General features: G+C 34.7%; 1 protein-coding gene across 4 annotated transcripts; it reads left to right on the top strand.

Moving 5' to 3' along the window:
• Positions 1 to 2019: 2019 nt before the first annotated feature.
• ANO5 (anoctamin 5) lies at positions 2020 to 97539 on the top strand. 4 transcript variants are annotated; one of them, XM_003919922.4, is made up of 22 exons: positions 2020 to 2532; positions 12454 to 12500; positions 22307 to 22357; positions 29347 to 29388; positions 32257 to 32370; positions 37902 to 37970; positions 39238 to 39522; positions 49087 to 49200; positions 51219 to 51334; positions 65242 to 65376; positions 65741 to 65846; positions 65945 to 66005; positions 71327 to 71478; positions 73557 to 73631; positions 75059 to 75281; positions 77344 to 77513; positions 78154 to 78251; positions 84876 to 85006; positions 87042 to 87247; positions 88810 to 88988; positions 90261 to 90366; positions 93992 to 97539. In XM_003919922.4, the coding sequence occupies exons 1-22, from the start codon at positions 2493 to 2495 to the stop codon at positions 94211 to 94213; spliced, it is 2742 nt and encodes a 913-aa protein (XP_003919971.3). In that variant the 5' UTR covers positions 2020 to 2492; the 3' UTR covers positions 94214 to 97539. The 4 variants fall into 4 exon arrangements, with proteins under 4 accessions (XP_003919971.3, XP_010328007.2, XP_074257342.1 ...); XM_010329705.3 differs by having other exon boundaries at positions 2021 to 2532; positions 22310 to 22357; XM_074401241.1 differs by lacking the exon at positions 29347 to 29388 and having other exon boundaries at positions 2021 to 2532.
• Positions 97540 to 132441: the final 34902 nt, after the last annotated feature.

Genomic DNA, 132441 nt, shown 5'->3' on the forward strand with positions numbered 1-132441 from the left:
CTTTCAAATCACCCCATCTTTGTCCTAAACTCAGAGTCACTGATATGGTTTGGCTGTGTTCCCTACCCAAATCTTACCCTGAATTGTAATAATCTCCATGTGTCAAAGGCAGGGTCAGGTGGAGATAATAATGGGGATGGTTTCCCCCATACTCTTCAGGTGGTAGTGAATAAGTCTCAGGAGTTCCTATGGTTTTATAAATGGCAGTTACCCTGCACAAGCTCTTACATGCCACCCATGTAAGACGTGCCTTTGCTTTTCCCTTGCCTTCTGCCATGATTGTGAGGCTTCCCCAGCCACGTGGAACTGTGAGTCCATTAAAACTCTTCCTTTTATAAATTACCCAGTCTCAGGTATGTCTTCATTAGCAGCGTGAGAACAGCCTAATACAGCCACTCCCTTCTCAGCACTCAAGACTCTCAGCTGAGACTTCTACCTCACCTTTAGTTAATCATCATTCTTATTTTTTCCCCATTAAACAGTGAATCTAGTTTCTCAATTATTGTGTATTTGGCAGGTGATCAGGTCTCAAAAACATAGAAACAATGCAGAGGGGCTTGTGAGAGTGGGAAGACCCATTCTGCTTGAGGTTAAAGTTCTGGTTGGGGTGGGCAGGAAATGGAGGGGGGAAACAGCAACCCTTTGAAATGGAGTAGTGATCAGTGTAACTTGGTTTACTTTTCTTTTCTTTTTTCTCTTTTTCTTTATTTCCTCCTCCTCCTCCTTCTCCTCCCCCTCCCCTGCTCTTTTCTTCGTCTTCTCCTTCACCTTCTTTTTCCTCTTCCTCTTCTTCTTTCTTCTTTCTTCTTTCTTCTTCTTTTTCAGACAGTGTCTTGCTCTTGCTCTTGGTCACTCAGTCTGGAGTGCAGTGGCATGGTTTTGGCTCTCTGTAGCCTCAACCTTCTGGGCTCAAGCAATACTCCCACTTCAGCCTGGGACCACAGGCTGGGACCACAGATACCTGCCACCATGCCCGGCTAATTTTCCGATTTTTTTTTTTTTTTTTTTTTTTTTTTTTTTTTTGGAGAGACAGGGGTCTCTCTATGTTGCCTAGGCTAGTTCGAACTTCTGGTCTCATGCAATACCGTTCAGCTGGGATGCTGAGAGACATCACTCTAGATGGACTATAATATGAGTTAACTTTAATGGCAGCTAAATGTTAACACACTCTGTGTAAGGACTTTGCATCGTATTTCTCACAACACCCTAGGAGGTGGGTACTATTATCATTCTCCTTTAAATATGTGGAAACTGAAACTTAGAGAAACTTGCCCCACACTATCCAACTCTTAAGGGGTAGAGGTTGATTTTGGAGCACAGCCCACAATGGATGACCTTACCCCAGCTGCAGAGAGCAGAGATCCTGCTGGGCGCCCAGGAAGCAGGCGGGGCCAGGAGAAAAGTTAATACCCCCGCTGCAGACGCTATGGGGAAGGGGCTGCTGGAACCTTGAGACTCCAGCTATGCGCCGGCCTTACATAGGGAGGGGCTCCTTTAAGGGAGAGGGACTTTTCCCCCACGCGACAGAAAGTAACTCCCCAACTGGGAGGGGGTTCTCTCCGAGTGGCGCGCAGGGTGGGCCGAGGGCCAAGCGGATCGCTGAGGACCGGGCTAACTGGCGGAGGGAGCATCAGGACCCCCTGTGGGGATCGGTGGAGGACTCCGACTGGAGGGAGGCGGCGGCCCTGGGGAACCAGGCTTTCTGGTCGTGGGTGGACCTGGTGGAGAGGGCCGTGCGAAGCCTGTTGAGAATGGAGCAGGCCGGCCAACAGGGCCGGGGGTCGGCGGGTCCCGAGGAGAGACCGGAGGCCGCGGGTCCAGGGCAGGGACGGGAGGCGGCCTGTCCCGAGGAGCTGCGAGAGGCGGCGGGCCGGGAGGAGGGTGGGGAGGCGGCCGAGCGCCGACCTGCGGACGGCTGGGGCGGAGAGGAGGAGGCCGGCGTCGAGCCAGCCGGGCCGGGGGGCGGGGAGATGGCGGCCTCCGAGGGTGGGGCGCCGGCTGCTCCTGCGGTCTGGAGGCGGGGAAAGAGGCGGGGAAACCGGGAGGGAGAGCCGCGGAAAGGAAAGCTGCCGGAGGGCAGGCGTGGAAAGGACCCTGGCGAGCGCCGGGAGGAGCCGCGGCTGCGAGCCTGGCTGCCGGGCAGGCGCAGGGACAGGCGCCTGGAGAAGTACTGGGAGGGCGCTCAGGAGCGCTACCGGGAGAGGGTGGTGAAGCGCAGGGCCAAGCGCGCGGGGCAGGTCCGGGAGGACCGGGTCGAGGGGAGGTACCCCCTGGAGAAGAAGCCCCGCTGTCTGAGGCGTCTAGGGACAGTGGAGGCCGAGGAGGAGGAGAAGGAGGCCTGCAGAAGGAAGACCGGCCGCTTAGAAGTCCCGCTGCCTCAACTCCGGCGGCCCACAGTCAGATTCAGCATCTACCCCACATCTCCACGCGCGTCTCAGCGGTTCCTCCCCTGCTGCCTCCCGGGCAGCACTGCCATTAACGAGCTGGCGAAGATGGGCGACCCGGATCTCCTCGAAGTGTTGGCGGAGAAAGGTAGGACCGCGCCAAAAGGCGTCAAGGGAGAGCCGGGCTGCCTGCCTGCACCCCGCCACTCGCGGCGCGGGGGCCCCAGGGGGACGTTGGCGGCCCCGCAGCCCGAGTCCTAGGGATGTTCGCTGCGTGGCGTGCCCAGCGCGAGACCCGGACTGCGGGGCAGAGAGGACCCCGCTCGGGGTGAGTGGGGTGGGTTTCGGCGCCCCACAGGTTTCTCTGCTGCTCTTGCGCGCCAGTGACCTGCGACCTTTGACCCCCATGGTTCGGGAGCACCCTCCTGGCTCCCCTGCAGGCCAGGGAGCTGCAGAGTAATTCAGGGGTGCGAAGCTAGCGCTGCGGTGCTTGGGCCTCCGAACCCAGCCACTGGAAACGAAGGCTCTCCTAAACACAGCAGCAGTGTAGAGTGCCAGACAGCTGTCCCACGTGTAAGGAGCTGGTCCTTGAGTCTTATTACCTCACTCTCTCTGCTCATTACTAATTATGCTTTGAGATGCTTGTTAATTACAGGAGTAGCAGATCCTAAGGTCTATCAGTTTGAGATCTTGAGAGTCACAGGCACTTGGAAAAGCTGCTGCTGCTGCTTTTACACAGCTTTCGTTAAGCCCTTTAATTCCCTTGACAAATATTTATCCATTGTTTGCCAAAGCCTTTACACCGCATGTATTCCTTGGGCCTATTTTAATACAAGTATTTTTCTTAAAATGCGCATACTATTTTGCTGCTGTCTCCAGGACCCCAGTTTCTCCAATGATACATTATTTTCATGCCTTGTTTAGTGTTGGATCTAGACATGGAAACAGCTTTACAAAGTGACAAAAGATCCGATCATTACTCTTCAGTTTTCAAAGGCATGGAGAAATACCGTGTGTTGTTGCATCCTCCTCGTTCCCTTTTTAAAACAGCTTCATTGAGATATAAGCTATATACTATAAAATTCGCCTATTTGATGTGTAAATTTCGATGTTCCTTAGTGTACTTACAGAGTAACTATCATCAGAATCTAATTTTAGAACACTTTCATCACCCCAAATAGAAACCTTTTAGGCAGTCACTTCCCATCCTCCCTACTTCCCACCAGTAATCTCTTTATCATCTCTCTGGATTTGCCTATTCAAGACTATTCATATAAATATATTCATACAATGCGTGGTCTGTTGTAACTGGCTTCTTTATTGTTTTTGAGGTTAATCCATATTGTAGCTTTTATCAGTGCATCATTCTTATTAATTGCCAAATACTATTCGATTGTGGAGCTATAGCCTACCTTATCCATTCATCAGTTGGTAGGATTTGTGTTATTTCCACTTTTATTGCTTATATTAATAATGTTTCTATGAACATTAATGTGTAAGTTTTCATATGGATATATGCTTTTATTTTCCTTGGGTATATATCTAGGAGTGGAATTCCTGGATTTTGTGGTAGCTTTGTGTTGAACATTTTAAGAAATTGCTGAACTGTTTTCCAGGCATCTACATTTTACCTTTCCATCAATAATGTGTAAGGGTTCCAATTTCTGTGCATGCTCCATGCTTACTAACACTTGTTATTGTCTGTCTTTTTCATTATTTAAAAAAATCAACTTCTTCAACCATCCTAGTGGTTGTAAAGTCGTATCTCAGTATGGCTGTGATTGTTATTTCCCTAGTGATTAATGTGGCAAGTATTTTTTTATACTTATTGGGCATTCATGTTTCTGGAGGAATGTTTGTTCAGATCATTTGCCTATTTAAAAATTGACTTGTCTTTTCTATTATTGGGTTGCAAGAATTCTTTGTATATTCTGAATACAAGTCTCTTGTTAGATATATGATTTGCAAATATTTCCTCCCTCTTCTGAGTGTTGTTATTCCATGTTCTTGATGGTGTCATTTGAAGCATGCCCCCATTTGTTTTTGAAACAGGGTCTGGCTTTGTTGCCCAGGCTGCAATGCAGGGGCATCATCTCTGCTTACTGAAACCTGCAACTTCCAGGCTCAAGCTATACTCCCACCTCAGCCTCTGGAATAACTGGGACTATAGGTGCTACAACACCATTACCCCACAGGCTACTTTGTTTGTTTGTTTGTTTGTTTGTTTGTTTTAATGAAGATGAGTTTCATTCTGTTGCCCAAGTTGGTCTTGAATTCCTTAGCTCAGGTGATCTGCCTGACTTGGCCTCCCAAAGTGCTGGGATTACAGGTGCGAGCCACCATGTCCAGTCATACTCGCCCATTTTTTAAAAAGGACTTTTGTAATCTATTTATTCTTCTCCTGTGATCCAAGTTGTGCCTCTGATTAAGGAGGAGATGAGAGAAAAAGATATTGATAAGGAATACCCTACATTTGATGGCTGAGCCTAATTACTGCATTCCGCTCAAATTTTCGTATCTTGGTATATTCAAAAATCCAAAACCCAGGCAGCAGAGAAGTGTGGCATTGATGAGAGCAGGGCCTAAGGAGCAGCATAGTTCAGGCCACTCATATGACTCGTATATTTTTAGATGTTTCTTAGCATGTCAGTTGTTTTGCTGGTTTAATTTTACTGCCAATTATTGAGACCTGTGTTCTTATTAGTATCTTAACCCATTTTTTATATTGCTACAACAGAATACCACAGCCTGGGTAATTTATAAAGAAAATAAGTTTACTTGACTTTTGGTTCTGGAGGCTAGAAAGTCCAAGAGCATGGTACTGACATCTGACAAGGACCTTTGTGCTGCTTCTTAACATGTTGGAAGCTCGAGGGAGCGCATGAGACCAAGAGATAAATGTGTCCAAACTTATTCTTTCATTAGGAACCTGATTCTGATATAACTAACTCAATCCCATGAGAATGACATGAATCTTTTCATGAGGATAGAGCCCTCATGACTTAGTCACATCTTCAAGGCTCTACCTCCTAATACCATTACAATGACAACAATGACAGTTAAATTCCAACATGAGTTTTGGAGGGATATTCAAACCATAGCATTAGGGTGTATGAAAAGTGCATTGTTATGAGAGTGTTGTTTTTTTTTTTTCCAATGGACGTTTTAGAACTCTACTTCCAGGTATATTTTCTCTTGGAGTTAAATGAAACTTATGAAAACAAATGTGTTGGCTGAAGAAGGCTGAAAAATTGAGGTTCCAGAGCATCAATTATTAGTAGCTACTTCTGTTTCTATATTTTAAAATATAAGCAGACTTTTTAGACTACATTTGCCCATATAGGTAAGCCTGAATTTTGTATGTGCTTTCTAAATCACCTTTAAAGACTGAATATGAGAGTTAATTTGTAAGATTTACCATAAGAAAGACAATGTAACATTTTGTCTTTTAGGCATAATAGATAGTTATAAGATTTATTACATCTTCTCTATTTTTTCCATAATAAACACATAAGCAAATCAGTGATCTCCAGTTGGCTAATTTTCTAATATCTTCTAATTTTAAAAATGAAATTCTAATGGCAGAAGTTAATAGAACATTTAATTAGTTACATAAACACTGCCAGTAAAATGTCAATGTGTCTGGAATTTAACATTTTTTTTTTAAATTTATTTTTATTTTCTTAACAAGGTCTTACTCTGTTGCCCAGGCTGGAGCGCAGTGGTGTGGTCATACCTCACCACAGCCTCAAGAAATGTTCATTCTTTAGCTGACTTATGATACAGTTAGTATCGCAAAGGCAGTTTGAGAGTTGAGCATTGGAAAAGGCCATTAAAAGTTGAATGTTAAGTTGTTTGTATCTTTGTAACTACGTTAAGCATTGTATTTAACTAAGCCACCTGTCCTTTAGTAATGTTAATATTTGATTACAGGTATTTTATTTTATACTGCTAGTAAGAGTGTAAACTGAGAAGACCAGTTGGTAAATACAAGTGCTATTTTTGGGCTGTGGATTTGCTGGAGTGTGTATTCTTAGTAATGTGCTTTCAGTGAAAACTCAAGACTCAGTCTTTTAGCTGGCTTTGCTTATGTCACGTATTTGGTAATTCTCCATAGTGACTGGTACTAAATCTTTCATATGCCTGGATTCTAGCCTGCAGGAAGAGTATAGTCATATCCATTCATTTTAGAGGAAGTTGAAGGAATAGCAATAAGCTGACAGAGTTGTTGGCTTCAGTCAGGCCTCTGTTTTGACAGAAGTTTGGTGATTATGCATAGTTATAGCATCTTTATACTCGGTGAGGGAGTACGAAAGTGTCTGAGTCTATGGTCTGTGTGAACATCTAATTGTGTGTGTGCATGCATGAGAGAGAGCTAGCAAGCAGTTAAGTGCAGGGGTGAGAGGGCACATGGTGTGTGAGGAGATACATCTATTCTCTTGAATGTCCCAGGGTTTCAGAAAAGGATGCAGTTGACAAAATGTGTCCCCGTTGGTTCTCTGGTGCTTACAGTCTTGTGGAGGGATGTATAATTGGGCTAGGTGTCCAGAGATGGCTGCATTCAAAGTGATATGGAGCAAGTGGGAGGCCAACCCAGGGCACAGTTGAGGACTCAGGCAAGGCCTGAAGGGAGGAGGTCTAGGCTGATATACTGTGAAAAATAAGCAAGAGTTAGAAAGGGAAGAAAACAGGTGTTAGTTCTAGAGAAAGGAAGCTGTAATTTTAAAGATTAAAGTGTGAAAGCAGAAATAGTAATGATACGAGGTAATCTGGAGGATTCATATTTTCCCTTTTCCACATTCTCAAATAAATGCATTGCATCAAATTTTATAGCAGTTTGAAAATATTTTTTCTCCTAATTGTTTTATGTTAAATGGAGCAGAAATAATTAGAAAAAAAGAGGGGCTAGTGTTTGCAGTTTTTCAACTTTCTTTTTGTAAAAATAGAATTGTAAAACTCTTTAAATCTAGCTTAAGGTTTGCGCTTGTTTGTTCTGTGATTGTAACTATATTTTCTTTGATGCATCATTCTTTGGGATAATAGTGATGATTTTTGTCCTTGAAAAGGCTCCCTAAATCAATGTCAACTATCATATCTTGAGACAAAGCTCTTGCTTAGAATTCTATTCTTTATCTATTTGTTATAAAGCCATGCTAATTGGGTCATCTTTTCATTCACATATCCAATGAGAGATGATCAGGATCAACTGAGTTTTGAGCTATATGTTTAGGCATTAATCATGGGTAAAACTCATTGATGGTAAAACTGATGTTTAATATTTTTAAATCATATCTCTTTAGATTCTTATCATTTACACGAGAAATCCTGCACTCAGAAAGTTAAGTGGTATAGCTATAGTTGGTTAGTTTTCATGTTTTGCTTAGAGTAAAATATTTTAAGAGCAGATCCTGCAACACAAAGATCTGAATATGAAAGGAATTATTTCAAATTTATTCCGATACTCTGAAATGTAGACCAAAGAATTTATAGCAGTTTTGAAGCTTAATATTAGAATTGAATAATAACAATATCAACAAGAATAACATTCATTTACCTTCTGCATGCCAAGTACATGCATTATCTATTTAGGGTTTGCACAAACATTATGAGATAGACATCCCATTTATGATCGTTGAGAGCTTTGAATTTGTGTCATACTCTTGCGATAAAGGCTAGGAAATGTTTTATTTGCTTCAGTACATTAACACAGCATATAATTAGGGTTCTATTAGCAAAGAAGGAGGAGGAGGAAATATAATTGTTAGTGCTCTGTAGCCTCTGTTGTATCAGTCACCCATCATTAACAGACTTTTCTATTTTATTAAATGGCATCTTCTCAAATTTCCCACATCTACGAATCTTCTATTTCATCTTATCATAACATATTTTTATGAAAATTGGTATATTTTCTAAAACAAAATAAATTTAGTGATAAGAGTGCATTGTTTTACCTTAAAAAAAAATCTTTAATCTCCGGCCTGCTAAAATATAATGCAGATATCTTCATATCTGCATTTACATTCACTCTGTTGTGATGTGTTGTATTCTGATTGAAGTGTATAAAGAAAATCTGGCCTCTCACAGGTGTATAGTTGAAAAGGGAGGATAATTTTAAAGAGTTTTCATACAATATGGATGTTCTTCTCTGATTTCCCCCCAAATTAAACAAATAATAGGTTCTTTACAGTTAGATGTAATGTAGAATTTGAAACCATTTAAATGAATTTTCTGTCACTGCTTCATTAAATCTATTGTTCTGTCTTGCACTTTAAATTTATCTTTTACTGATACATAGTTTTCTAACATCATGTATTGCTTATCTGGAAAACAGTTGTCTACTGAATTATACATATCTTCCAAATGTTGACATGTATCATTATAAAATACTGAAGTGATGCTAACATCATCACTGATCTAATCAGGAATGCCTTGGGGATGTGTTAAGGTCACAGTGACAGACACAAGTTTACAAAAATTATTTAATTTGCAGCTCAAGTCTTATCATTGGTAATAAATACTGTCAGGTGTTTTCAATGAAGTGATAGATTCATGTCATTAATTTTTAAGGTAATTTCTGATAAATAGTCAAGTCTATATGACCCTGTATGTTTTCCAGTCAAACTTTCAACCAAATGGGTGTTTGATGAAAAATTTAGCTACCTTAGTTTGCAATGTAAAGTACTTTTTCATGAGGCAACCATGGTACTTTGGAATGCAGCATCAGCTCTTCCTGCATTCTTCTTGTTTCTTTATAGATTATTAAAAATGTGTGTGTTCAGGGTCAAGATTTTATAAAATTCATAAGCTTTAGTGTTTATCAAGGACATTTTTAGGTTAAACTAGATTTTTGTTTCTTTTTTGTACTGACAGTGCATGATGGTAGATAATAGTGACTACTAGTATAGTCTGGTGTTATGGCCTTGATTCATGTGATGACAACAGTAGTTTAATCCCATTGTTTTTGCATCGTTGGTGCAAATGTCAACAGAATGAAAAAGACAAATATGGTTTTAATATTATTATAAAAGTAAAAAATATGTAAATTTGAGACATACAAAAAGTAAAATAAATTATATCTTGATAGGGGTTGGCAGATAGTACTTTAAAAATTGCTGACATAGGATTTGAATTATCACCTAGAAGGAGAAGTTGTATGGGTGTATTATGTACGTGTTTGAGTTCAACTGTCTCTCAGTATCCGCAAGGAATTGGTTTCAGGATCTCCCACTGGTACCAAAATCCTAGGATGCTCAAGTCATTTATATAAAATGGCATAATATTTGCATGTAACCTATGCATATCCTCACGTACACTTTAAATCATTGCTAGATTACTTATAATATGTAATACAAAGGAAATGCCACGTAAATATTTGTTATAGCTCTTTGCACAGGGCCAGTACATGGCAAGTTATCAATGTATTTTGGCTTATCATTTGCAGCCACAGTAGATGAACTTCGCTCCCTTGCTGGCTTGCTCATTCAATTTTTCAATAAATGTTTATCAAGCCATCTTTCATTTGCCAGTCAGTACACTAAAAGAATGAAATCAGACATTGTGTTCACTTTTCAGGGTAAAAAGATTTTATCACTTTTAGGGATAAAAAGATATTAATCAAAAAGCACACATATTCATGTAAAATTGAAACCCTGACAAGTGCCATCAAGTAGAGATACATCAGATGATTTGAACTAGCCAGATAAGTGAGAGAAGGCTTCCCAGGGCAGAAAATGACTTTCAAGCTGATATCTGAAGGATGCGAAGAATTACCCAGGGCAAGGTGGGGTTGAGAGAGTCTGTATTCCAGTTTGTGCTCTTATAAGAGAGTGCTACAGACTGAGTAGTTTCTAAACAATAGAAGTTTATTTTGTCCATGTTCTGAAAGCTGGGAAGTCCAAGACGGGAGCACATCTGGTGAGCCCCTTCTTGCTGTGTCATATCATGGTGGAAAGCATCACTTGTCGAGAGAATATGCACAGGGCCTAACTTTGTTTCATAAAAAATCCATTCTTAGAGTTATAGAGCCATTCCTGTGGTAATAGCACTAATTCATTTATGAGGGCAGAGCACTCGTGACCTAATCCCCTCTCAACATTGTTGCATTGCAGATTAAGTTTCCAAAATAAAACTTTGGGGAACACATTCAATCTATAGCAGAGAGCATTCCTTGCAGAGGAATAGTTGTGTGTTAAGGCCCCACAAAGAAGGAGAATGGAACTGAAGATGTAAGGGTCTGGAAGGAGACTAGTGGGTCAGACTTAAGAGCTCAAAAGGGTGAGGTTGGAGAGGTAGTTTAGTTTTAGTTAATTTTAAAGAGTTTTTCTATTTGCCAAAGGCAAAGAACTTATATCGAGAATGGCCCCATCTTATATTAGCAAAGCTATGAACCGTAAATCTGCTTTTTGAAAGAAAATAAAATTATAAATATAATAAAGGTTTCTTACAAACCAGTATTTGTTTTCACATTCAGTCTTGTTTTAAGATAAACTTCTGTATCTCCATGTACAGATCAAAAACCAAAATGTTCCTCTGTGGAAAACTTTGGACTTTATCCAGTAGTTGACCTATAATGGTTGAATTTCTGTCTAGTGTAAGTTTATGTATATGATGAGTTTAAATTTTTAAGAGAATAACTGATTTTTGTAATCTGTGAAAAGGAATTGGACTATCATACTTGGCTTGTGAAAAAATTATACAAAAAAAAGAAAAAATTATACAAATGGTAGATTTATGTTTTTTTAATATTTTTGGGTTTATGCTATTGCTTTATTATTTTTTACTTAAAAAAACAAGCATTTGTTTCTCACAGCTTGGATGATATGAAGTCTAAGATCAAGGTGCTGAACTTAGTGTCTGGTGAAGACTTGTTTCCTGCCTCATAATGGCATCTTCTTACTTTGTCTTCATTATGGAAGAGGGAAGGCAGCTCTCTGGGATCTCTTTAATAAGGGCTCTACTCCCATTCATAAGGGTTCTGCACCATGAGCACATTTAGACCATAGCACCTGAAATACTCCGTGTTCTTTGGCTTTGTAGACACATCATTCTGATTTCTCCTCCATCTTCATAATGCCTTCCTTTGTGCCTCTGTTTCCTCTTCTCTTCCTAGAAGGGCATCCATCATTGGATTTAGGGCCCACCTTAAATCCAGGATAACCTCATTTCTAGATCCTTAACTAATTATATCTGTAAAGACTGTATTTCCAAATTAGGTTTCAGCCTGAGGTTTCAGATGGACATGAATTTGGGTGTGGGAGAGACATTAGTCAACCCCTACAGTAGTTCAATATCAAGTTTCAATATAATGAGGTATCTTGTTCTGGCTCTCTGTCCAGTTTCATTCACTGGTTTTTTATTCTATTTCTAAAATTATAGTCACAAACTTGAACTTAAAGTGCTAACATCTTATACCATTCCCATTGTGACATTTTCTCCAAAAAAATTTTACATAGGAAGTTTGTGACTTAAATATTTCTTAGGGCTTTTTCAAATTGGAATCACTAGAAAATTTCAGTTCTATATAAGTCACAAACTTATTTGAGCTTGTATTTTAGTGCAAATGACTAAATGCATAACCATTACAAAGCTATCCGTGTGTAGGGAAAGTACTTTGGCCTATTTAGAAACTAGTAGTACTCTGATAGTGTTCTACTTGCAACCTGTCTTGTTTGATTTCAGGAAAACAAGCTGAAAGAATGTTAAATCTCATATGATGAGAACTAAGAGATATCAATGGATACTCTTCTATTGGATATTTTCCTCTTAGTGGTTTTGTTGTTATGGATTGGTAACTGCATTGATCAGAGTAAAGTTTATTTCTCAGTAATTGAGATTGTATTCTACACATCAGTATTTTATGCTTTTCCCATTATAGACAGTTTTAGGTAAGACTTCTTTTGGAGTCTATTTTAAACAACTTAGCTCCAGAATAGTCTTGTGTGTTTTCTTCTAGTATTTTTCTTTAAGTTTTTTATTCATTGAATTCCTATTTTATCTTTATGCAGACTTTTGAACATATTCTGATCATCTGGCTAATTTAACATGTTTTTCTCTTTCTTATTTAATTTAGGGGAAATAGGCCACAAAGACATAGACTACTGTTTCCAAATGAGTGAGGTAAGTTAAATATATATGTATTAGCTTCCTTATAAATCAGAATAAAAAAAAGTCAAGATAAGGTTAACTAAGTCTTTGTACTTAATTACTTAGAGTACATTCTATTTTGTCCTCTAACTTATTCATTTTTTAGTAGTTAAAGCAAGATCCATGTTCCATGTAGATTTAATATTGGATCTTTTCTAGATGTTATAAAGGAATGAACAGATGTTTGAATTTGTTTTGAGGCTCTGTTTGAAATAAACTCCGATATGCTGAGCATTGATATATGAGATACTAGTATTTGGCTTAACATTTTGCTCTAATGTAATGCAAGCATAGTCTGTGGTAGCTTATTATTTTACAGTTATTAGTATATGATTAGTGCTTATTTATGACTCTACTGGGGTTCAAGCTAAATTGCATAGACACATTAGATAGAACAATAAATAAATACAACTTGTAAAAATTCAGAATTATTTTAACCAACGGCCTTCTTATATTAATTGTCCAAAATATACAAACAATTTATATTGGCTCTATAATGAATATAAGCATGTTAAGGGCATTTCAATGAAATAATTTTTCTGTTAGGCTCTAGTTGATGCAGAATTCTATGCATAGCTCTCACAGAGGTAGATATCCTTGAATGGTTTCAGGATGTATAGCCAGATGTATACAGGGTTTTAAAAAATTTCCAGGAATGACTGAAATTCCTACTTGCAAAACACATCCTTCTAGAATAGGCTGGCTGTGTGCTAGTTGGCTGAATAAACTCATTAAGATTCTTAGAAGTTACAGAGTTCCTTTAAAAGTTCAGTGACCCACTAGTTAGAATGGCTATTGTTAAAAAAATTGAAAAATAATAGATGCCGAGCTGTGGAGAAAAAAGATTGTTTATACACTGTTGCTGGGAATGTAAATTAGTTCAGGCATTGCGGAAAACGGTGTGGCAATTCCTCAGTGACCTAAAGATAAAAATACCATTTGACCCAGAAATCCCATTACTGGGTATATGCCTAAAGGAATGCATCATTCTTTTATAAAGACACATGCATGTGTATGTTCATTGCAGCACTGTTCACAAAAGCAAAGGCATGGAATCAACCTAAATGCCCATCAATGACAGATTAGATAAAGGAAATATGATACATATATATTACGGAATACGATACAGCCATAAAAAAACAACAAGATCATGTCCTTGGCAGAAACATAGATGGAGTTGGAGGCCCATTATCTTTAGCAAATTAATACAGGAACTGAAAACCAAATACCACAGGTTCTCACTTATAATTGGGAGCTAAATTAATAGATCACACAGATACATAGAGGGAAACATCACACATTGGGACCTTTTGGAGCATGGAGGATGGAGGGTGGGAGGAGAGAGAAGATCAGGAAAAAAAACTAGTGGGTATTGGGCTTAATACCTGGAGGACGAAGTAATCTGTGCAACAAGCCCTCATAACACAAGTTTATGTATGCAACGAATCTGCACTTGTATCCCTGAACTTAAAATAAAAGTTAAAAAAGAAATAAAAGTTCAGTGACCTAAATGGTGAGGGAAATAATATGAGAACCAGAGGGAACTATGAAGATCACATAATACAGTGATTTTATAGTGTTTGCAGATCAATATATAAAAAGGAATAAGAATTTACACGAAGAATTTCTGAAAACTGTAGACTCTTGGGCTCAAGCTGAGACTGCTAAATCAGTATCTTTGGGAATAAACTGAGGGGGCATGACTATTAAAAAAAAGTACTCCAGGTGACTCCTATTACCACTAAAGATGAAAACCACTGTCATAAAGAAATGTTGCCACAACTAAAGTAATATCATGTGGCACAGAATACATATTTATTGAGTGAGTGGGTGAGGAAAGACAAATATTTGGAAATAAAGTATATGAAACATTAAAGTTTTCATGTCTTTGGAGTGGACTGAGGAAAGATTCATTTCATAAGATTGATCCAGTTTAAATGATGGCAAATATGTTGTCATTTTCATTTGCTTATATTGGCATAATAATAACGTGCTCCTCACAGATCTTCAGATGCGTGATCATGTTAACTTAATTACAGTTCATGTTTTTTGCTTCTGTACATCTTTCACATTTGTATATATTCCAGGAATAAGCTTCTAGAACACAAAAAGAATTTGATCAGGCCATATGTACGCTGATTCTTACCTATTTGTACATTTCAAGAACAATGGTTAGTGCATTCTTGACTTCAAGCTCAGGTTTTCACTTGAAACAATTTTCCTGAAATTTTAAGACTTTATGTTTTAGCTTGCCAAATTGAGAAAATTATTTAATTAAATTTAAATTATGAAAATTCCAAAAATATAACTTCTAGGTTTGTTTGTTTGCTTGTTTGCTTTTAATTTTGCTTTATAAGAAAGCAAGTGACAGGTCTGGATTCATTCTGAGGATAATAGCACTGTCATACCAAATTTCTATTAGACTCAACCTATAGTTAGGTTTAGCATGTCTTTTTCAATATAAAGGACTTTGGAGTAAAACTGACATCTCTCTGAAGCAAAGACAAAAATTGGCTGTCAATGTTTAGAATTATTAAGTAGATATATTATTATTAAATTAATTAGTTCAAAAGTGAATACACTCTTGCTTCCAGAAAGCTGGAGCAGAGGAAGTTTACCCTATTATTTTTGCTACCTATGACTGAAAGTCCTGGAAAATAAACAGAAATATTGACATAGGGAATAAACAGAAAACAAAAAAGATAAAATGGCAGAGTTAATTCCTAATACATCAAGATTTTCATAAAATGTAAATGGTCTAAGCACACCAATTAGAAGACAGATTTACAAAGTGGAGCAAAAACATGATAAATGCATCAAAAACCTATGTTGTAACAAATCTATGCAAACATTAACTATAATAAAGGAGTGCTACATTAATATATGTAAAGTATGCTTTAGAGGAAATAAAATTACCAGGGCATAGTGGGACATTACATAATGATAAAGGATCTATCCAACAAGACACATAGCAGTATTAAAGGTGCATGCCAAAAATAACAGCATCATAATATGTTAATCAAAAACTAATAGAAAAGAAAGAAGTAATATAGAAAATATATAATTATAATTGGATACCTTAGTATCCCTATAAGTGGAACAACTAAATAGAAAACCATCAAGGACATGGACAAACTCAACATCATCAACCAACAGGATATTACTGACATTTGTAGACCATTCCACCTAACAACAGCAGAATACACGTTTATTTCAAATGATGATAAAATATATACAGTATTAGTTGGTTTTTACAATGTTATAAAGAACTGTCTGAGACTGGTAAATTTATGAAAAAAAAAAAAAAAAAAAAAAAAGGAATTTAATGGACTCACAGTTCCAGAGGTATAACAGGAAGCATGATTGGAAGGCCTCAGGAAACTTATGATGATTATGACAGATGGTAAAGGGAAGCAAGCATATTAGCCAGGCATGGTGATGGTACCTGTAATCCCAGTTACCTGGGAGGCTCAGGCAGGAGAATCTCTTGAACTCAGGAGGCAGAGGTTGCAGTGAGCCGAGATCGCACCATTGCACTCCAGCTGGGGCAACACAAGTGAAACTCTGTCTCAAACAAAACAAAACAAAACAAAACAAAACCAAAACAAAACAACGAAATGAAAGAAAGTAGAGCAAAACAAGCCCAAAGCAGGTAGAAGAAGGAAATAATAAAAGCAATTGAAAACCAGAAAGTATTAGAGAAAATCATTGAGAGCAAAAGCTGTTTCTTTGGAAAGATACATAAAACTGACAAACTTCTAGCCAGACTGGCAGAAATGGGTTTGGGCTGGGACATATATGACGAATATCAGAAATAAAATAGGATATATCAATACGGATTCTGTAGATATCAAAAAGATAGTAAAGGAATACTACTAACAACTCTACACACATAAATTTGACAACTAAGATGAAATAGACCAATTCATCAAGAAGCACAAACTATAATCCACTCAGTATTAAAACAATAATTTGAATAGTGCTGTAACTACTAATTAAACTAGTGCATAATTTAAAATTTCTCTAAAAGATATCTCCAGGCTTCAATGGTTTCATTGGAGAATTCTACCAAATGTTTAAAGGAGAATTAGCATCAATTTTATACAATCTCTTCCAGAAAATAGAAGAGAAATAGACACTTTCTCAATTCATGTCAGAGGCCTACATTACTTTGGTACCAAAAGAGACAGTTAAAAAATAAAAATAAATTCAGTAATATAAAAATAATTATGCACCATGACCAGGTGGGGTTTACTCTAGTGATAGAAGGCCCTATTCGTGTGTTTTTTTTATGTGTGGAGGGGACAGAGTCTTGCTCTGTCACCCAGGCTGAAGTACAGTGGTGCCATCTCCCCTCACTGCAATTTCTGCCTTCCAGGTTCAAGCGATTCCCCTGCCTCAGTCCCCAAGTAGCTGGGACTACAGATGTATGCCACTGCACCCCCAGCTAACTTTTGTAATTTTAGTAGAAATGGTATTTCACCGCATTGGTCAGTCTGATCTGGAACTCCTGACTGCAAGTGTTCTGCCCGCCTTGGCCTCCCAAAGTGCTGGGGTTACAGGGGTGAGCCACTGCACCTGGCCTCCATTCATTTTTTGGAAAACAATTGATATACGTCACCAAAGGCTAAAGAATAAAAATCATGTGATTTTTATCAGAAAAAAATATTGTTAAAATTTAACTCTATTTACTAAAAACAAACACAAATTCTCAGAAAACCAATAATAGAGAGGAACTTCTTTAACCTGATAAAGAACTCCACACAACAGTTACAGTAACATTATATTTAATAGTAAAAGACTAAACACTTTCTTCCTAAGATCAGGAACAAGCCAAAATATCTTCACCCTTCTCATTAAATAGGGAACTAAAAGACAAAAAAGTAAAATAAAAGATATACATATCAGAAAGGAACAAATAAAACTCCCCATTTCCAGATGACATGATGTACATAGAAAATCCCAAGAAATCTACAAAATTAAAGACAAAAACAAAATTTCTTAGAACTAAGTCAGTGTAAGAGGATTGTAAAAAATGAGAAAATTGTATAGAAATCAGTTTATATTTCTATATACTAGTAATGAGCACATGGAAACCCAAACTGCTATACAAGTGAAAAATCTCTGTATAACATTTCATAGACATAGACAAGATTATTCAGAAATTTGTATGGAAATACAAAGGAAGTAAAATAGGTAAAATGACTGTGACAGAAAGAAGACTTTTAAGACTTGTTTTTTAGCTGTAGTCTAATGAAGACTGTGTAATATTTGGAGAGGGTTAGGCATGTAGATTAATGAAACAGAATAGAGATCCCAGAAATAGCCCCACACAAGTATAGCCAAATGATTTTGGACAAATGTGCAAAAGCAGTTCAATGGAACAGACAGGCTGGAACATTTGTATATTCATAGGCAAACAAATGAACTTAATCTAATGTTATACAAAAATTAATTCAATATTGACCATAGACTAAACGTAAAACATGAAAGTATACAATGTTTTGAAGAAAAAAATGGATCAAACTGCTTGGAAATCAGGTCTTGGTGAAGAGTTTGTAGACATGTCATATCTGCAAACAAAAACATCGTCTTACTAAAGAATTGCATTGATAAATTGGAGTTTATCAAATATAAGAATTCTTGTTGTATGAAAGATTCTGTTAAGACGATGGACAGGCTACAGACTGGGATAAATATTTGTATATCCTGCATCAGACAAAGGACTTGTATCTGTGATTTATGAAGAATCCATAAAATTTCAATATTTTACAAAAGCAAACTGCCCAATTAGAAAGTGGGCAAAATACATGTTGAGATCTTTCACTAAAGAGGAAATGTGATGGCAAATAATCACATGAAAATATCTGCAGTATCACTAGCCACTAGAAAATACAAAATAAGATCAAAGTGAGATATAAATATATGCCTATTAGAAGACTAAAATATAAAATACTGATAATACAAATTACTAGTGAGGATGCAGAGATACTAGATCTCTCATACGTTGCTGGTGGAAATACAACATGGTACAATCACTCTGGAAAACTGTTGAGCAGTTTCTTAAAACACTGAATTTTCATGTCATTTGGGTAATTATACTCTTGGGCATTTATCCGGTAGAAATGTGAACATATATTCAAACAAAAAACTAAACAGATATTCATAGCAGCTTTATTTGTAGTAGTCAAAAGTGGAAACAACCTAAATGTTCTACAGCAGGTGAATGGTTAACCAAGTGTGGCACAGCCTTATTATGGAGTACTACCCCTCAGTAAAAAGGAATGGCCTATTAATAAATACAACTTGGATAGATCTTCAGGACATTATTCTAAGTGAAAGAAAAATATTAGAGGAACACATATGTTACAATTCCATTTTTATGACACTACTGAAATGACGCTATAAAGATGGGGCAAATTAGTGATTTCTAGGGGACATGGATATTGTAGGAAGGAAAGTGGACGTAAATGTAAAGGATTATCATGAGGGAGATCTTTGTGGATGGAATAGCTCTACACCTTGACAGGGCTGGCTCTTACCCAAATGCACACATGTGACAAAATGACTTTCAGCCATACAGAGCCATTTTACTCATGTAAGCTTCTTGATTATGATGTTTTACTATGGTTATGTAAGATGTAAATAACCACTAGAGGAGACTGGGTAGGGGTTACATGGGATCTCTGTGTATTATTCTGACAAATTCCTGTGATGCTATATTTATTGCAAAATAAAAAGTTAAAAAAGTAAATATAACTTATTTCACTTTCTTCAATGCTAAATTATATTTCTCTATTGACACAAAACAAGTTGTACACATTGCAGTCAATTTTTTTCAACCCATCTATAGATAGGAGGCAGTCAATTTTCAAAAAAAAGTATAATAGAATATTCATCCAACTATTGAATTAAGGCAGAATTTACTAGAATCAATGATTTTGTCGATTAGCAAATTTATAGATGTGATGAATGTTTAGGCTTTTATAAGACAGAAGAATATGTAGGAATTATTGGTCCATTATTTCAAAATTATTTTATACTTTGAAAGGGTCTTCTGTGCTTTTAAGATTGCTTAAACATTTAAAAACCTATTCTAGGGCTGGGCGCGGTGGCTCACGCCTGTAATCCCAGCACTTTGGGAGGCCAAGGCGGATGGATCACGAGGTCAAGAGATCAAGACCATCCTGGTCAACATGGTGAAGCCCCGTCTCTACTAAAAATACAAAAAATTAGCTGGGTATGGTGGCGCATGCTTGTAATCCCAGCTACTCAGGAGAATTGCCTGCCTGAACCACCCAGGAGTTGGAGGTTGCGGTGAGCTGAGATAGCACCATTGCACTCCAGCCTGGGTAACAAGAGCAAAACTCCATCTCAAAAAAAAAAAAAAAAAAAAACAACCCTATTCTAGTTTTACCTCTGATTTACAATTAGTACGAGTTCATCATTGGACATTGTTACAATCTTTTTGGCAATCCAGAGAATGCATGTGAATTAAACATGGATGATATGATTAATATATTAAATTTATTATATGATCACTAGACAGTAAGCAGAAATTAATTTTAAAAAGCCAACATTTATTGGGAACTTTCCATGTATTATTTAATTTCACTGTATGGAAGTTATGGTTTAAAGAGGTTAACTTGCTCAACTTTACAAATGTAATCAGTTTTACATGTGTATTTAATGGATTTTATATAATTGAAGAAAAAGGTTATGAAGCAAACTGAAACTATGTAAATTGTTTTATTGTTAAATCTCCTATGTTTTGGAACTGGGATTCTGAACACAGGTAATCTGATTCCAAAGCTTCATATTCACTGTAAAATAATACTTTAAAAATGCTGTTCTAAAAATCGTGTATAGAAGTATTTTCTTTCTGAATCTCCAAATTATTACTACTTAGGTTCAGAATATTTGGATAGTTATTCAGCTTTCATGATTATTTATAGCTTCTCTGAATTTTGCCATGTTTTATTATGAGTAGAAGTTTGTATCAATCATCCATTTATTAATTTCATTCCATTTTGTACCATTTCAGTCAATTATTTAATGGTTGGGGTCAGGGAAGGAGGCAACCTGAGTCATGAAGCCACAGCTACAGTAGAGGAGAATGTAGGATCGAAAACATCAAGGATTTTCCTTTTGCCTAAGACTGAGCTTATTAAGAAATGAGACAATGATTCAGCAAAATGTAGAAGTAATCTAAGTTATTTTATTTTACATTCTGCAAAGTGAAAATATAACCACATCTTTTGATTGGAAATCAGAGCAAAGATTTTTTCCTAAAGGTAGAGACTGTAAAGTGACTGGCCTTGTTACTCTTTGAATATAAGGTTTTCTTCTATCCTTCTATAAGCAAAATAACTAACATTCTATAATTGAAAAAGCTCAAATAATTGGAAAAACTTAGTCAATATATATGAAGCTATAATAAATTTGTTTATTAGCGAAATGTAGCTGCACAGTTTATTTTTAGAGGCTGTTGTTTCAGAATTGAGTGATCAAGATACTCTTTAACTTCATTTATTATCGTTGTACTTAGATGAGCTAGTGGAATTAATTCAAGGCCCACAAGTAGATAGAATCACATATAAGTGGATTATAATTATAACTATATTTTGGGCCTGTATTTACTCACAGATTCTCAGTCTTCCCACAACTCTTCCCATCTGTTTCAGTATTACTTTAGTACAATAGATTGCATTCATCTTGTAATTTATATTAAATATAGTAGCATGAAAATTGTATGTTTTCAAAATTCAAAATTATCTTTCATTCTCTTTTAAAGAACACAGAGAAATTACTGCTTTTGTGGCACATTCTATTACTTTGCTTTTATAGCATTGGGTATATTTCCAAGGTGCTCTTTGAGTATTTTTAAAATATGTCAATAGCATGTTTTGTCTTCTATTTTGAAAACTGATTTTTCCCAGCATTATTTGGGCATAATGAGATGCTAATTGTGATTTTTCCAAGAACAAGGTAAGTGAATTCCAATCTGTACATGAATTTCAGATCATTTCTATTAGTTGCTGTCTCTCCGTATGGAGTTACAGGTACATATTCTATTGTACCTGTAACTAGAGACTGCTGAGAAATGATTGGGTGTTATCTCAGGCCTGTGTCCTGTGGTGTGTGGACCATTCTGTAACCTGGGAAGTTGGGAATCTACTGTACACAGAGGGAAGCATCATTGTTGCATTAATTATAAATGGTTTGTGTGTATTTTATACATGTATGGCTTTTTTTGGAAAGGTTGTACATTCAGATTCTTAAGAATCCTGATGGTGCGTTTTCCAAGGTATTCCCTTTAATAATTTCAAATATATATTGAAAGGCATAACATAGTCAATTAATTCTGCCCTTCCTGTTGGGCCTGTTCAGGATGCAGTATCATAAAATGATAGACCTCCTTGTTATTTCTTTGTATATAGTAGTTCTTAACCATTTTTTGTATCCATTTTTTTTTCATGATTTTATAAATTTACCTTCCAAATTCTAATTCTCTCTGAAGGTTACTCTCTCCCCTCACTGCATAGACAAACACATCCTGCCCCACGGGCACATTTGCAGATACATACCAGAAATACATGAACACACATGAATGTGTATACACATATATATGTCCACAGACTTGCATATGATTTCAGGTGATTCCAGGTTAAGTGTTTCTGTGTAGAGAATATAGAGTTTTTGTTAGTGAATCTTAAAAGCTCCCTTTGCTCCACCTGCACTATTAATAACAGAATTATATCTTCCCCCGGTACTGTTAGCAGAGCCTGAGCAGCAGAGAGACCAGCTTTCTCATCAACGAAGAAACAATGGTAAGCTGTGACCAGTACTATCCTTTCTTGCATGGACACAAATGGGGCATCTTTTTGTAGTCTGCAATGGTGATGCTCTCTTTTTCACTTCAATTATTTGACATGCTCTTCTACATGGTATTTGAGAATGTATTACTTTAGGGAAAAAATTCGTTTCTGTAGGAAAAAAAATAACATCAGACATATCAATGAGAATGACACACTAAGCATAACACTTTGCTTGGATTTTATTTTTTTCCGGTTTTACAAAAGAGAAAATGACAGGTCTAAGAGGTGTAATGAGTTGACTAAAGTTATCCTTATGTTTAAGGGGTTGATCCTTTGCTAGCATTCAAGTTTCTGAGGCTTAGTTCAGCATTCTTTCTCTATTGCATCACTCTTCTTGTCTGTATGTACATACCTGAGGATAATCATAAAGAAGTACAATTCATTTAAAAATCAAACTTAAGTATCAATTAAAAGGTAAATAAAGGGACAAAGTTTTCATTAGTTTCTTAGTAAGTAAAAAATGCTGTTTGGGAAGATGGGGAAATAGAGTTATATCCTTATCCTGATAATTTTAACATAGATGATAGTTTGCTTTTCACTATGGTACTAATATTTAGTATTCTGGAATGAGGATTGTGAAATTGATCAAATTTAAACAATTGAAATGTTGTTGACTTGTTTTCTCTATTTATTTTTACTTATTTTTTTAACCACGTAAAGCATTTACATGATTCCTAAGTTGAAATCCACAGATCAAATAACATTTAGATAAGCCTAAAGCTTATACAAATTTGATATCACTCTTTAAGAAACATATGAAAACATATCTTATTTTAAAACATTTACAAAAATATTTTACCATAGGAACACATTGCTAGAGGCCTTCTTAAACCCTTGGAAGGGGCAGATGCAAGTAAGATCCCCTGAAGATTAGACTTTATTAGCTTGAAGGTAAATCTGTTTTAAGTTGAAAATATGAAAGTGTTTTCAGAGAAATCTTTCTTCTTTGTCCTCTCAGTCCTTTTGTATAATAGCTACCAATTTTGTTTGGCTTGTTTTTCCAATGCTATCACAAATGTCGCTAAAGTGAATACCTTTGGGAATTCTTATATATGTCGGTCATTATATTTTTGGTCATTTTATATTTATATTTTGGTCTTATAATATTTTGGTCATTTTATTTTTTGACGTGGAATTTATTTATCAGAGAAAAAAGGTGTATGTAATTTTGCCGTACCTTGCCAACCTCCCCTGCCTTTTGTGTTTGTAGCAAACGTCTGAGAACGCCTGTTTCCCCACAACCCTATCAGCAGTGTGTTGTTGTGCTTTTAGATTCTTGCCTGTCTGATGATAGTGGGATAAGATAATGGCTATTGGGAGCTATTCCACTTAGCACAGTATCTTAGTATCATTTACAATTGCATTTCTCACAATATGTGTGAGATATTTATCTTTATCTACGTTGAGTGGTCATTTACTTTGCTAGATCCCTCTGTTCATACATCTTGTCCATTTCCTGTCAGTTAGGTTTTTCTTTTTACTTTTTTTTTTTTTTTTTTTTTGGAGCACTTTACATATTTATCTCCCTGCCTGTGATAGAAGTTGCAGATATTTTCCCCAAATATATTAAATACCAATAATTTAATTTTTAAATTCTAAATGACTTTAAAATGACATATTTGATTCACTATATGACATTATCTTTGGTTAAACAGTTGTTAAACAGTACGCTTCTTTTTAAAAATAAACTTTAATATAGTTTTAGATTTTATTATAAATAAAGTCTAAATAGTTCCTTATATCCCACACTTATTTTCTCCTGTTATTAGAATCTTACATTAGTATGGTACATTTGTAACAATTAGTGAACCTATATTGGTGCATTATTATCAAATAAAGCTCATGCTTTATCCGGATTTTCTTAGTTTTCCCCTAATTGTTTCCCTATTCCAATATCTCATAGAGGATGCAGCATTGCATTTAGTAGTCACGTCTTCTCAGACTCCTCTTGGTTGTGACAGTTTCTTATACTTCTTTTGATTTTTATATCCTTCACAGTTTTGAGGAGTACTGGTCAGGTATTTTGTAGAACGTCCTTCAATTGGGACTTTCCTGATTTTTTGTTTTATGATTAGACTGGGATTATCTGTTTTTGGAGGAAGATAATAGAAGTATCATTCTCTTCATGTCATATCGAGGGTATATTCTATTAATATCACTTTATCACCCTTGATGTTTTAACCTTGATTACCTGGCTTGAGGTTGTATTTAGCAGATTTCTCCACTGTAAAATTACTCTTTTGTTTTTTTTCTCCCTTTCCATACTGCATTCTTCAGAAGAAGGTCACTATTTGAAACCTACAACAAAAGGATTGGGATTATGCTCTCCCTTCTTATAGATGAATCGATTACTTGGAATTGTTTTTTGTGTGTGGGAGATCTTTCTTCCTTCCTTTTTGTCAGTATGTACTTACAGATGTTTATTTTATACTTTATGTTATAAACCAAATACTACTTTATTTATTTTCTTGCTTAAATTGTTTTAGCTTTGGCTACTGGGAATTTTTGTTTTTGTTTTGTTTTTATTTAGTGACAGCGTCTTGCTCTGTTGCCTAGATTGGAGTGAAGTGGCATTATCATAGCTTACTGCAGCCTTGTACTCCTAGGCTCAAGCAATCCTCTCAACTCAGCCTCCCTGAGATTACAGGAGTGTACCACCACACCCAGCTAATTAATTTTTTTAATTGAGTCTCACTGTGTTTCTCAGGTTGCTCTCAGTTTCCAGGCTCAAGCAGTCCTCCCACGCAAGCTTCCTGAGTGGTTGGAATTGCAAGACAGAAGCCATATCAGTTGGCTGGGAGCTTTTTAGTTGATTTGTGTATTCCCCTGACATACCCCTATTATTATTATTGTTATTATTATTATTATAGTATTGTTTGGAGTATTTTCCTACTTTCTGACAAGATGCTCCAAGCTCATCTTGAACATTTCCTGCCACAGTCCTATAATCAACTGTGTCTCCATGAAATTTATATATATATATGTGTGTGTATATATATGTATATATATATATGTGTGTGTGTGTGTGTATATATATATATAAATGTGTGTGTGTGTGTGTGTAAATATCACGAAAGAAAAATTTATACAATCAGGGTCCTGGTAGACCTACTTAGTGTAGAATAGACTTACAAAGATGGAGTGTGGGAGAATCTCAGTATGTATAGGTCTAGTAATCTTTAATTTATTAAAATCCATAGAACTGAAGGAAATAGGGGAAGGAACACTTATTGGAACCCAGAAGGAAAACATCATATACTGAAGACATTATCAAGAGGCTCAGTGACCGTTAGTGAGGGGACATAGCCTTCCTTAATTCAACCTTGGGAAGGAAAACACTCTTATTCTTTCTAATCATTTGTGAGAAGCAAGAGGTTAAAGGAGCTTTTCGTTGCCTGCACAGGGCAAAAAGCAGGGTAGAGAGTAGGGGAGAGGGAATGTGCTAGGATAAACCAGAGGAATATCACTGGATGTGTTTTCCAGGAAAAAAATGGAGTCTTGTGGTTTCTACTTATGGATTCTACTGTGATTATTATGATAGAACCTCAATATAAATTATTTTATAAACATAGAATAATATAATTTTAAAAAATTTTTGATATAAAATGGTGAACAGTGGACTTGATTGAGTACCTAAGTGGTTACACAGATTGTCAATTTAGAAAGGTCACTAAGGTCACTAAATAAAATATAGAAAGATGGAAACTATTATGCTTAAGAGAACTATCTTAAAGTGACTACTGCAGAGGATTAGAAAGAATAGTTGCATAAGTATTTAGAGTTTAGTAAGCAAAGAATTGGAATTGAAAGTACAGACTAAAGGTGATTAAATAATGACAGATATGCAATTAGCAGATTTTGAAGGAGTGTAGGCCTTTTTAACCTCAGGGATGGTATTCCAAATATTTAATAACTGATATGGCATAGGCACAGACCAATCAGAAGGAACCTTTGAGTAAAATGGCCAGCAGCAATTAGTATGAATATATGCACAGTTTTTATAATTGATCTGTGCATATATTTAGATATTATTACCTTATGAGTCAGTCATTAATTCAGTCTCCTAGTGATTTCATCCAGTTTCAAGGCTTTAAGTACAATTGATATGCCATCTCAGTTCTCAAGTTAATGTTTCGAGCATAATCATTGCTCCTCAGTTTCACTTTTAAATACCCAAATGCTTCTTGAAATATGAATATGAACGTCTAAAAGATATCTCAAGATTAATAGGTCCAAAATGTAATTCTGGATCTTCCCCTACAAAAATTAAAAAAAAAAAAAAACTGTTTGTCTGAAGTCTTTCTCATCTCAGCAACACGCAATATATTCTTTTAGTAGCTCAAGTCAGAATTTAAAAAAAGTTTTCCTCTTCATTGGTTCTACATTGGACACAAATGCATCCATTGTAAGTGTGTAGTTTGATGAGCTTTAACAAACTATAATTTATGTAGATTTCCGTTACCTCAAAAGGGTGCCTTTAGCAATTTTCCTTCTACCCTATTCTAGGCAACTGCTGATTTGTTTTTCTTTCTAATGTAATTTATAAATGGGATTTTACAGTATACACTATTTTGTATCTGGCTTCTGGCTGCTTTTGCTCATTATAATGTTTCTAAGACTCATGCAAAACTCCAAATATTACTAATAAGTTGATTATTTTTAATATATCTGTATTACAGATATTATTGTTTATTGTTCAGTAATATTTCATTATATGGATAAACTGAAATTTATATATCCACTCATCCATCCATTCATAGATATTTGGAAAGTTTTCAGTTTGAGGACCATTATGAATAAAGCTGTTATGAACATTCATGTAAGAACTGTTTGTATAAATGTATATTTTTATTAATCTTGGCTAATTTCTTGAGAGTAGAATTTCTGGGACCTGTGGAAAATAAAGGTGTAATTTTATGTAAAACTGTCACACTATTTTTAAAAGTGATTGTACTATTTTTTATTCCTACCAGCAATGTATAAGGATTCTAATTGCTGTACATCTTCACCAACATTTGATATTAATACTGATATTGATATTGATAGATTTTTAATTTCAGTAATTCTAATGGAAGAATAATAGTATCTTGTGATTTCAATTCTCATTTCTTTTATAAATAACGATATTGCCCATCTTTTCATGGGCATATTGGACATTCATAGATCTTCTTTTGTGAACTATTCAAATCTTTTCTGCATTTAAAAAAATTGAGTTGATTGTCTTTGTATTGACTTATAAGAGTTGTTTATGTATCTGGATAGAAGACCATTGTCAATCTTATTTATTGTGAATATTTTCTTTGAATTTGTTTCTTGCCTTTTCATTTACATACAGCAATCTTTAGAAAAGCACATCTAGAAGTGAAGTTCAATTTGTCGTATTTTGTCTTTTATCATTGTTGCTTTTTGTGTTCTATTTAAGAAATATTTTCCTACACCAAAGTAGGGGAGATTTCTAAGACTTTCTTCAGTTTTATAGGTTTAGTTTTTATGCTTAGGTCTATGATCCATGAAAGTCAGAATGTGGCCCTGCATGGTCCTTTAGTGTAGGACTCTCATTTCTCAATTCTGTAATGAATTTAGGGAAAACATCTGAGAAAACCAGTAGCCTGTGAATCTCATGAAAGATACCAAGAAAATAAAAATACTGAGGTGAACAATTTCAGGCCATCAGAATAATATAGTTTAAAATATACTTTATACAGTAACCAACATTTGTCTTGTATCTTTTGTGTTTTAAATAACAGCAATATTAACTCCTCTATCTACATATAGAAAACATTAGTTTACAGGGCAGGAATTTTCACTCCAATAGTTACCAGTTGGTTAGGCTTCTTCAGCACATTCCAGGAAGAGACTAGTTTAAGTAATTGTATTGGATTATTTATCTATTCGTTACACTATAAAATACACACAGTTCTTGCTCTGTTATGCTATAGGTTTGGTTGTCTCTCAAATATAGTTGAGTATCCCAGATATTTTTGGGTAATTGCCTTCGTATTTTAAATAATGACCATGTAATTGAAAATTTGAGACAACTCAGCATTTGAATAATTGAATGACTTTTTATGTATTCTAGTATATTGCATGCTCATATGCTCATGAAATTTAAAAAAAAATAACTTTTTTAAACTTTTCATACCACACATCATCCCAGTATAAATGTAGTAATTTTACTTTCTTTTTCTGGTATATATAGGAATACTTAATAAAAAATATCTATTTTATTTTATATTCTTATTTCTATATGTTCCTTCATTATTACTTTTTTCTCTCTTCTCTTCCTTAATTGTATCCTTTAAAGAAACATGTATGGAGATGGAGGCCATTATCCTTAGCAAGCTAACACAAAACCAGAAAACAAATACTGCATGTTCTCATTGATAAGTGGGAACCAAATGATGGGAACACACTGGCACATAGAAGAAAACAACACACTGGGGTCTTTCAGAGGGTGGAGGTTGGGAGGAGGGAGAGAATCAGGGAAAATAACTACTGGGTACTATGCTTAATACCTGGGTGATGAAATAATCTATACAGCCAACCACTGTGACACATATTTCCCAATATTACCCATCTGCACATCCTGCACATATACCCCTGAACTGAAAAAATTTGAAATAAATAAATAAAATATAAATCCACAAATATTATTATTTTTAGTCACTGTTTAAAGAATTTAGGAAAATTTACTTTGAAGTCTCCTTTTGTTTTTTCTTTACATGTTTATTGCTTTCTACCCATTTTTTCTTCCTTTTTCCTGGGTAATTTCTATCCTCCAGCTTGAAATATCACACACACACACACACACACACACACACACACACACACTCACTTAGAAAATAATTGTACTGAGGGTTAGTTTGTTTGTGTCTATTTTTTGGAATCTTTACTGTAATTCTGGGGCAGGATTTGCTAATTCTCTATTGGTTGCTTCACAGCCTGCAAAGCGATACAATTTGTTCCTGAGGCGGCGGCTTATGGTAAAACCAGTGCTGAATGATGCTGCTTATGCTCTGGGTGGCTGCAGTGGTAGCCTGAGTTATTTTTCTTCTAATGAATACTTTGATTTGGGGGAACTTTGTTACTGATTCCTAATCCCCAGGCAACTGAAGTTTAAGAATAGTGGTTTTTAATTGGTTTTGGATTGGATGAAATCTACAGATCCTCCTCCTAAAATGTGTATACATACTGTATATACATACACACACACACACACACACACACACACTCGCACACACGCGAACACACACACACACACACACACAATTCATATGGTTTCGGAGATTGATGAATTCTCATCAGGAATTTAGGGTTTTATTTTGTTTTATTTTCAGATAGAGTCTCACTCTATCGCCCAGGTTGGAGTGCAGTGGTGCAATCAGGGCTACTGCAGCCTCAACCTCCCAGATTCAGGTAATCCTCCTACCACAGCCTCCTGAGTAGCTGGGACCACAGGTGCACGCCACCATGCCCAGCTAGTTTTTGTATTTTTAGGAGAGATGAGTGGTTTCAATCATGTCCAGGCTGGTCTCGGAACTCCTGAGCTCAAGTAATCATCTCACCTCGGCCTCCCAAAGTGCTGGGATTACCAGCATGAGTCACCATGCCCAGCCAGTAATACAGATTTTTGAACCACAGAATAACTACATCCTTTACAGAGAAGCCACTCAGTTGTTTACATAATTACAAATAGGTATTTCTAAGGACAAATAAAATGTAAACACAAACAAATGCACACACATACTACAAAATATATTTATATCATGTTTTTAGCAAAAAAAGCATGATTTTTAGTAATACTCAGTTATATTGACAGAATTATCAGATTTTTCTGCCTCAGCATTAACTGATTTTTATTAATAGTCCTAAGACATCGGCCTCATAGCAATTTACAAGGCTCCCAGTGATTTTTTTCATATTTAAAACAGATTTACAGTTTATCATCAGGATATTATATAATGATAGAAATTTGAGTCTTCCTAGCTAGGCTGTGGGTTTCATTCATGAAGACAGTGTGCATACCCATTTTTGGCTGAGCACTCAGGAAAATCATCGGAGTTATTGTTCTCTTAACTACTTTGTCTATTTCCTAGTTTTCAGATACTCTGAATGTGACTTTTGTTAATTCCTATGTGCACATGTTCTGTCACCAGAACTGCTTTCTGTGTACCCAGGTTTAGCTTGTGTAAACAATACAAGTACCTGTAAATATATTAATTTTTGAAAACAAAACAAAAAATAACAAAAATCCCTCTTTCATATAAAATATGACCATCACAGACTTAAAGCAAGAGGACTACTTTTTCCCCTCTAATTTTTGAGCTTTGATTTTATTTAGTCTACGTAGTATTTTTTTTTCTGCCTCAGTTGACTTCACAGAATTTTAGTGAATTTCATAAGATGCTAATGCTGTGATAATTTACAAGAGTGCCAATGATTTGTTTGGTTTTGTTTTTTCTTTCTTTTCCATTTTTAGTGATTTATAGTCAAAGTATAATATGATAGCAGTTTGATTTTTCTCAGATTCTTTTAGGAAATAGGAGATTATTATCCTTTGGCCCAGGTGAATCGAACTCAGACATAACATTTGAGTGACTATATTTTGGCACTTAATCTGTAGGTTTCCTGGATGTTTTTAAAAAAATTTTTTGTTCCATTTTCCACTCATTTCTTCCTGTGCATTGCAGCTAGTTTTTTCTGAGAAACATCAGCTTTGCATTAGCTGTATAAATGCACTTACTTTGTTCATAAACCACAGATCAAACATTAGGTTTATGGCTTATTCACATATAAGTGATCTACATTCATTCCCTTTTCTGGGAGGCCTGTCTCACCTTACTTGGGTAAAAAATGCCATAGGGTACTATAAAAGAAACTCAAAAATTAATAGAAGCAATGGTGTGAAAATTAAAACCATATAGTTACTCATTTGCATGTGAGCTAAAGCAATTGGAAAATTATCTCATTGACAGACACTATATTATCTATTTGCATAATTCTAAGTATAATAATACATGTAGGCCTTTATAAGTATTAAATATTGCATATAAACTTTGAAGAAAGCCAAATAAGTCATACATGGACTCTCTTCCTTCTGAAGCTCTCTAGTGTTTTTGCTGTTTTGAAAATGAAGGAATTAATGAACTAACTATACAACATGTGAAAGTTGAACTTGTAAGTGTGATTATTATACTAAGAGATTCATGCAAATTTAAACAAAGGATTGATTTTTGCTCACCTGGGAAATTGATGTTGAAGGGTGAGTTGCATGAAACCTGTCTTGAGACACCGGCTAATAAGCTACCTGCTTTCTAATATTTAACTACACCTTGATTTTATTTTAATCTTTACAAAGTTGAATTTGGAAGGGACAATTTTATAAAAACATAGAATAGACATTACTCATAAATTTATTTTCTTATAGTGAGACTCCATTAACTTGTCTGTAATTGATAATACCCCCAAAGTTGTGTGCAGCTGTGAATTATTTATTGGACTAAGTGATATGTTGTTTAATGAAGATAACAAGTCTGAATATGCATTTTGGGATCAATGTATACATGTATTAATTTCATATTTTTGCATTTGCAGCATTTTTGTTGTATGTGCATGTAGTTAACATGCTTATCTTCCTCCTGAGTCATTATTTCTCAATGTTTTATATGGAATTTCACTTTATAAAACAAAGCATAATCTGTTGCTGAAAACTCTGGTTATTTGTCTTTGACTTGTCATTTCAAGACTGAAAAAAAGTAACTGGCGACTAAATGATAAATAATTCCTTTTGTGCTTTTGTCATTTCAGAATAAAACTATAATTTAAAATTGTGTCCTTTATGTCTCCTGCAGTTTCAAAAAAATCAGCAAAGCAAAGATTCTATCTTCTTCCGAGATGGGATTAGGCAAATTGACTTTGTGCTTTCCTATGTTGATGACATAAAGAAAGATGCAGAGTTAAAGGCGGTAAGTGCTGTCTAAGAGAAGTGGGAATAATAAAAAGAAGCACATCTTATAGTTTCATATACATATATGCATCGAATTATGTTGTAAAAGTGAGAGGCCCTGAAGCGTTAACTGAAAACTGAAACTGAGTAAGATAACTGTAAAGTAGGCAGCCTAAGAATAGACATGTAAAGTCAATGTTGTTTTTTGGATATTTTGCATATTAACTTCTTTTTCTTCTTCTTCTAAGTAACAGATTATTTTTATAGCTCACTTTAGATATTAAATGTAACTTCCAAAATTTGAGGTGTGTGTCTGAATATAATAATTACCTTTTGTCCAGGCGCAGTGGCTCATGCCTGTAATCACAGCACTTTGGGTGGCTGAAGTGTGTAGATTGTGAGGTCAGGAGTTCAAGAACAGCCCGGCCAAGATGGTGAAACCCTATCTATACTAAAAATACAAAAATTAGCCAGGGATGGTGGCAGGCGCCCATAATCCCAACTACCTGGGAAGCTGAGGCTGAGGCAGAGAATTGCTTGAACCCAGGAGAGGAAGGTTGCAATGAGCTGAGATTGTGCCACTGCACTGCAGCCTAGGTGACAAAGTGAGACTCCCTCTCAAAAAAAAAAATGATAAAAATAATAATTACCTTTTGTGTGATATTTTTATTTTGGAAAGGTATGACTAATCTATTCCTCCTGGCATGGCCTTTATAATTGTGCCCTATGCCTGATTCTCTTTTACTTGTATTGTAACACCTCACTTTATGAACTTACTTATTCATGTTTTTACTTGTTTGTGTCTCCAGCAATGTAAATTAAGTTTCTGAGGTGAAGTAATTTGTCTTCTTCATTGCTATATACCCAAATCCTAGAACAGCGATTGGAGTATAATGGATGCTCAATACTCAATATTTGAAATCATAAATTAATCCATTTTTAGACACATATGTATGTGTGTGTACATACACACACATTGACTTGTGTACTTGAAAAATAAATGTTATATAAAATAAAAATAAAGATATTATTCCCACAAGATTCTGTACATATATAGGTCTGCCCCTTTTCTCCACCCACTCCCTGGAAAGCCTTCTACCAGGCCTCTGAAATTCATGACCCATTATCATTTTCATCTCTTCTCTAAATGTTCCCTTCAAACCTCTTTGAGGTTTGTTGCTTCCCCTAGCAGGCCTTTCAAGTGATGGTTATTTTTCTTTACACAGTATTTCCCTAGGGATGGGGTAAATGCTGCTTGCCCTCCTTGTATCTTGTTGATTATACTCTGTTCTTTACCTGTCCCTGAAATTTCTGGGATTTAAATCTCATGAGATTTATTGTTACCCTGCATTGTTTTTGTCATTTGTCTGTCTCTGGATCTTTATTCCTCAGCAATTTTTGCTCCTGGATCACCGTCAGTCTCTCCAGCAATCTTTTTCAGATCACTGATAATATCAATTCATACTTAGATGATGATTTTGGCATTCTGGCCTCTCTGTTCCTTGACTTCCCTTTTCCATTGATCTTAGCTTCTACTCAGCCATTCACTCACTTAGAACTTGTCATTATTAATGTCATTACTAATTACAACTGCAACTCCTTATAATCTCATTCTGTGAGAACAACTGTCTGACTATGCCTCAAATCTTTCAGACCCACATTATTCTTCTTTCAGTCTCACCAGGACCAGATAAGATGCAATCGTCTTAGTACTTTTTACTGCTCTTATTCCCCTCTCAGTCTTTATTCAGCCTATGCCTCATGGTCAACAATTGTAATTACTCTGTTGCATATCCAGTCAAGTCCCTTGCCTCTCTCCTAGTTGTACTTGACAAAACAACAACTTTAATTAAAGCCAGCCCCACCTACTACATGCCAGTACCCATACAGAAAGAAAAACTTACCATTTTTTTTTGGAGGAGGGGATAACACATTGTGATTGATAGCCTCACTGGAAAGATGGTGCCAAGCAGGCTGAAACTGATCTCCTCCACCATCCATTCTTTCGTCAGCCAGCACACATTTCAACCCATACACCCATATACACTCTTTTTCAATCCATAAAACTTGAAAGGAGTAACTACCTAATATAATGCAACTTTCCTATTTAAAACCGATAATACACTTAACTTCCCTCCCCAAAAGTAGACTTCCTAAAGTGTAGCTCATGTGCAACATCTGGCTCTGAGGTCTTGAACTCCATTTGAGTGTATTATTATTAATCAGTTGTAGATATTCCTTCTCATGACCTGGCAACTCAACTTTTTTTAAAATTTTTTTTAATTTTTGAGTCAGAGCCTTGTTCTGTTGCTCAGGTCAGGAGGCTGAGGCAGGAGGATCAATTGAACCCAGGAGATCAAGGCTGCAGAAAAACTTACAATTTACTGACTGACTTTACCTTATATTTGTGCCCATGGACCTCAACTGGGTCCTCATGCTTTGTGGGAATCATACTTTCCTTCCATATTCTGTTGTCTTCCATTCTCCTAGATGACTGTTTTATAACAGTTTTTCTCTTCTTACACTTCCAACACTTCTTCAAGTTTAACTGATCACACTTTTCCGCTTAATTGAGAAAACTGAAACAAGAAGAGAAAACCTATAAATTTCCACCACCACACCTGTCCACCCACCAGGAATTTTGCCTGTGTAAGCTACCTTACTTTCTGTTACCATAGACAAACTATCCTACCTAAAGCCAACTCCTCCACTTCTGCCCTTGATTCTGTTTCTTCTTGCCTATTATTCAGGACTGCCAAAGACAACCCTCAAGTTTAGGGGTTCATTAGAAAGAATCACAGGACGCAGTATATAGTCATGCTTATGGAGATGATTTGTTACAATGAAATGATACAAAGCAAAACCAGCAAGGGAAAAAGCTCATGGGAAAAGTCCAGAGGAAACCAGGAGCAAGCTTTTAAGAATTCTCTCTCAGTAGAATCATAGGATATACACTTATTTTTTCCAGCAACAGTGTATGAAAACACATGAGAAATAGCTATTAAGCAAGCCCATTGCAGACTAAGTCCCCTAGGTTTTTATTAGGGCTGGTTACCTTGTCACCTTCTGCCTAGCACATACCAAAATTTCATACTTTCAGAAGGAAAGCAGATATTCAGCATAAATAACACTGTACAAACAGTATAGGCAAAATGAGCCACTCATCGGGTCTGGGAGTGGAGGAAACTCTTCAGAAAAGCAAGGCCCCAGATACTGGAACCTACCTTTCTAAAGTTGCAGCAGATCTCTCTAAGGACAGCAGTTTAATGTCTGCCTTATTAGCTTTTCTGTATACCTATTTTGGGATATTGCTTGTAAAATTATTTCTTCTTTCTCCTAAATTATATTTGATATTCTTTACTAGGACATTTTCTTTAATGAACAAATACACTGTTAATTTTTCTATGTTAAAAAAATTGAAACGCCTCTTTTTGGTCTCAATTTTCCTACCAGCTACTATTTCTTTTTTTTTTTTTCCTACTAAATTATATATTAAACCCATTCCTTTCAAGCCTTCATTCCAGCCACTCTGCTTATCTTGTATAAAATCCAGTGTTCAAGCCCAGCACTCATCTTACTTTACGTATTAACAATACTTGAAACAGTTGATCCTTCCCTTTTCTATTGTGTATGTTCTTCATGTGGCTTCCAGGACTCCACATTATCTTAGTTTTTTCTTATTTCACAGTTGCTCCTTCTCAGTCTTTACTTTTTCCAAATCTCTTATTATCGAAGTGCCTCAGGGCACAGTCCCTAATCCTCATCTTCCCTTAACTTACACTGATATATTTTATCATTCTGTCTCACAGTTTTAAAATTACGTATTTTATGATTTTATATGTATTAATCATACAATTCCAGAATTTACTTTTCCAGCCCACATTTCTCCTCCAAATGTGCATAACTAAGTGGCTATTCTGCATCTCATACCTTCAATAAGGTACTGGCATAACAACAGACACACAGACCAATGGAATACAATAGAGAATCCAGATATAAAGCTATGCATTTAAAACAAGCTCATCTATGACAAAGTGGCCAAGAGTATACAAGGAAGAAATGGTAGACTTTTTAATAAATGATGCTGGTAAAACTGGATAACTATGTAGAAGAATGATACCAGACCCATATTTCTTAACATATAAAAGATCAAATGAAAGAGGATTAAAGCCTTGACCTGAAACTACAAAGCTACTAGAAGAAAACACTGGGGAAATGCTCCAGGACATTGGTCTAGACAGACTTCTTGTGTAAGACCAGGCAATTAAAGGAAAAACAGACCCTGGGATTATAGCAAGCCAAAAAGCTTCTGCACAGCAAAGGAAAAGTACCTATTATTTGATGAATAGGTAAAGAAAACATGGTAAATACATAATGGAATATTTTTTCAGCCACTGAATAAATGAAGTACTATCATTTGCAGCCATGGATGGAACTGTAAGCCATTATGTTAAGTGAAATAAACCAAGCACAGAAAGACAAATGTCATAGGTTCTCACTCGTATGGGAGGTTAAAAACATGGATCTCATGAAGATAGAGTAGATTGGTGGCACCAGAAGCCAGGAAAGGGAGGGGAAAGAAGGGGAATGAAGAGTGGAAAACAATATAAATGTATTTATTACTACTTAACTGTACACCTAAAAATGGTAAATATTGTAAGTTTATATGTATATTTTAATTCTAAAAATTTTTTAAAAAAGAAACATACTTTTTTTTTTGTCATCCATGCATTGTTTTAATAAAGACTGGTTGGGTGGTTCACACCTATAATCCTAGTGCTTTGGCTGGCTAAGGCAGGAGGATAATTTGAGGCCAGGAGTTCAAGGCCAACCTAGGCTAGATAATGAGACTTGGTCTCTACAAAAAAAGTTTTAAAAAAATTATCTGAATGTAGTGACACCTGCTTGTAGTCCCAGCTACTCTGGAGGCTGGGGAGGATTACTTGAGCCCAGGGGTTTGATACCACAGTGGGCTGTGATTACAACACTGTATGCCAGCCTGACAGAGCAAGATCCTGTCACTACAAAACAAACAAATGTAAAACTAAGCACCCAAGTGATTATTTAGTATATTTCAGTAATGACCTATAGTTAAATTTGTTTACTTTTTGCTAATAGAAGCCATTTTGGCCTTCAGGATTAAAAAGTCTTGATGACATACTGGCTTAAAATTCCATTAAATATATAACTTATTTGAAGAATATTGATCTTTCTAATAGTGAGTCTTTTCAGCTTGGAGCATATGTCTCTGTTTATAAAGTTTTTTTTTTTTAATTTATGTTATTCAGTAAAGTTTTGTACATTTCTTTAGATAGAGGCTCTATGTATTTCCTGGTTATTATTTCTGGATACACTGCATTTTTGTAGTTGTTGTGAATTACAGTGCAAGAGAAAAGCAGTACTTGACATTCAGATGGCGCACACTTACATATAACCATGGGAAGGGCAGAGACCCATCCAGAGTCACAGCTATTGCATATTGAATCTATTAATACTGAGCAAATAAAGCAAAAGTGTTCTACATAATTCTATTGGTTATTTTTGCCATAGGAAAGAAGAAAAGAGTTTGAAAAAAATCTTAGAAAAACAGGTCTTGAGTTGGAAATTGAAGACAAAAGGGTAATTATAGTTATTAATTTATACCCCTCTTTCATTTAAGTGTCGTTTTCTCCTATTCTGGCCTTTGACTGGACAGACTCTGTGGGGGCAATACAATAGCTCTTTTGGCTACAGATACTTGTAGTAGGATGATAAGGCCTTAGTCATGCAGGTAAATAGATAAGTATTGTGATGATGTGATAATCAATGGAACACTTTATAAATGGACATAGTTTCCATCAAGAATTTAAAGAAAAAGTTTAGCCTTTTTCTCATAATAGTTTTATTATGAAGTCTTCCTATAACTTGGAACCCTAAATAATTAACCATGCTGTCTTGCAACATAACCTGCTATTTAAGCCAAGATGTTCTTCCTGTTCATGAATATGCCAAGTTTCCTTTTTAACCTCATTTTATTTACTGTTTTTCTATAATTTCCTTCAAAATTGTTTTTAAAGGCCTATTTAATATCTCACCCTGTGTGAAATTTCTAATAGGTCCATCCTGGGCAACATAGCAAGATCCTGTCTCTACAAAAATTTTTTTTTAAAAAAATTAGTTGGGCATGGTACCTGTAGTCCAGCTACTTGAGAGGCTGAAGTGGAAGGATTGCTGGAGCCCAGGAGTTCCATGGTTGTGCCACTGCACTCCAGCCTTGTCAACAGAGTAAGGCTCTGCCTTAGAAAAAAAAAGAAAAAGAAAAATGAAAGGATTACTCTCTAGTTCTCCCATTTTTACTAAACTGATAAATTATTATACCACACAATCCATAACTTTTTCCTATGTAATGAACCTTCATTACCTAAAGTTCTTCCTCTTTGGGTAGGCTACATGAAGAAGCTGGGTAAGAAGGGTGAGTACCTTTTGCAATTTATATATATCCCTGATAGAACCTAAGTAAAATTTTGAGTTTATAGGTTGTTACTAAGAACTTAAGAAATTGCCCAGAACTACATAGGTAATTGTGGATTTAGAGATGAGTATACATTGACCATGAAATAAATTTTTTTAAAATATTCTTTCTCATTTGTGTGTGTCTTTGTATGTCTCTATCTCTCTGTCTCTCATATATGCACACACATTATATGTATACATATATACATGTGTATGTAACTATAACTATATATTTTGTGAATTTCATTTTCTCAAACTTTTGCCTAAAAATTTTAAAAAATTAAAAATGCTTTGATGTGTTTGAGATTTTATAAAATATTGTTTCTTTTATCTAATCATCTCAGTAACAAACTGACCAGTGATGCTTTCTGCTATTTTGCCATTTTTTATGAAGGATTCTGAAGACGGAAGAACTTACTTTGTCAAGATCCATGCCCCTTGGGAGGTATTAGTTACCTATGCTGAAGTCTTGGGAATCAAAATGCCTATTAAGGAGAGTGATATTCCACGCTCTAAGCACACTCCTATAAGCTATGTGCTTGGACCTGTAAGACTCCCACAGAATGTGAAGTATCCCCAACCTGAATATTTTACTGCCCAATTCAGCAGACATCGGCAGGAGCTGTTCCTCATTGAAGATCAGGCAACCTTCTTTCCATCCTCATCAAGAAACAGAATTGTAGGTAGAGAAGACTTTTGGGCACATCCCTTCAAATATGAGATGTGTGCTTGTGTGTGCTTTGATACATGTGCATATGTCATACTGCAAGGTGTTTTGTATAGGATATAAGCAGTTGGTTATGTTGGGAATTTTGAAAGTGTGGTTGGAACACATAAACCTGTTACCATCCCTAACTCTCAAACTGTTGTATAAATATGAGTAGTTGATAGTATGTGTGTAGTAAAGAAAGAGATGTTGTACAGTATTGGAAAAAGCAATTAATCGAGACCTAGAGAATTTTGTAAGATCTTTGAAAATGGTTTTATAATCTTGGAGTTTGGTTTTATACATTCAGTGCATAGTAGGGGAAATATTTATAATTCCAAATGGAAATGAAAATTTTTAATTCATTTCTGTATGGATAGAATTTGAGAAACCTCAATATGTTTTTCCTTCATTTAAAACTATTTTTCACCTTCTATATAGTATTGTTCCCTTTCCATTTGAAGTCTTAGGATCTTTAAGTTTTCTATTAAAAACCTATCTCAGAAACAATCATGGTTTTGTGCCACTGTTTCTTTGCATTTAGACAGGAATAGTATCCACTTCATAGGTTACGCAGATAAATAAATTAGTTAACATATAAGAAGGTTTGAGCAGTGCCTGGCATATACCAACTGTTCAACAAGTGTTAGATATTATTATCGTTATTTATCTGACTTTCAGAGGGAAAAAAATTAAGGTTCTATGTTATTTTTTATAGCTTACTTATTTTTAAAATATATGATTGATGCATAATTGTACGTATTTATGTGACAAAATATGATGTTTCAATACACGTATATATTATGTAATGATCAAATTGGGATGAGTAGCATATCCATCACCTTAAAATTTTTATTTTTCTGTGATGAGACTATTCAAAAACCTCTTTTCTTTCTATTTTATTTTATTTATTATTTTTTATTGCATTTTAGGTTTGGGGGTACATGTGAAGAACATGCAAGATTGTTGCATAAGTACACACATGGCAGTGTGATTTGCTGCCTTCCTCCCTGTCACCTATATCTGGTATTTCTCCCCATGCTATCTCTCCCCAACTCCCCACCCCCTGCTGTCCCTCCCCTATTTCCCCCCGACAGACCCCAGAGTGTGATGCTCCCCTCCCTGTGTCCATGTCTTCTCATTGTTCAACACCCGCCTATGAGTGAGAACATGCGGTGTTTAATTTTCTGTTCTTGTGTCAGTTTGCTGAGAATGATGGTTTCCAGGTTCATCCATGTCCCTACAAAGGACACGAACTCATCCAAAAACCTCTTTTCTAGCTATTTTGATATTTTATTGTTAATGCTAGTCATTCTATTATGCAGTAGAACCCCAGAACTTATTCCTTTTGTCTAACTATAACTTTGTACCAATCGACCAATCTCTCCCATTCTTTCTTCCCCCTGCCTCTCCCCATTCTCTGCTAACCACTATTCCACTCTCTACTTCAATGACAACAACCTTTTTTAGATTCCACATGAGTCAGATCATATGGTGTTTATCTTTCTATTTTGACATTAATGTCCTCTAGGTTCATATTGTCACAAATGACAGCAATTCATTCTTTTTTATGGCTATATGTAGCCATAAAATTTATTTAAGTGTGTGTATACATCTTTCTTTATTCATCCACTGATGGACATTTAGGTTTATTCCACATCTTGGCTGTTGTGAATAATGTAAACATAGGATGGCAGATATCTCTTAGATATACTGATTTCATTCCCTTTGGTATATGCCCAGTAATGGGATTGTTGGATTATATGGTAGCTCTATTTTTAATTTTTTGAGGACCGTCCATATTGTCTTTCATAGTGGCTGTACCAATCTGTATTCGCATCTGTAGTGTGTAAGGGTGCCCTTTTCTCCACTTCCTCTCCAACACTTGTTATCTTTTGATTTTGTATATTAATTTAATCACCAGGGTTCTAACAATAAGATCCTTTTCCTTCAGATTACTTACTTTCTTTTCCTGAGGAATTAAAGGTCTGATTCTATTTTTTTCTAGTTCCTAAATAAATATTTGTAAAATCCACTGACAGGAATATTCAACAAAATGTAATTCCTAGAATTTAGTATACAAATTCACAAACTAAAAATGTTCTCCCCCCTCAACCTTTTTTTTTTTTTTAACCAGGATTAAACAACAACAAAAACCTAAGTCAGGATTTGTGGGAATAAAGAGCAAATGACGCAGAGTCAGACCTTGTTTCAAGTCGTAACTCTCCTTCTTTCTAAATACGATGATTTCTCTTAAAACAAATAATTGTAATACTGACATTATTGTGAAAATCAAGTAAAGTAATGTATGTAGTGCACTCTGAAAACTGAAAAGTATTTTAGAGATATTTGTTGCCTTGAAACGTTGTTCATAAAAAGCCAATGAACTCGTTGGAACAAATTAGGAACTTGATCAGGAATAGAAATATCAATATTCATTTACCACTACTCGTTCTTTATAAACAGTGTCAATACCTTAGGCTAATTCAACCTTAAAGCACAATTTATCTTCCTTCATAGTGTAGCAACACTGTTCTTGCGTTATTGAGGAAGATATTTGGGAAGTTAATATAGAAAAAGTCCCTTCCTTTTTATCCTCATCCAGAACACTAGATTCAGTGGATATACAAACTGAATAGTATTACAAGAGCATCTTACATTAGTATAGAATTTTAATGTTTCAAAGCATTTCACAACCATCAGGGCATCTGAGCTTCACAATACATAGTGTATATTTTATTGTCCATGTATGTGATATGTTTGTGTATATACACACCAATATGTAGATTTGTATATGTGTATATGATGAATATATGTGATTATGTGTTCATACCTTTTGTTGTGGAAGAAGGCCAGACTTTTTAACATGAACAAAGATCTAGATTTATCCATATGTGCTGGTAGACAAGCTTACACTATCAATATGAGATTTCAATTAAACATATGGCCAAGCAATTTCTATGTATATAGAAAGTGAAACAAATAAGATATATCTAATCATTTTAATTGTAATGTATTTCCTTAAAGCTAGAGAACTAGTTTTGATAGGATACCAATGCTAAATTTCAGTTCATTTATGGGGAAAATTTTCCATTGCACTAATAATACATAATATATGGATTCATATCAGTATCTTTTTTGTCAAATAATACTTCACAGCTGGATTTTATACATTCTAAGTGTACTTCTTCCCAACACAGTTGCTTTTTGATAGCGTTTTTTAAAATTATCTTAAATTTAGGTTTGTAAAGTATTTTAAAAGTTCAGATTCATATATTCAGTCACCTACAAATCATGTCTGTGTACCTATCAAAAGCACTCATGTTTGACCTGCCTAAAGCCAAACATTTTAGCTATTATTCCCACATGTCCTCCTGACCAGTATCAAAAAGCAAACAGACAAAAATGATCCAAACCAGTTCCTCTTCTAAGTATCCCTCTTCTCATGAACAGCACCTCCACTCAGGCATCAGTAAGAAGCCTAAGATTTATTTATACTAATACTCCTTTACCACCCATGTTCACCCACCACTAGGTTCTATCAGTTTAACTCCTAACTCTCTTTTGAATTTGTGCTCTTCTATCCCCACCTCCCCTATTACCAAATGATCGAAAATTATAGTCGTCATTTACGAGATCTACAAATATGCATTTTCATTGGTTTTCCTACCCATGCTTTTGCCACTCTCTAACATAGACATCCAGAATTATCTTTGTAAAATCAACTCTGATGTTGTCAGCCCTTCAGACCTCACTTTACCTCTTATGGTACAGATCAGAATTGTTAATGTGGCTCAGAACTACATTATTCACTTCAGTGGTACTAGAAGCTTTAAAAAAATCAAATGATTATTTTTGTGCATTTTTTATTAGTGTGTATCTTCCTACTAGTCTCACAATCGTATGCTCAATGCCCAGTACATAAACACTCAGAAGTGTTTTTTAAGTAATGAATATATCAGTAAGATGTACATTATTTCATCACATCGTTTATATTGTAAGCATTTTTCAGTATTTTAATAACACTTCTATGGTCATTTACCTTATTAATTATTATTATTATTTTTTGAGATGGAGTTTCGCTCTTGTTACCTAGGCTTGAGTGCAATGGCGCGATCTCGGCTCACTGCAACCTCCGCCTCCTGGGTTCAGCCAATTCTTCTGCCTCAGCCTCCTGAGTAGCTGGGATTAAAGGCATGCACCACCATGCCCAGCTAATTTTTTGTATTTTTAGTAGAGATGGGGTTTCACCATGTTGACCAGGATGGTCTCGATCTCTTGACCTTGTGATCCACCCACCTCAGCCTCCCAAAGTGCTGGGATCACAGGCGTGAGCCACCGCACCGGGCTTAAATTTTTTAATTGTGCAAGGAAAGCACAATTTCATCCTCATTGTGAAAGTATGAAACATTAAAGAGGTATGTGTCATAAAATGAAAAAGTAGGTTATATTAATCCCCATTTTACTTATTTTTCAGTGACAAACACTCACCAATTAACAGTATATTCTTTCACATCTTTTTGTGGCAGTACATTTTAATGTATTCATTTTAATGATTGCTCATATTCTATATTATACATATAATTTTATTAAACATTTTTGCTTTTGATAGCTATTCAGGTTGCTTCCAACTTTTCTGATATTACAAATAACTCTGCAGTTTGCAGGCTGGTATTTACATATTTCAACATAAATACAAGTGTTCTGCAAAATAGATACCACATGTGAAATTTTGAGATCTAAGGACATGCACATTTTTTTGGGGGGGGAGTGTTTCCTAATTAGCTTTTATTCAAGCCCTTAAAGCTGTGAATATGCGATGTTAATGCCACCTTACATTTGTATTAGATTAGCATATGCAGCTGGCTTTCCAAACCTTGGTCCTATAGATAATGCTGTAGTTGTAAAACGTACATAGGATAATTTGCTTCCTTCATGGTGGGGAAAATAGCAAGGAACATCTATTTGCTTAGATTTTTAAGAATTCCAATATATTCAATTTATTTTTATGTAAGCATAAATGATAACATGCAAACTTACTTCCTTTGACACAATTCTATTTGTAATTGCACATAGTAATATGAAACCTTGAAAACATTTGGAGTAAATTATGTTCAGTGTTATATTTCTGTATATGTAGTCATGATTTTTTATTGTAATGGCTTATATTCCACCATATTTAAATTTTTATATATATTACACTATCACACTTTGCAAAAAGATGTACTAATATAGAGTCCTAGTAACAACATATGAGAGTAGCCTTTCATGTTGTCCCTTTATTTAATGCATAAAATAAATGGAAGTCCATAAGTCATAATTATTACAAAATGAACACAGCCATATGACCACCACCAGCACTTAAAGAGAAAATATTCTTAGCCATCTAGAAGCTCTGGTGCCTCCTCCCATTCACTATTCCCTTTCTGCTCAGCAGAGGTAGACTAACTTCTTACAGCAGAGATTAGTTTGGCTTGTTTTAAAATTCTATAAAAATGCAATCATACAGTATATGTTCTTTATAGTCTGGCTTCTTTAACTCAACCTTTATTTGGTTGATTAATTTAGCTCTTGTATCAAGTTTTGTTCATTTTCATTTTTTGGTATAGAAATTTTTTTGTGTATCTGTCATTAATGTTTTAATTTGCACTTCCCTGACGTGAATGAGATTGATCTCCTGTATCTGTTTATTGGCCATTTAGAAATGCAATTTTGTGAAGTATCTGCCAGAGTCTCTGGCTGTTTTCAATTAGGTCTTCCCTTTTCTTGTTAATTTGCAGTAGTGGTTATTTGTATGTTCTTAATCTGAGCTTTTTTTATATTCTACTGATCTTACTTTGTGTTTCCCTTTTGAATATTTTTAGATAAAGATATATTTAATTTTAATATAGCCCACTTTCTCAACTTTTTATGATATTAATAATGCTCTTAATATTCAACTTTCCACTGTTTGCCACATAGTTCATCCTAAGGTAACGAAGTTGATTTTCTATATTATCTCTTAAAAGTTGTATTATTTTACGTTTTACATCGACAACTTCTATCTACCTGTAATTAATTTTTTTGCCTTGTACTAAATGTAAGTCAAGTGTGTAGTCAGTCTGGTTGCACCAGTTATTGAAAACATTCAACTTTTCATACTGTTTTTCCATGCCACCTTTTGTTATAACCTAAGTATATGTTTATAGCTCTACCTCTGAATTTTATTCCGCTGATCTACTCTGCCTATATTTGCATCAGTACTTAGAATGTTGAATTTTATCTGAGTTCTGTAGTCCTGGAAGATGGGGATAATTAAAGGAATCATTTCATATTCTGGAAAACTGCTTACTACACAGAATGACTCTTCACTGTATGACTTGGTTAATATTCATAGATCGTCCTTCCCACCAGTTTGACTTGACAGCACCGTTTGCCACATAGTTCATCCTAAATTCAGCTGGTAATCGAAATGTTCATCTGTGTTAGTTACTTGCTTTTATTTCAAGAAAAAATAAAACTTCTCATATCTCTATATCAAGAAGTAGTTACTGCATGTAGCCAGGTGCTTAGGCTAAACTCCCATGGAGATTGGGAGACAGGTATTCTGCTTTTCTTGATGCTTACATTTAAAAATGATAAGTTGAAGAAAATGTAGGAAAAACATGCCTGGTTTATAAAACTGGCAAGAGCCTTATTTAGCTTTTTAAAAGATTTTCACATATCTCAAAGGGACAAAGAAAGAATTTATAAGTTCTCTAAAGGAAATAGGAGGGGGCTTCAAAATTTTGTGGATAAACAGAATTAAAAAATAAGATTTAAACTTTATTTCTCAACATAAGCTTTGTCGGGGTCCAGTCATTTTTTGTAAGAATCATAGCAGCCATTTAGTTCATCCCTAAAGAACTGAGGGTCCTGGGAATCTAACATGTAAATGCAGTCTTATTTACATTATTAACTGAAGAAAAATGGAATGCCCATTCTAGACATTTTAAGATTAGGAAACAAAATAAGTCAGACAGAGCCAACTCAGGACTGAAATGTGGATGCCAAATTATTTCTCACTGAAGCTCTTGCAAAAATTGTCCTTGTTTTATAAGAGGAATGAGCAGGAACATTGTCCCTGTGAAGAAGGGCTCTCTGCTGGAGAATACCCAGAAGTTTTTCTGCTAAAACTTTGGCTAATTTTCCCAAAACACTCTCGTAATAAGCAGAATGTCAACAAGCAAAATTCCTCAAGCATCCCCCAAAAAACTGTTACCACGGTCTTTACTCGTAATTAGTCTGTTTTTGCTTTCCCTGAACTACTTCCACCTCTTGGTCGCGATTGCTTTTATTATGCTTTATCTTCAGGATAGCACTGGCAAAGCCATGTTTCATCTCCTGCCACAATTCTTCAAAGAAGTTCTTTAGGACCACTTATTTAAAATTTCTATTGAAAACTGCTTTTGTCTGCAGATGATCTGAGCACAAAAGTATTGACACCCATCGATTGGAAAGTTTGCTCAACTTTAATTTTTCAGTCAGAGTGGTGAAAGCTGAACCAGTTGAGATATCTGTGGTGTTCACTATTATTTGTGCTGTTCATCATTAGTCCTCTTCAATTAGGGCATGAACACGGTGAATTTTTTCCTTACAAATTGATGTGCATGGTCTGCTGCTGTGGGCTTCATCTTCAACATTGTCTCATCCCTTCTTAAAATGACATATTCATTTGTAAGCTGTTGATCTCTTTGGGGGTATTGCCTTCATAAGCTTTTTGTAAAGGATCAGTGAGTTCACCATTGTTCTACCCAAGCTTCACCATAAATTTGATATTTGTTCTTGGTTCAATTTTAGCAAAATTTATGTTGCTCTAACAGCGGCCCTTTTCAAATTGATGGGTCCTTCTTAGTTCCTCAAACTAAATCCTGTTCATACATGTTATAATAAGTTAATGTGAGTTTAATTTTTTACAAAAAAATTGAAAACCACAAATATCCATTTTTCATGAGTGTTTTGAAGACCTCCTTATACTCCAAGGAAAAGGAGATGGGGGAAGTCACTTTCCCTTTTGGCACCAGGAAAATTTCTTTCTTTTACATCTATCCTTATCCCTGCAGTTTCTCCTTTTTGTTGTTATTAACAGTGTATAGTAACAAAGGCCAGACACACTTCCCTTCTTCCAAATTCTCATTCCTCTTTTCATAAATGGTTAGCTAAACTGTTTATCTCTATCCATCCATCCATCCATCCATCAGAACAAGTAATTGACCTGATTTGACCAAACTTTAAGCTTCTCTTCTCCTCATAGGAACCTGAACATTGACCTACCCTCAACTTGAACCAATATTGTCATGTATAGCGGCTCCTCCTTAACACAAAGAAAGATAATCCCTGAAACTTGCTTTCTTCTCCCTATGAATAAAGTAACTTTTCTCTCTGACCTTTCAGATGTTTGCAGATCTCCTTAAACTTTCTTTCTATTGCAATAATTTTTTGAAATAATGTCTTTACATGCTTAAATTCAGGATTTTTAAAAATTTTACAATACTGTGCTTTAGTAGTATACTATTAAATGTATTTAAAATACATTTAAAATTTATAATACATCTTAAAACATGGTAGAGTAAATGTTTCCACTTTGTTAACATCCCATGACAGAGTTCTTATTTTGGTAAATCTTTCCTAAGGAAATAATTCAACATATGTAAAATAAGTCACATGTTTTGACATTATTTATAAAAATTAAAACTGTCTTGCATAAATTATAATTTATTTATTGAGTTGGAATATCGAGCTGCTCCTAACATGAATGATAAGTTTAGATGATGATGATTTAAGAACTACAACCATTCCAATCAACAAGTCCTTGAATTGTGAAATGGAAAGGAAAGGAAAGGTAGGGGACTATGTCTAAAATCGTGCTAAAAAAAAAAAAAAATTCAGCAATTAGAAATACAGAAATTTTGAAAAGTTGCTGGAAGATAAAAAGGAGATGAGATTGAATTCACAGAAATACAAGAGCAGAGGACACCAAAGTTCAAATTATTTTCAGGATAAAATTGATAGAAATATGCAAGTTGTTGTAAAGGGCTGTAGAGATAGGATCACCTTGGCTAATAAGTTCAGATATCAGGTAAAAGGGCTTGTAAAAATAATTAATTGAAAAAATATTCAAGACAGCTTGGATAAATATCAATTGTATTCCACATTCTCCCAACTGAACTGTTAGTAGTGACATTAATCTTCTACTTGAAGTGCTAATTATAGTAGGAATTCTGGCACAAAGAACTCAAGAGGAGATTGGGACAGATGAAGCAAAATAAATTATGATCTGTTTACTCCTGCACTCCATCAAAGGAATGGGGAGCTCTTAGACTCAGAAGTTAAATTATCTGTAAACTCCATGTAATCCCACACTCTACATCTTCTTCCAGACAACAAAGGGAAGCTTCCTTCTGTAATTAGAGCCTGTATCCACATTCAAAGTAGACATTGTTAAATTGTGATTGAAAGAATTGTGGAAAGTATGAAGTCCTGAAATGTGATAGTGTCTCTTTGTACTTAACCTTGTAGGTGTACTATATTCTCTCAAGATGTCCTTTCGGCATAGAAGATGGGAAGAAAAGGTTTGGGATTGAAAGACTGCTAACGTCTAACACTTATTCATCAGCCTATCCACTCCACGATGTATGTATAGGTTTGATTGTGAAATTCTGAGCCTATTTTCCTCCTGCCATGTTCACTATTGGGAGAGAGAATCTTCCTTTACTTAAAATTGCTTAGTTTTCTGTCATGGTAGGAAAATCCCCAAAGACTTCCTGGTTCCAAGCTGAGAGCTTTACCAGCTGTGCTGAGTTATATAGGAAATGTGTCTTTAAAGTTTCAAATGGACATTTATTTTAAAAACTTTTACATGTGAACATGACTTTTTATTAGAACCTATTTTGAAAATAGCAGTCACATTCAAAGAACATTTTAGAATGTAATATTTGGAAATTTCTGAGTCCATTAGCTCTTTTCTCATTTATAAAATGTTGAAGCTCTAAAGAATTTAAATTACATGCCATATTCATTCATCGAATGCATGATTGGCTTCAATTATATGTAAACATTCTGTTAGGCATTATTGGAACACAACCACGAATCCAAGTTCACAGACTAGGGCTCTTGTAGAAATGGAGCATGTGTACAACTGCATAAGAATGTGTCAGATGTTATAACAACTGATATTCAGAAGAATTTTTGGGGGGAGGCTGACAAATCACTGTACAAAAACACTGAGTTGTGTAAGTTTAACAGAGAAGTGACATTTTACAAGATGCACCTGTTGAACCAAACCTGAAAACTTGGCCTTAGAACCAAGAGACTCAGCCTAGTTTCTGGGTATTTTTGAGGGAAACATTCCCATCTGAATAGCCAGTGTTTAAATTTTACCACCTATTGGCAGTGGAAATCCTGTGGCTGAATGTGTATGTGTTCTAATGTGAGATCATCCCTTGGAACGTCTATTTTTATTGTTTCTTCTGTTACAGTTTTACTCTTCCATACTTATAAAAGACTTTTTGATGATGTATTCTCTTTGCAAGAAATATAGTTCTCAGGAATATAGAACAAACAGATATTTCCACTGAAACAAGTGGCAGCTAAGTAATTCCCCATTTTTTTCAAAACTGTGTTGCTGTAATAGTTTCCAAAAGCCCAAAGCCTGCTCTTCTTTTAAACTATACATGTAGCCTTTCAGTAGAGTTATACAGGCTCATTGGAAATTCAGTTTTACTGAGCTATCATTAGAGATAGCTATAACTTACTGTTCATTTTACATTTTTATCTTTCTGTTCTTCTGAATGCAATATTAGGTACTGGATTTTCCCTTATATGCTTTGCAGGATAATTTTTCAAAATACCCACATAGGCTGCTTTTTTTGTTGCTTAATTTCTTAAGATTCAGTTGGATTAGCTACAGAAGAAGAAAAAAGTTTGAATCTGACATAAAATTTAACACCTATATTATCTAAAGGTTTTCACACTTGCTAAATTTGAAACTGGATATTTATTCAGTGCTTCCTTCAGCAGTTCATTCGTCTACAGTAAAAACAGAATGTCTTAAACAACCACAGTGTCCACAATACTTTGCTAGTCCATGAAAAGATATTAATAATTTTAATCAGTATCTAACCATGGGAGAAGAACTTATGTGTGAAGCAATACTGAGCCTCTTAAATGCTGAAGTTTGTTGTATTATTTTAAGTTCTTTGGGAAATGGCTATCAGTGAGGACAGAACAGGAATCTCTTTCTGTATTAGCAGTATCACTTTGGATTAGTCACTTAACATTGCTCAACATTTAATTTTCTCATCTATAAAAAAGTACTAGCCCATTTCTAAAGTCCCATCCAGTTATACAGTGATATGTCTCTCTGGGCCGTGAATATTATATTAGGGTTTCAGTAGAGAAGAAAGGGCATTCCAGGTGAAGGAACAGCTTGAATAAAGCAAAAGTCCTACACTTGTATTTAGAGATAGCTGTATGTGAGAATTTAATAAATATTATAGTTTGTGAAATAAATTTACATCAATTGAATATGAAATGTAAAAGTAAAAGAAAACAGCCTTGTTTACTAACCTTCTTAGGAAAACAGTGCTTATTTCCTTCACCTTTGTCTTTTGCTTCGTCTTTTATGTACCCTCATCTCTGAATATCTGCAGGGCCAATATTGGAAACCATCAGAACCTCCCAATCCTACCAATGAAAGATACATACTTCACAAGAATTGGGCTCGATTTTCCTATTTCTACAAGGAGCAGCCTTTAGATTTGATTAAGTAAGTTTTATACATAGGATCAAACCAATTAAAACTTGATAATGTGATTTTTATTCACAATGGCATCATATTCTGTTATTTTTTACTACTATTTTCACCCATTGTTTTACTACATTTCACAACTTCTTGGTTTCATATCTACACTATCAATTAATAATTCATTTAGGAGAATGTCTTTGCCAAATTGATGAAAGACAACAAAGATAGCATGGTGATTAAGAGGTTAAAACTTAGCATCTAGCTAGGCTGAATTCCAGTCCAAGTTCTGCCTCTTGAAAGCTATATGAATTTGGTCAAGTTACTTAACCATTATTAAAAAGGGAATAACAATATTACTACTTTTTAGCATAGTAGTAGTAATATCTACACTATCTGTAAAAAGGGATTAGCAATATTACTACTTTTTAGCATAGGAGCTAACACTTAGTGTTTAATACATACTAGTTTTCTCCTGGAGTCTAGAAATTTGGAACATAAGATAAAGGTTGTGTATGGATGTTTGTGTGTGTGTGCTCTCAGTGAGCTGTGAAGACATTTGTTCTATGACCTCAATCCTTTGGATAGTTTCATTAGCTAAGCAAGAAGATTATGGTTCCAGGTTATTGCTTTAAATCATAGCAGTACTACAGGAATACAATATATTAGGAGACTTCTGCTATGATTTTATAGAATGAACTATTAGATTAGATATCTCTTGCTACTATAGGCAGTGTTTTTTACTCGATGATTTATACTTTCATTGCTATGCTTACGTAGCATCACAGCATGTTTCATGACACTGGTTTGAATGCGTCCATCCAAATCAATTGAAATGTTGTCTCAAGAGTATGTTTGGTCAAATTAGAGGGCACATTTTGAAAAATAAATGTTGCCTAGTCAGTTTATAAACTGGTGCTTTTGGTAAGTCATGCAAACTCTTTCTTGAATGGCAATTTAAACTGTTTTGAATAATAATTACTTAATACTTTAAGTTATAAAACTAGGATATTTGTCAAAAACATTTAAAATAATTAAGAGATGTACAAAGTTTTAAATGAAATTCTACTTTCATCAAACTCCACAAAAATAGCTAGGCTTGATTTGGGTAATATTGATTTCGTCCTAATTTTGTGTTCATGCATAAAAAGGCATAGAAGCATTTTTTTTTTTTTTTTGCAGAGCAATGGAATCTTTATCTTCTCTTTTGTGCTAGGAGTTTTTTTTCTTTATTCACTAAATGGTATATTACTGATACCCTTCTATGAATACCCAAATATCTTTCTGATACTATTTAGTGAAACACAGAATGCCTTATGAATTTTTCATAATTCATTTATTGGTTTTTCTATTGAAAAACATTAGTCTGTCCCAATTTTTTAATATAATTTCAACTTTTTATTTTAGATTCAGGGGAGGTGGTATACATGCATTTTTTTACATGGGTGTATTGCATGATGCTGAGGTTTGGGGTGCAGATCTTGTCACTGAAGTAGTGAGCATAGGTAGTAGTAAAGACATAGGTAGTTTTTTAACCCACATCCCTCTCCCACATTACCTCCTCTAGTAGTCACCAGTGTCTATTGTTGTCATCTTTATGTCTATGTGTACTTAATATTAGCTCCCACTTACAAGTGAGAAAATGCAACTTTTGGTTTTCTGTTCTTCTGTTAATTTGCTTAGGATAATCACCTTCAACTGCATTCATGTTGTTGCAAAGGACATAATTTTATTCTTTTCTATGGTTGTGTAGTATTCCTTGGTGTATATGTACCGCATTTTCTTTATCTCTGCCATTAATGGGCACTTAGGTTGATACTATGTCTTTGCTAATGTGAATAGTGCTGTAATGGTCCTATGGGTGCATATGTCTTTTTGGTAGATCAATTTATATTGTTTCAAGTATATACCCAGTAATTAAATTGTTGGGTCAAATGGTAGCTCTGTTTTAAGTTCGTTGCAGAAGCTCCAAACTGCTTTCCACAGTGGCTGAATTAATTTTCATTCCCATCAACAATGTACGAATTCTCTCTTTTCTCCAAGATCTCACCAGCATCTGATATTTCTTGACTTCTCTTAAGAACAGCCATTCTGACTGGTATAAGTTGGTGTCTAACTGTGGTTTGGTTTGCATTTCTCTGGGTTAGTGACAATGAGCATTTTTTCATATGTTTGTTGGCTACCTGTATGTCATTTGAGAAGTGTCTGTTCATGTCCTTTGCCAGATTTTTAATGAGGTTATTTAGATATTGCTTGTTGACTCGCTGGAGTTCCTCACAGATTCCAGATATTAGACCTTTGTTGAATGTGTAGTGTGTGAATATTTTGTCCTATTCTGGAGGTTGTCTTTTTATTCTATTGATAGAGAAGTTCTTTAGTTTAATTAGGTCCTGCTTGTCAATTTTTTTTGGTTGTTGCAATTACTTTTGGTGACTTAGCCAAAAATTATTTAGAGAAAGGTATTTCTTAGTTTTTCTTCTAAGATTTTTGTAGTTTGAGGTCTTGCATTTAAAACTATTTCATCTTGAGTTAATTTTTCTATATGGTGAAAGGGTCCAAGTTTCACTCTTCTGTATATTGCTAGTTTGTTATCTCAGCACCATTTATTGAATATGGAATCCGTTCCCCCTTCCTTGTTTTTGTAAGCTTTGTTGAAGACCAGTTGGTTGGAGGTGGGCAGCTCCATTTCTGGTTTCTTTGTTTAGTTTTGTCATTCTATGTGTCTGTTTCTGTACCAATACAATGCTGTTTTGCTTACTGTAGCTGTATAGCATAGTTTGAAGCCAGGTAGCATGATGCTTTCAGTTCTGTTCTCTTTGCTTTGGATTGCTTTGCCTATTTGGGCATTTTTAGGTTCTATGCAAAAGTTAAAATAGCTTTCTCTAATTCTGTGAAAAAATATCATTGGTAGTTTGATAGGAATGACATTGTATTTATAAATTGCTTTAGGCAGTATGACCATTTTAATGATACTGATTCTTCCAATCCATGAGCATGAAATGTTGTTCCATTTATTTGTGTTATCTCTGATTTCTTTCATCAGTGTTTTATAGTTCTCTTTGTAGACCCTTTGCCTCACAGATTAGCTATATCTCTAGATATTTTATTTTTTTGTGTGTGGCTATTGTAAATGGGACTGTGTCCTTGATTTGACTCTCAACTTGAATACTATTGGCATATACTCATTTTTGTTCATTGATTTTGGGTCCTGAAACTTTACTGAAGTCTCTTATCTGTCATTTATGAGGTCTAGGAGACTTTTGGTAGAGTCTTTAGGGTTTTCTAGGTATAACATTATTTGTCAGCAAAGAATTTTAAAGTTTTTCATCTTCTTTTCCTATTTGGATGTCTTATTTCTTTCTCTTGCCTGATTCTTCTGGCTAGTAGTTAGCACTATGTTAAATAGGAGTGGTAAGAGTGGGCATCTTTATCTTATTTCATTTCTCAGGAGAAATGATTACAGCTTTTGCCCATTCAGTATGATGTTGGCTGTGGATTTATCATAGATGGCTCTTATTATTTTGAGATATGTTATTTCAATACGAAGACTATTGAGGGTTTTAATCATGAATGGAAAGGGATGCTGAATTTTGTCAAAAGCTTCTTCTTCATTTATTGAGATGATCATATATTAATAGTTTTTCCTCTTAATTCTATTTATGTGGTGAATCATATTTACTAATTTGCACTTGTTGAATCAGCTTTGAATCTCAGGAATAATGTCAGTTTGATCGTGATGTATTAACTTTTTGACATGCTCCTGGATTTTGTTCACCAGCATTTTGTTGAGAATTTTTGTGTCTATATTCATCAGGGATATTGGCCTGACATTGTCTTTTTTTGTTGTTGTGTCTCTATCAGATTTTGGTATCAGACTGATGCTGGTTTCATAGAATGAGTTATGAAGAAGCCTTTCCTTTTTGAGTTTTTGGAGTACTTTCAACAGGGTTGTTACCAGTTCTTTGTATGTCTGCTAGTTTTTGGCTGTGAATCCATCTGGTCTAGGGATTTTTTTGGTTGGTAGATTTTTAAATTGCTGATTCAGTTTTAAAACTTATAATGATATGTTCAGGTTTTTACTTTCTTCCTGGTTTAATCTTGGGAGCTTTTGTGTTTCCAGGAATTTATTCATTTCCTCAAGATTTTTGAATTTATGTTCATAGAAATTTTCGTAATAGTATTAGAGGATCTTTTGTATTTCCGTAGGTTTAGTTATAAAATCATTGTTGTCATTTCTCATTGGACTTATTTGGATCTTTTTTTCTTTATTAATCTACCTAGTGGTCTATCAATCTTGTTTATTTTTGTGAAGAACCAATTCTTGGTTTCATTGATCTTGTGTATAGATTTTTACATCTCAACTTGGTTCAGTTCTTTTAAAATTTTAGTTATTTCTTCTGCTAGCTCTGAAGTTGGTTTGTTTTTATTCTCTAGTTCCTATCGGTGCAATTTTAGAATGTTATTTTGAGGTCTTTCTAACTTCTTAATTGAGGCATATTAGAACTATAAACTTTCCTCTTAGTACTGTTTTAACAGCATCCCAAAATTTTGGCAAGTTGTATCCTGTTTTTATTAATTTCAAAGAATTGTTTGATAATTTGGTTATACAACCAGGAGTTATTCAGGAGCAAGTTGTGTAATTTCCATGTATTGGTATATTGAGGCATCTTGATATTTATTTCTGTTTTTAAAGCACTGTGGTCTGAATATGTGCTTGATTTTTTAAATTTATTAAGACTTTATTTCTAAATGTGATATATGAAAAGATGAGAATATATATTATGTGATTGGTTAATGCTCTGTAGATGTATATTAGGTACAACTGGTTGAGTGTTGAGTTTAAGTTCAGAATTCTTTTGCTAGTTTTCTGCAACAATGATCTGTCTAATGCTGTCAGTGGGATGCTGAAGTCTTCTGCTACTATTGTGTGGCTATGTAAGTGTTTTTATAGGTCAAGACGGGCTTGTTTTATAAACATGGGTTCTCCATTGTTGGGTACATAAATATTTAGGATAGTTAAGTTTTCTTGTTGAATTGAGCCCTTTATACTTATGTAATGGCCTTCTTTGCCCTTCTTCTTTTTTCTTATTGCATTTTAGGTTTTGGGGTACATGTGAAGAACATGCAAGATTGTTGCATAGATACACACATGGCAGTGTGGTTTGCTGCCTTCCTTCCCCTCACCTGTATCTGTCATTTCTCCCCATGCTATCTCTTCCCACCTCCGCACTCACCGTCCCTTCCCCATTTCCCCCCTTCCCCCCAATGGACCCCAGTGTGTAGTGCTCCCCTCCCTGTGTCCATTTGTTCTCATTGTCCAACACCCGCCTATGAGTGAGAACATGTGGTGTTTGATTTTTTGCTCTGGTGTCAGTTTTCTGAGAATGATGGTTTCCAGGTTCATCCATGTCCCTACAAAGGACACGAACTCATCGTTTTTGATGGCTGCATAATATTCCATGGTGTATATGTACCACATTTTCCCTATTCAGTCTATCATCGATGGAAATTTTGGGTTGGTTCCAGGTCTTTGCTATTGTAAACAGTGCTGCAATGAACATTTGTGTGCATGTGTCCTTATAGTAGAATGATTTATAATCCTTTGGATATATACCCAGTAATGGGATTGCTGGGTCAAATGGGATTTGGTTTAGAGTCTGTTTCATCTGATAGAATAGAAATTCCTGTTCATTTTTGTTTTTCATTTGCATGGTAGATCTTTCTCCATCCCTTTGCTTTGAACCTGTGAGTGTCATCAGATAAGAGATGGATCTTTTAAAGACAGCAGGCAGTTGGATCTTGTTTTTTTTTTAATCCAACATGCCACTCTATGTGTTTTACACGCAGTGTTTAGACCATTTATATCCAGTGTTAGCATTCATATGTGAGATTTTTATATTGTCTTCATGTTGTTAACTTGTTTTGTAGACTTGATTGTGTGTAGTCACTTTCTAGTGTCTGGGCTATGTGTTTAACTGTGTTTTGTGACAGCAGCTGTTGTTCTTTCATTTCCATGTTTAGCACTCCCTTAAGGACCTTTTGTAAGCCTTGTCTAGTGGTAGCAAATTCTATCACCATTTACTTGTCTGAGAAGGATTTTATTTCTCCACTTATGAAGCTTAGTTTGATGGGATATGAAATTCTTGGTTGGAATTTCTTTTTTTAAAGGATGCTACAAATAGGCCTCCGATCTCTTCTGGGTTGTAAGATTTCTGCTGACAGGCCTGCTGCTAGCCTAATTGGGGTTCCATTTCTATGTGATCTGACCTTTCTCTCTAGCTGCTTTTAAACTTTTTTTTCCATGTTGAACTTGGTCAGTCTCATGGCTGTGTACCTTGTGGATGGTCATCTTACATAGTGTCTCATCAGGTTTCTCCATATTTCTTGAATTTGTATCTCAATCTTTCTGGTGAGATTGGTGACATTTTTATACCTCAAATAATTTTCCAGGTTATTTGGTCTGTATGTAATCCTATATTTCTTGAAGATTTTGTTCATTTTTAAATTCTTTTTTATAAGCCTTTGTCTGGCCGAGTTGATTTGAAGAACTGGTCTTTGAGCTCTGAGATTTTTTTCCTCAGTTTGGTCTATTCTGCTATTAATACCTCCTATTGTATTATGAAATCCTTATTGCTTCCATTCCAGATGTTCAGTTTCGCTTTTTCCTAAAATGACTATTTCGTCTTTTAGCTCTTAGATTGTTTTACTGGATTCCTTGGATTGGGTTTTAACTTTCTTGAATCTCGATGAGTGTCTTTCCATCCAGGTTCTGAATTCTATGTCTGTCGTTTCTGTCATTACCATCTAGTTAAGAACCATTGCTGAGGAGTTCATTTGGAGATAAGGGGACACTGACTTTTGAATTTCCAGAGTTCTTGCACTGAATCTTTCTCATCTGAAAAGGCTGGTGTTCCATTAACTGTGGTATAAGTTGAATATAGTCACTTGGCTTCATTTCTGGGTCCTTTCAGAGAACCAAGACTGTGCAGGGTCTTTATTTGTGGCTGGATTCTTGCCTTGTGTTTCATAGTTTTGTATACTGGCAGAATATTTTTTGGTGTTCTAATTTGGGCTACTATCCAGTAGATGGCACTTAAGAGTAATAGTCTGCAAATAGGCTCAGCCTTGTGGTGCTTCAGTATTTCTGCCTATTCACAGCAGTGCTCTGTGGTAGGGGGAAAGGGAGATTACCCTCTCCCCTGGTCTGCTTCGGGCTCGTAGGGAACCCTCCTCTGACTAGCACTGTGTCCAGATTTCTTTTGTTACCTGCTAATTTCAGTATTACTTCTGATATAATTTGATATGATTTATAATTTGCTCTACTTCTCTCTGGAGTTCAATCAATTTTTGTTTTATATCTTTCCACTTTTCTCCATTCCTTTTTTTAGTTTTTATACTTCTGGAGTTTTCTTATATCAGCAAATTTATTTGAGAAGAGTATACTCAGTTTTAAGTTTTTTATTACTGTATTTTTCAATTTCATGTTATTTGGGGAGAATCATCAGCTTAAATTATTTACTTCACATCTTCCAATTTTGTTTTTGTTTTACACGGTTTTTTTTAAGGATGTAGTCTACCTATTTCAATTGGTTTTTAATTTGTGAACAGAGTTTCTAGCACTAGAGTGCCCTTATTTGTTAGTCTATCACGCATTCTCAATGTGTTGTCTATAGACGCTTTTGTTGCAGTGTTAAAACTGTAATTTTCACCACTTGGCTTATGTTTAGATGGTGACTCATCTCATGAGGTCAGGGGTGGCCTTTTCTATTTGTGGCATCATATTGGCACTCAAAAAGTTTCAGATTTTGGAGAATTTTGTATTTCAAATTTTCAGATGAGGGATGCTCAACCTGGCAAATGGGAGTGAGGGAGAATCCGTTTCTGCATGTGCTAGACCTGAAGCTTCCTGTGAGTCTCAGAGCTGTGGGAACCCATCTTCTCTTGCCCTGCAAAATCTGTTTCTTTCATTTCTACAAGATCCAACCCTCCTCTCTTATATTCCTTTTTCTGTTTACTGCTACACCTCTAAGGAGTACCAGTCTTCTCTTTGTATCTGATTCTTCTCAAGAAATATTGCTTTTCTCAGTCTGCCATGTCCAGTCTTGCTCTTTTCAGATCCTTTCTTATAGATTATAAATTAGCAAATCCCAACATATATTCTGAATTAGGGAATTTAGTTAAACTTTTCTCTAGAGGTTATTTTACCTGTGTTTCTCTATGTTTTCCATCATACTCTACATTATTTTTTTCCTCTAGAATTTCTTAAATGTCTTTCACCTCTCTCTTGTATCTTAGTTTTCTACCAGTAGGTGTTGATGTTGGGTTTATTTCTTTACTTACAAGTAATTTGAGGATCATGATGTTCTCTGTCATGATACTGAAGGCAGTATTGGATTTGGGTTTTTTCCCTCTCCTTGTTGATTTTATGGGATTTAGTAAAGGTTTTGTGGGTAGACTTGATAAAAGTTAAAATATTCTTAAAATAGAAGGAATTTGCCTGTAGTCTCATCAGCATGGAAGGCCGAGATGGACAAATCACTTTAGGTCAGGAATTTGAGAGAGCCTGGCCAACATGGTGAAACCCTGTCTCTACTTAAAAGTAAACAAATACAAAAGTTACCCCGGCATGATGGCACACACACTTGTAATCCCAGCTACCTGGGAGGCTGAGGCAGGAGAATTGCTTGAACCTGGGAAGTAGAGGTTGCAATGAGCGAAGATCACACCACTACATTCCAGCCTAGCATGACTGAGTAAGACCCTGTTTCAAAAAAAAAAAAGCAAAAAAGCAAAGAAAGAATTTATTCACAGATGCGTAATCACAATTCACACATGTCTTTTAATGAGAATTTATTAAGCATCACTACATATCAAGTAAGGTACTGTGCCTACAAAGATAATCAGAATGTGGTTTCCTAACATGAATTTGTTTGCAGAAACACACACAAATGCATATTAGTTACAGCACAGTAATACATAATATTCCTACCAAAATACAGAGGGAAAACCACCTCTCTTCATGACAGCCTCTGGGAAGGCTTCACAGTCCTCATTCTTGAACTATGTCTTGAAAGATAAGTAGCAGGATATTAGGTAAAGAAGTTATGGGTATTGATCGACTTACAACCTATGCAACTTACGACCATTTGACTTTACGACCACAATCGCTAGCCATGACTGCTCCGCGTCTGGCAGCGCAAATGTTGCCAGCTGGGCATACGACAGTGCAGACCAGCTTCTGGCAGCACTACCATCTCTGCGTGCACCATTTCAACTGTTATCCCAGACTCGGTACCGCAATTTGTGTTTTGTGTCTTGGATATTTTTTATCAAACCCCTCCCAAGATGTCTACCAAGAGGAAGTTGTCTTTGTCTACACCTCAGCCTGCCAAGAAGGAAAGAAAGGCCATCGATCTCGACATGAAAATGAAGGTAATTAAGCAGTACGAAGGAGGAAAGAAAGTGAATGTGATCACGCATGATACGATGTTATCACACTCGACTGTGTCGACGATTTTGAAAGATAAAGAAAAAATGTGTGAAGCTGTGAAAGGTTCTGCACCCATGAGATCAACAGTTATAACAAAGCAATGAAGCGGGCCCATCCACGAAATGGAGCAATTGCTATATATTTGGATGGAAGATCAAATTCGAAAACGGACACCATTAAGTCTTTTTACTGTGCAGATGAAGGCGAGAAGTCTATTGCAGACTCTGAAGGAGCATGCTGGAGAAGATTACAATCAAGAATTTGTAGCAAGCACTGGCTGGTTCCAGAGATTCAAGAAAAGATTCCAAATGCATAGTGTTCGAGTGACTGGAGAAGCAGCGAGTGTGGATGAGGAAGGAGCACCTAAGTTTTTTGATAGTCTGGATGAATTAATTACAGATGAGGGCTATCTAGCGGAACAGATTTTCAATGTTGATGAACTTACAAATGAAGAGCTAATCGAACTGGAAGAAGAAAGAGTGGTAGAAGAAGAAAGAAGAGGAGGAGCCAGAAAGAAAGTTCACCACTAAGGGATTATCAGATTGTTTATCTTTACTGAATAAACTTCTTATACATTTCGAAGCAATGGACCCAAACATCGAACGATTTGCAAGGATTGAACAGATGGCGCATGATGTGTTTCGTCCATATCATGAAATTTATGAAGAAAAAAAAGAAACAATTCAGACAAAGCTCACCATGTTTATGAAAAAACCAACTCCGGTAACCCCAACTGCTGCCTCAGATGACGACATCAATGATCCGCAGCCAAGCACCAGTGGGCAATAAAATGTTTTGCACATGTTTATATATTTTGATATGTTTTGCAATTGGGAAAATGTTTCCTATGGTATTTTTTACACCTGTATTTTGTATTTTTGTATGCACCTGTATTTTGTAATTTTGTATGTTTTGCAAATATTAAACCAGTTGTACTGATAATGCAGTGTTTTACTTAAACCTGATGAATGTAAAAATACAGTAAGAAACAAAATGGTGTAGAGATGATACAAATGGCATAAAATGAATAACGAATATTATGATATATAACAATAATGAAAGAAAATTAAGAGAAAATATGAATTAAAGATTTTTATAACATCATTTCACAGTACTGTACATATAGCCTACTCAACTTACGACCAAATCGTGTTACGACCAATCTGTCAGAACCAATCGTGGTCGTAAATTGAGCACTAGCTGTAGGTAAGAATATCTCAGGCAAAGAGAACAAGTACAGAGCACTGTGTGTGTTTAGTTCTTCATGCAGGAGTGTCAGCAAAGGAGATTTGAATGTTTACCAGGAACAAAATCCTGAAGAACAATGCCGAAGTGAAAAGATGAACCTTTGAAGGAAGAAAAGGATATTGCTCAATTTTTACTTTAGAAACATCACTTTATTGGAAACAAAAGATAATTTAGATTGATGTAAGATTGAACTCAAGGAAGTAAGGGCGCTGCTAAAATTGTACAGCAATAAAACTGGAGGTATTCTCAAGATATTGGTGACAGGAAGAAGAGAGGAGACTATGAATTAGAAAAATATTTTTATGAGAGAATTCATGGACCTAATGGAGTATTGGATATGGAGGATAAAAATAAAAATGACAGGATGGTAGGATGTCTAGAAAGAGATTTAGTTTATAGGAATCTGAGTTTCTAGATTTCACATATTTCATGTTATCTCTATACCAAACATCACTTCCATGTCCAGGTATCTGTAAGTGGTTTATCTGCCTGTTGAGCAAATATCATTTTGTCACATTAGATAGTATTTTTTGGGAAAATGGCAATGCCAAGATTGAAAAATATGGGCTGATAGAGCATAATATAAAATTGAAGACTGGTCACTGGCACATCAGCTCTATCAGCCCATTTTTTTTTTCTTTCCAGATTATACTTCATGTGATTTTTCTTTTGATATCCCTATGTTGTATGTCTTAATGCTTAGAAATAAAATAGAAATACTGCCACATACTAAATAGCATAGACTAAATATGTGTATGGTACATATAATGTTGTTATTACAATTTGAGGATAATCCTGAAGCTAAGCTTCTCAGATGTCTATGCATTCATTATAAAAATAAATCACTTTAGAAAAAATGTTTGTGTTTAATGATTGATTTTCAAGATTGTATTTATTTCAATTCTGTCATCATTCTTTTGATTATTTACTATGTCTTCAACTCAATGTTACACCTTAGAAATGCAAACCACACTACCATGTGTGTACCTATGCAACAATCTTGCATGTTCTTCACATGTACCCCAAAACCTAAAATGCAATTAAAAAAAAAAAGAAAAAGAAAAAAAAAAGAAATGCAAAATGCGGGCAGTCCCCTCACACGGTATCCTTACAACCAGTATTACTGAATCCTTCTACCTATCAGATGCTATGTTAGATGATGCAGTGCCACAGATTAGTTGAAAGTCTAGTAAGCAAAATGGACAGTTAAAAAACACCATAGATTTAAATATATGGCATATTTTTCTAAAAAATAATACTCAAAAGAAGGCTCTCCCTATACTTGAGCTTTTAATAGTATCTCATATTATTAGATTTCTCTTATTTTCTTAGTTATGACTAATAAGATAGTTTAAATTAAATCTTAAATATGATTTCAATAATGTATGCATTTTTACCATGTTGCAAATCTAAGAAATGTCTCTTGCTTTCTGAGATCCTAAAGGATTATTTAGTTGTTAATCTGTTACTGTTAGATACCCAAGTCCAAAGTTTAGTAAAATAATTTGTTTTATTTTCACATATAATAAATACTTGCCAGATTTCATTTAGTAAATTCTCAGCGATTTCTTTTTTTGACAATAGTTTTTATAATAATTATAGGTCTAGAGTTCTTGAGGGTTTTTTCTTCTTTTAATGGTCAAGGAATAAGAATTGTGAAAATTGAAAAGGAGAAAAATGTAGTACTTTAAGGTTGTTGAAATATCCAGTTTCCTTATGAATTCTTGAAGAATTTTTAAGTTAAGTCTATAGCAGTAATATTGCTATTATGCTTTCTAGTAATATTGATTCTGCAGTTTTTAAAACATAAAGTAAAATAGATATGGTGAACAGTAAATTTCATAAAGCATAATATGTTTATAGTTTTTTTGATTTTGATGTTGTATACTATTTCAATAATTTCTATATTTTTCAGCAAAAAGCTGGGAGAAATGAAGTTCATTCTAAGTATGAGTAAGCTAAGGAAGTTTTGAATGGCAGATTAACAAGAGAATATTATAGCATTATAGTTTAATTTCAAGTTTATAGTGATCCGGAAAACTAAATTAGAGAAAAATAACAATGCAAAAATGTTCATTATCACTGAAAAGAATGAAAAGGATAGTATAAGCAGAAAGATGCCCACTTAGTTTTAAGAGTGTTGAACTATGAAGAATGGGAGGTTCAATAAAATTAATATTGAATATGGGAAATATATTTTAAAATCTCATTGGGAAAAAAGTTTATAACTTTATGTTCAGATTTGTGTTCTTGAGCATACATAGACATTGCAATTTCATATTAAGTACTTTCATAAAATCAAGTACTTTCATACAATCGCTTCCTATAGCATGCATTCCTATAGCAAATGCATGCTATTAGAACACAGAAGGTATCACATCCTTTTGCCTAGGAAACTGTGGAAAGACTCACAGATTTGGTGAGCTGGAGTCTATATGAATAACAAGGAGGGTTAATCAAGTTAAACCACAGCAACAACAACAAAACCTGATTTTCTGAGGAGGAGAAAACCACTTTCTTTCATTCCTAAATGGGTACTCAGTTAAAAACAAAACACTTGATTTAGAGATTTAAAAGTTTATGCCAATAAATGCTGTCACTTTTCAACTCTTTGAAAATCAAGAGCTGAGCTGCATGTTTTATATAATTTTTCTACAGTAATCGTGCTTAATTCCTTGGTCTGCTACCTATGTCACGATCCTACAAACATCCAAGATCCAAACTTGGAGAAAGATGGAAATGTATACCTACAAGGTGGTCAGATAAATGTTTTCAGTTCTAGAAAGAGAGATAAAGCAAAAGTCCATGCAGATTTTCAATATGATTTTGATTTGTTAAATTTATTCCTATAAATTATATTGTAGAAAATTCTATCGTTTATTTAAAAACCATTTAAATTCTCTTTGCAGTAGAGAGACTCTTCAAATTCTACTTAATTGGCTTTCTTCTTCCATCTGTTCTCTTTTAATCCTTAAATCAGTCCTTGCACTGTGGAATAAGCATTATCTTTTGTTAAAACATGATAATAATATGGAAACTGAAGTTTAGACAGTTAAACAACTTCACTAAAATTACATGTCTAGAAAGCAATGGAGCCAAAATTAGAATGTATGCCTGCCTGAATACAAAAGCAAGGCTCTAGGGACTATAACATTATTTCATATTCTGATTCTATTTTCACTCTTTTTCACAGGAATTATTATGGAGAAAAAATTGGCATCTATTTTGTCTTTCTTGGTTATTACACAGAAATGCTGTTCTTTGCAGCTGTAGTTGGATTAGCTTGTTTTATATATGGTTTATTATCAATGGAACATAACACATGCAGGTAAGTGTACCTGAATTGCCCAGATAGAGAAAACATCTTTATCGTGTGCCAAACTCAGCTATTGTTATTATTTCCCTGGCATTTCCTTCAGATTGTTTCCTTATAGCATCAGATAATTGATATTTTCCAAAAAAGTCTCAAACATAATACCTGCCTCTCAACTGGTGCTTTATGGAAAGTATGTTTTTAATGATGGGTTCTGAAGTCTACTCCTCAAAGCGTGACTTGACCCACTATAGAGATTGCTGCATGATTGCCCCTTCTGTTATATGTGAGAAGTTATATAAACAGTTGTTCTAATAAGAAAAGATTGGACTTTTACCTAAACACTTATCACTTTTCAATAACTTTGCTGTTCTTGCAGCACTGAAATCTGTGACCCTGAGATTGGTGGTCAGATGTTCATGTGCCCACTCTGTGATCAAGTATGTGATTATTGGAGATTAAACAGTACGTGTTTAGCCTCGAAGGTATGTATGCATTATAATATGTTGAAAATACTTGAAGTTTCCTTCCTTTTTATTACATTTAGTACTAAATTATCTTTGTGATATTGTTATTTTTACAGTTCTCCCATTTGTTTGATAATGAGTCAACAGTGTTCTTTGCAATATTCATGGGAATTTGGGGTGAGTAAATAGTCCAATAAAGAAACAGCTTTCTTCCTATTAATGTGTTATTTGGCCTCTGTATAGCATGTGACAGATGAACTGTCTTACATATCAAATGTGGTTTTAGGTCATTGTGTCTTTGTTAGCTTTAAAACACTGATGTAGTAGTGCATATTCGTGGCCATTGGCTCTTGGTCCACAAAAGTCTCTATTAAACATCTGCTCATTTCTCTAAAAGACAAGATATTTTTTGAAATATCAAATTATTAATTTTCCACTGTCTTTCAGTGCCATGTTAAAAACAGGCTCAAAAAGTACTTAATTCAGGAGAGACTAAACAAATATTTGGTGGCTAGAGAATATTGAGTCATGTATACAAACTGGAACAAAGACCAAAAACCTGAGGACTAATGAACATTTTTTGAGTCTAAATCATCTAGTTATAGTTTCCATTTCTACTTTCATTCATTAAAAATCTTACATATAAAATGGAATTCTCCTTAACTCTGAAAATGCCCTGCCCAGGACTTAATTTTTCTATTTCACTTGGAAAGTTGAAGTGTCATAAAGTTTTTTTTTTTTTCTTCATCAGTAAGGAAAATATTTTCTGTAAGAATAACTCAATTAGAAGAGACCTAAAGACTACTCTAAAATATATCACAAAACATGGGATTCCTGGGTAAAAATTAGACATTTTTTCATTTAAAAAAATACCTCTAACAAACACAAATATGTGCAATTCAAAACCGGGCAAGGGCTGTATTATCCAGGCAAATAACATCAAAATTTGTAGGTATCTGTGCAAAGCAGAGGGATTTATGGCCTTCTCTCATTTCTGCTTGGCTGCTATGATCTGAGGAGAGCAGCCTAGATTCAAAAAGAGAACAAAGAATCTAGAAATCTTATTAGTGGTTTGACAGCTCCTCAAGTTTTGCTAAGTCATATACACATCCGTTTATCATGAGGCTGCCAAATCCTACCTCTCATTACTTGGGAGTTAAAATGAATGATAGGGGCTTGATTACAAGTTTTGTGAGAATTTTCCGTTGTTTCTGTTGAGAGAGATTGTGCACCAACACCGCCTTATATTTCACCATAAATAGGGGAGCGGCTGTGTGTGGAGCACTCCACACCACTATCAAATGGGTATTGTGAAGATTCACTGTCAGTTATTCCTTTGAGGAAAGTTTGTTTTAGTAGTGAAACGATTTAGTTTTTCCTTTTGCGAATTTTGGCCAAATTCAATGAACATAGAAGTTCAAGGGCATTTGATTTAGTACATCTTCTGATAAACAGTTAAGCAGGATGAAATGATGAGTTGGCAGGGTAGATGTGAAGAAAAAACAAGTAAGTTTAAAGGACCTTCACTAGTCCAAGGGTTGAGGCCTGAAAATAATGAATACTGGTAGGAATTGCTCTTTAAAATTTTTTTGATTTGTTTCTAAGGGAAATATGTATCCATCATAGGAAATTCAAGGAACACATAGATGCAAGAAGAAAAAAATGTTAAAATCACCAAAAATATGATTATTATTTTAGCCATGATTTTCTAAGATATTTCACTCTGTGTATGAGCACGTGTGTTCATATATTTTCACATAAATAACTTAGTATTATACATAATTTTAAGCCTGCTTTTTATTATACAACAAAAAAATGAGTGATGGAACTTTTTCCGTATCAATGAATATGTTATAGTGTGTGTGTGTGTATGTGTGTGTGTATGTGTGTGTGTGCATGTGAATGTATATTTATGAATGAATAGAATTGCATTTTATGACTGTATCACATTTTGCCTAACAAATTCTCTTGTTTAGGATGTTTAAGTCACTTCCACCCTTTATATTACTGTTATAAATAATGCTGGAATACAGATATTTTTGTATTTGTACAATTATTTGTAAGTATGAATTCTTCACAGGTTAATTAGTGGGGCAGTTTTATATTTATAATTTTAAAGCTTTACTGTTTATTTCTGTATTGTCTTATACAAAGTTTGCACCAAATTATATTTCTTCAAATGTTCTGTGAGTTTTTCTGTTTCAATCCTAGATAAGCATGAGAATTAGCATTTTTTTATCACTTACATTTGATGGATGGGGTTATTATCTCATTATGGTTTCTATTTGCAGTTACTTGATCACAAGTGAGACTGATCATATTTTTAATATTTATTGGCCATTGACTCTTTTTGATGTTTGAGGTATTTGATTTTTTATAATAATTCACAGATGCTTTTATATAATAAGCACTGTAATCCTTTGTCTGCCACAGAAAATGCACATTTTTTTCAGTTTGTAATTTACATTTGATCTCATTCATAATCAGTAGACATTTTAAATATATTACTGGTCACAAAGCTTTCCTTATGGTTTTTCTTATTTTATGTGTTTCTTTAGAAAACCTTCCCTACTCAGAGATAATATAAGATGCTCAACTATGCTTTATTTCAGAAATTTAATTATTTCATTTTATTTACACATTAATATAATTCAGCAACTAGTTTTTGAAGTTTCTACCCCGGAACAGGTACTATTCTAGGCAATAGGAATTTAAATATGCACATACATGGCCCTTGATTGTAAGGCAAATTTTTAGTGTACATGACTCCATGATTGTAATTATGTATAAGCCAGTCTCATCACTAGATTACTTGTTCCTTTAGGACAAACACCATGGCTTTCATTTCCATAGTTCCAGGATTAGGCATATGGTATGTATTCAGATATACATTGAATAAATAAATAATTTAAATGCTAATTGTATATCTTCTTAAAAATGAAAAAAGGTCAAGTCCTATTTAGGCACAATCTATAAGGCCCAAACTAAGGGTCTCTTTAATTTCCAGAAATCCTTTTCAGGGAATATGTGAATCCTGTGATTCCTATATAGCTATAATCACAAAAGTCCGTAGAAATCATGGGAACAATTTTGTTTTTAATCCATATAATTTCCCTTTCCTTACAGTACTTTTTTTGCTGACTATTTTGTACCATCATTAGTTTATCTCACAATCCCATCTATGTTGGCTAACTTTCTTACATCTACTTCAGCATTAACAAAACTTCGAGGCAAAAGAATTTTAAATGCTTAGTGTATTTAAAAGTTTTAGCAGTATGTATATGACATCCAATCTCTTGCATAGCCATGGTAACCAAATACTGCTTCTAAAATTAATGGTAGTTGTTCTGTTATTGTAGTATAAACAAACAAGCAAATCTTAAAATAGTTAATAGTACCAAACTCTTGAAACTGTTCTCCCTGCTAACAATGTACCTACCTCATACTGGAGTAACGACATGAATAGAGTAAAAGTTTCTGCCTCATGAAATTCACAATCAATATTAAATGATATAATGAATAAATGAATGAAATATAATCTGTTGTTAAGTCATAATCTAATTGGGGTAGAATCTGAAGTCTACTTTCGTAGAAGTGCAGTTTAAATGCTGAGGGAGTGCAGAGGAGGACTGAATTACTTTTTTACTGGAGGAGTTATGTATGAGGTATCTATGAGCCAAATTCATAGAATCATAGAGTGAAATGGTGGTTACCAGGAGCTGGAGGATTGGGAAATGAGAAGTTACTAATCAATGAGCACATATTAAAGTTTCAATTAAGCAAGATAAATAAGGTCTGTACAACATTGTACTTATGGTGCACAGTAATGAATTGTACACTTTACAGTTGTTAAGTGGTTAGTCTACTGTGTTCTTCCCACTTAATAAATGTTTAAATAGTTCTTTAACGTTTAAATAATGAGCAAAGGAAAACATAAGCCAATGTATACATTAGAAAATGAACAAACAAAAACCAACAGTCAGATGGATGGCTATATTTGCACTAGAAAAATATATTTTGGAAGCTGAGAGAGCAATTAGATGACTATAATGATAAAAATGTAATTAGAATTTTAAAAATGTGTAGATAGAATCCATAGTTCCTTACATTATTTAAAAGTTAGAGAGTGAGTCAGAAAGTTGAATCTTTTATAGATGATAAAACTGTGAGTTAATATTGATGGTGTTAGTATTCTTTTCCTAAGTAGAATACTAGGAAAGGCATGTATATACCCAATAGAAAGGCATGTATATACCAACAGATGTCTTTTATTGAAATCATTTGCATATGTATTTATCGAAATCATTCAAGTCAGTGTACTGTTTTCCCAGGCTTAGGGAAATATACCTAGGAAGCATAAGAGCCATTAATTATTCTCACTCTTAAAATACGTATACACACACTCTCTCTCTCTCTCTCTCTCTCTCTCTCTCTCTGTGTGTGTGTGTGTGTGTGTGTGTGTGTGTGTATAAAACATAAAACTTTTACATATATATGTATATATATGAAAAATTCAGCTTTCTTTTTATGTCTTTATTAGAGTCTCCCTCTGTCGCCCAGGCTGGTCTCGAACTCCTGGCCTCTAATGCTCCTTCCACCTCAGCCCTACAAAGTGCCAGAATTATCAACTTTCAATTGAAGAATATATAAGCTTGACATGAAACACTATTAGTTGTATATCATTTATGTAATTCCATATTTAATGGACTTTTTATATTGGTGCTGATTATATGAGTATATTTTGTGAAAAATTTTTGAATTGTGCATTTATATTTTATATACTCTTCTCTAAATATATATTCTTCAATTGAAAGTTGATAATTCTGGCACTTTGCAGGGCTGAGGATCATTAGAGGCCAGGAGTTCGAGACCAGCCTGGGCGACAGAGGGAGACTCTAATAAAGACATAAAAAGAAAGCTGAAGTTTTTATATATATACATATATATGTAAAAGTTTTATGTTTTACACACACACATACACACACACACACACACACATATATATATATATATATAGAGAGAGAGAGAGAGAGAGAATATATATGCATTTTAAGAGTGAGAATAATTAATGGCTCTTATGCTTCCTAGGTATATTTCCCTAAGCCTGAGAAAACAGTACACTGACTTGAATGATGTCAATAAAAGGCATACACAAAAACAAAAAACCCTCAGTGTTTAGTAAAAAGCTAAGTTTAAATATTACTTTAAATTATCTGAATGAACAAAGATATTAATATGTCTGAAAAAAAATCTTGCTTGGTCCACTGAGCAATAAATTAATTTGAATTTTTGTATGACTTTTTTCAGTGTATTATTGAATACACAGTATTATGCCAACATTAGTAACTGATAAATTTTCAAACACAACAGTGACAGAATAGCCACCTGAAAAATTTGAACCATCCTGTAATCAAAGTGATTAAAGAGAAAAGTTGACAAAGCTTTTTATTTACTTTTATTTTTTCATATCTTATTTTTTTATGTTTATTTACTTATAGTCACCTTATTTTTGGAGTTTTGGAAACAACGACAAGCCAGACTGGAATATGAGTGGGACCTGGTAGACTTTGAGGAGGAACAGCAGCAGCTTCAGCTGAGACCAGAATTTGAAGCTATGTGTAAACACAGGAAATTGAATGCAGTCACTAAGGTAGACTAGAAAACTGTAAAATGGGCAGCATGTCTTAACGGACACATTGCTATAGGTTTCTTCTCAAATAATCATAGTTTAATTTGCCTTTAAAATATTCTATGACATATAAATCACATAAACTATTTGTTTCTAATATACATATGCTTATATAAATGTATATATATGAATGTGTATATAAAAATTTTCAAATACTTTCAAATGTAGATAGAAGAGTATAATGAACTACATGGATGAACCCATGACCCAGAATCAATTGTTTTTCATTCATGGACAATCTTGTTTCATCATCCTTTATGTCACTAGATTATTTGGAAGCAAATCCAAGGAATAATAACATTAAACTAAGTGCAAAAAGGAAAATTGTGTATATGCAGTAGGCTTTGTATATAAATATATAGACATTGAAATGATGCTAAGTTTATATACAAAAATTAAAATAGTATTTATATTCAGATTGTGGTCTTATGAGTGATTGTTTTATTAGACTGACTTTTCTTCACATGGCCCCTTTTATTGATTATATTGAGAATCATTGCAGTGGTGTGTGTGGGGAAAGTCTACATATTAAAATCTTTAGCTGACATACCAGCTGTGTGTTCTTGACTGAGTTGTTTAACTTTTTGGTCACTCACTTTTTCCATGTGAAAATGGAAGTAACTTTGCCTTTAGAAACCAGAATCTTGTTTACATATTTTTAGAGCCTCTATTTTTCCATAATCTACAGTCATAGTGTTGCTTGCTGCTATTTAAAAGAGAATAATATGTGCCCAATGCACTCTTTTCAGTAGAATTCCGTATTCTCTTTGGAAAACTATTCTTGCAGCATAACATATAAAATTTCTTTTCACTGTTTAGGCATTCACTATAGTTACTAAATTTTGTTGAAAGATCAAGAAAACATCTCAGAAAATACACTGAAAATTTGGGTGGCAGTTTGAAATTAAGAAAATATATTTTAAAATATTGACAGAATAATAACATGATGTTAATTCCTATTTCATAAGATAAGAAAGAGAACAAAAGTAGTCTCATTAGCTTTTCAGAAAATTAACAGAAAAAAAATGTATTGAATGCTTACATTTGAAACCAGTTGAAAAGCAGTATATATTGATTCACTGTGAATCATCAGTTTCACTTCACTTAGCTTTCATGGTTTAGAGATCAAGAAACAGAGTTTTTTTTTTTTTTTTTTTTTTTCTTACTGGTAGTTCTGTTTCAGTGTTTAAGGGCAACCAGAACACTCACATTCGAGTCCACATTGGGAACACATACGTGCACACACACGAATATGCATACACATGTATAAACACATACATTGGGTACACACATGAACACACATGTCCACATTCATATATTATACATACATGCACACTCTGAAGTCTATAGGACTCTTGAATGGCCTACTCTGCCATTGAAAGTTCTATTTTTATTCAAACCACCCTAAATATTCTTAAATGTGAAATATTATGGATTTACATGATTTTGATTTCTGCTGACAGCTATTTTTTTTTTTTTTTACTATTTTTTGTTTCTTTTGGGTAAAATCTTATGTCTTGATGCACCTAAGAATGTCAGCTGTATCATCAATATCTTTCATTAATGACTCTTAAAGACTAAAGGTGGAAGTCTTGGATCCTGAGCTATGTGAAAGAGCAGAGTTATCTGAAAAATAATGAAGAAAGCATCTAATATAATATGCAGAGTAATGCAATTCAATTCAATTAGAATAAAATTATAACATCATTAAACATCATAAAGTGTGTCTACCTAAGCATCAAGCCTCATTATTTGACTTTGTTTACTGTCTGCCAGGCCCTGAATATCATAATTCAGCATTTAGAAAATTGTGTATATCCATTATGTCTCATAATATGCATAAGATATCTCATCCAGGAAGCCAAAAGATTTCTACTTCAAGGGAAGGAACCATCCCTATAATGTAGCTTTCCGTGAAGCATAGTAGGCCCTTTTGGGAGATTTCTACTTTAACTGGACTCTATGATATTGACTAGTGCTTGTAGTCTCAACTAAGAGAGGAGATTTTTAATTTCTTTGTGATTTCTTCAACATTACAGGAGATGGAACCTTACATGCCTCTATATACACGTATTCCATGGTACTGTTTTTCAGGAGCCACAGTGACATTATGGGTGAGCATTTCTTTTAAAATTGTTATCATTTCTTCAACAGGCAATTAAATGAGCTATCTCAACAGTGTCATCTGCAATGTCTCTTGAGTCCTTCTGTTCCCTCTGCCTCCCTGATCTTTTTATCTTGGTTATAGCTCTTATAAAAAATAAACTGTAATTTGTATGGATTTTTTATAATTAAACTTTGGGAAAAGATCTCAGGGAAAGGGAGGTACTTTAGCTTAAAACCTATTTCTCCTTGCCTCACGGCATTTCATTTACGTGATCACTTGAAATCAGGACAGAATAACAAACTTACTCTCATTCCAGACTCTTTGGTTACTTTTAGAAAAATAATTAATTTATCTTTATTTCCACTTTATTTCCTGCTGTTCCTTTTCCAAATTTGTTCCCTCTTAACGGTTAGCATTTAATTTTAGGAAAAGAGCCAGTGTTACCCTCTGAGGGGTTAGCATGTTGAAATAAAAATGATTGACAGTTGTAGACTATAGTTTAGACTCACCAGTCCATAAATCCTGTATCTTTAACGTTTCTTGTTAAGTCTATTATTTTCACATTTTAAAACAGTAGAAATGAGTTTTCTTAGATTAAATAATAATCGTTGAGGAGATGTGATAACATAAAATGGGGAGAATTATCAATTCAGGACTCTTTTGAGAAATCTTCTGGAGTATGTCCCCAGAAATTTATTCTGTTTTTGATTACTAGTTTTTATTTAATTTGACTCACTTGCTCAACTTTTAGAATAAAGTTCTCTAATGATTGATATAAAGCCATCTTCATGCTTTTGCAATATGGGAAGTATATAAAATTTGTACAGAATCTATATAAATTTCTAAACTACCAGGCATATTAGAGCACTAATGGCAACGTTCTGAGGAGAAATGAAATACAATATTGACATGTATTTTTCTTCAGAAAGTAAGTGATCTTGATTCTACATGTTTAGCTTCAACCTAGAGTATGGGTCAGCAAACATCTTCTGTGAAAGGGCCAGATATATTTTTGGATTTGTGGGTACATATAGCTCTGGATCATAATTGCCTTTATTTTTCTCTATAACCTTTAGAAATTCAAAGAAACATTTCTAACTGAAGGGCCATATAAGAGCAGCCAAGGCCATGGGCAGGATTTGGCCTTCTACTATAGTTTGTCACTCCCTGCTAGAGGATGAGCCTAGAGGATGAGAATGAATACATTTCTGTTTTAGACTTAACCAGCAGCTACCACATGCCTTATCTCTAACCCTTTTACCTTGCCAGTGTTCATATCTTGCCATCTATGGCAAGAGAGACTGACTTAGTTTTCTTTGCACATGAGACCTACTAAACTTCATATGAGATGAACAGAATAATCAATGTGTTAGATATGTATTCATAACAGAGATACAGAGACCCAAATAGCAGTACTTTGCTTTTTTTCCCCAGATGTCTCTTGTCGTCGCCAGTATGGTAGCTGTAATTGTGTACCGCCTGTCAGTCTTTGCCACATTTGCTAGTTTCATGGAAAGTGATGCATCCTTAAAGCAGGTCAAAAGCTTCCTTACTCCTCAGATAGCTACATCACTCACAGGATCGTGCTTGAACTTTATAGTCATCTTGATCTTGAATTTCTTTTATGAAAGGATATCTGCCTGGATTACGAAAATGGGTAAGCTAGCCAAATCATCAGTGTGATTCTGAAGAATGATTCATATTGATGCTATGTGTCTATTTTGGAGCACTCCCCGGGAGTTCATTTTCAAAGGGCACATTTTAAGGCAGTTTTTCTCTGTAGGTAGACCCATATCTGCTATTTCAAAATCATCCAAGAGCCACATTCAAGGTCCATTATAATGGAAGCAGCAAAAAGAACTGGAAACTAAAAGCATTTGGACTCTATATCTTTTTGAGTATTTTTGTCTTAATTCTCCCTTGGTGGATCTAGTTGAATCCTAAGTAAAATCTTCACTTTATTGAAGACACGGATAATTTTTATTTCATGTATGTGGTTCTTAGAAAGTATTGATTTTGGAAGCTCTCTTGAGAAAAACAGAACAATCGGCTTCTCCTAAATAAATCTAAATTTTAGTGCTTTTCTAACTGCCATCTCTTAGAACTTGGATTATTTTCTTGTTAAAATATTAAAATTTTTACTTAAAGCCCTGGGGGAAAGTGAAAGGGGCCACAGGTTAAGTGAGAGATTGAGTTAGGTAAAGCAGCACAGAGCACAGTCACTTCTACCCTTTTTCCTAGCAAGTTAACAGTAAGATCAAAGTTGGAGACTCAAGGCATCAGACTCTTCTCTGAGTGCTCTTTCCAGGGATCAAGCACCTTTGAATCTGTGGTATGTAGATATCACGGCCAATGCCAAGAACAGAGCACATTCTTCAGTCAGCACTGGAATGGGTACTGAGATGAGACTTTCATTATATACTTTTTCAAATTTGGAGTTCTCTCTCAGATTTACTTTTCTCTGCTAGGAACAGTGAGAAAATCACAGCAGATAAATTGCTTTTAAAAAGCACCTAAAAACTCACCATTTTTCTCAGTGGGAAAAAAAGTCATTCAATACATTACAGGTTTTGTAGGAATACAGCTACATTTCACTAAAATGGAGGCGTTATCTCTGTCTTTAAAATAATTTGTAATACTCTTCCAGTATTGCTGGAAATAACATGATTTGGCTGGATCAGCTCATGCTATACTGGGAGATCATCAGCTCAGGAAAACATACTTTTTTATTCTTTTGTTCTTCATGAGCCTCTATTGTAGGGTGAAGATAATTTAATATTTTCTTATCTTTAGAATTCATTAAATGATAGATCATGATCATGCATTTTAAGTAAAGGAGAGGGAAAATGTGTACTGTTCCTGCTACTATTTGCTGATTACATTGTTTTCAGAATTAATACAGCCTTTTAATTCATGGGAAGGCAACACAATTCTGTTGAAAATCATCCCTCCTTTTGCATGAGCTTACTTTGTTTAAACATGATTGTAAGCAGATGAGATCTGATGTGCTTATAGGATAGAAGATAATGTTTGGAGATGAGCATAAGATTCTTCAGTCTTATTTGGTGTATTAATTTGTTTTCACACTACTATAAAGATACTACCTGAGACTGGGTAGTTTGTAATGGAAAGAGATTTAATTAACTCACAGCTCACATGTCTTGGGAGGCCTCAGGAAACTTACAATCATAGTGGAAGGCAAAGGGAAAACAAACACCTTCTTCATAAGGTGGCAGGAGAGAGAGAGAGAGTGCATAGGTAAGTGCTACACTTTAAAACCATCAGTTTACTTGAGAACTCACTCATACCACAAGAAGAGCATAGGGGAAACTGCCCCCATGATTCAATGGCCTCTCACCAGGTCCCTCTGTTGGCACATAGGAATTACAATTTGACATGAGATTTGTGTGGGGACAGAGAGCCAAACCATATCATATGGGTTTGAATTTCACATTCTATGTAACTCCAAGACAAGAATCCTGTCTCTCTGACTGTAGAAACAACAGCCTCCTAGGCTTTTCCAGTGATTAGTTTAATAAAAAATAAGAGAAAGTCCAGCACAAATCCATAGTTATTTAATATTGGCCTACTATTGCCAGAATAGGGCACATGCTATAGGCTCTCAGAATGATGCGACTGGATGTTCACTTGTCCCAGGTAGTACAGAGTTCAAGGGAACATAAGAAGATGTGCTAAACCATTTTTTTTTTTTTTAACAGAAATTCCTCGAACTTACCAGGAGTACGAGAGCAGTCTAACCTTGAAAATGTTCCTGTTTCAGTTTGTAAATTTCTACTCAGCCTGCTTCTACGTAGCTTTTTTTAAAGGAAAGTTTGTAGGCTATCCTGGAAGATACACATATTTATTTAATGAGTGGAGAGGTGAAGAGGTAAGAATTTCCTTGAGAGGTGAGGTGTGCATCTTCCATACTCATATTAACCACTTTCTGTTTGCCAAGCACTGATTCAGATGCTAAAATTTTGCAAAAGATACCTAGACACTGACTCTGTCCACAGAGAGTATTATTCACAGATGAATCCTCTCATTTGATAAACTTCTCAGTTTATTTTGAGCAAGAAGTTATATCATGCCTATGGTTTGGTAGTAAAATATGAGCTATAAAATGACATAAGTTCTTTCTTCCTGAAAGTTTCCTGCAAAGGAAGAATGATTACTCTCTGTATAAATGGTTCCACTATGGGTAATTGAGTTAGAACAGATTTATGGTTTCCAAATTATGCAGAATGGAGAACATACCAACTCCCACTCCTAACACAGATATAAAGACTTAGAATTTTCTAAGAATGAGACCCAGAAATCTGTGTGTTTCACAGTTTACAGATGAATCTAATGCAGCTAGCCTGGCACTGCTCTGTGATTATGTTTGGAATTATTGGGCTAAATATACCTTATTCCTTCCAACCAAAACCTTGAGATCCTAATCTTATGGCTTAGAGTTTTCTTTAGTTGTTGCAAAATTGAATTTTTGATCATTCAATTCTGTTTTCTCCCCTCTCGCTTCTGACTAGTGTGATCCTGGAGGCTGTCTTATAGAATTGACAACTCAGTTGACCATTATAATGACAGGGAAACAGATTTTTGGAAACATTAAAGAAGCCATTTATCCGTATGTATGACTCGCAAACTTTTTATTTAAGTAACCATGAAAGATTTCCTCTGGAAAAAGATGAAATTGTTTAATTATCATGGTGCCTTTGTTAGAAAATGGTTAAGCCAAAAGGAAAACTTTATTTTTAATCAACAGTGAAGATTGCATTAAGGTAATATAAACTCTTATTTTTATTTATTTATTTTTTGGTTCCATGGCTAGCAAGGCTTTTAAAATTTTTTTAACTGACAAATAATAATTATACATATTTATGAAGTACAATACAATGTATTGAATACAATATTTTAAATATGTACTTTTGTTACTTTGCCCTTTGTTGAGGGATTATTTATTCCTGTCTCCTGTGAAGATTTTACTGGGACATCTAAATGCTATATCCTCTGCAGTTTATTCTACATGCTGTGCATTATTTCTGAATATTACTAAAAGGTGAACTTTGTAAAAATATCCCTGTGTCATGTAATCTAGGCATAAAAATAGATTGTATATGAAATGATGGAGACTTTCAGGTCAATACATGAAAGATTCCTCTCTGATCAAAACACAGCAATAATGAATACATTCTAAAAAGAGAAGACTAAACTGACAGTTTATTTCAAATAGTAGATGAACATTTGTCATGGATAAAAAGAGAAAGAATTATAAAATCATAAATCTATGTTCCTACAGGGTTCCTAGTTGGGAAATAACTGTGTCAGGGTTTGTCATGCAATATAAAGTGGAGTAAAAGTGCTCCACTTAAGACAGGTACTATCCAGTGTAACAGCCCTGGAAGCCAGAGACTGAGTTTATTCTCTTACTCATGAAAGAAGATTGAAAACATCATCCCTGCACCTTCCCATCTCTAGTATATACATGATTACATAGTGCCACATAGGGCTCTACTTCAAGTTCTAACAAAAGAAGAACACAGACTTATCCTTACAAATGCTAATAAATGTGAGCCTAACCTTCTAGTTTCATGCTTTGATATACCACATTCATAAGGGAAATAGCTCCAAACTTTTATTTTTTTGAGAGTCTCACTCTGTCGCCCAGGCTGGAATGCAAGCAATCTCAGCTCACTGCAACCTCTGCCTCCCTGGTTCAAGCAATTTTTCTGCCTCAGCCTCCTAAGTGAGTAGAATTACAGGCACCCACCACCACACGCAGCTTTTTTTTTTTTTTTTTTTTTTTTTTTTTTTTTAAGTATTTTTTGTATTTTTAGCATTCACAATGTTGGCCAGGCTGGTCTCAAATTCCTGACCTCAGGTGATCCACCACCTTGGCCTTCCAAGGTGCTGGGATTACAGGCATCAGTCACTGTGCTTGGCCCCCAGATTTTATTTTCAGTTCTAGCTCTAGATTGAGGACCCAGGGGACTGAATGGAGACAATACCTAAACCAAACAGAAGATGGGGTATACATGTGCACAGACAGGGAGAGAGACAAAAGACAGCGAGGTAAAAGAATTTTAAAAAAGGAGAGGAAGAAGAAGCAAATTAATAACAACAACAAAAAAAGCCTAAGCCTTCCTAACAACCAAAATTCTAAAACGTAATAATGTTTAATGCTACAAAGGCTATGAATAAAATCAGTTACTAGAAAGTGAACTTACTCCACCTGATATTTCTAACTAGAACATTCTGGCAAAGCCCTTAAAAAATGATGCTGACAATACTAATAACATAATGGAAGGTGATGCTGTCGTTAAAACAGATCAAGAAATCTTTAAATAAAAACTGATAGAAATGAAATAAGAGTAAGTGAATATGAAATGGAAGAAATTACACATAAATGAAAGATTATACTTTAAATAATGAGTACAATAGATGGGAAAATTCCACAGTTTGATTCCACCCTGGACACGGTTGAAGAATGGATTAGCGAATTGGAAAATAATAGTGAGAAATTCCTACATTGTATAGTGTAACAAATATATGCCATTTAATAAAAATAAAGTATGGGTGTGTTAGATTAAGAGGCTTCCACGTTAATTTACTAGTATTTCCAGAAAAAGGTAATTGAGTAAATGGTGAAGGAAAAAAAAAATATTTGAATAAGTAATTGCTGAACATTTTTCAAAAATGAGGAAAAACATGAGTTTCAGAAATGGAAACAAATTCTGAGTATGAATCAAGATATTAGAATTCAATTCAAGATAATAGAATTCAATTCACACCCCAATTCATTATGGTGAAACTACAGAACACCAAAGATAAACAGACAATATTTAAAATCTTTCAGAAGAAAAATATTAACTTTATTCAGATGAATGTCATCTACACTATCATCAGTTTCTCATCAATAATATTGGATGCCAAAAGATAGTATTTTCAAGGTTCTCAGTGAAAATAATGTTTTCCTTTTATTTCTAGAACCAGATTAGCTATTATTTAAAGTGCTGGTAAAGACGTTTTTAGACATGAAAAGCCTAGGGTACAGAATACAAGAGACATTGGTTAGCACAGAATCTGTTAGCTCCAAACAAATGAACGAATTTGGTAGAATCTAAAATCATATAGGATTTGCGTGGGGAGAACTACAAAATCCTGATGAAATTTTAAAAACTATATAAATGGAGAGAATTATCATGTTAATGGCCAGTTATCTCCAAATTGATACATATAGATTTATTGTTATTCTAATCAAAATATCAGCAGGATTTTTATAGGTATAGACAAGTGGATTCTAAAATTTATATGAAAGGCCAAGGAACTAAAATAACCCAAGAAGTATGATAAAAGAAGAATAAAGCTATAGGAATTACCCTACTCAATTTTACGGCTCACTGCAAACTATATTAATCAAGACAATGTAGGATGGTGATGGGGTAGTTATAGAAACCAATGGAACCGAGTAGAGATTGTAGAAACAGATATTGCAGAAATTTGTGCTCTAGCCAAGTGTGACCATTTTATTTAAGACAGAGGTGCAAAAACAATTCATTGATGTAAGAGTAGACTTTTTCATAAATGGCATTGGAACAATTGAACATCCCACATGCGAAATAATAAAACTCTAGGTGAAACTTACACCTCATTCAAAAATGAACTAAAAATGGATCATAGACAAAACTATATTTTATGAAACCAAATAAGCGATTATATACACTTTAAGATAATGGTTATGGATGTCAGAATTGAAGAATTTATAAATGGAATGAGGCCCATGAAAGAGTTTCTGAAATTTCTAGCCATATTCTCTTTCTTGAACTAGGTGATCTCTTTTCCACTGTAACTCCAGTTATAGTATGCTCCTGTGTTTGATTATTGTCTCAGAAATCTCAGGTGCTTTTCCTCTTTACATTCTTTTTTGCTCTTTGTGTCTGGCTTGAGTATAAGCAACATATAATTCTTCCTCTTAATCCACATTTACTACAGTACTTCATATTGTCTTATTAATTTTTGCCAACTGAGGGTAATAAATGATATCTTCTTTTGGTCTAATTTTGCATTTTTCTGATTAATAACATAAATAAGCATTTTCAGCCATATTTGTTTCGCTTTCAATTAAATGCTTGTTCATGTTGTTTAACCGTTTTCCTACTTGTCGATCTTTTTTCAATTGATTTGTATGTATACTTTTAAACTTCTGGTTACTGGCTTTTGTTTGTTTGCTTCTTTTTTGGTAATATATGTTGAAAATATTTTATTCTGACATGAATTTTATTTTTTATTTTTTAATAGTATGTTTAGGTCACAGTTTCACAACCACAGAATTATTGACATAATTCTTATTTGTGGGGGTGCTAGTCATCTTTTGCATTGTAAGATGTTTGACGGCATCCTTGGATAGTACCCACTAGATGCCAGTAACCCATCTTTCCCCAGTTGTGACAACCAAAATATCTCGAGACAGTGCAATTGTGTCATTGTGAGCAAAATTACTCCCAGTTGGAAACCACTGCTTTAGATAAACAAAATTATGTAACTTTAAAAGAAATATTTTCCTACACAAGATTATAAGACATTTTCATTATTATTTACTATACTGGTTAAAGTTATGCCCAAAGTAAGGTCCTAGGCAAAATACTGAATATGCAGACGTACTGATAAAAAGTTATATGGAAATACACACACATACACAAAGATATTTTCATATACTTACTTCTAAATGTTTTATACACTTTAACATTATTGTCTTTCATTTTCAAATTCTTAATATATATGGACAGGATTTGTATGTTTGATATGAGGTACAAATCTATTTTTTACATATATATGTATATATCTGTATAAACTATATATTTGTATAAAATATTATGATTTATTGAAAAGTTTCCTTTTCCTACTATCACCTACACTACTATTCATCTACATACATTATTTTCTACAATACCTTTTATGCCATGTAAACACTATCTACATGCCATATAAATACTATCTAGAATTATACCCACTGCAAAGCTATTTCTAGTTTTCCATTCTATCCCAAGATTTGTTTATCCCTGCAGAAGTACGATAATCTCTCTCTCTCTTTTTTTAAACTAAGTTCAGAGGTACATGTGCAGGTTTCTTACATAAGTAACTTGTGTCATGGGAGTCTGTTGTATAGATTATTTTATCAGCCAGGTATTAAGTCTAGTCCCATTAGTTATTCTTCCTGATCCTCTTCATCCTCCCACACTCTACCTTCTGATAGGCCCTAGTGTCTGCTGTTCCCTTCTATGCGGTCATGTGTTTTCATCATTTGGCTCCCATTTATGAGTAAGAACATGTGGTATTTGTTTTTCTGTTCTTGCATTAGTTTGCTAAGGACAGTGGCCCTCAGCTCCATCCATTTTCCTACAAAGAACATGATCTTGTTCTTTTCTATGGCTGCTTAGCATTCCATGGTGTATATGTACCACATTTTCTTTATCCACCCTACCATTGATGGGTATTTAGGTTGATTCCATGTCTTTGCCCTTGTGAATAGAGTACTACAATCTCTTAAGTAATACAGATTTATAAGTCTTGATATCTGGTGGGGCTACATTTATCAACTTACTTTTTATCCGTAGAACTGTCTTGGCTATTCTTGTTTTTTTTAGCAATCTATATAAATTTATAAATATCTTGTCAGATTTTACATGAAAAATATTTTGGCTCTTTCATTGAAATTATATTTTAATTGTTTTAATATAAACAGTTGACTTTTTTATAATACCAAGTCTTCTTATTCATGAACATTTAAATTGGACTTTAGTGAATTCAAATAAAGATTTTAAACTTTTAAATATGGGGCTTATAAATCTTTTCTCATGTCTATTTCTGGGTAGTTTTTAATTGCTATTGTAAATAATATTTTTTTAAATATATGTTTTCTACTTGGGTATTGTGGGTGTACAGGAATGAAATATATTAATAAATCCTAATGTTATTTCTAATCATTTTTGTCTAACTTCACTTGGATTTTCTATTAAGACAATCACATAACTGTTAATAATCACAGATTTCTCCTTTATTTCCAATTGTTTTGCCTTTCTCATTTTATTTTACTAAGATCTCCAGTAATCTTGAATATGGTCATGCACATTCTTATTTTGTTCTTGATTCTAAAGGCAATGCTTCTGACTTTTCCCAATCAAGAATGATGTTTGCAGCCTGGTGCATTGCCTCACACCTGTAATACCAGCACTTTGGGAGGCTGAGGAGGGAGGATTGCTTGAGCCCAGGAGTTCAAGACCAGCCTGGGCAACAAAGCAAGATCTCATTTCCACAGAATAAAATTTAAAAATTAATCAGGCATGGAGGCACATGCCTGTAGTCCCAGCTACTTGAGAGGTAGAGGCAGGAAAATCACTTGAGCCCAGGAGGTTGAGGCTGCAGTGAGCTGTGATGGCACCACCACACTCCAGCGTGAGTGGCAGAGTGAGACCCTATCTCAAAAAAGAAAAGAAAAAAAAAAAGAAAGGAAGAAGAGAAAGGAAAAGAGAAGAAAATAAAGGAAAGGAGAATGAAAGAAAAGAAAGAATATTTGCCCTAGGATTTTAGTAGATATTTTTTATTAGATTTAAGTAATATTTTTTCTGTTTCTACTTTTCTTTCCTGAGCAGGTTTTAATACATGCTTAATATAACAAATGCATTTTTCTTCATCAATTGAGATTTTATATTTTTCACCTTAAACCATTCAATGTGATATATATATGCTATTTTTTAAAAAAAACACAGCCTCTTCTTGTTAAAAAAAGTAATACATTATTATGATATATTTCCATATAGCATAAATTCAGTTGGTTAAAATTTTGTTTAATATTATTGCATTTATTTTCACATTATATAAGTCATTTCCTATTATCAATTTCATATTTGTTCAAATTTTCTTCTGAGTTTCATGACAGCATCAGGATTGTAAGTGGTCTTAGTAATAAGCTTCCCCTCCACTTATAATTTAGCCAAACTGTCTGTGAGTAAATATGTTTCTCTGAACAGAGTCAGGATTGTCTTATTTTCTCAGTTACCCTAATAAAGAACTTTGCACAAGTCATGAAAATAATACCAGATTTTGATTTTCCCTTTGGCTGGAGTCATTTCTCTTTGCTCTGTGATCTTATTTAACCTCTCATTTCTGCCAGTTTCCAGATCTAACACTCTGATTCTCTGATCTTTTTCTTTTTAGTTCTATTTCATATATTTACTTTTATCACTTCCAACAGCTTGGCTTTGAATTGGTGGAGACGCCGAAAAGCTCGGACAAACTCTGAGAAGCTGTATAGTCGATGGGAGCAGGATCATGACCTTGAAAGTTTTGGACCCCTTGGGCTCTTTTATGAGTACTTAGAAACAGGTAATTTTAAATCACTGTTCTGAAACATAGAGTCATCATGAATGCGTGATTTTTCAGCTCTTGATATTTCTGCCTTGCACCTGGTAGGTGTTCAATAAATCATTGGTTGGTTGGCAAAAAAAGATGGATGGAGTGATGTAAGGAAGATTTGTTCCTTATTTCCCTGTCCCACCAAATAGACTGCATAATGAAGTTTACTTTCAAAACACCAATTTCGGAGACATAATTCCTATCAGTTCAATGTTAATGTTATTGAACCAAATTAAGTAGGAGTCTTTTTTTAATACCCACCTCAAATTAGCTTTGATGGCTATTTCTCCATTTGTTTGCCTCAGTGACAGCTCAAAGAGAGAATAAGTTGCTTGGAAAACATTTCCAGGATTTGACTTGCAATTAGTGTATGTCCTTTCTGTGAGACTGAAAAGGCTAAAAGTAGTTATGTAAAGGAAATACAGCTGAACACAAGAAACATCCAAAACATTGCAAGGTTTGAACAGAGAAGAAACCCTTGAGGTGCAACTTTCAGAGTGATTTTTCTGGGCACTGCTTATAGTCTGCTCAGAGTGTTTTCTCTCAAGCAATTTTCTTTGTTTCTCTCATAGAATTAAGGAAAATGATTTTCTTAACATATCCTCAAGGCCCATAAAACCATGGTAGAATATATGAGATGAGCCAAAACTCTTCATGCTTCTCTAGTGTAATACATATATGTAATACATGGATTGAAATTCAAATTTAGAACAAATAGATGTTTTACACAAGTCTTTGTAAAATTGATAGTCTTTGCTTTATAAAGTGATAAGGCTGTAATTTTTAATTAATTGTGTAAGTTTCATATGAGTTTGCACATATATGCATCAGAGATTATTACCAAAATTTAAAAGTTGAAATAAAGGTTTCATAAGATTGTATACCACTTGTTGAGACATAATTAGTTTATTCTGAAAACTTTATATATTATCTGTAATTTTGAAACAATTCTCCAGAGTATTCATTATTCTACACATTTTGTTGTTGAGGATTCTGAAACCTGGATAGGTTAATAAATTTTTTATGGATCACAAAGATTTTAGGTAAAGATATGAGATGTGAACCTAGAACATTAATACTGCTTCTACATAATACTTTCTCTTCATTTTCTACCTTGTAAGTTAGGTAAAGAAAGCAGGAGAAAAAAAAGAAGTCAATATGTATTTTTTTACTTGATAACAAGACTGAGTCAGTCAGATGAGACAAGGTAAAATCCAGAAACATTTGAGATTTATTTAAAAATATAGGTATAACAAAAATGTTTTCTTTTCTCCTTTAATGAAAAGCCGTTTTCATTAAATGCCATTTTTAAAAAAAATTTAATCATGTGGGAAGCATGGGCTGTCAGATGCATAGGTTCTTTTACCCCAAACATTGTTGGAAACAGAATAAAAGTGTGGAGATAAGCCAGCTTACACAGATGTAGTCCTCTGTTGAGTCTTAATGAGGAGGGAGAATAAAATTTATTTAGAAAGATGTCATGATAGTAAGGAGAATCAAGACCTTAACGAAGTCCTTATTCTAGAAAATGTGTATTTCCTTTGCTGGTGCACACACGCACACACACACGTGTGCACACACAGAGCTGGCTGCTGGAAATATACAAATGAATCAGTCATCATGCCTGATCTCAAAAAGTAGATGGGCTAGCAAGAAAGAAAAACTTGGCTACCTCACTAAATTGCTAATACAAATGTAAAGACTAGACCAGCATAAACCTAAACTTAGCCCATACTAAAAGGCAAAGAGGAATAGATTCTTCTAACAAGCATATCTCTAGCAGAAGAACAAAGAAGGAAATGCCCAGTTTCTCCTTCCAGTTCTAGCAAGCAGATAAGTCACTGTGTCTCCTGTGGAGAGGAGGAAGTGAACAGACTGACAGAAGCCTGGATTGTTGTATTGGTGTGGATCACTCCAAAATGAAGGAAGTAGCAGGATTTGGGGAGGGTGTTCCCATCTTTCTCCTTCACAATAATGAGTTCATGCCTTTTTCTTTTCTCTACAGTTATTCAATTTGGATTTGTTACACTATTTGTGGCCTCTTTTCCTTTGGCTCCTCTTCTTGCTCTCATAAATAATATTGTAGAGATTCGAGTGGATGCCTGGAAACTTACCACTCAATACAGGAGAACTGTAGCTTCTAAAGCTCATAGCATAGGTGTTTGGCAAGACATTCTTTATGGGATGGCTGTCCTTTCTGTTGCAACTAATGTAAGTGAATCTATTTCGATGGGGTGACTTTGTATTTCATTTTATTTGTGGGACCATGGAGAGATGTGAATGATGCTTAATCTTTACATTGATTTCATCGTGGCAATACTTTATAAAGCTAAAACATTCCAAAATTGGTATGCACTAACCAATATAGAAAAACCTATGACATGTAAACTCTTATAAATACAAGGAAAATTATAAAATTACTTTCATTAAAGTATCATGACACAGTTTCACAGCATGTGACAAAGTAGACCGAAAATAAGTAACAGTGTAATGTATTTGAATAAAACAATTAAAATTGATTATATTTATATACTACAGAGAATATAAAACATTTACTTGTTAGGTTTATAAAACAATTATTAAAATATAAGAAAAATAAATTTCTAAAAGTGTAACTTTTACAATGTATTTTCACCTACAATAATACTTTAAAAATTGATATTGATGATAAGATAATCAAAGAAGAAAATCTAACACTTTTAAGTAGGCTTCACATAAGAAAAAACAGAATTAAAATCACAGAGAGAGCCTAATTTAATGAAAGCCTGTAGGAATGAGCCAAAACCACTACTACAGAAAACTTTCTTGCCATGCATTTTTTTTATTATTAAAACAAGACTGGAAAATGAACTGAGTATATAACTTAAGACACTAACAAAAAAAAAGTAAATCAACTTAATAGTAGTAAAAAATAATAAAGGTATAATCAGAAATAATCAAATTAGAAAACACAAAAAGCGATATAATTGCTAAGTAAATCATGAGCTGGTTTATTGAATTGACAAAGTAAGTAAAACTGAGGAAAGTATGAGAGACTGCTGTGTACCCATTTACGCCAATGAATTTGGAAGCATATTTGAAATGACCACTTTTTTAGAAAGCAAAAATTACCAGATTTATTCAGTAAGTAATAGAAAACCTGAATGAACCATTAGTCATATAAGTTATATTAGGTTTTTTTAAAAGCGTAGCACTAAAAATATAAGTGCCAGAGCCAGATGGTTTTTAATTGACTTATCTAACCTAAAAGAAATATGCTATTTATACTATCCCAGAGCTTAGGAAAGGTTGGGAAAATATCATTCCCATGAAACCAAATACTGAAATTAATTGCACTGAACTGTGAGGACTTTACAAACATGATATTCTGCTCTTCATTCCTTTCCTCTTAATCTCTTTCACACACACACACACACTCACAGTACAACCTCATGAAGTTGGTCTAAGAAAGTGAATTTGGTAAGGAGAGTAGAACTCTGTGAAACAATAAGAAATGTCAGAAATAGCAGGGCTTGATAGAAAGAACATGGTTCTTGCAGACAGATATATTTGGGTCTGCCTCCACTTAGACACTTTGTAGCTATGACATCCTGGAATACTAAGCACGTACTGTAAATGAGCTGTTTCATGTTTCAGGACAAAGATTTGCATATTACTCTGATTTATAATAGCATTTAATAACATACAGCTTATGGTACTGAGAGATTTGCAAATCAGACATTATTAAAACTAAATTGGCAGCTCATGAACTTTCTCTTTTTTTTGTTCTTCAGGCTTTTATTGTTGCATTTACGTCGGACATCATTCCTCGTTTAGTTTACTATTATGCTTACTCAACAAATGCCACGCAGCCTATGAGAGGATATGTCAATAACAGCCTGTCAGTATTCCTGATAGCTGATTTTCCAAACCACACTGCACCCTCGGAAAAACGAGACTTCATCACTTGCAGGTTTCCTTTTGTTTAGGTTTTAATTTTGCCCTTTAAATATATTTCTTATCTATTCCCTTCATGTTTTTCTTACAATGTAAAAGAATTTCTTAGGACAACAAAAATCCTGTATAAATAAAGTGTATTCATTCTAGAATTCACACATTGCCTGACTGAGATTTGAAAAGGTAGACTGTCAAAAACCAAGATAATATTAAGGGTGAAGATAACAATAATTTAAAATTTTTTCAAAAGGATTTGTCACCAGCAAGTGCCCCTTAGTCCAAAGTTGCAGTAATGTGTAGATCGTACAACAGTGTCATGTTGTATGTGCATTTAAGTTACTTAAATTATCTGTGTTCTCAGAAAAGAGACAAAGTGAGAAAGAGAGAAATAGCAATATTATAATATGATCAGCTCACCACCTATCCCACTAAAAGGATTTATTCTGTGTAGGAAATAGGAAATTTTATGTGCGAATCTACTGTTTCCACACTCCATGTATCATGTACTATGATATCTTTTCGCCATACCATTTAAAGATACACACACACATGCTTATCGAGGCCCCTTTACTTAAACCAGCTGTTTCATTTGAGACTCCAAAAAAAAAAGGAGCAAAATATTGCAAGATAGGCAGACATTGTTATGTTGTTATATTACATATTTGAGTGAAATCATAGCCTACTCTGATTAAGAGAATGGCTACTGGTGTCAGATTTCTGGATGTGATTACCTCCCAGCTGGACTAAATCTTTGAGGAGGACTAGTATCCAGTGACTTTACAGAGGAGAATGAATTCACAAAGTTAAGCATTAGGAAAATTTCAGAATTGTATTTTTTTTAAAAAAGCAATACAGCATCGGAACAGCCAAAAGGAAACAGTGTTTCATGAAAATAGAAATTGCCGATAATATTCCTATTTTTGAAAAGTCAAATCAAAGGATTAAAATATGCCTGCAATTTAAGGATAGGAGAGAAGGATAGGACTGGGGGTGTCGAGGAGTAGGAAAAGAGGAAGTAGAAGCAGCAGATTTTGAGTAACTCACTTGAGAAGCTGTCTTTGAAGGCAGGAGAGAAATTTTAGTTCTCTGTTTATTCTTAGATCTATATCACACGTAAGTAGCATATATCCTGACTTTATGTGAACAAGAAAGATAAGTATTTCGTAATATCAATTACTTTGACCCAATTTTTCGATCAACTAGAAGAATTTCTTAAGAGAAATAAATTATATTAGGTCGCTCTTGTTGAAACTATAACTATTTTTTTTCATTTACTTTCACTTTTCAGGTACAGAGATTATAGACATCCTCCTGATGATGAGAATAAATATTTTCACAATATGCAATTCTGGCATGTCCTTGCTGCCAAGATGAGCTTCATCATTGTTATGGAAGTAAGCTGTTCTTAACTTTCATTCCACTTTCTCTCTTCTTTCTTTAGGCAGATATTTCTAAACGTAACCTCTCATCAGAAAGTTAGCAATATCTCAATAAATTGTCTTGAAGAAAGTATTGTATTTGTGGTCATGAAAAGCACCTTAGGGATATTCTCAGTATAGCGGATTGCCTATTATTCACTTACTATTGTTGAAGATTCCTTGGTGACAGAAAAGGAAAGAAAAACAAATATGTTTTTTTCCCCTGAAGTCAGGAAAAGGGGAAAGAACCCACAGATGGAATACCTGTTATTTACTAGTTCCGGAAGCTGCTTTAAGTCATGACAACATTGTAAGTTAGACCTTATAACTCACCTTTGAAAAAGGAATCTGAGACTCAGCAAAAATAAGTAGCTGGTCTAAGGTTAACCAACTGACATTAGTGCTGGGTTTCAATGCCACATGTGTCTCACTCCCAAGCTTATGCTCTGTCTACTATATTATGCTACCTCTCTTGTGGAATATCCAGTGTACTTATAGAGATAAAGCATGCAAGGAAAGGTAACCAATACAGAGGTGGTATTGGACCAAGTTTCAAATTGAGTAATACAAATCATAAGGCAGGAAGGCGGATCAGGAGAGAAAAATAAAGAAAGGCACTTTTTCACCCTGGAGTAAAGTCCAATAAAAGACAATCCTAACCCAAGAACATGTCATTCCAATCAATTCTGTTTAATTTATTTTTATTGTTATCAAGGTTATTCATGCAATTTTAAAAATCAAGTAGTTTTGCATGGCAAAAAAAGAGCAATCATACATAATATTCCTCCCTATCCTAAAATCCTAATCTCTAAAGGTAAACATTTCAATTTTGTAACCCTACTCTTCTAATAGTTACCCTTGTATGGAAAAGAATATCATTTTGCAGTTTTTTTTTTATTATTTTTTAGCTGTTAATTACTGACATTCTACTTTGGCAGATCTCTCTCTCTCTCTCTCTCTCTCTCTCTCACACACACACACACACACACACACACACACACACACACACACAGAAAGAGAGAGAGAGAAAAAAAAACTTTCTCCTACCGCTCAAAAATTAAACATTTTTTGTCTTATTCTGAAATTCGAAATGTCAGGAACCAGAAATTATTTCAATAACTTATTTAGCAGCAATATATGATCTAAATTAAGGCAGTTTGTAGCCTTTATTCATTTACTTTGCTGCAGAAATAGTTAAGTGTTTGATACAGAGTGCCACCTTAGACCCTGCTGGTTTATACATTAAATTCTATGTTTTCAATATTTGATACTCTCAACTCTAAAATATTTCTGCTCATTAGATTTTTGAATAAAAGATTTTATATAAATACAATAGTCAGGTTTTAAACATTTTGACTTTCCAAATATTCGTCACATCTCTGTCTTATACTCTGAACATATTTCTCGTTATAGTTTTGCTTTTATTCTCACTCTCTGTCTCTTAGTTCATTATAAATTTATCAGTCTTTCATTTTAACATTTTCATCAGAAGTTTAGATCACCTTTTGGCCAGTAAATTATATCAGGAATTCTTTTTAATTTATTTATAACTTGTATTAATTTTTTGTAATCACTCCAGGCTATACCCAAGTATCATCCTTCTCTTCACCCTGTCTTCTGTGGAAGATTATATTTGTTTCTCCCATTTTTGGTTTACCAGCTTATTTTGGTGATGCACATCTTCGAATAATTTTCTGGAGAAAAATTTGGGGCAGTCAATTTTTGAGAAACTGAATATTGATTTTTTTTTCTTTTCTTACATGTGATTATTTGGAATGGAATTTATAATTGAAAGTTGTTTTTCTTGAAAAATTTTTAATCAATTTTATTTTGGTTTTCCTGAAATTTTGAAGACATTGCTTCATTTTCATTCAGCTACCAGTGTTGCTATAAAATGCAATACTTTTCTGACTCCCCAGTCTTCATTTATTATCTATTTTAAAAATCAATATGGTTTTAGGATTCTCTCACTAGCCTCACTTTTATGAAGCTTCACAAGAGGCTTCTTTGCTATCGGTCAATATTCATTGTTTTAGACACTCATTGGGCCCCTTAGATCTAAAAACGTACTTACCCTTCAAGTTGAGAAAATTTGCTGGTACAATTTCTTTGATACATTTTTCTTTCTTTGTGTTTCTCTGGAACTGCTGTTATTCAGATATTACACTTCCTGGCTTGAAATTCTAATTATCATTTATATTCTCTTCTATGAAAAGCTAGATTAATACTTCTAAAAAATTCTACTTTTTTCTTTTGCTCTCTTCCTTATATCTGGTTTTTGTTTTTGTTTTTGCTTTTTCATGTCAGAGATTTTCCTACGTGTTTCATGGTTCTGCTCATGTTTAAGGGTGTGGCAGTGAAAAGCTGATTTTAAGCTTTTTCTGCATACAGGAGGTATGCCACTTGGTGGGTTTCACTGTAGGTTGATAAGGTAGTGAGCTGACATTTTTATTGGCACCTTATAAAATTTTGACATTCACAGTTCTACTTTTACATAATAGTTATTTTTCCTGGAGAAAACCCCTCAAATCTGCCTGTTGAGATACTTCATGGCTGCCTGTTGTCTAAGACCTGAGCAAAGCGGAGAGGACTAAGAAGCTCACAGTTCATCATGCTGCATTTCACCATTTTTACATTTTTTTCAATATGTTTTCATACCTCATCTGTATCTGGTGTCCCTGAATTTACAGATTTATGGTATAATTTCTTTAGAAAATAAACTCTTCAGCTGCTTCCAGGGTCTAGTAAAAAGCAAAAGAATGCCTGGATACAGATGAGAGAAAGGCTCCGAAAATTCAAGTGCTCTTTATTCAAATTTTTATCTAATCCCCTTTTTTAAACTCCAACCCACACTAATACCTTCAAAAGTTCCTAGTGCCTTCTTTCCTGAACATTTCTGACAATCTGAAACAAAATTGGATTTTGTCTTTTGAGTTTTCACTATCAGTCACCACGTTACCATTTCAAAGTTAAACTGTTAGCTTTTTTCACTCTTTTGAGTCGAATTCCTTTATAAATATTTTATCAGGTTTTTACAAGGGAGCAGTGAAAAATAGTGTATTCAATAATCCTCTTCAACTAGGATATTGCTAGTTACCTACTTAAATATATATTTATTTGTTTAATGGTGATCTTTGTTTGAAAGTTCTAGGACAGGGACCGTATCTTCTTGCTTGCCTTTCTTCATATGTTTTGAAAGTTTTTTATGTTCACATGTTCAGCAGTTTTTTAAATAAGTGAAATGACTTGTAAAGACTTTCTGCTGGAAAATCAAACACCATATGTTCTCACTCATAGGCGGGTGTTGAACAATGAGAACACATGGACACAGGGAGGGGAGCACTACACACTGGGGTCTGTTGGGGGGAAGTGGGGAAGGGATGGGCTTGGGGAGGTGGGGAGAGAGAGCATGGGGAGAAATGTCAGATATCGGTGAAGGAGAGGAAGGCAGCAAACCACACTGCCATGTGTGTACCTATGCAACAATCTTGCATGTTCTTCACATGTACCCCAAAACATAAAATGCAATAAAAAAAAAGACTTTCTGCTGAACAGGTGACAGCTCTAACAGTGTCTAATCTTTCCTTTATATTTTCTCTAGCATGTTGTGTTTTTAGTTAAATTTTTGCTGGCCTGGATGATACCTGATGTTCCAAAAGATGTTGTGGAGAGAATCAAGCGAGAAAAGTTAATGACTATCAAGATTCTCCATGACTTTGAGCTCAACAAATTAAAAGAGAACTTGGGAATTAATTCTGATGAACTTGCCAAGCATGTCATGATTGAGGAAAACAAAGCACAGCTGGCTAAATCAACAATCTAGTCAGCATAATGAGGAAGCACCAGGTGGCCTGCCTGCCTTCTTTTTCCTCTGGGTTTAGGGCCAGAGGCTAGAAGCCATGTGTCAATTTTATCCTTTCTTTTTTTAAAAAAAAAAACTCAAAGTTTTTCTACTCTTTTGTAGAGGCCAACTTTGTGATGTTGGGAGTGTACTACTTCTCTGCTTCATTGATTGGGCCCTCTCCAGATGTTATCGTCTGAGGTGCTGTAAATGACTGTTGAAAGTGCAGGTAGAATCAAAATACTGGGAAATCATGGAGTCTTGCAGTTTAGAAAGAAACACGGGCCTTGGGCTGTCCCATACCTTGCCAGTGCATCTATGTATTTTTATGGTCTTCTCTTGGGTTATTTGATACCTCTTTCCCCATTAAGGAAAATGTTGGGGCAAAACAAAAGGAATCAAAGAGGCTGACTGAGCCTTATATATCCTATCATTCTAAAATATGAAAAGGAATTGCCAAAATCAGATCACATAAGAAAACTCACACATTAAAGCATTAACATATCATAGCAGAGGTTCGTTCCTGAAATTGTCCTGAACACATTCAGCTACCATCAGAATCCCAGATAGTTCTTCCTGATAAATGCAGAATTCATTTTCTGGAGACTAAAATTTTGGATTTCAACAAAAAAACTAACAATTCAATTCTTAGAGATAATTATTTGGTAATAATAGTTTCAAGACTGATCTTATCTGGAAAACAACGTTATGAAGCTGTTAGATTGCTTCAGGTTCTCAAGTAAAGATATAATAGAAAAGTAAGGGTGTTTCCTTAGTAGTTAATGGATGCAAGACAATGTATATTGATTGATTTGTTAATTTGAATCTAGAAAATTGTTAAATTATTCCTCAAAATTACTTTTCTTCTAGAATGCCAATTTTGCATCATGAAGCTTTTTTGTATAAGTTAGGTACAAGTTGTTTATGATAAACATTTTTTTTGCTTTAAAGTAATTGCAAATCTTTAATAAGTTTTCAAGCTTTTGTATTCATGTGCCATCTTATATGATGCTCAGTGCCTTGTTCCAATAACTCTGATACACAAGAAGTCATGTTGTTAGCTAGTGATTTGATGTGATGTAATATCTTAAATGTAAGATTGTCTTAAAGAAATTGTCAATGTAACAACAACCACAGACTTGAATGCCAAAAGAGAATCAACCAACTAAGAATGACTTCATGGACTTAATAATCTAAGGGGGAAAGAAATGTTTGCTGAATTCTCCCAAATTTAGGCCTATGTTACATGCATAAGAATCCTTTTTCTTTTTTCACTTAAAAAATATTAAATATGTATAAATTGGTGTAGCTGCACACACACATATCTATATATAAAATTATTAGCACCAGAGCAATACAGTCCAGTTATGTAGTATTTGAAAATCTAGTTCCAAATTATAATTTACCTCCAAAAGAATATTGTTTTTTTAATCACACACATAAGAAATTTTATCACAAAATTTAAGAGTGATATTTTGTTATCCAATACTAATAAATTGTTGTGGTACTGCCAGTATTTAACATATGGCAGATGGTATTAACTACTGATCAGTAGTAAGCATTTAGAACTGAGAATTATGGATTTTCTAAACTATGAGACAGTCACCCAGTTTGGACTGGGACCAATCCCCAGTACTGATTTGTTATCCACTGGGTAGACTTTATAAACATTCTTGGGTAATTTGAAATGATCTCATTATTGAAAGATGATTTCATATGTAAAGGAGATAATATTTCTTTCTTGAAAAAGCCAGTCAGGGTTACCATGATGTGTGCCACAGATGCAGGATCTTCGGCTTGCCAAATCAAATTCTGCATTGCTGCAGTATACAGTGCACACAGCTCATGTTGCTTCCTTCCTGGGTGCTGATAATAAGAAAGTGCATGGAAATTGGTTTCTTGAATATAAGCTTTAATTTTTTAAGGCTTAAAAGTATTCATAGAGCTAGACTGATAAATAAGGACAAATTTAATTCACAAAGTTATCTGTACACTGCGATTTTAAAATATATCAACTAAAGTACTGGATTTCTGGAAGTGTATGGAGAAAACAACAAGGGAAGAAATTGTTTTTAAGATAAGTAAATTATTCCCATTATTGATGGATATTTTCCTTTTAAAATGTTATTGACTGATATTTTGTATTCATCTTTAAATTTCTTACCAAGACATTTCTCTTTGTTTTGCAGATTTAAAAATAAAATACAGGTATTCCTCACTTTTATGAAAGTGTGCTAACCAAAATCAGGAGCCAAACCAATTCAGTTAGATTTGTCTCATCTAATTAAACCTATTGGTTTTGGTGGGAGGGCTGCAATAAAAGCACCCTACCACCATATATGAGTTGATAATTGCCAGCATGGCAGATGATTTTATCCACTGACCAAACCCATAGTTCTGTTTTGTTTTCAGAATGTTCTTGGAAACATTTGAGATTTTATGTGAAATAAAATTTTAAGTGCTGAAGCAAAAAAAAAAAAAAAATGCTTAACTCTTTTCAAATGCTCGCTTTCATTCTTACCTTCATCAATTTTTCTTTGCACACAGGAAGCAAAATCTACTTCAAAACATTTACTTTAGAGCAATCCATTAAGAAGGGAGTGTTTTACTTAAATGAAATGCTGTCTTATTTTTGCTGTGTCTTTTGACACCTTCTTGGCTTTAATGTTCTTCTTTTAACCAAGTCATCATGCAGGTTATCAAAGAGGAGAAAGATGAGGACAGAGGAAGGTGATGGGAGATGAGAAAGAGGAGGAGGGAGGAAAGAGTTATTTCCTTATGAATCCTGTGTGTATTTCTTTGGAAGAAAGAGCTGTTCCAAGGGAACTTGGTCCAGCTGTGGTTGCTAAGATTTCTGTCTCTTAACAAAGGCATCTAATGAAAGGGAGAGAAAAGCTAAAGAAATTTCAATGTGACAACTATTATGTGTCAAAATAAAACTCAGATTCCAAAGTGATTTTGTAGTGTTGGGCGCTGTGAATAGCTATGGATCTCTGTTGATTGACTCCAGTTGAAGTTGAGAAACCTGCATCAATCATTCAAAAAGGGGATCTATTGTTTTGAAAGAAGCTCTCTCATATTTCTTTTAAATTGTTAATAGTTGTTATGTAACTAAAGAATTTTATGAAGAAAAATAGTATTACAAAAAGTACAATTGTCCAGGCTTACAAGTCAGCCACATGAATTGAAACTCTTTTTCTAGACAAATTTTGACTCTTCTACTTTTATGTGTAATAATTCCAGTATTCTATTATTTCAGCATTATGTGAAAAATGATGAGAATGTTAAAAAAAAAAAGTGTGGTTTAAGTGGCGTGAATTATCTGCTTCCATCCCCCTCAAAGGTTTGACTACGTATATCTCTTCTATGAGTGAGATTATGTGCCCTGGTGTTAACCCAGAAAATAAGTGCTCCTTTTTTACATTTTTTTCTTCCATGATGTTTTTCCCAGGAAGGAAGGATATGCAGGTATGAGGGAAAAGCTGTCTTAAGTAATGTGTACATAAATCTCAAGAGAATCAAATTCACACAGTGAACAAAGTAATACTTAAACTACATTTTGACATAAACTCAATTTATTCTTCCAGTAAAATGTTGATTTTTTTTAGTTTGAGTACTCATTTTTAAGTCATGTTTGTTGTGTAGAAACATTAAAATGTATATATATAACATGTTTAGCTCATGAAATTACATATTTTTGCACATTCAGATGTTTACATATTAAAGATGCAAATTCCTTTAAGTAAGAAGCTGGATAATCCAGAAAAATTTGAGAATGTGGTAGTTTTTGTTGTTTTGTTTCTTTATTTTTTTCTACTTTGGAAAATAAGGGTGAACAGAAAGGTCCCCAGAAAGAAAAATTCCATGTTGAAACGTTGATGTTATAGGTAGTTAGATGGGCAATGAGAGGGGCAGGAGAGGGCTCCCCACACACTCACTAGGAATGTCAAGTGACAGTTCCACGATTATCACACTGCCTCTCTAAAAATGATAATTCTGCAGCCAGGGAGAGGTAATCTGATGGTCCACACCTGTTAACATTAAAAGTGTTACCTGAATGCAGGCCCAAAGGAGAAGCAACCTCCTGGACATGCATGTTAAGAGACAAAAAAATGGTGAAGTATAACCTTTGAGCACACTCCACCTGAAAAGAAAGAAACCCTCAGATGGGCATGTGTATAACTCCCTAAACACACTGCACATGCTTAATTCCAAAGGGTAAGGAGAGCAGTGTGGATGCAGAAAGCCCACCCTAAGGGACTAGTTATGGGAAAGAGGCAAACCTATACAGTCACAGCATCATGGGGTTAAATTCCTCTTTTTTCTCTTTTGGACTTTCAGATGTCCACTTAGGTCTCCTCCCAGCAAATTTTCCTTTCTTTTTTTTTTTTTCTGTTCTCAAGCCTTTTAAAATAAAATTTTCACTACTGCTCTGAAATGCCTTGTTCTCTTTTTCTGCTTTATGCCCCTCAATTGAATTATTTTTCTGAGGAGGCAAGGGCTGAAGTTGCTGTGAACCCATATGGATTCACCTCTGGTAATTCAGGGTAACTTGAATGTCTGCCACCACTAACAGAAATAGCTCCCACATTTTTTTTCTAGTTCCATTATTTTAAAAAAAAAAGTCTATAACTCTGTTCATCAGAATTATCTGGTCTGCTTGTTAGAAATGCATATACCTAGGTCTTATCTAGATCTCTAGAAACAGAGTCTTTGGGAAAGATGCTTTTAAAAACTTCCAAGCATGCTTTGGTGAATTGAGGTGGGGGAGCAATAACACTGAAGAGAATTTCATAAGATGCCAAATTTCCTAGCCCAAAGTATTTCTATAATGATTTTCAAACATTAATTTATTGCTCCATCCAATTAAAGAAGTATCTCAAGACATGTAGTCAGCGTTTCCAAATTTGTAGAACTGTTCCAATTCTGTTGTATGTGGAAGTAATTGAAATCTGACAGCCTAAGAGCTCTAGCCCTTTAGTTTCTACTTATAAAAAAAAAAAGGAAGTAGTAAATTAAATGTATTTGCTTCTAACAATATATTCAAGAAAAAGAGTGTAGACTGGTCAGAAATTATGGTGAATACATCACATTCTAAGTACTAGAACCAATAGTTTAACAGGCAAAATTTAATCAAGAAAGCAAAGCTGTTAGGAATATTATGGAATAAAGGATTGTTTATAGAAAATAGGCCTTTGAAAATTGTGAAAGAAACTGGAAAGTAATGGTCTGAAAGAAAGATTTGGAGAGTAATATGGTTTGGCTGTGTCCCCACCCAAATCTCATCTTGAATTGTAGCTCCCATAATCACCATGTGTCCTGGGAGGGACCCAGTGGGAGGGAATTGAATCATAGGGCTGGGTTTTTCCCATGCTGTTCTCCTGGCGATGAATGGGTCTCATATGATCTAATGGTTTTATAAAGGGCAGTTCCCCTACACACACTCTCTTGCCTGCTGCCATATAAGATGTGCCTTTGCTCCTCCTTCACCTTCCACCATGATTGTGAGGCCTCTCCAGCCATGTAAAACTGTGAGCCCGTTAAACCTCTTTGTTTTTTTAATAAATTACCCAGTCTTGGGTATGTCTTCATAGCGGTATAAAAATGGACTAATACAGATGGTCAAAGAAGAACCATTCAGCAGTCCTGAAACACTACCATGGGTAGAGAAGTTGAAGATTGTAGAGCTATCCATATGATGTGCTAAAGTGAGACTGGGAAGGAAAGTTAATGAAGTCTATGGGGAAATGTTACATTCATCTAGCTATTTGTTTCCATGAACCTGCAGCCAAGAATCATACATGCACTTGGAGCCCACAGCTGGTCAGGAATAGTTGGACATGGAGTGAAAAACAGTGAGGACAGCATAGAGCCCACTAGACTCCAATTTGCATATCCTTTATCACATCTGTCCTCAAAGACCAGAAAGTAGACTTTCTGCCCCTTCACTTCTGTATGCGTCTTGTGCAAATATAACCTGACACCAGAGAAAGAACAGGCTTCTGAGCAGTGCAGTTCCAGCTTCACTTAGTAAGGCCATTGGACATTTGAACACAATAAAGCTTTTTTGAAATATTGTGCTCAATAACTAATAGGAATTTCTTTACAAGTACATTCTAAACACTAACAAAATCTGGTCAAATGCCAAGCCTCAAAAACCAAACCAAAAAAAAAACATAATAGCAAATTTCAAATGACCAAAATCAACCAGATAATTTTCTCTGTCCACAATAAAAGGAAATTATAAAGAACAAAAAGATGACTAGGAAAATTATGTAACAAATCTTGATATAGCAAAAAAGTAATAAAGTGAAGTTTAGAAGATAACTTTTTATTACATTGTACCAAAAATACTGCACAGCTCAAATTTTGTGGGATACACTAAATAAATCTTGTGGTGGTTTTAGAAGAAATGTATAGCATTTAAATAGGCTATTTTTAAAAGACAGGAAAAACAAGCATCTAAAAAAGAGAACAGCAATATGAACAAAATGAAAGTAAAAAGAAGGAAAAAATCATTTTAAGAGGAGAAATTAATGGAAAGTGTACAGAAAACAATGTTCTTAATGGAAACATATTAGAATTATTCCCTTCAAAATTAGCAATAGGAAAGCACACTTCCAGCAATAATAGCCTAGTTTTTCAGGCTATTGTAACCCTGAGAACCACTAGAAAAACTGGGTAACATGTGTTTAAAAATGATTGAAAGCATCAGAAAATTATAAGAAAAGGAGTTCTTATAGAAAAAATAAGTAGGAGAGGAGAGAAAAGCAGAGAAGTAAGCCTGTTTATTGTGGCAATATTTTCCCTTGAGGAAAGTTTAGATTCAAGAGGGAGAAAAAAAAAAAAAAGCTGAAAGGTTCTGCTGAGCTTTCAACAGATTTACAACTTAGGAGACATGTTTAGGGTCTAGCAAGGATAAAAAGCCCTGGTCAAATCTTAGCACTTTCTGTAGAAATATTAAATATAAAGACACAGAAGGGTTGAAATGAACATAATGGGGAAAAAAGATATTCCTTGGAAACGCTAAAATATGATAAAATTGATCTATACTAACTTTAGACAAAGTAGAATGTGAGGCAAGGTATAATAGAGATTGAGATATTCTATAATGTTAAAGTGGTAAATTTAAGAAGGATGCATAACTAAACATGTATTCATCTAATAACACAGGAAAACTTATCAAGAGACATTGACATAACTAAGAGACGGTAAATCCACAGTTTTATATGAAGATGTTAACATGTTCTTAATGACTGATAGACAAAACGAAACCAAATGCAATAGGATATGAAATATTTAAACTGTACAATCATTCAACAACTGAAAAATACATTTATATGTATATATATAGATAGATATATGCACACACATATACATACAAACATGAGGAATAATATGCAACAATGGCAGAATACACATTTTTAAGTGTACATGGAAGATTTCCAGAATGAAACATATCCTAGGCCTTAAAGCAGATGGAATTAATTTCAATGGATTGAAGTCTAAATGTATTTCTCTGACTATATTGTATTTCTCTGACTATAGTGACTTAAACTAGAACTCAATGACAGTAAACCAGAAAATCACCAAAATGTTTGGAAACTAAGCAAGCAAAACACAGTTCTCAATACATATGGGTCAGAGAAGAAATCTCAGGGAATATTAGATAACATTTGAAAATAAAAATGAATATCTACACTTTAAAATTTGTTGGAATCAGCTAAATCACCAATTTTACAGAACCCTAGTGTGTGAACAAAAATCCATGCAGAGGGTTGACTCAGTGTGAGGTTTCAAAGGCCAAGCAGATCAAAGAGAATTTGCCAAAAAAGGACATCCCTGAGTAGGGATCTCAAAGCCCAAACAGAGTGAGTTGGTGAATTCATGGGAGTAGAGCTTGGTTCGGGGAGTTAGTCCAAGAATGGTAGGAATGGCGTAAGTGCATTCACACAGGATGAAGGTAGTCCTGGCACCAGGTATTGGATCCTAAAGAAGGCAAAAAGGGCACCTATGCAACACCAACCCAGCATGGAGAATCAGAACCCAAACAAGGTGATGATTATATCACCAAAAAGGTGTAACCTGGAGGAATAAATGAGAGCCAGTGTGTCAAGGAGTGTGGATACACATGGTAGTAACATGACATGGAGTTTTTGAGCCCAACTGGTGTAAAGAGGGTGCCCACATAGTGCTAACTCTGGGCTGAGGGAAGGGAACTTGTCATGACCTGGCATAGTGTGATGGAGCTGGCCAGGCTGAAGTTTCGGACTCACATGGGTAGACAAATTATCTGGAAGTGTCAGAAACTGAATGTGAGGCATTACGAGCATGGAACGTCATTCTTGCAGGCTGTCATGATGGCAGCTGATTTGCAGTTTGAGGCTCTGAGAGGAATGAGGAGGTTATACACATTGATGAAGGGGTGGTAGGGGTGGTAGGAGTGATGAGAGAGATAGATTATATACAAAGGCTTAATTAAGTATGTGAAAGAAAACACTAAGGATAATCATCAGTTGAAGATGGGAGTTACAGTTCTCTAAAGGAGAACACTAGAATGACTGCTCTCGTGTTTGATTGAAATTGGAGGTAGTAGAACTAAAAGTTTTTCGTAGGTAGATCTAGAAATAAATATAAATGTGAGTACACACATTCACACACAAAATGGCAAGTCTGAAGCAGGAAATGTCCAAGGTGATCCTGAAACATTTGGTTATGTTAGAAAGCAACAAAATTATCAAAGGATGATTGAACGTGTCGTAAAAAGAATATAGGAGCCCTCTTTAAAAGGCATAATCTGAATTTAATCATGAATAAACATTGAACAAACCCAACCTGAAGGGCATTCTACTAAATAACTCTAATTCTCAAAGTAGCAAAGACATAGAACTCATGAAAAGACTAAAGAACTATCCCAGATCAAAGTATACTAAAGAAATTTTACAAACATAATGTGTGATTGTGACCCAAGTGTTTTTGCTACAAAAACCAAGATTGGTGTATTTGGTAACACTTGAACATTATCTGAGGATTAAATTGGAGAAATGTGTCAATGTTAATATCCTGATTTTGAAGGTTGTATGGAGTTTCTGCAGAAGGATGTTCTTGTTTATAGGAAATATACAATAAAAAATTGTGAAGGAAAAAATAAATACTGGAATTACAAACAAAAAACTAATAGGGCAAAATGGGAGAATATATCTGCAAATCATGCATATGATAAGAGGTTAGCATCTAAAAACAGGGAATGCAAACAAATCAAGAGTAAGGAAATGGATAACTAGATTTTTTAAATAGATGAAGGATCTGAATAGTTATTCTCAAAAAATAATACAAATGGAAAGGAGGAATACAAAAAATGCTCAAAATCACCAATAATTAGGGAAATGCAAATTAAAATCAATATTAAATATTACCTCACACTTGTTAAACGGTTATCAAAAACACAAGAGATAACAAATGTTTGCAAGAATGTGGATAAAGAGAACACCTACACACTGTGGGATGGAGGGAGCATAAATTAGGTCAGCCATTACGGAAAACAGTATGGAGGCTCCTCAAAACATTGAAAATAGAACTATCTATGAGCCAGCAATCCCACTACTGGATATGTATCCAAAGAAAATGACATCAGTATGTCAATGAGATATCTGCACTCCGTGTTCATTGCAGTGCTATTCACAATACACAAGATATGGAATCAATCTAAGTGTCTATCATTGGAAGAATGAATAAGGAAAATGTAGTATTTAAATTCCCATGTGATACTATTCCTTAAAAAAATAAGAGAGATGGTATCTCAATGTGGTTTTGATTTGCATTTCTCTAATGACCAGTGATGATGAGCATTTTTTCATATGTTTGTTGGCCTCCTGTATGTCTTCTTTTGTAAAGTATCTGTTCATATCCTTTGCCCATTTTTGAATGGGCTTGTTTTTTTCTTGTAGATCTGTTTTAGTTCTTTGTAAATTCTGGATATCAGCCCCTTGTCAGATGGGTAGACTGCAAAAATTTTTTCCCATTCTGTTGGTTGCCGATTCACTCTAATGACTGTTTCTTAAGCTGTGGAGTTTGATTAGGTCCCATTTGTCTATTTTGGCTTTTGTTGCCATTGCTTTTGGCGTTTTGGTCATGAAGTCCTTGCCTACGCCTATGTCCTGGATGGTTTTGCCTAGATTTTCTTCTAAGATTTTTATGGTGTTAGGTCTGATGTTTAAGTCTTTAATCCATCTGGAGTTAATTTTGGTGTAAGGTGTCAGGAAGGGGTCCTGTTTCTGCTTTCTGCACATGGCTAGCCAGCAATCCCATTGCTGGGTATATATCCAAAGGATTATAAATCATTCTACTATAAGGACACGTGCACACGAATGTTCACTGCAACACTGTTTACAATAGCAAAGACCTGGAACCAACCCAAATGCCCAACGATGATAGACTGGATAGGGAAAATGTGGAACATATACACCATGGAATATTATGCAGCCATCAAAAATGATGAGTTCACGTCCTTTGTAGGGACATGGATAAACCTGGAAACCATCATTCTCAGCAAACTGACACAAGAGCAGAAAATCAAACACCGCATATTCTCACTCATAGGCGAGTGTTGAACAATGAGAACAAATGGACACAGGGAGGGGAGCACTACACACTGGGGTCCGTTGGGGGGAAATGGGGGAGGGACGGGGGGTGGGGAGGTGGGAGGAGATGGCATGGGGAGAAATGACAGATACAGGTGAGGGGACAGAAGGCAGCAAACCACACTGCCATGTGTGTACCTATGCAACAATCTTGCATGTTCTTCACATGTACCCCAAAACCTAAGATGCAATAAAAAAATAAATAAGAGAGAGAAATTCTGTCATTTGGTACAACATGGACGAACCTGGATGACTTTATGTCAAGAAAATAAGGCAGGAATAAATAGACAAATACTACATGATCTCACTTACATGCATAGTATAAAATAGTTGAACTCATAGGAACAGAAGGTAAAATGGCGGTTACCAGAGCCTGGGGCAGGTGCCGTATTGGGGATATGTCGGTCAAGGAACAGGAAGTTAGACAGGAGATATAAGTTTAAGAGATCTGTTGTATGTCATGGCAATGAGTTAATAACAATATATTGTATAGCTGAAAATTACTAAGAGAGTATATTTTATATGTTTTCACCACAAAAAAGTATGTGAGATTATGTATATGTTAAATAGCTTGGTATAGTCATTCCACAATGCATACCTATATCAAAACATTGTACTGAACACTATAAATACAAGAAAGTTTTACTTGTCAACTACAAAGAAAGAAACCCCTAATATAAATTGTTACCTAAGGGTGGTAGATAGAGACAGAAAAAGAAAAACGGAAATATGTCTTCTTCGATAGTAATATTTTGATTTTTAAACCTTGCAAATATTTTAAACATAAAAAAGAGAGCTAGGCGGGCATGGTGGCTCACACCTGTAATCCCAGCACTTTGGGGAGCAGGCAAATCAGGAGGTCAGGTGTTCGACCCCAGCCTGGCCAACATGCTGAAAACCCATCCCTACTAAAAATACAAAAAAATTAGCAGAGTGTAGTGGCGGGGCGCCTGTAATTCCGGGTACTCAGGAGGCAGAGGCAGGAGAATCACTTGAACCCAGGAGGCGGAGGTTGCAATGAGCTGAGACTGTGCCACTGCACTCCAGCTCAGGCAACAGAGTGAGACTCCACCTCAAAACAAAACAAAACAAACAATTTTTAAATCACACTAAAAGTTGTAAATTAAATAAATCAAACTGAACAAAAGGAAAATAATTATTTCAAGTGATTTGGTGCATATTATTCTGTATAAACTTAGTGTGATATGTTCTAAATATAAAAAGAACTGTGAAGATACCTTAAACTTCACTCTGTAGTTTTACTGTTAGTAGAAGTGTTGGTATTTTGAGTTTGAAACTATTTCAGTTATACAAATACATAAATGTTTATTTTAGGAATGAAAATTATCAATTAACAAATAAAAATATAAAATTAAAGAAATTTTTGAATTGTAAAATTAAACTTGAAAGAGAACCGTCCACATGAATTCATGATTGTTTAAGTCTTGCATGTATCCACTGAAAGTGTCAAGAAGAAATTGCAAGCTATTATAAATAAGCACAGATAGCACCCAGATCTTGACTTCTAAATAGGTTTCCCAATAAATAAATAAATAAATAAATAAATAAATAAATAAACGAATAAATCTACACCAAAAACAATGTTCCATAGAGAAAAGACTGACTCTAAGTTTGTGAAAGAAAATGATAAGATAAATCTTAAATTCATTTTTAAGCAAAAAGAAACAACTTAAACACTGATGGATGATGTCAAAAGAGTCCAAAGCAAGCCTGTGCAATGTGGCAAAACCCTGTATCTATAAAATAATACAAAAATTAGCCAGGCATGGTGGAGCACCCCTATAGGCCCAGGTATATGGGAGGCTGAGGTGGGAGGACCCCTTGAGCCCGGGTGGTAGGGGCGGGGGAGCAGGGGACTTCCAGTGAGCCAAGATTGCACCACTGCACTCTAGCCTGGCTGAAAGAGTGAGATTCCGGCTCAACACACACACACACACACACACACACACACACACACACACACACACTCTCACAAACACACGCACACACATACACATACACACAGTCAGCCTGAAGTGCCTTATGCTCAAATTTGAGAAAATTTGATCATCTAAAAGCATGCTAACTATATATGATTACGGCATATTGAATAAAAATTGTATTGGATCTATAAAATCTTAAAAAGAGAAACCTTTAAAAAACCTTTTTTTTTTTTTTTTTACAAAAGAATGTCAGCTAATAAACTTGGAAGAAGATTTTAAAAGTGTATTTGCAGTCCTCTCATGCAGTAATTCATCTGTAAATTATTAACATTAATTACTAAATATATTATATAGTGAAAGGTTTTGTAAGCAGAGAATATTCACATGGTGCCAAAGTATCACTTCACATATTATTGCTAACTGCAAAGAATACTATGTATATTTTTACAATGGGGAAATGTTTTGGTTATCAACCTTTTCTTGATCATCAAACTTAGCATCGCTGATTGTGGAACAACTTAATATCATATTATATAATAAGATATAAAAATGTAGTGCAGAAGCATATCATCTGAGGTATGTTTAGACTTCTCGTTTACAGGAAATATAGGGCATAGAACTAGCACAAACACCGTGAGGAACAATTAAACCAGTACAGAATACAGTATACTCTTATAAGACCTATAGCCATAAAAAATTACATGTCATGAAAAGTGGAGGAAGAATGCTGCTCTAGAGTAAAAGATAACATGAGCTTTGATATAATGTTCATATTTAAAAGTAACACAATCTATAGACTTCAGGGTACCTGAAGATAACAGTAGTGCCACCAGTCTGCCAATACTTTTTTCCAAAAGAATACAAAACAACAAAAAGAGAAACGTAGATGTACACAAAATCCATTCTTCAGCATATCTTGAAGAAAGAGAATGGCTGAAATTTCCCATTAACTCTGAGTAAAGGCACAGAGGTCACCAAATCCCGGTTGATGATCTTTCCTATTCCTGCTCTACACCTATCCTACAGCAGGGCTTTATTGTGAAGGAGGTTAGACCAAAAACAAACAAATTGAAAAACCACAGGGAAGACAAAAGGAAAGTTACCAAAGGGGCCTAAGATTGATGTAAAACTGCTGCCCCCAAAATTAAGTAGATCAAAGTCTAAAAATACTTGAAAAGTATCTGGGCAGATCAAAACACAAAATGCAGGGAAGGGAGTTCAAAGAATGTACTACTTCAAAGGAGTCTTATAACCGTGACTCAGAATCCAAAGGCACTGGGTAGGCAAAAGATTGGTAAAGCTGATTACATGATTTTTAAAAAGTACATTACAAAAGTACTGTAAGGGAAATCAAAAAACAAATGACTAACTGAGAGAAAATATTTGCAACTCAGATAAAGGACCAATATATCTATTTTATAAAAAATCCTAAGAATTGAGGTACAGAGGACTGAGGGCCTATAGAAAAACGGGACAAAGAAATTAACAGATAATTAATAAAAAATATATAAATGGCCCTTAAATATATAAAAAGTGTTTAACTTATAATTAGAGAAATGAAAATTGAAACAACACTGAGGTAGAATTTCTCACTTAATAGGCTGACAAACATTTAAGTTTGATGGTGAATTTTTTATGAGGCTGTGAGGAAAAAGGCACTCTTTTACATTCCTAGTGAAATGTAAACTATACAGCCCACCAAGAAGATAATTTATCTTTTAGTTTTTATTCCATTTGGGGGTTCTACCCTACATCCTGATAAATTTTTATTTTTTTTATTTCAAGCTTTGTGAAATATTATCATGGTTATAACACCCAACAAAACTACATATGTATTTATTTTTTCAGCTGGCATTTCTACTTCTAGAAATCTATTCTAAAGACATATCTTGAACAATACAATAATACATATGCAATAGGCTATTCTTTAAAACATTGCTTATAATTGCAAAATATTGAAAACAATGTAAATGTTCGTACACAGAACAGTGAGTGGTTAAGTAAATTGTAACACATCCACACAATGGAGTGTTATTCAGCTGTGTAAAAAAGAAAGAAGAGATCATGGATATGGAATGATTTGCAAGATACACAGTTATGTGAGAAAAGCAAAATGCAAAAGAAGGCCTACAGTATGCTACACTTGGTGTAACAATGAATTGGATAAAAAACAAATATAGGTGTATCTATGTATCTGCTAATTTTTGCAAAAGAAATAGGAGAATAAATCTATTTTATTCTATGAACTAATGATATTTCTTACCTACAGAAAATGGATGAAGACAGAATAAATATTGGATAGTAGGGATGGTGAGGAAACACTGTTTCTCTAGGCATCAATATTTCAGACTTTTATAACTGGTAATATTTCACAAAGCTTGAAATTAAAGAAGTCCATCAGGGTGGAGGGTAGAAACCCTAGATGGAATACAGATTTAAAAATAAACAACTACATTAAAAGTGAATAATAAACATACTCTACAGGGCATGGGGAAGAAAAAAATAACCGAAGTACCTGGAAAACAGTATAATTTGACTATGTATTGTAAGGCTAAATACAAAAAGAACTAAACTTACATACTATACTCTAGTTAGTAAATGTGTTTCTCACAGGAATATGAACTGGCAATTCTTTTAAATTTTTTATACATAAAAATTTATAAGTAAAATTTTATACATAAAATTTTAACTGAAATTTTTTTGCATACACTGGAATTGAAAAAATAAGTAAATATAATATAGATAATGAGACTAGGGTTTATCACTGTCAGAGAAAGAAATTATAAATAACAGAGAAAAGCAGCAATGAATGCTATGGTTTTAAGTTGAAACTACAGGTAAAAAAAATAGTTATGATAAATTGATAGATAGGCAGATGATAGATAGATAGCAGATAGACAGACGACAGACAATAGACCGACCAGAAAATATAAAAATGTAGATGTGCATATTTTAAAGTACATGCATATATTTTCTAATTATGGTCCCTAAGAGAACACAGGAAACAATGACACTACAGTAATGCTGATGACAGTCTCGCTTCAGTGGACTCTGGGAAAAAAAAAAAAAATGTTTGATTCTAAAGACTAGAGCAGAGATAATACAAAAGGAGTCTTGGTGACGTTTTTTGGTGACAGAAGTTAAGAGAGTGCTCAATAAATGATGGGACATGTCAAATGGCACAGAAATCAACCGGAAGGAACTCCTAATGGCTAAACTCGAAAAATTAGAGCAACACAATGAGTAAAAATAATACCCAGTAGTTAACACTGAAACAAATAATTGAATAAATGAGCAAGTGAGAAAAAACGTGTTGAAGAATTACAACTAATAAATTAGAAGGAATGAGAAAGGCAAATCATATTAAACATAAACCACAGAAATAATTGTTAAAGGCTAAAATTAATAGAAGAAAGCGTAATAAAAATATTTAAAAAGACTTAAAAATTACTCCTCACAAGATATTTATTTATGACAAAGAGAATAAAATAACTTTGCAATGGAGAAACGTGTCATACACTGCTTTAACCAAGTAATTAAGACTAACGTAACCAGTAATAACACATATTAATATCGTGTATCCCAACATAATGAACTGAGAAGGACATATCAGTACTTTGGTATACTTGCCAAAAAGGCATTACCTCAATCTAATTCTGACACAATAAATCAAAGTCAAATAGAGGTACATACTACTAAAGGATCAAATAATCAAAACAAGGAATGAACAGGTAACTGACAGATTAGAGGAAAGAAAGAGACTTGACAAGTACTAAACAAAATATGGGATCTGGGGCTGGATTCTAGACTTGAAAAAGAACATTAATGAGAAAATTGGTGAGATTAAAATAGGTGTGTAGTATAACTAATCCTACTGTATCAATGTTAATTCCCTGCTTTTGAAAATTGTACTGAAATTTTATAAGGCACTAATATTAGAGAAAGCTGGGTAAAGGGTAGTGCTATATTTGTAATTATTCTGTAAGTCTGAAAGTACTTCAAGTCATAAAGTTTTTTAAAAAACTTCTAACATTTTGTGGACAATTGGAGGAATGTGAACATGGATAATGAGATGATATTCCTCACTGTTAATTCTGATAAAGGCATTTTGGTTAAATAGGAAGAATACCATTATTCTTAAAAGATGACCATTGAAGTAGATGAGGTAAAGGGACATGATGCGTAAAACTTAACATCAAGTGGCTCATCAAATGCTTACTAAAGAGATTTTAAAAATGACTCAAATTATTAAAAACTGTTGATTCTAGCGTGTATACTGAAATTTTATTATACTATTTTCAAACTTTTGTACTTTTGAAATTTTTCAAAATAAAAATATGGTTTACAAAAGCATACAATTCCTTTTTTTTTATTCCACATGGATGTCCTAGTCAGAAAAATATAGGTTAAAAAAGAAAGTATGTATGATTCATAAAGCAATCAATGAAACTTTTATTTGTATCTACATTCATCAATTTACTGGAAATACGAGGGTTGCAGGAACTTACTAAACATGATGGAGCCACAAAAATCTAGACAAAAAACCTCAATAGAACCAATAACTGGCTTTCTTTTGCAATAAATTACCAGCAAAAAGAAAAGAGGTGGAGAGAAACCTACGGATTAGAAAAAACTTAAGAAACCTATCACTCCTGTATGCATCTTCTTTAGATCCTGATTTGAACAAACTTCAAGAAAGGAAGGAGGAGGAGAAGGAGGAAGAATAGGAAGTTGGGAAGCAGGAGGATGAGGAGGGGAGAAAGGAGAGAAAGAAGAGAGGAAGAGAAAGCTGAAAAGCAGCAGCAGAAAAATTAGGAGGGAAACATATTTGACCAATGACTAGTGTTTACCTCAAAATAGATGATGAATTATTTTTAATTTTAAATAAGATATATAGGGTCATGACTTTGAGAGCACATATCTTTTAAATGTACATCCTAAATATTTGCAGGTGAAATGACATAATGCCTTGGATTTGCTTCCAAATAATACTTGCTGGGGATGGGGAGGTGAAATCAGAGGGGATAGGTAAAACAAGATTACAAGCTGTTCATATTTGTTGAAGCTCAGTAAGGAGTGACATATAGATTTTAAATGCTATTCTTTCTATTTTTGTATATAAAGGGTTTTTTAAAAGAGCACAAAACTGCATATTGTTTGACAAGCAATTTCATTTTTGAAATCCACGTTACAAAAATACTCAAATTTGTGAATTATAGATATAAAAGTGTGAGTAGAATGTTGATAATATATTGTATTGTATGAATACAGTGATATTGTATTCATTGCAGCATTGCTTGTAATAGGCAAATATAGGAAATAGCCTAAAAATAATTAGTTTTTAAAATAATATGCTGGGATATAACAATCCATTCATTAAAATTAACATGAATATTCTACTATATTTTCTGAGTTAAAAACTATTTACAGGAGAGAGATCCAAGATGGCTGATCACTAGCAGCTCGGGATTGTAGCTCCCAGTGAAAGCGCAAAGAACGAGAGGACGCCTTACCTTCACATGAATTCTTGTTGCGCACGCACCAGGAGATTCTCAGCGGAGAAGCCCCACGGGTCGCCAGCGCTGTGACCGGCAAGGCGGTTTTGCCGGCGCCTCGGAGCGTTGGTTCTTGGTGCAGAGTCAGAAAAGCACCGTCAATCTTAACGCCGCTGATTTAGTCGGCACAGTGGGTTGCTCAGATTTCGGCGCTGAGAATCAATAAGTTGGACGTCCACTCAGAAACCTAATTACAAAGACGGTAATTATAAAGACCACATAGATAAATCTACAACGAAGGGAAGAAAACAGCCAAAAAAGGCTAAGAATAACCAAGATCAGAACGCCTCTCCCTCAGCAGGGGATCACAGTTCCTCATCAGCAACGAAACAAGGCTTGATGGAGAACGAGTGTGTTCCAATTACAGAAGCAGGCTTCAAAATGTGGATAATAAGAAACTTCTGTGAATTAAAAGAACTTGTTTTAACACAATCCAGAGAAACTAAGAACTTTGAAAAAAGGTTTGACAAAATGTTAACAAGAATACACAATTTAGAGAGGAATATAAGTGAATTGATGGAGTTGAAAAACACAATACAAGAACTACGTGAAGTATGCACAAGTTTTAACAGCCGAATTGATCAAGCAGAAGAAAGGATATCAGAGGTCGAAGACCAACTTAATGAAATAAAACAAGAAGACAAGATTAGAGAAAAAAGGATAAAAAGGAACAAGCAAAGTCTCCAAGAAATATGGGACTATGTGAAAAGACCTAATCTACGCTTGATAGGTGTACCTGAATGTGACGAAGAGAATGAATCCAAGCTGGAAAATATGCTTCAGGATATTATTCAGGAAAATTTTCCCAACCTAGTAAGGCAGGATAATATTCAACTCCAGGTAATACAGAGAACACCACAAAGATATTCCTCAAGAAGAGCAACTCCAAGGCACATAATCGTCAGATTTATCCGGGTTGAAATGAAGGAGAAAATACTAAGGGCAGCCAAAGAGAAAGGTCAGGTTACCCACAAAGGGAAGCCTATCAGACTTGCAGCAGATCTCTCAGCAGAAACCCTACAAGCCAGAAGAGAGTGGGGGCCAATATTTAACATCCTTAAAGAAAAGAACTTTCAACCCAGAATTTCACATCCAACCAAGCTAAGCTTCATAAGTGAAGGAAAAATAAAGTTTTTTGTGAACAAGCAAGCACTCAGAGATTTCATCACCACCAGGCCTGCTTTACAAGAGCTTCTGAAAGAACCACTACACATAGAAATGAATAAACAGTATTAGCCTTTCTAAAAAATACCAAAAAGAGCATCAATATAATGAAGAATTTACATCAACTAATGGACAAAATAGCCAGGTAATATTAAATGGCAGTATTAAACTCACATATATCATTGTTAATTCTAAATTTAAATTGACTAAATCCCCCAATCCAAAGACAGACAGACAATTCAGATAAAAAACTAAAACCCATCAGTATGCTGCATCCAGACCCATCTCACATTCAAGGATACACAAAGACTCAAAACAAGGGATGGAGAAAGATTTACCAACCAAACAGAGAGCAAAAATAAATAAATAAAAAGCAGAAGTTACAATTTTTGCCTCGGATAAAATAGTTGTTAAAGCAACAAAGATCAAAAGAAGCAAAGAAGGACATTATATAATGATAAAAGGATCAATGCAACAACAAGAAGAGCTAAAGATCCTAAATATGTACGCACCCAATACAGGAATACCCAGACATATAAGACTAATAAAGAAACTTAGACTCCCACACAGTAATAGTCGGAGACTTCAAAAGAAAGAAGAAAGAAAAGAAAGAAGAAATAAAGAAAGAAAGAAAACGAAAAGAAAATAATTAGACTTCCTACTGAAAAGTAGCATGTCTAGTTGGGGATTTCAATTAGAATGCCAAGTATTTGTGAACGTTACCCTGGAAGATTTGTACCATTTGTGCCATGCTATAGTTTATTGACAGAATTGGTCAGAAATGATAAATATTTATTCTCACTGAAAGTGTGCAAGTAAGATCCAGGACACTAGAGAAAGCAAGTTGAGGGGAGGCACAGACACAAACCAGGGGCTATGGTAAGTGTGGCTTCTGATTTCTGATACCAAAAGAAAAAACTCCACCTCATCAGCAACAAGTCCCTTTGGTGAGTCCCTGGTAGATATTGAATCCTGATCGAGCAGGACTTGATTTGTGGAAACAAAGAATCTGCATCAGGAAGATTACCATTGTCGCAGGAAGATTCTGATATGAGGGAGACTTGGGCTGGAAGCACTGTGCCTTGCTGATAGTTTCTTTTTTTGGCAAAATGCTCTTTATGGAAAAACAGAGTTGACCTTGCTTCTTATGTAGTCACCAATACACTGAAAGGAGAAAAAAAATATAAGAATATCTGAATTTTTTAAAAAAAAATAAGATGTCAGGAAAGGGGACAGTTATAAACAAGTCACATGAGTCTATTCATGATCATTTGCTTTTTGTATTGCAGCTCCCAAGTTGACTTACCTTTTCATCCTTCGTTATGTGTGTTTCTTTATTCTTTCTCTCACTTTTTACTTCTTCCCTTCCTTCCTTCTCCCTGTTCTTTATTGTCTTTCTCCTGTCTTTTATTCATGTGATCAGAGCAACCCAGTAAAACTTCTCACAACTGAGAACCATCTCATTTCTTGTTTAAAAGAAATAAAAGTTGCCTTAACTCTCTTTTCCAGGACCAGTTTTGCAGAGTCAGAAAATAAAGTTTGAAGGAACAGAAAAGACATAAAATAACTCCTTCTTTCTGCAGAAATCATAGGTTTTACCATCCTTTAAAACTATTTTATTTAATATATCTTGTGTTTATCAATACATTCAAATATCACTTAATATTTTTATCTAGAAATCTTACTAATTTGTTTTAGATTCTTCATGTAAGACAGAAGCATAAAAATACTAGAAAACAGTTTAAAATGGATTATAATGATCCCCCTCCTCTTTGAGTTAACAGTGGAAATTTTATACATTAGTTTCCAAAAATAAATGAAAGAACCTCTTTATTAAAAGTTTTATTATAGGTGTTAAGCTTTAGGTGTCCCTGTACAGACCTTTGAGATGAAACATGCAACTAGAGCTTGTGGGTGAAAACTGATGCCTTCCTCTCAATACAATTCTTAAAACTGTACCAAGTTTTGTGCAGCCATATGAAAGAAGAAATACAAAACAAAGGAAATAAGAAGGCCACATCTTAACTTATTCCCTCGGTTGCATTAATGAGGAAGGTACAAAAGGCAAAAGAAGTGCTTGATAGTTTAACTCAGTAATGTGGTTAAGTGGTACATGTGGCCTAACTGATGTTCTAAATTTTATCTGGGTAATAAATTCTCCATTGAGAGAGTAACAAGAAAAGAAGTGGAGCTAAGGAAGCCAGACGCCTCCTGCTAAATTTTATATATATATATATATATAGTGTGTGTGTGTGTTTCCATAAATAAAAATGCATTTGTATTTTATCTACATATTATTTCCACTTATTAAACACAGTTTGTTAGTAAGAAAAAGAGAGACACTCTGTATTATTTCCTGGGTCACTATACAAATGACATCTAAGAATAGACCCTTGCATGTTGGAGATAATAGAACTGTGACCTTGAAATACAGATGAAATAAATCCTCAAAGCTCTTCTAGTCCAAAAGTTGCATGATGTTGCATCTTAACTGTAAATGGAACAGCTTTCCTTAGTAAGTGAGCCAAGGTAAGGAGAGAGTCTCTGTTAAGTGACAAGAGATCTGGTTTTCAATTCTGAACCAAAATACCAGTGTGGCATTGCAATGTGACCCTGGATGCCTCAGCTAACCTCTCTGCTCCTCAGTTTTATCACTAGTCAACTGAAGGCTTTGGACTAAAATTATGTGGCTCAGCAAAAATTGTCATTTCAGATCCTTCTATTTAAAGAAATAAAAGTGACTTGAACCATCAAACTGTCAGGCCCCCAAAAGTAGATTTAAAACTTGTGTGGTCTATGACTCACCTTAAAAAGAAAGTGACATTTCCACCAAAGTTTTAAACCAGGTCAGTCTGATGGCAAAGCTATGCCACCAAATTGTTTCTACTACAAAAGCAATGCAGAAATAAATATGTTCTTCAATAGGCATGTTTATTCCAGAGCACCAACTTATCTTTAGATAGCAAACAATTTTCTTTTAAACTTTAAAGCTACATTTTAATGTTTACTCAATCAATGGTGCTGCTTTCCTAGACCACAGAGATACACCTTAAAATCTGCGAAGTCCTGATGAGTTTCCACATCTCCTCAAATCAAACCATTATGGTCTCAAGCCATGCTTCACCTGCTAAGGAACAAGACTTGCCTTAGCCTGATATTTTTTACTACATTCCCAGAAGCCTTTCTCCATTTCTGAAAGACCACCCTAGGGCTAGAAACAAATTGGATTCTCTGAACCGTTTTTTCTTTTTTTCAATTCTGGTTCTAAAGAAGATTGTAGGGGTTATAACACAGGAAATTATTTGGGGGCAGTGGTGTTAGTCACAGGTGTTCCTCCGCTGGGGTTTCGAGCCCCTTTGGTTAGAGAGAAAAATAAGATAAGGACAAAGTAACTAGAGCTTGTCGAATTGTCACACAATTCTGTAGCACAGATTGTATTTCTAGATTTGGCCAGTAACCTGACTCATACGTTCAGTATTAATTCATTTGTTTAACTCACTAGCACCAGGAGTTGAAAAAATGTTAATGCTAATCAGCAAGTTTTAGGCAGTTAAGATGTGCCAGGTACAGTGAACTATGTGTTTTATAAACAGAATTTCATTTAATGCTCACAAAAATGTCTTGAAATAAGTAATTTTATTATCATCATTTACATATGAAGAAACTGAGATTTAAGCAGATTTAGAAATTTATCCAAGTAGAAAAAGTGAAGAAAGCAGAAATCAATCCCAGGCAATCTGAGTTCATACTAAACTAAAAAGAGTTATTGTCATCATGAGGTCTACATCATCATCAGGGAACCAGATATTAAATATTAACTCCCTAAAATCTGTTTGGTTGTAATTTGATTGTAATAATCAATTGTTATATAATTGTGATAAGGAATAAAAAGAGGTATTGTGAGCTATTAGATTCTATTAAAGATGTCAGAAAATACCTCTCTGGTGAAGTGATACCTAAGCTGAGACACGAACGTTCATAAGGAGTTAGATAAAAAGTGGGAGTAGTGGTGAGTTTTCCAGGCAGAGGGACCCCCATTATAAAAGGTAAAGGAAAGAAGCAGCAAGCATTTATTGATGAATTCATGACAACCGGGCTATACTAAGCCCTTTCTAAGGATTACATTTTTTGACCCTTACAAAATCCTTGCAGGTAGATACCATTATCCTCACTTCCCTTACTCAGAAAGTGAAACTTGGCATAGTTAAAGTAACATAGCCTAAAAGCCTTATATCCAGTAAGGGTGGGTCTGTGCCTGAACCCGAAAAGTCTAGCTGTAAAATTTATATTCTTAAATAAAATTCGTTTTAAGTGAGGAGGAACCTTGTGTATAACTATAGTGGCTTGAATAGTATCCCTCCAGAATCCCAAAATTCATGTTCTCCCAAAACCTCAAAATGTGACCTTATTTGGAAATAGGACCTTTAGAGATGTAATTAGGGCCTTGAGATGAAATCATTCTGGATTTAAGGATATTCCCTAAATGCAATGACTCACATTGCCCTTATAGGAAGAGAGGGCACAAAAGCATAGAGAAGAACGCAATGTAAAGTTAGAAGCAAAGACTAGAATGACAAATCTATAAAGAATTGTAAGGACTGCTACCAACCCCTAGAAGGTAGGTGAGATATAGAATGATTTTTCCCTCACAGAAGGAACCAATCCTACTGATACATTGAGTTTGGATTTTAGTGTCCTAAATTATGAGATAATAAATTTATGTCATTTTAAGCCACTCAGTTTGTGGTAATTTTTATGGCAGCTCCAGGAAAATAATGCAGTAAACTTTGCCACAGAAAAGCCTTCTAATAAAGTTTATTAGGGTGCATTTATTAAACCATTTTTACTGTTTATACTGTGTGTTAAGTATTTTGGCAAGAGTTATGGACAATATAGATTATGCAAATGTAGACACCATTTTTAAAGATTGCAAGGTAGAAAGTGATGTGTGATATAAAAAAACTTAGATAAAAATAATTATCACTCCAATATATTAGGTATACTTATGTGTCAAACACTGAAAGGTGATTGACAAGCATTATTTAATCTTCAAAAGGTAGCTATAATTCTTTCCACTTAGATAAAGAAAATGAGTCTTAAATAATTTCATTAACCTTCTCCAAAGTTGTGCATTTCTACCAATGACAGCATTCGATTCCAATTTCTAATGGGAGGATAGAGGATGAAACTCCATTCAAGAAAATGTATCTGATGTGGGTTTTGAATGATCAGTAATGATGGACACCAGTAAGTGAGGAAAAGACAATGTCATTATGGGTGAGAATAACAGTGAGCTTAAAGACAGAGGCTCAGGGAATAGAGTTTCTATATGTAATAGAGGCTTCAGTTTGTTGGAGTGCATATAACACTAACAGAGAAAAGTGGGAAATCAATTTGAAACTTTACATTCAGAGCAGTTGCTGACCAATGAGCAAATGTCAGGAGCTGTGAAATTTTTCCTTAAACTGTTTGAAGTCCTGATAGATTTTGCTAAAACAAGTGAATGATCAGGGAGATGAATTCCACAGGGGTGCGATAATGGACTGCAGACTGGGAGAGATAAGTGACCAGGTATCCATTTAGGGATGCAAATGCCTCAAGAGAGGGGGACAAAATCCATTCACTCCTTGGAAAACTACTCTATGATCAAACCTCAATTACTCTTTTATTCAAAAATACCTGCTGAGCCTTTCCAGACTACCCAAAGAAGGGTCCATTTGACATTGTCCTGCATTCCCATAGTAACTTAAATGGACACTTTCACAATGTCTGGAGCCCTATAGATGAAGAATGAGGATATTCCCAAATCCCTTCCAAGAACTCAGTTTGGTGGCACCAATATTGACTTTCAACATAACTGTACACCTACAAAAGAAAAAGTTATGGTATCTATATTATAAATCTGAAAAGGACCTGGAGGAAGCTTCAGCTGGTAACTCATGCCATTGTTGCCATTGAACCTCTAGCTGATGTCAGTGTCATTTCTTCCATGAATAATGGCCAGTGAACTGTGCTGAGTCCTCTGCAGCCACTGTGCTGCTAGCGACTTTTATTCTGCTAGCCAGTCCTAATGCTGAGAGCTTCACTCCCAGAACCCTCACCAACGAGATCCATGCAGCCTCTGGAAATCACGTCTTCCGGTGGTTACCAGTCTCAGAGCTGACCACCAGACTCCACAGAGGCAGCTTATGTTAACCAGCTTATCATTTCTCTGTGTGACACAGATTCTTCTGTGTACAAGGTGGATATTGACATCTCATGCAACAACAAGAGAGCACTCTTCTTGGATCTGATGTGATGGATTTTGACCCAAGAAGTTCTGTATATGTGTAACTCGATGTAAGACCAAAGTGAGGTCATGCCTGAACTCTACTTCTACAAAGAGCTTGAAAAGATTGAAAAGAGAGAACAGGTTTCTGCTGAAAAGGCTGTGACCAAGAAAGGGTCATTGTATATTCAGTATGAATGCAATGCTCAAACTGCTGAGTTTCCTGCTACTCAGCTTGAGGCTGGAGACTGATCTAAAGGTGTTCAGATGTTCCCTGTGCCTATCTAGCAGTCACCATTTGAGGGCTGGGCCACTAAGTCAGTGAGGCAGTGATTAGAACCATGACAATTTTTTTTTTTTTTTTTTTTTTTTTTTGAGACGGAGTTTCGCTCTTGTTACCCAGGCTGGAGTGCAATGGCGCGATCTCGGCTCACCACAACCTCCGCCTCCTGGGTTCAGGCAATTCTACTGCCTCAGCCTCCTAGGTAGCTGGGATTATAGGCACGCGCCACCATGCCCAGCTAATTTTTTGTATTTTTAGTAGAGACGGGGTTTTACCATGTTGACCAGGTTGGTCTCGATCTCTCGACCTTGTGATCCACCCGCCTCAGTCTCCCAAAGTGCTGGGATTACAGGCTTGAGCCACCGCGCCCGGCCAGAACCATGACAAGTTTTATACCAAATTCTGCTGCAAAGGCTACAGTTACACAATAGACTTTAAATTCTCTTATGAAAGTTATGATAGAACTGGCTAAACAGAGTATCTGTGTAGTTGTTGATATTTGTGGCCTATGAAAAAATACATCCAATGAGGATTATAAAGATTCAGTGGTAGGGAATTAACAAAGAGAATGCTTAGTTAAGTGAGTAGACCCTTTATTTTGCTCATTCATTGATCTATTTGATATTTTTGAGGTTTGGCTTGTGGGGACTTTGAGTAAGGATCATACTCCAAACTCTTGATATTATCCTCTCAATAGTCATAATAATAGTCTCCCTGGTGCACGGTATTCTTTCAAAGATTTTAAATGCTTGCATTCAGCCATCTCTAGAATGTCATATGGTCTCTCTTCAACGGGAATGACAAGAGCAGAAAGAAATGTGTGGCTGTGAGGACCCCGTAACCTATAAAGGACATGCTGAGGCCAGAAACCCAAAATCATGGGAACTGAGAGTGGTGTTAAGGACCAAAGATTTGGTCACACTCTCACTTAAGTGAGAACCTGACCAAAATGGGGGAACTTTTTAAGCAAAGTTCTGGGAGGTCATTGTTTTGGACTAAGCTCATGCACTAGACCCCAACAGATAAACCAAGTTTGTGCTAAGATTTTAAGGAAACACATAGATCTTAGAACAGACCAGGTTTTGGTTTTACTCCTGCAAATCTCTATAACAAACATTCCCGACAGCATAGACATCCACCCCCTGAAGTTCCCATTAAATCTTTTAGCAAAATTCATTTCCTCTCACCTAGAGAACAAGAAGCTTCAGATGATCACGTAACAAAGTTCCAGCTAGTTCTAAAGAAAGATGCCACCCCTGGCCATCAAAAAGCTACCCTGCCTCTGCTAGACAGAGCAGGGCAAGAGTTCCATGATCCCCAATAGGTAGGGACTGTGCCCCAAGCCAGCATGAAGCAGTTGCAGAAGAAAGACCACTGGACCCTCCACCTCCCATAAAGATTTAAGGTTATCACATCTCTCAAGGGGGAAATGAGGCAGGAAAATAGGGTTTGGAGGCAGGGAACATAATTCTGATTCACACTTCAGCTATGACAGAAAATATTCTCTCCATAGGGTGTACGCCAAGTAAAAGACTTTGTAACTTTACTTCATCCTTTCCATTTACATAGGGCATACACCAAATAACCAATGGAATCCCCTAGAGGGTATTTAAACTCCCCAAAATTCTGTAACAGGGCCTTTGAGCCCCATGCTTGGGCCCGCTCCCACATTGTGGAGTGTATTTTTATTTTCCATAGATCCCTTTATTCCTTCTTTGCTTTGTGCATTTTGTCCAGTTGTTTGTTTCGTGGACACTCTCCACTGGTAACAAGCCTACCACTGAAGACTGATCTGCAGCTCCCACTGTTCTCACCACTGAATGAGTAGGAACAACCATTGAGAGGCGTTAAGCTCTCCTTCCATATGCTGTTAAACAGAAAAATATGAATAAGTTCAACCAAAAAATAAACATTCATTTCTTAAAACAAAAAACGACATTAAGCACTTTGTATCAGGGAGTAGTTTACATGCTGGAAATACAAGTCTGCATAAGGTAGGCACAGTTCCTGCCATTTAGAAGGTTTTTTTCTAATTGACTTAGAAAGGCAGAACAGGAAACAAAGCAATGAATCAACAGGTACTGTGGTAAGCAGAATAATAGACTCCCAAAGCTGTTCTCTTCAAGATCCCCAGAACTTGTGAATATGTTGCCTTATGTGGCAAAGGGGACTTTGCAGGTGTGATTATGTTAAGGATCCTAAAGGAAGGTAATTATTCTAAAGATTATCTGGCTGAGTCCAGTGAAATTATAAGTGTTCTTATGGGTGAAAGAAAGAGGCAGTAGAGACAGAGGAGATATGGTCATGAAAGCGGAGGTCATGCTTGTTAGCTTGGGGGTGAGTTGTATCACAAGTCAAGGAATGCAGGCAGCCTCTAGAAGCTGGAAAGGCAAGGATATATTCCCTCCAGAGTCTCCAGAAGGATGAAGCCCTCCTGACACCATGGCATTAGCCCAGTAAGCCCTGTGTCAGACTTCTAATCTACACGCTTGCAACAAATATGTGTTTTAGTTAAGTTTCTTAATTTGTGGCGTCACAACAGCAATAGGAAAATAAAACAGACAGCAGTTAGAAAAATAAGATACTTTATATAGGGAAAATTTGTAGAATAAAGAAAACTTAAAAATGATAATATTATAGCAAGCCAGTGAAAATGCTCTAACACAGAAACACAATCGGCCTGTGTTCGTGGTATGTAAGAGCAAGAGAGAGAATTAAGATGATTAGAGGTAGAGGTAGCCTTCCCTAGAAACTAAATATCTCAGAATTCTGCATCTGGTCATCTAGTCTTAGTCAGAATAAGAAAATGTAACACTTGTATAAACTCAAATATTGGAATTTTTTTCTGTGTGCTATGTTTCTTTAACCCCTGAAAAAGAGATATTTACACCGTCAAGGCAGTTTTGTTTTAAATATAAAATGGACACTGAGTTCCAATTAAATCAGGAAGACTGAGCATATGAGTTTGTGTCCACTTTCTCCTGGGACTCACTAAAATGATGGAAAAGCAGATTTTGAAAAGCTATAAAAGAGAATGACAGATGAAGCCATAGCATTTAGAAGATGTTAACAGGATTTTAGAAGATGGAAAGCTGATGGTAAGGGAAAAGCGACCTGGATAGTGAAGAAAGGTGAAACCTAAATGCCTCTTGGCAGAAAGCAATTCAGGTCATGCACTAACCACGGAAAAGTTTGGGAGTTGAAATTACCAGGGTTGTGGGCCCCGGCTACAGACAGGATAGTTTGCTGTAGGACTGCAAGAAGAGGACTGATGCCTAGCCCAGCCTATGTAGCAAGACAAATGGACCTCACCTATCCTGGTAGAAATGGAAGCTTATCTCTTCAAGGTAAATCACATAGACCCAGGCTGCAAGAACAGCAGGCATTGCTGAGTTGTGGGGTTATATGCCTCACTAAAATCGGGAGGAAAAAATCAAAGGTTGCATACTGGATGGTGAGATTTTATTCTCAACTTCCTTTCTACTCAGCTTCTAGAATCTTGGTTGTCAGATGCCTAATCATTTCTTGGAAAGAGACTGAAGGACTCTTATATAGAGAAGTTTATTAACTTAAGAAAAATGTATGTATTTATTGCTATCTGGGGCCCACAAGTAAAGAACTGTCAAAATAATCCCAGCTAACAAGTCTTATATACCCATAGTGCCTTGCTCTTAAATACAAATAAGCAGCTAAGGGCTACTACGTATTTAAGGAAAGACGCTAAAAGAAGGTAAAATAAACTAATTAAAAAAGAGAAAATTAGTGAGAAGAGAGCAGGAAAAATTAAAATAGTAACAACTAAAATTAACGTTTTCAGGGAGAAAAGATAGTGCAGCCTTAAAAACAAGAATAAGAAGCTATTGAATAAAAAGAAAGATTCAAAAACAAACAGCTCTTGCAAATAAAAATATAATGGCAGAAACTTTAAAATGGGTTTGAAGAAAAAAGAGAAAATTTATGAAAAAAATTAAAAATCAAAAGAAATAAACAATTAGAAATAAGATTTTAAAAACTAAATGTCAATCCAGAATGGCTAATACTCAACTGATGCGGTTTTGAGCAAGAATAGATAAACTGGAGGAAAGGAAATTATTTAGGGAGACGATGTCAGAACATTTTCTGGCTTTGTTTGTGTTTTTGTTTTTTTCTTTTTCAAGAGGTCTTGCTGTGTGGCCCAGGCTGGAGTGCAGTAGTACAATCATAGCTCACTGCAGCCTTGAACTCCTGGGCTCAGGTTAGCTTTCCATCGCAGCCTTTTGAGTAGCTGGAACTACAGGCACTGACCACCACAACCAGCTAATTTAAAAAAAAAATTGTACAGATGGGATCTCACTATGTTGCCCAGGCTGGTCTTAAAATCCTGGCCTTGAGTCATTTGCATTCCTCTGGCTTGGCCGCCCAAAGTGCTGGGATTACAGGAATGAGGCACCGTACCATTTCTAGCCCATTTCCATATTTGAAGGATGAGAGAGGGTCTGCCTCTGAGTGACAAGCACAAGAGTATAAAAAAAGTCTCTTTTTAAGATGTCATAAGTTTTCATAACACTAGAGATAGAGTATCATAAAGTCTCCACAGAATAATTTTTTTAAAGCATCCATGAGGCTTCAGGAATCAGAATGGTACTAGTCTACCCACTAGCAATGCTAGAAGATGACAGATAATGGAACAAAACTGTCAAAAATAGAAAAAACGTTATTGTTCTTAGATTCACAAAAGGAAAACAACTATTGATCAAGTATGAAAAGGAAAAAAAAATCAATTTTCAGATACGCAAGTTTTTAGAGTTTACATCCCAGTTCTTTCTTTCAGGAAACTACAGGAGTATATAATCCAGAAAGATATGGGATCCAGAAAGTAAGCAGGTAATATAGAAGAGAGGTGAAGGGGATCTCCCAAGATAGTGGTGATGGAGGACCCCAAGTCAGCAACTGTGTAGCAGGATAGAAGGCGCTTAGTTCATACTGAAATAGAAGAGCAGAGAGCTCCAAGAGAAAAGCATCTAGTGAAAAAAAAATTAGAATTTATATACTGTCTGACAAGTATGATTATATTAAGGGAATTTTGTAGTTCTCCTGCATCATTTTGAGATGGATTAATGACAGGAACACAGAAACATAGGATAACATTAACAAATAGAAATGCAATTATAAACCCCAGGGTGGAGAAATCCTATGTAAGAAAGGAAATGAAAACAAAGCAATCTTATGGTTTGCTTGTGAGCAATAAGTGGGCTACTTGAGTTAAAATTCTGACTTTGCAACTGAATTGTGTGACATTGAAACAGTTGCTTAACAATAGTCATCATATAAACAATTTTGATTTCAACAAAATTAGTTTAAAGGGGATAGCATGTGAATGTTGGGGATGGGAAGAGATGAAGAGGGAGAGACAGTTGAAAGAGAGATAGAGAATTAAACTTAGTTCCTCATCTTTCATTGGAAGGTGGCAACAGATACACAAAATATTGAAAGTCAAAGAACAGCAGCCTAGTGATCATAACAGCTAAACATATAGGGTTGATTCTATGCCAAGTACTCCTTAATCCTGTAAGATACAACACACACACACACACACACACACACACACACACACACACACACACACACATTTAATTTTGTTCCCCAAAGCGATGACTCCTATTAGCAGGAGTTGCCAGTAGATGGAATGAGTCAAATAACTGCTTCTTAAAAAAAAAAAAAAAGTATTTCACCTTTCCATCTTGGTACAAGTATTATTTTGATAAAATAAAAACTAATCAAGACAAAAACTATGTAATGGATTAAAGAAATTTTTGTATTGTCTTGCTATGTCAGAATAGTGTTTTAATTTCTGTGATTGCCAAAATCTTGACTTCACTTAATGAAAGTAATATGAAGTAATGGGCTAATGAAATGCATTATTCTCCCCTCTTTCTGTCCCCTCTTCTGATATTATAGCCTCTCAGAAAGCACTGTAAGAAATCCAAGCTCCACTCAAATAGTGGGGCTACTCTTTGACACATTTTGCAGGTTCCAATTTTGTTTTAAGATCAATTTCAACCTTGAAGACTTTCCCTAAAAGAAAAAATGGTCAAAATATAAGTTTCCATTTGCTTACAAATTTCAGTGCAATAGGAGTCCATCATATCAGATCCATGAGAGCATCATCTGCCCTGCGAAGGATAGTTTCAGATGATGGGCATCATCTACCTTGGGCCAAAGAGTAGGAAGAGTAAGCGTTGCTGATTTATACCATTTGTCATTGACATTGTTTTCTTTTCTACTCGCTGAATAAGTGTGTTATTTTTTCCCCTAATGTTTGGTGTTATAACAGTGATAAAATAGAAGAGTGGGCTAGGGATAAAGGAAATATGCTTATTATAAATTAAATTGACCCACAGAAGCAATTTCCCAATATTGAGTTATGATTTTCATATTGATTTAAGCAAAATACTTGTGTCCTAGTTCCAGTCCTTGTGTACCATCTGTGTGTATATGGGTAATTTTTCCTCACCCCTGAATGAGTTGAAAGCTTGAGCATTATATTGGAAAGAATAGTAATTAAAAAAATATTTTATCAGCGTCACACAGACTATTGCAATGGTCATCTTCTGAACTGGAACCCCTGCCTCCATCTCTCTGCCAATTTATCACATAGTTGCCTGATTAAACTTCTAAGAATGTTACTGTCCCTGAGCAAATTATTTATTTGCTTATACATTTTTATTTTTTTTCAATTGTGCATAAGAAAAGGTTTATATTCTTAGTTAAAATCTGAGTTATCTGAGAGTAACATCTGTGAGTTACTTATCTCGGTTTCTGTGGTACTCAGCAAAAGACCTGGCACATAGTCATAGCTTAGAAATGTTAAATAAAACTTTAATTTAACTAACCCTGAAAGTCAAGGTTTTTGTTTGTTTGTTTGTTTGGGTCTATTCTGTCTTTCTAATACTTTGTTCTAGAATTATTCTTACATGATTCTTTCCTCTTTCCAGTGTTTTAACTTTATATTCTAAACTTTGATTCTGTTTTTCTGTTCTTCTTCCATTCGTTTGTCCATCCTTCAAATATCTTTAGCATGGTATATCAAGATATTCTCAGTTGCAAGTAATAGATATGTTAACTCTGGCTTAAATATTAATTGAAAGGTGTCATTGGCTCAAAAACTTTGAAAGCCAGTCTAGTTAGCAGGATTTAGTGTGGTTCAGTTAGACCGCTAACTCTGCTTCTCTATAATGAATGACTGAAGGAATTAGCTGTCAATATCAAAAGAGCTTCAACGAATGATAAAAAATTCTTCATGCTACGCAATAACATCTCCACACTATGCTTCTCATCACAGTATAATGGTGTTTTTACCATTATTATAAGCCCACAAGCAGGCACAAAAGAGTAAGTGGTGGCACACTTTTTCAATTATTTATCAGCAATCCTTCCTTCTTTATGCTAGGGTAAAAAGCCCACATATAATGTTAATATCATGAAAAACATGTTTACCTACTGACTTTCAAATAATTTAAATCAATGTTGTAGGTCCGCCTCTTAACTCAAATAAGTATTTTTCATTTTTACCACTAGTGGGCAGCGGCTAGAAAATATTAATAGAGACTACTGTTGTGTATTTTTTTCCTTCTTCAAAATTATTATAAGCTTATGCTTACAGCGGTGAAATGTTCTGGGTCTTATATATTCCGTCCTATTATAAAACTATGTATTCAATTTTTTTGCTTTGGAAAATTTTACTCTAAATATTACAGAAGTAGAAGCCATCCCACCCCCTGCCTCTGGTAGCTTAAGTAACTTAGAAAATAGTGTGAAATTAAACAGAAACTTCCTAGATACTAATAACCAAATGGGAAATTTCAATAATTTTAGAAGTTTTCCCTCAAAGAAGATAGTATTTCACAGTCTGTGATGAGAAAATGTGTGACAGCCAAAAGAAGACAATCAGTAACCTAGGATAATAAAAGTAAAATAGGATTCCTATGGGACTTAGATGAAGAGGTAGTTCAATTAGGTATTTATTTTATGTCATTCAATTTATTTATTTATCCGTAAAACACTGTTAAGTCCTGGCAGACTCCACTTGATCTCCTTCATACTGAATTGTATATTTCTTGTATTCTCTTTACAGATTTGCATTTCTTTTCTTTTGTTAGTTTTTCCTCAATATTTCCTTATACAATTAAACCTTTTACTTTAAGAAATTTTTTTAGAGTTAAAGACACCAATGCTTTCAAAGTCCTTCTGTATTTATCATGTCACTCAAGGTGTATATTGTAGAATTCAAATTAGAAATACTTTCCTGGCATTAGAGGAGCAGTATTTGGTCTCCATTTATTTTAAAATCTTAATTTTTCCCAAGGCACAATGGCCTTTAGTGAATTCAGACTCTTTCCCCTCATGAATGCAGAAAGAAAAGGGTAGAATACATTTTTAAATGAGAAAAGATGTATACATTTTTTCTCATGGTAAATTATAAATACAGAGTATATGCACACAAAAAAGGAAGCAATGCATATATGACTACATATGTGTGTTTTACTACATACATTTATAAATAAAATATGTGTTTAAGGTAACAACATAGGCTTATTTAAAACTTCCTCGTGTGTTTTACTACATACATGTGTAAATAAAATATATGTTTAAGGTAACAACATAGGCTTATTTAAAACTTTCTATTTCCAGTTTTAATCAGAGAACTCAAAAGATATTTTATACTAGGCCACTAACTATAGCAGTGTAAAGTATTGGGCTATGTTCACAGAAGTGGTTTTTAAGACAAACTGAATTATTTCTTCTATTTGCAGCTCTAAGGAAATTATATAAAGATAATTTCTTAGAAATTGTCTCTGAGGCTAACACTGCAAAGTAAAATCAAATAAAGCTGAACTAAAAATTGTCTACTTAAAAACCCTTGGTAAGAAAAAAGTCACAGATGAATTCTAGAGCTTATTTGTATAGCTCCAACCTGAAAGAAGTGTGTAATTATTGGACTGAACATTTACTTAGGAATTCAAAGTTAAATAAAGCCATACTGTAAAAAAGCTTTTCGAAGCATTTTTACCTTTAGGAATGTGCACTCTCTACACATTATAAAAATATAATATAAATTTTTATATTAAAATGCAATTTAAAAAAAAGGCCCAGGAAAAGAATAATTCCATATACTTTCTTCTATTTCAAAATTGTTGTAGCTACTCTAGTTTCTTTGCCTTCCCAGGAAAGTATCAGAATAAACTTGTCTGCCTATAAATATCTTGTTCGAATTTTGTTAAGAACTGCAATAAACCTTCAGATAAATTCATGAAAAAAAAAAAGCTATAAAACTGTATCGAGTTCATAGATTTACTATATCTCAGAAAAGGACCTAGCCCACAGTATGTATGAATATCTGTTGAGTGAATATTTTTTGAAATAATAAACAGAAGATGTTGCATTCAAAATAGTCTCAGACTTAGTCATCTTAAGGATTTTCTCTTTTTGAGTTGGGCTCTGGCTATGTTTCCCAGGCTAACTTCAAACTTCTGGGGTCCAGCAATCTTCTTGCATCTGCCTTCCCGGTAACTGGAACTACAGATGCACACCACCACCTTGAGGTATTTTTTGAAATCAATTTGCCTTAAAATACCCCAGAAATAGTTTCTGAATGATCCTAAATATAATGCCTTTAGAATATATTTGTATTTTTGGTAATGGGGAGCGAAACATCAAATTTATATTACTATTTCAAAATATTTATAAAATTATCACAATTGATTCTACTGGGATTAGAAAATGTATACCGTTTTTACCTGTGTGATTGTCATACCACTGCTCAATCATAATACAGTAAAGTTTCCTTTAGTACTAGCTTTTTGGTTAACTGAGGGATTCTCAGACAATCAACTTATTTCTAAATATATTTTGTAGTAAAACAATGGCAAATGTGTTGCCCACAAAAAGACTTTATAGTTATAGATGTAGATTTAATTTAACAAATACTCAAAAGAAGAAAGAAAGAAAGAAAGAGAGAAAAGAAAGTAGGTGTAATTACATAATTAAGGACCACAATTATCTCTAAAATATTAACATATCCTTCCACCAGAGGGCAACATTTGCAAGACATTTAAATTATTTCTCAAAAGTATTCCCTCACACAGTTGTTTATTTCCACACAGGGATATAAACAAATGGAAACTTATTACATTGCTGTTGGCTAATACCTTATGTGCATCTTAAAAAAATACTATAACTTCAATTATTTAAACAACTGCATGTAAAATTCAATATATATAGTAAAACAACAAATAAGTTTTACTATTATTTAAACATGTAAGAAGGTAGAACTTTCAGAAATGAGCACATTTCTATATATTAGTATTTTTTCAGTTTATTTTTAATAATTTTACTCAAATATAATAGAAAAACCTTAGGGTGGAAGAAACAAAAGAAAAGTAGTTTTACATCAGTTAATAAAGTTATGAAAAGGCATAAAATTTTACAAGCAGAACGGATGATAGAAATCACCCAATACAAGCCTTCATTTGTGCCAGTAAGAAAACTGGTTTATTAGTGTTTGATGATTGATACAAAATTGGAGAGATGATAATCAGTAGAATCAGGACTCATACTCAGGTAAACTGATTTCACATTTCATACTCTGAGCTGTTGATGTTCAAAATGTGATCCTTGGGCAAGTAGTCCTGGAAACGTGTTACAGTTGCTGAATCTTGGGCTCCCCTTTAGACCTACTGAATCAGAATCTGTATTTTAACAAGACCTTAAACTGTGAGAAGCTACTCTAACCTTTGGTGTTTTCTCATCACCAGTTACATGACTTCAGGCAATTCTTAAATCTCACTTTCCTCCTCAGTAACATGGAAATACAGCTATTTTAGTTTAAGGAATAATTATAAGGAATAAATGAGATTATCATGTAACTAAAAGCTACTCATAAATTATAATACGCTATGCTACATTAGTTGTATTCTGTGAAAATCTCTCCTTTTATTGTTCCCAGTTCTTGGCAAGAGGGACATTTCTTCTTCTAGAAGAGAAGTTGTCTAATGATGGAATTCAGAGCTTGTTAAAATTGGAAATAAGGTATTGGGGATAAAGGAGGGTGTCAAGAGAAAGAAAGTCTTTTTTGATATGCTTAAATTAATATCCTACTTATAACTACTAGTGTTTCTTTACATAAAGATAAAACTGATTAATTTAGGGTTGCAAAAGTACATGTTCGGTGTTTCCAATCTGTGTACACCCATGAAGAAAATCTGTTGGGTTAGCAAATGGTGTCTGAATATATGTTGCATACATTGGGAGCTGCTATGAGTTTAAAGATAGCCTAAATGGCATTCTTAAGTCCCAGGTGGCCTAGTAACATTTCTTGTAATTTTCCGCATACAATATTTTTCATTGTTTATGGAAATACCATTAAATATACCCCCTCTGGCTATAGTGCTATCCAAATAACACCCCTCCATCCTGCCAAACTCCACTGGGCTGCCATCTTTATAGAACTACACTTCTTTTAACTACTAAGACAGACAAGAAAACATTGTCTCCTGAAATACATTCTGTACATTTTAACTCCCAGGATGGGTTGTTTAACTTGTATAATTTCACTTGTAATTATTTGTAATTGTATTTATGTGTCTATTTCCCATGTAGTTTGTGAGATTTCAGGGAGAATTCCCAGATCTAGTATTATTCTTGGCACTCAGTGAATATTTTTAGAATGAATAAATCAATATTAGCAGTTATTCTGATTCGGTTGCTCATGCTATTATCAAGAGAGTGGAAAACAGAGGCAGATGACATTCATTTCAATAAAAGTGAAAGTAATTGTTTTACCCTAGAAACAATGCTTTTATGTTGGATTTATATTTCTTAGTTTCCCCTCATATTTGTATAATTGAGACCTAGCTATCATGCTTATTGATGGTTTAGATAGATCTCTAGTCATCTGAGGTTCAACTTAAGATGGAATGTTTAGGAAAATTATTTCTATATTATCACTCCAGCTTCACAAATATTTGTTGTAAATTCTATTTTTAAATAATTTTCCAGAATTTCAAAATCATTAATATCCCCAAATAAAGATAATTTAATGAACTTACTTACTAAAAATTTGAAAAATACAGATATTTAGAAAACACCTAGATAAGTCAAGTCCTGAGTTGCTTGAATCTTTTAATCTTTTTGCTTGTTTGTTTTTTAGCAAGGAAGTAGTTTTGTCTCTTCATACTTGATCTTGAGAAATAGATATTATTCTGAGCCATTCCAGAGTGATAGAGAAAAACCAAATTCATTGTTTTATTGAGAATATATATTTTAGACAAATTTATCAAAAAAAAGAGAAAAATTTCTTTATTATCCTTTTCTTTATCA

This window comes from Saimiri boliviensis, chromosome 6 (assembly GCF_048565385.1).
Source record: "Saimiri boliviensis isolate mSaiBol1 chromosome 6, mSaiBol1.pri, whole genome shotgun sequence".
NCBI lineage: Eukaryota > Metazoa > Chordata > Mammalia > Primates > Cebidae > Saimiri > Saimiri boliviensis.

Coding starts and splice junctions, on each gene's coding strand:
- ANO5 (XM_003919922.4), top strand. CDS start 2,493: ATGGGCGACCCGGATCTCCTCGAAGTGTTGGCGGAGAAAG. Junction 29,389..32,256: donor TCCTGAGGCGGCGGCTTATG/GTAAAACCAGTG, acceptor TGTCTCCTGCAG/TTTCAAAAAAATCAGCAAAG. Junction 87,248..88,809: donor TCCTTTCTGTTGCAACTAAT/GTAAGTGAATCT, acceptor TTTGTTCTTCAG/GCTTTTATTGTTGCATTTAC.